General features: G+C 43.5%; 5 protein-coding genes and 1 long non-coding RNA gene across 18 annotated transcripts; 2 read left to right on the plus strand and 4 right to left on the minus strand.

The window, feature by feature from the left end:
• The first annotated feature begins 7,098 nt into the window (after positions 1-7,098).
• Positions 7,099-83,684, plus strand: LOC108918436 (signal peptide, CUB and EGF-like domain-containing protein 3). 2 transcript variants are annotated; one of them, XM_018725654.2, is made up of 22 exons: positions 7,099-7,471; positions 25,412-25,534; positions 27,840-27,965; positions 37,980-38,114; positions 45,721-45,843; positions 46,630-46,746; positions 53,806-53,922; positions 56,206-56,328; positions 62,317-62,433; positions 65,127-65,249; positions 65,521-65,637; positions 66,194-66,295; positions 66,730-66,846; positions 67,099-67,260; positions 77,160-77,366; positions 78,103-78,264; positions 78,440-78,607; positions 78,718-78,879; positions 80,275-80,472; positions 81,121-81,273; positions 81,496-81,575; positions 81,815-83,684. In XM_018725654.2, the coding sequence occupies exons 1-22, from the start codon at positions 7,354-7,356 to the stop codon at positions 81,965-81,967; spliced, it is 3,003 nt and encodes a 1,000-aa protein (XP_018581170.1). In that variant the 5' UTR covers positions 7,099-7,353; the 3' UTR covers positions 81,968-83,684. The 2 variants fall into 2 exon arrangements, with proteins under 2 accessions (XP_018581170.1, XP_018581171.1); XM_018725655.2 differs by having other exon boundaries at positions 77,163-77,366.
• A 4,967-nt stretch (positions 83,685-88,651) lies between these two features.
• LOC108918231 (specifically androgen-regulated gene protein) lies at positions 88,652-98,146 on the minus strand. Of its 2 annotated transcripts, none has more exons than XM_018725345.1 (4): positions 98,015-98,146; positions 92,491-92,635; positions 91,611-91,809; positions 88,652-90,580 (listed from the first exon to the last, which is right to left on the minus strand). In XM_018725345.1, exons 2-4 carry the CDS (start codon positions 92,593-92,595, stop codon positions 89,424-89,426), a joined length of 1,461 nt encoding a protein of 486 aa, XP_018580861.1. In that variant the 5' UTR covers positions 92,596-92,635; positions 98,015-98,146; the 3' UTR covers positions 88,652-89,423. The 2 variants fall into 2 exon arrangements, with proteins under 2 accessions (XP_018580861.1, XP_018580862.1); XM_018725346.1 differs by having other exon boundaries at positions 92,512-92,635; positions 98,015-98,088.
• LOC108918232 (uncharacterized) lies at positions 98,123-101,905 on the plus strand. The gene is made up of 3 exons (XR_001964838.1): positions 98,123-98,191; positions 99,535-99,607; positions 100,208-101,905. It is a non-coding gene; the product is annotated as an uncharacterized LOC108918232 (long non-coding RNA).
• Positions 101,906-102,100: 195 nt separating this feature from the next.
• Positions 102,101-106,173, minus strand: yod1 (YOD1 deubiquitinase). The gene is made up of 3 exons (XM_018725457.2): positions 106,110-106,173; positions 104,810-105,034; positions 102,101-104,539 (listed from the first exon to the last, which is right to left on the minus strand). The coding sequence occupies exons 2-3, from the start codon at positions 105,015-105,017 to the stop codon at positions 103,836-103,838; spliced, it is 912 nt and encodes a 303-aa protein (XP_018580973.1). The 5' UTR covers positions 105,018-105,034; positions 106,110-106,173; the 3' UTR covers positions 102,101-103,835.
• A 764-nt stretch (positions 106,174-106,937) lies between these two features.
• pfkfb2b (6-phosphofructo-2-kinase/fructose-2,6-biphosphatase 2b) lies at positions 106,938-126,286 on the minus strand. 4 transcript variants are annotated; one of them, XM_018725893.2, is made up of 17 exons: positions 126,218-126,286; positions 124,931-125,100; positions 122,217-122,342; positions 121,668-121,764; positions 120,009-120,075; positions 118,242-118,316; positions 118,011-118,067; positions 117,780-117,904; positions 115,925-116,132; positions 114,843-114,989; positions 114,578-114,682; positions 114,365-114,494; positions 112,654-112,716; positions 112,418-112,482; positions 111,089-111,283; positions 110,148-110,170; positions 106,938-109,217 (listed from the first exon to the last, which is right to left on the minus strand). In XM_018725893.2, the coding sequence occupies exons 2-17, from the start codon at positions 125,016-125,018 to the stop codon at positions 109,148-109,150; spliced, it is 1,641 nt and encodes a 546-aa protein (XP_018581409.1). In that variant the 5' UTR covers positions 125,019-125,100; positions 126,218-126,286; the 3' UTR covers positions 106,938-109,147. The 4 variants fall into 4 exon arrangements, with proteins under 4 accessions (XP_018581409.1, XP_018581408.1, XP_018581410.1 ...); XM_018725892.2 differs by having other exon boundaries at positions 126,031-126,286; XM_018725894.2 differs by having other exon boundaries at positions 126,204-126,281.
• Positions 126,287-127,996: 1,710 nt separating this feature from the next.
• Positions 127,997-135,542, minus strand: phtf1 (putative homeodomain transcription factor 1). Of its 8 annotated transcripts, none has more exons than XM_018725225.1 (18): positions 135,458-135,542; positions 134,613-134,813; positions 134,020-134,123; positions 133,822-133,913; positions 133,668-133,737; positions 133,390-133,548; positions 133,091-133,271; positions 132,875-132,989; positions 132,546-132,719; positions 132,226-132,459; positions 131,976-132,104; positions 131,569-131,838; positions 131,177-131,308; positions 130,951-131,037; positions 130,289-130,444; positions 129,906-130,001; positions 129,148-129,273; positions 127,997-128,992 (listed from the first exon to the last, which is right to left on the minus strand). In XM_018725225.1, the coding sequence occupies exons 2-18, from the start codon at positions 134,633-134,635 to the stop codon at positions 128,972-128,974; spliced, it is 2,169 nt and encodes a 722-aa protein (XP_018580741.1). In that variant the 5' UTR covers positions 134,636-134,813; positions 135,458-135,542; the 3' UTR covers positions 127,997-128,971. The 8 variants fall into 8 exon arrangements, with proteins under 8 accessions (XP_018580741.1, XP_018580743.1, XP_018580740.1 ...); XM_018725227.1 differs by lacking the exon at positions 135,458-135,542 and adding an exon at positions 135,005-135,243 and having other exon boundaries at positions 134,613-134,808; XM_018725224.1 differs by lacking the exon at positions 135,458-135,542 and adding an exon at positions 135,005-135,243.
• Between the last annotated feature and the right edge of the window lie 7,539 nt (positions 135,543-143,081).

The following is a 143,081-nucleotide window of genomic DNA, read 5'->3' on the forward strand; positions in this document are numbered from 1 at the left end:
ATGAGGGCGATCCCACTGAGACACACTGAGGTGCTCTTTGACTCCGGAGCCACGGGGGGAGGGGGGTAAACACTGGGATGCAATGTGATGAAATCATTACAGCATCATATTTAAAGTCTAGATATTGTTTTTGATGATGGGACTATGTTCTTACAAATGTATTTGTGTCTTAGAAGTGTAAATCTATGTTGCCCTGGTAGTTTTGTGTAACAGCCTCTGTTACTATGGTAAAAAAAAAAAACATGTGGGCATACCCCTCAGGTGATTTCACCATGTGGGTTCAACTTGGCTGCTTGAGCTCTTTAATCTGCATGTCTCGTTTTGATAGAGTTTATTATCTCATAAAAAATATAGAAACAAAACAAGCGGGTAAGTGAGATGAGCTCGTGGGAGCAGATCCCCGTCCCTGGATGATGTCAGGACTTGAGTCCTGATCAAGATGCTTTGCTTCATCAGCATTCACTGCCATAATGATGAAACCCAGCAACTGATAAGTGCCACATTTAACCAAATTAAAGTAAGTAATTGGAGTTGCAGAAAATATACACAGTAGATGTGGAGACCGGCATGCAGCAACCTGATTTACTGACTCATTGTTCAGCTATGGATTGTATGCCTATCAAACATTTGCTGTTGCTCACAGTGAAGTTTTACTGTCAAACCAAAACATTTGGATGTAAGACTGTATTGTAATGCCCAAATATGCTCCGCTGCTGTAAACATTTAGCAAATAATGTCGATGTAAACCTCTCTGAATGTATCTGTTATTACCTCACATGACATCATCTCATGACATTTTTTAACAGCAGAATTTCAGATAATAAGAAGAAAAAGATTGTGTGTGACTAACAAATGCTTTGAAATGTTCAAGTGACAATGTGCCAAATCTTGAGACAGTGCTCACACCCTATCATTTTTTTATCAGGTTTATGAAGAAGTTATCGTTCAAAATTGTAGAGGATAAAAGAGGGTAAAATGATACCTTGTGCCCCACAACAGATACCCTGCTTTGGCACTAATAGTGCAACATTTTCCCTGGTCAGGATTCTCCACTTATTTCTCTACTTTGTTTATGCATTTCTCTTTTATCACCAAGTATTGCCCTGCTGAGAGAGAAGACAGGTAGGGCAGAAATAAGAGTCTCTTCCATGAAGAATAGCAGCTGAACCAGTGTTTCTCTTTGAAACCTTCTCTCCATTCTGTCCATCACATTTTTTCAGAACGCATGGTCTGAACGGATCACCTGCTCTTTTGCAGATCACATCACCCAGCACTTAGGGGGCACGATGGTGCGGCGGGTTTGGCTGGGTCCTGTTCTCTGGTGGGTCTAGAGTCCAAGTTCCACTTGGGTCGCCTTGCTACGGACTGGCATCCCATCCTGGGTGTGTCCCCTCCCCCTCCAGCCTTGCGCCCTTTGTTACTGGGTTAGGCTCTGGTTTGCTGTGGGACACGTGGTTTCAGCCATTGTGTGTGTGATCACCCAGGACTGACCTTGAGTGTCGTGTCAAGGGAATTCTGGGAACATGTGTCCTCCTTCGTCCCACTGGCCATGTGGCACGAAAGCGGGCACCCTGCCGCTATCGCTTGTGAACCACTCAAGGTGCCCACATTCACACAAGAAGATACACTCTGTGTCTGGCTGATAAGATTTGGGCCCTTGTGTAGATTCTGTGCTTTCTCAAACAAGCCCCCATTACAATCAGGCCTGGAGTGTCCTTCTTTCATCAAGATCGTGACCTTGTTCCGTACATCCAGTCCTAGAGCACATCTCCCTTTCCCCTCACACTGCCTTGAAGCCATAAATAAAACACATACACACATTCAAAGAGCAGGGCAACGCATTGCTTCTGACTTGGCTCAATTTCTACCTCATTCCTTTTCATTTTTGGACAAAAATTTTACTTTTCTAAAATTAAAGTGAAATTAAACTAAAATTCCCATATACTGTGCCAGAATGTTTACAGTTCCCCCCAGGAAATAATTAACATAGCTTAAACCTCATAATTGTGCCAAGAACTTCAGTACAACACTGTAGTATATTTGTATATATATTCAAGAGACCACCAAATACAGCTAGTAGTGTAGTGGTTAGAGTTGCTGCTTTTGGATCCAAAGGTCACAGGTTCAATCTCCAGCTACAGTACCCTTGAGCAAGGTACTTACCATAAAATTGCTCCAGAAAAAAAAAATACCAGCTGTATAAATGGTAAATGCTTATAATTGTAACCTTAATGATGTAACTTGCTTTGTAGAAAAGTGCCATGTGAATGTAACACATAGTCTTTGGTACTGCTATGATGTTTTACATACCATAATATTCTGGGCTATTTTACTGTATGATGCTACAGAAATTTATAACTTGAGCAGGTGGATTTGTTGTGTCCTGGGGCTGTGTTATTTCTCACAAACACCAGTTCTTACTGTATCGCCATTCAGATTACACCACTTCATTATAATCTTTATTTCAACTGCTATGTAATGGAAACTGAGAGCAGAAATGTTTATTTTATCCGTGAGGCCATGAAGAAGAAGCATCTGATCTGATTCCCCATTGCCACTAACCTGTGTGACCCAACAGCCAAAGTTTTAAAAAGTTTCTTGTTTCCACACTAGTGTTACACTATAATCACGTTCAATCATTTAGCTGATGCTGCTCTCCAAAAGAAACTTACTATGTTAAGTTACTAACAGGTATTGACCTCTTTATGCTGCTGGGTAGTTTTACTGGAGCAATTTAAGATAAGTACCTTACTCAACAGTACCACAGGTGGAAGTGGGATTCAAACTTGCAGCTCTTGGGTTCAGAGGCAACAGTAACCAGTACACTACCAGCTGTCCACCTTACATTATACTCCTGTGTTAGATGATAACGCTTCATGGAGCGCATTAGACTAGTCAGTGTTTCAGCTCACGCAATGTGTTAGATGTTGTAAGGTGCCACAGAGTGGGGAATGGCAGTTACGTCTCAGTTAAATATTTTAATGGCATTCAAGGTTATTATACAAATTGCAATTACTCCCAAACAGTGGATATTCTGAATTTTTTTATGTGTTCTGACCAACGTTCTCAATGCTGATGGAGCAGAATTAGTGAGGCACAGCTCAAAATAATAGGACACAAAAATGCTGAACACCTTGAGGGTTTAAAAAGTGCCGACTGTTCTTTGGACTCTAAGTTAGTGGGTGGGCACCATGAGGAAGCTGTGTCTGCTATAAAGGGGTGATCTGGTCCTTTCCTTCTCTCTACCTCCAAGACATATTGAGTTGGCAGCACTAAAGCAGAGCTCAGTCAGCATTAAAATTTTTTTTTTCCAGTTACATTGACCTAACTATTTATTCTTACATATGTATACAGTACACAGCAATATATAAATATATACGTATTTATTGCTTTGCCATACCTTCCATATAAAGTGGCAAACATACAATACAATTTTGTTAATTAACAGTACTGTATTTGGCGTGGCGTGTTCAGCTGGTGCCCACTGTGTGGTGGGTCTAGGATTCAAGCCCTGCTGGGGGTGCCTTGCAATGGACTGGCATCCCATCTTGGGTGTGTCCCCTCCCCCTTAGACCTTGGACCCTTTGTTGCCGGGTAAGGCTCTGGCTCGCTGCAACCCCACTTGGGAGAAGCGATTGTTGACAGTGGAGTAGTTCTGTACTGGGTGTTTTTACAGAAACAATTTCTAATCAGGTAGCTGATGTGGGGTGGATTTATGTGCAGTTTTATTTCTCCTGCCCATATATGATCATTGAACATAAAGAATACCTAAGTAGCAAGCTACTCAAAGAAAACAGAAATAGCTTCCCAAATATTCTAAATATTCAGAAATTACACATTGCACAGCAAAAAGCCTAAAACTCTCCCAAGCTCTTTCCAGTCTTTGATGTTCAAAAGTCCCTTGTTTCATACCAGGTGGCCACAACTGTTGCTCATCTCTCATTAAAGAGCCCATTCCAGGCTATCAGTTTGGTCAGAGAAGGGCCATAGCCAACGTACCACATAATGTCAGGATGAGCCTGTCTTTATGGACCCTTTTTACTCAGGTGCAGAGTTCCAGCTTTATGAGGCCAAATCCCTCAAACTTGTGAAAATATGTTATTTTCATTCTGTATTTGTCATTCTTTGCACATCCACAGCAGATATACCGGTCCAAAACTGAGATGTGAAAACTGTGAAAAATCAACTGCCATTATTACTATGTACAAATACAGGTGCAACATCTTTTCAACTTTGTAAACAAACCAAGAAAGTGTAAAAGCATGTATTTTTAAGTCTTAGTACTTGAAAGTACATGTTTCAAAAGGGTTTTAAAGGTTTTCTCCCACATGACATTATATGACTGAGTATGAGATGAACAAGACCAGAGAAGTTACAATTTTAGCACTACATTCACATTTACATTTATTCATTTAGCAGACGCTTTTCTCAAAAGCAACGTACATCTCAGAGAAAATACAATGTGTTTATTACATTATCAGAGACATAGATGCAGCTATGTGATTCTTAAATAAACTTAGCTTGTTTCTTTCCATCATATGCACCAATGTTCATCACACAAGTAGCTGCATAAAACTCAATAGATGAATTCGGATCACCTTCCTACATTTTTTTCTTTTAAGGTACACAAACCTTTACGTACAATACAGGAGTAGCGGCTGTGTAAAGGTTTATCCGGGCATGATCTTAAAGTTATTGCGCATGAACACTTACACCTTACATGAGCTTAAGTGATCATGGGCAAAATGTATCTGGAAGAGATGAGTTTTCAGACCCTTTTTAAATGTGGACAGAGTTTCAGCAGTTCAGAGTGAGAGAGGGAGGTCATTCCACTACAACGGAGGCAGAACCGAGAACCTCCATACTTCACCTTTCGTGCATGGAACCACCAAGCAGACAGAGGTAAAAGAGTGCAGCAGTCTGGATGGCATGTAGCAGTTGATCAAATCTTGTAGATAGGAGCAGTTCTATTGATGCATTTGTAGGCAATAACTAGGGTCTCCAATCCGACCCGGGCAGCTATGGGAAGCCTGTGCGGAGAAATGAGTAGGGGAGATACATGGGAACGATTTGACAAGTCAAACACAACTTGCGCAGCAGCAGCATTCTGTATCAGCTGTAGAGGTTTGATGGCAGTAGCAGGAAGGCCACAGAGGAGAAAGTTGCAGTAGTCCAGACGGGATGTCACCATGCCCTGGACAAGTAGCTGGGCAGAGTCAGTTGTGAGGTAAGGACAGATCCTGCGGATGTTATGCAGGATGTATCTGCAGGTCCGGGTAGTGGCTCCGATTTGTTGAGAGAAAGACAGACTTGAGTCAATCTTCACTCCCAGACTCTTAGCTGAGGAGGTAGGAAAAATGAGTGAGTTGTCCAGTTTGATCAAGAGATTGTCACAGGAAGACAGGCCAGCTGGGAGGGTAGGATCTCTGTTTTGGAGAGGTTGAGTTGAAGGTGTACTTGTAGTTCTGATGAATATGAAAATGAATAAGAATGAAATTGAATGAAATGATGCACCCTGCGTTGTCCACAAGTTACTCCTGGCTACAGCTGGAGACTCCACAATCCTGTGCTGCAATGAGCATCTTAATCGGTAAGTCATCTATAAATGTAACTGTAGACTATATTTAAAAAATTAAATTGATGATCTAATGAAATCAGTGAAATCATTCAACCTGAGAAAAAAATAACTTACTGAAACACCTGTGCATGTAGAGTTGGTTCATTCAGAATCAAGGTGGTTTAGGAAACATTTCACTTTCTAGGGTATATGGTTGTATAATAGTGCAACACACCAGGCATCTTAGATCAAAAGTGACCAAGCATGAGGGGATGAAGGATGAATAGATTTAGCATACACTTTTCCGTACAACTCAGAGTAAATATTTCATTTTATTTTATTTTAGTGTTTTTGTCTCGTGAGATGAAAGTACAAATCAACAAGCTGAAAGAAAAGAATGGCCTACTGGAAATTTACGAATAAGTCCAATAAGATCACACGCACAGAAAAACTTTAAAAAGAAAAATTCTAGAACTAAAACCTCCCCTCAAACCCATGTAGCTTTGTTTCTGAAGTGCCTTTTTAAAGGGAGTGCAGAGAAGTGTTAAATGACCACAGCTGGTGTTCCTTTCCTCTTCACGGTCCTCCTCCAGCTGTGGCCTTGTGGAAAAGAGGCTTCTGGGTCTGCAGGAATATCTCTGCATACTGAGGTTTAATTTGTAAGGACTGTGAGGAGACCCCTATAGGGAACGCAACAGTGAATGGCAAATTCTTACATCGAATTGATACAGTAAAAATTTCCCATCTGTGTAAATAGGTCAATTATAATTGTATGTTGCCTTAGTGAAAAACAGGAAGCAAATTAATGAATGCATAAAATGTAAATGCTGGTGAAACATTGTTCAGTCCAGCCTGATATGTCCCCTAGCTGTTCTTTGCCTCCAAAACTATTGACAAGATGCTCTGTCACTATGTCTAGTGTAGAGGCTCACTTTATGAAGCATTTTCATGTGTTTATATTAGAGGACTATTATTTAATTTTACTTGCAAAATTCCATACGCAAAAAGATTAGCTATATCAGTTTGTTCTATTTCACGATATCAAGCAACAGGTATAAATACCATTTACCTCCAATAAGTGTAAAGCTCTAAAAACCACTGAGTTGTTTATTTCATGCTTTCTGCACAGTGTTGAAACCTCTGCCATTTCTTCTCTCTTCTTCCTTTTGTGTATCGTTTCCTTTTGCTCATTTTTCCAGTTATTGACCATTAACTTAAAAAAGCCGGCTCGGTGGGTTTGCGCGTCCCCGACACGCTACGCTCGTGCTACAGTTGACCCCCTCCCCCCTCCTCCCTCTGCTCCCTCGAGTCCGAGAAGCCGTTTCCGAGGCAACCGCGGGCACGGTCCGCTGAGCCCTGAAGTGAAGTGCAGTACAGTATGCTATGGTACGGTACTGTCCTACAGCTGAAGGAAAGAAACCAGAGATGTGCAGCCAGTGGGATTGGGAGGGGGGCGGCGGGGGTGATTGTGAAAAGCCGTGATGCGCGAGCCCTCGCCCCCTCCCCTTCACGCTCCCGCGGTCTCGCCCTCCGTCTCTCGCTCTCTCTCTCTCTCTCTCTCTCTCTCTCTCTCTCTCTCTCTTTTATATTGAAATTGTTTGGATGTCGAACATGACCGCGGCGCTTCACAGGCACGCGACAGCCAGCGCACGAGCCCGTCCAGGAGAGCAGGGGAACTCTGGGACAGGAGAGCATCTCCCCACGCGGGGTTTCTGAGGGACCCGGCTGTCAGTGAAGTTCGCGGCGCGCGCCTTCCACCCGTTTCTCACGCGGCGTCCACGCAGCGCTCACACGACATGCGCGAGCCCGGCTCAGCGCGCGCCGCCGCAGTCGCCGTCGCTGGACTCATAAGTTTCTGCGCGGTTGTCTTTGTCCAGCAGCCCGCAGCCGCTTTAGCAAACAGGTCCGGTGCAGGTACGTTTTTTTCCCTTCATAATAATCAATTCCTCTTTATTCTCCTCCTATTTCCATAACCTGTTGAAGGCTGATAGTAATAATAAAAATAACAGTTAATTATAAAAGGACTGTCCAGTGTCCTGGGGTCGGGCGGACACGGCTTGAGGCTCAAGACAGTTGAGCTCAGCTCAGGTATTACTACAGTTACTCATGACCTATGAGGAAGTGCCGTTTTTCTCTCCCGTTGTTTGCATTAGTGTCTGGTGCTGGTGAAAAATAAAGTTCGAACGGTCCATCATCTCTCCCTCGGACAATGTCTTCATTTTCCCTTGGATGTTGATGATGTGAGACATGAAGTGTCCATTATTGTGTCCTTCAAATCAGAGACATAAGTGTCTGTGGGACCAAACTAAACAGTAGGACTGTAGTAAAACACTAATAGTGTCGCTGCTCCAAGGTGCACGTTACCCCCTCCCACATCCCCACAAAGGGGTGTAAAATACAGATCAGGTGTCGTCTGCCTTCCCGAGAAGTGAATCCTGTGTCCAAAACCACTCCTCTCAGTTATCTAGAGAATTCCGGACCGGTTCCAAAAGGCGGCGTTTTGTCCTTTAAAGCTGCCAAGGCACTGAATCCCAGTGAATGCCAAGGCCACTTTATCACAATTTGGGAAAGTTTGGGTGTTGGGTTGGGGCAGCACAGTGGTGCAGCAGGTAGCATTGCTGCGTCACTGTTTGGGTGTAGGTTCGAATCTGCCTCAGTGTGCGTGCACTTAGGGAAGTGTCCTTGTGTTCGTGTGGGGTTGTTTCCAGGTGCTCTGGTTTCAAACCCTGGTCAAAAGACATGTTTCAGGTTATTTTATGTGTGGCTGCTCTCCTAGCCTACCACCCAGTGATTCCAGGATAGGCTCTGGACTGCAGGAACCCTGCTGAGGACCAGTGGTTAATACTTGTATACTGTATATTGTGTGGTATATGCCATGGGGGGGTGAGGTGGCGCAGTGGGTTTGGCCGGGCCCTGCCCTGTGGTGGGTCTGGGATTCAAGTCCCGCTTGGGGTGCCTTGTGATGGACTGGCGTCCCGTCCTGGGTGTGTCTCCTCTCCCTCCAGCCTCGTGCCCTGTGTTGTCGGGTTGTCGGGACAAGCGGTAGACACTGGGTGTGTGTAATCATATACCACATTATATACTTATTCATTCTCTTGTAGGATTTGTATGAAGAGCTAAAAGAAGGACAAAAAAACAGGAGGAAGTGAAACGCAAATGTTTCCTTTTATTAGGGCTTTCCGTTCAACAGCAAATTGTTCAGTGTTTTCGGACAGGAGCGTGCAGAGAATTCCGCTGTGTTACCACCGCCCTGGGGCGATTTTATATAATGAGAGGTTGATGATGCTTTACAGAGAGAGACACTCAAAGTGAGGCATCTGGTTTGGTAAAGTCACATTAATTGTAGTGTTTGGGCCTAGATGCTGTTTTGCTGTGTGCAGTGAGGGAGTGTGTAAGCCTGCGATGGCAGAGGCCAGGGTTTCTGCCCTCGTAGGCATCATCTGGAGTGAAGGTGATGGATCGTTCTGCTCCCTGGAAGCCAGGAGAAGCAAGGGGATGGGCCAGATGTTCAGGGACGTGAAGTTGTGCACTTCAACTCTGACATTTCACTGTGTACGGCTTCCTCTCTGTGTCAGTGATGGGAAACCATGATGCTCCTGCCGGTGGGGCTTTATTTATCCCCTGAGATGACACTGCAACTCTGCACTGTCTGTCATCTCTGGGAGTTTACAGCCTCACAGGATGCATTTCATAAGCCCACTTTTTTTTTGCTTGTCAAAACAGTTACAGTTAGAGAGACATATGCCAAAAGTCCTCATTTTTTAGCCTCTTATTTTTCTGTATCACTCCTCAGGTGTCCTTTGTTCTAAGAAACAGTTTTGAATGCAGTCAACCGGTTTTTGATTTATCTTTCGCAATTTACCTTACGCCTTGAATGTGGATCTTAACCATAGGTGTATAAATAGTGTGGGGGAATGTGCCTCTGCAATATTAAAGCTAGCATCTGCATACCGCCTTAAAGTAATTTAGTTAATATTCCCTCACCCCCCCCCGCAATACCTGACATGTTCTTATGTGTCATCCTAACATAAAAGCAACTGATTAATTTGATTGTGAGGAAGCCAACTGTATGTATGAGACCACAGAGTAGAGAGTCGCAGGAAAATGTGTGAAAGAAACACATTTCATGATGACAGTGTATGAGGTCTGCACTTAGTGGTGTCAATATTTACTTAAACTGCAGCTTCTGTCTCCCTCGGGGGTCTTGGGTTCATGTAGGGGGGGTTTTGACAGGCGTACATACCCAGACAGGAAAAAGAGGTGGAGTTAAGGATGGATCCATGAAGGTCATTGCGATGCTTCTACTGGTGAGCACTGGACCTCTTAGACTTGTGAGGGAGCAGATGCTCAGACAGTCCCTTGGAAAGGCAGCTACCATATCTGGCCCTGAGCCATGGCAACCAGCGGTGATGGGATGACGACAAGATGAAATGTCGACGTGACCCCTGAACCCCTCCCAGCTTTATGATGCATACGTTCTGTGCGGAAATGGGCTGGCCTGGCGTTGAACAAACGGGGCTGCGGCAGCGGGAGGTGTACCTGCAAGCGGGGTCCACACAGCGAGGGGTCCGCTCTCCCCGTTACTGTCTTTCTTCCCTCGCACTGACGGAAAAGTTTCAAAGACTTGCGTGAGTCCAGCAATGCTCACGGCGCTGGCAGCCGCATTGTAATAATCCTCGTCAATATGTCTTTGTTCTCTAAGAGGATTGTGCTGCACAGATAGAATAATGAGTCGTTCTCTTGTGGTTTTCTTCAGTACGGCATAGCAGTGTACCCCCCCCCAACAGAGTTCCGCACTTTCCACAGTTTAGTTTTTTACCTTTATGTCTTTTCATTTGCTGAAGACCTTTGATCATTGCTATCTTTTGCTCATTATCCACAAGATAAATGAAACTCATATCTATATTATGGTCACATTTAATAATTCCACCATCAGTGTTGTACCAAATTCTTTGTATGTAGTCTTAAGCTCCCTCTTCAACATCTACAAGTTGCTTTTTTGCAGGAAGCACAGCAGTTGATCACAGACCTACTATATTACTGTAGGTAGGAAGCCCTGAGTAAACAGCAGAATTGTTGTATTCATGTCATTATTGAATTGAATTGAAATATTGAGTTGTGCCACCTATCTTCAGCAGAGCCTTTACTAGTAAGTCCCATGGCACAGTGACAGATGTAATTACCTTGCCTGGTTACCATACTTGTACAAGTTGAGGCTGTTCCACATATTCAGTGGCAGCAGGTCACCCCAGAGCAGCTCATTTGGACCAATTTGTGTCCACTGCACGCAGAGCTGCGTTGTCAGTTAATCCATTTCAGGAGATCCAGTCTTATATCCTCTGTTCCAAAGTGTGGTCCCAAGCAGTGTTTTTCTGGATTCACAGACTCTGCACATGAGAGCACGCCACCCACAGGAAGGATGTAGGACACATGGTGCAGAAAAGCTGCAGCGTTTTTAATTACATGCTTTGTTTCTCCAGCTAAATGCTCTCTCTGTCATTTCAGGCAGCATCGTGAAGTGGAGACCCACCGCTTAGGGGGGTGGGCTGGGCGGCACTGAGGCAGGAGGCGTACTCTACAATGTAGCAGAAGCATGTTTGGAAATCTTGCTCCTTGTTAGAGGGTATAACCTGGAAGCAGTGAGGCTTGATGCACATCTGTCACGTCTCTTAAGTGCGGCAGTGTGGTGCTCCTTTGTTGCAGTATGATCTCAACTTCCCACACTGCGACTTTCCTCCATCTACACGATCCATTTACTTTTTACACTATCGCAGGCCATTTCTGTTTTTCAAGTTTTGTCACATAAACAATCATACTTAGTACGACGTGCAGTGAAATGCTTTTCTGACTGTCTGTAATACAGACTGATAGAACAGGTAATATAAATAAGGCAATACAAATAAAGTAGAAATTAGAGAAATACTGCAGACGCAGTGGCGCAGTGGGTTGGACCGGGTCTCGCTCTTCAGTGGGTCTGCGGTTTGAGTCCTGCTTGGGGTACCTTGCGGTGGACTGGTGTCCCATCCTGGGTGTGTCCCTTCCCCCTCTGGCCTTCTGCCCTGTGTTGCTGGGTAGGCTCCGGTTCCCTGTCACCCTGTATGGGACGAGTGGTTCTGAAAATGTGTGTGTGTGTGTGTGTGTGTGTGTGTGTGTGTGTGTGTGTGTGTGTGTACTGCAGAAGCATGAAGAATATACACACATACAGAGTCTGAAACTGCTTGTCCCAAGTGGGATTGCAGCAAACCAGAGCCTAACCTGGCAACATGGTGTAAAGCTGGAGAGGGAGGGGAAACACCCTGGACAGGATGCCAGTCTGCTGTAAGGCAACCCATGTGGGACTTGAATCCCAGACCTGTTAAAGAGCAGGACCCAGACAAGCCTGCTGCTCCACTGTGCCCCCCTCATGAAGAATATATAATGATAAAAATAGGATAGAATAAATAATAAAATACCCCTCCGTGAACCACCACCTTACCATGGTGGAGGGGTTTGAGTGCCTGAATGAGTCAAGGAGCTATATGCCCCTGGTAGGGTCTCCCATGGCAGACAGGTCCTGGATGACAGATGAGACAAAGTGCGGTTCAAAAGGCCCTTATGAAGGAAAAAATCAAGGCTTCTGTTTACCCTGCCCGGTATGGGGTCACCGGGGCCCCACCCTGGAGCCAGGCCTGGGGGGCTCGCATGCGAGCGCCTGGTAGCCAGGTCTATGCCCACGGGGCCTGGCCAGGCTCAGCCCGAAGCCACGACGTGGAGCTGCTCTTCGGTGGGCTCACCACCTGCCGGAGAAACCATAAGGGGCCGGTGCATTGTGATTTGGGCGGTGGTCGGGGCCGAGTGCCCGGCCGACCCAAACCTCGGGCGCCAACTCTGGTTTTTGGGACTTGGAATGTCACCTCACTGGCGGGGAAGGAGCCTGAGCTGGTGCGGGAAGTTGAGAGATACCGTCTAGATATAGTTGGGCTCACTTCCACTCACAGCTTGGGTTCTGGAACCACTCTTCTCGATCGAGGGTGGACTCTCCACTATTCTGGCGTTGCCCAAGGTGAGAGGCGGCGGGTGGGTGTGGGCTTATTAATAGCCCCCCAGTTCAGCCGCCATGTGTTGGAGTCTACCCCGGTGAATGAGAGGGTCGTCTCCCTACGCCTTCGGGTCAGGGAACGGTCTCTCACTGTCGTTTGTGCTTATGCGCCTAGCGGCAGTGTAGAGTACCCGGCCTTTTTAGAGTCCCTGGGGGGCGTGCTGGAAAGCGCTCCCACTGGGGACTCTGTCGTTCTACTGGGGGACTTCAACGCCCACGTGGGCAGCGACAATGATACCTGGAGGGGCGTGATTGGGAGGAACGGCCTCCCTGATCTGAACCTGAGCGGTGAGTTGTTATTGGATTTCTGTGCTAGTCGCGGTTTATCCATAACGAACACCATGTTCATGCATAAGGGTGTCCATCAGTGCACTTGGCACCAGGACACCCTAGGTCGGAGGTCGATGATCGACTTTGTAGTCGTTTCTTCTGACCTTCGGCCATATGTCTTGGACACTCGGGTGAAGAGAGGGGCTGAGCTGTCAACTGATCACCACCTGGTGGTGAGTTGGATTCGATGGCGGGGGAAAAAGCTGGACAGACCTGGCAGGCCCAAACGCATAGTGAGGGTCTGTTGGGAACGTTTGGCGGAGGCCCCTGTCAGAGAGGTCTTCAACTCCCACCTCCGACAGAGCTTCAACCAGGTCCTTAGGGAGGTGAGGGACATTGAGTCTGAATGGACTACGTTCCGTGCCTCCATTGTCGGGGCGGCGGTTCGGAGCTGCGGCCATAAGGTCTCCGGCGCCTGTCGCGGCGGCAATCCCCGAACACGGTGGTGGACACCGGAAGTAAGGGATGCCGTCAAGCTGAAAAAGGAGTTCTATTGGGCCTGGCTGGCTCATGGGACTCCTGAAGCAGCTGACAGGTACCGACGGGCCAAACGGAGCGCGGCTCTGGCAGTCGCCGCGGCAAAAACTCGGGCTTGGGAGGAGTTCGGTGAGGCCATGGAGGAAGACTTTCGGTCGGCCTCAAAGAGATTCTGGCAAACCGTCCGGCGACTCAGAGAGGGGAAGCAGTGTTCCACGAACACTGTTTACAGTGGAAGTGGTGCGCTGCTGACCTCAGCTGAGGATGTCCTCGGGCGGTGGAAGGAGTACTTTGAGGATCTCCTCAATCCCTCCGACACGCCTTCCGTAGAGGAAGCTGAGGCTGGGGATTTGGAGGGGGACTCGTCCATTACCCTGGCTGAAGTTGCTGAGGTAGTCAAAAAACTCCTCGGTGGCAAGGCTCCGGGGGTGGATGAGATCCGCCCCGAGTTTCTCAAGTCTCTGGATGTTGTGGGGCTGTCTTGGCTGACACGCCTCTGCAGCATCGCGTGGAGTTCGGGAACGGTGCCTCTGGACTGGCAGACCGGGGTGGTGGTCCCTCTTTTTAAGAAGGGGGACCGGAGATTGTGTTCCAACTACCGGGGGATCACACTCCTTAGCCTCCCTGGGAAAGTCTATGCCAGGGTACTGGAAAGGAGAATCCGACCGATAGTCGAACCTCGGATTCAGGAGGAGCAATGCGGTTTTCGCCCTGGCCGTGGAACACTGGACCAGCTCTATACCCTCACTAGGGTGCTGGAGGGTTCGTGGGAGTTTGCCCAACCAGTCCATATGTGTTTTGTGGACCTGGAGAAGGCATTCGACCGTGTCCCTTGTGGCATCCTGTGGGGGGTACTTCAGGATTATGGGGTTCGGGGCTCGTTGCTACGGGCTGTTCGTTCTCTGTATGACCGGAGTAGGAGCTTGGTTCGCATTGCCGGCAGTAAGTCAGACCTGTTCCCGGTACATGTTGGACTCCGCCAGGGCTGCCCTTTGTCACCGATTCTGTTCATTATCTTCATGGACAGAATTTCTAGGCGCAGCCAGGGAACGGAGGGTGTCTGTTTTGGTGGCCGCGAGATCTCGTCTCTGCTTTTTGCGGACGATGTGGTCCTGTTGGCTTCATCAAGTCAAGACTTGCAGCGTGCACTGGGGAGGTTTGCAGCCGAGTGCGAAGCGGCGGGGATGAGAATCAGCACCTCCAAATCCGAGGCCATGGTTCTCAGTCGGAAAAAGGTGGATTGCTCGCTCCGGGTTAGGGGGGAGTTGCTCCCTCAAGTGGAGGAGTTTAAGTATCTCGGGGTCTTGTTCACGAGTGAGGGAAAAATGGAGCGGCAGGTTGACAGACGGATCGGTGCGGCGTCCGCAGTAATGTGGTCATTGTACCGGTCTGTTGTGGTGAAGAGGGAGCTGAGTCGTAAGGCGAAGCTCTTAATTTACCGGTCGATCTACGTTCCTACCCTCACCTATGGTCATGAACTCTGGATCATGACCGAAAGAATGAGATCGCGGATACAAGCGGCAGAAATGAGTTTCTTCTGCAGAGTGGCTGGGCGCACCCTTAGGGATAGGGTGAGGAGCTCAGTCACCCGGGAGGAGCTCGGAGTAGAGCCGCTGCTCCTCCGCATCGAGAGGAGCCAGTTGAGGTGGCTCGGGCATCTGTTCCGGATGCCTCCTGAACGCCTCCCTGGGGAGGTGTTCCGGGCTTGTCCCACTGGGAGGAGGCCTCGGGGCAGACCCAGGACACGTTGGAGAGACTACGTCTCCCGGTTGGCCTGGGAACGCCTTGGGGTTCCCCCAGAGGAACTGGAGGAGGTGTGCGGGGAGAGGGAAGTCTGGAGGACTCTGCTCGGACTGCTGCCCCCGCGATCCGGCCCCGGATAAAAGCGGAGGAAGATGGATGGATGGATGGATAAATAATAAAATAAAGTAAGATAAAAATATAGTGTTAAAAAAAAATAAAAAAATATATAGTGGTCATAAATAAAAAATATATGTTTTTCTTCGTGGGGGTGTGGTGGCGCAGTGGGTTGGACCGGGTCCTGCTCTCTAGTGGGTCTCGGGTTCGAGTCCCGCTTGGGGTGCCTTGCGACGGACTGGCGTCCCGTCCTGGGTGTGTCCCCTCCCCATCTGGCCTTATGCCCTATGTTGCCGGGTAGGCTCCGGTTCCCTGCAACCCCGTAGGGGACAAGCGGTTCAGAAAATGTGTTTTTTTTTTAATTATTAATTTATTTCAACTTTACGTATTACTTAGCTATTATTACACAAATGTGACAGGATGCAAGCTTACTGGAATCAAGTTTAACAAAAGCTTGATTTGTTGCCCTGTTTTCTTGCTAAACCACAACTAAAACTTTTTTTATAAAGGCAGGCTAATTACCCTTACATACTTGGCAAGATGATGTGTTTGGTTGTTATGGTCTGCACCGGAAGTTCCCTCTATAAATACAGTATATGGGCAAGCAGAGTGTCTCATGTTTGTCCCGTTAGAAAAATTAACATTTGTGAGATAATTCAGAGAAATTATGAAATGGCTTGTGTTCTTCAAAAGAAGGTTGTTCTTGATCTTGCCTTTGCCATACAGTGATCTTTTGTGAAAATCCATTTCAGCTGTCCTCTGCTGTATTGCAGTGTTACCTGGGCTTGGTTCTGATATTGGCCTTTTATGCAGTACAGGACTGGGCTTGTGCAGTACAACAGCACAGTGAGAAGGGCTGTGATACATGGTTCAGCCATATATCGCCCCTCTCTGGCTGACATTACCCGATATGTTGCACAATTTGCTTCAAATACCATCTCAGACTTCTCGTCCTCCTCCTGATAGTTTGGGAACAATTTCAAGATGGCACGGCCCAGTGGCACTTGGCATTGCATGAACATTGCAAATTGTTTGCTTAACATAAACTGAACGCCTACTGGCAGTTAGTGTTTATGAGTAAAACCCATGTTCCCATGCTTTGTGGTTATCTTTCAAACATGCTACATCACAGCTGATGGGAAGTTCTATTTTTCATTTTTCACAGGCTTTCAGTGATCAAGAGATCATTGTGCTCTTCTGCAATGTGTGCACCATTAGAATGTCACACTGTAGTGTTGGAGGAAAAAATACCCCCTTGGTGGGTATATGAAAGACCACAATAAACCTTTCAGCCAAGCGGTGTTTTCTGAAGCGTTCACCTCCAGAACGTGTTTTTCACAGCTATAAAGTAAAAGAGGCAATAGTGGGGTTGGTTATATTAGAAAAAGACCATGCAGACATGAAAAAGACAGTCTTTATTTCTAAAAATTATTTATTACCTTTTTGAACACACGAGTGATAAATCTTTCACTAGTTCAGAAGAAAAAAATGTTGAGTTCTTTGAATAAAGTAAGGAAATCATTAATAACATGCACATACTTTGTTCATTCTGCTATCTGAGATGAATAATGAGAAAATGTTATTTTGTTATGGTTGTGGTGCAACATTGTTGTGTTTGGCCTTCCAGGCACTCTTTTGCAAACTCCGACTATTTATATAATTGGTTCAGCTCTGTCGGGAAACGTGGTGGCCTCCTGGCCACGTTGCACATGACATGGATCCTCCACTTCAGTCCACTCAGACACTTATGCACCCAGCACGTTGGAGTTTTATGTTCTGATTCATGCTCTCAGGATGGAGATGATTCTTTCTTAAGTGACGGAACCTTAATCTGTTTCTCAAACAAATTTTAGCAAGCTTTGGAGTTTGTGAACCCATGAGCTGGTCCATTTCTGAAGCACTAGATGGGTGAAGGAATCAGTAAGTGCTCACTTGCCACACTGTAAAAGGAGTTAGTGAAACTAACAGTTGCTTTGGTCAAAAAGAGCAACTGTTTGGGCTGCAGCTGCTTTGTAACTTCAACTTGACAGCATCTTTACCTCCATGGCTTTTTTCTGCTGCATAGGTGTTTGCTCTGGAATCACATGAAAACTAGAATGCTGTCCTGTAGGTTTTCTTGGCATTTAGTGTTCACCCTTAAAGTTGGATAGATGAGTCAATCCCTTGGAAGGATCTAACATTTTAGCTGGGTTATGGGTAGCAGCATTTCAGTAATGTGTCGTTTTATACGTGATTTGCAAAATTAGCAACTTGGCCTGCATGTATCTGTAGCCAAATAAAATGGAAGTCAAAGATTACTGACTTCTTCCTGGTTGACACAGATCCACGCTGACTTCACATGGACACATTTACACTGATGCATTTTTCATCTTCTTTAGTGTCATTACTGGTTGGTGAGTTTTGGGAATTTATAGTTGGTTATAAGCTTATGTATCCAAAGACAGCGCAATCTTCCGTGAGCCGGTGCTGGTCATATATTGTGGATTGGTGGAAGTCATTTTTGGAATTCATACTTTTCATCAGATCTCCCCATATCTCTAGTTATAGGAAATGTGGTGGCCTCCTGCCTCAGGTAGAAAAATGTTTTATTATTAGATAATATTAGATATATTAGATGTCAGATAAGGTGTGCTGAGCACCTAACTCAGCCCTGTCTACCTGGTGACAGATGGAAAGATGGGAGATCAAAGTATTGAGGGAGCCATTGGGCTACGATGACACCTTGTTGCATGCAGTGCGGTCTGTACTCAGACACAGATCCATGGGCCCCGACTTGCAAAGCTTGTAAGCCCGGTATTTATTGCAGAGTAATGCAAAAAGGGCGCCTCAAATGAGGCTTGTAATAGTTTTGGCCATGTGTGCATTAGGAGAAGCTGAAGTTATGGTGCATATAAGCCAGGGCGATTCTTGCACCCTGGTCCTTTTTCTTGTGTTTTGAATGGGTACTAGAGCAGCCATGTCCATTCTTCTTTAGTTAATGTCCTTATTGTTTTGCCTTTTGAGTCTGCGGTGGGCAGTCATTCCCTCAAGGCCCTCTCAGCACATCTATGTTTCTGTTGCCAGTCCCTGAACTGTATAAATACACAAACCCAAGATTTATCTCATTGTTTCCTCCTCAGCCTTGCATCTAAATTCTAAAGTCCTTCTTTTTTCCATGTCCATAATGGGCAAAGGACATCAACTGGGCAGGTTCATGGGATAAGATGCCCTGTTTACATGCTGCTATGTTTACCTTCCGCAAATCCAAGGCCAGTTTAAGAAGCTACAGTGAATGAAAAGATATTCTCAGATTTTTTTTTTTTTTGGGGTAGGAATTGGTTAAAAAAACAACCAGTTTAAGGACAAAAGTGAAAAATGAAAATTCTTCATGGAATCAATTTGAGCAAAGCTCTTTCCAGTTCAAGCCCTGAGGATGACACAGATGTTAGGTTTCAGCAGGCAGCAGTTAAATGCGCAGAATTTTGTATGATACATCCACTTCAATAATCTCAGCATGTATTATGTATGCTTCATTACAGTTTGGAGACACATTCTCATTTTCTCACAGTCCAATCAGTTTCTATCACCTAGCAAACAAACAGGAAACAGCTAAAGGTATTGAAAAGACTCAGTTCACATCTCAAGGCTGCATTTTTTTGTCTTTCTTGTTCTGTCACTGCAGGCAATATCTGTAATATCTGTAATGTTACATCTGTAACATTTACTTCATTTTCTTTCTCCATCTCAAAATCATAAGATATTCAAAAGCACAATCTAAAATATACAAATCTGTACACTTAAACTGACAGCCATATCTGACTTTCTCCTTTCCTCTCCACACACCAACCAGTTTCCTTGTTATTCTGGAGAATTTATAGGTTCCAGCATTGATAAAATAAATTTTTTCTAACCCCACCAGAAAAAGTGCATTGAAGTTGTTTCTCATGAAAACACGGTCCAAGGGAATTGGAAACATCCTGACATTATCTATTTTTAGAATTTACTATCACTTTAGGAGAGAGAGAGAGTGAGTGTGTGTGTGTGTGTGTGTGTGTGTGTGTGTGTGTGTGTGTGTGTGTGTGTGTGTGTGTGTGTGTGTGTACACGCATGTAGGTTTATAGAGAGATATACAACTTACATTTTCATGCGTACCAGGTAAGACGAAGGAGCATCTTGAAACTCTCAAAATATGAGTTGCGTTTTTTACTCTCCAGTAAATGGTTTCGGAGACTAGGATGATCAGTCCCGTGGAACGACCACTTAGGAAATAGTGCTGTGGCAGATTCCTAACCCTGTCGCCTTCCTGTAGAAACGAGGGAGGGGAAATGTCCCTCTTGTCTGCCCTGCTTCTGAGCCGGACCTTTTCTGTGGCACCGCCTCAAGAGTCCCAGTGCGGAGGCCGTCACCCACTGCGTCTGAATAGCGCCCCCCACTGGAGCCTGGCGTGGCGGCAACCTTTTTAGCCCAGCCGGAGAGATCATCGGACAGCTCGTGGTCAGCAGGACAGGCCTTGCATCAGGAAACCACGGTCACCACCGAAGCCTTTGTGCTCCTACTCTGTCCCTGTATATTTGTATTTTTGGCCTGATTTGCAAAGCCCCCAGCGCCTTATTAAAGATGAGGCAAAATGTTTGTGAGAACAGCAGTTCTGTTGTCTGGACAGCGCACAATGAGTCCCTTCCTGGGGTCCTGAATCGTTTCTCTGCAGTTAATATGCCTTGTGAAATGGCAGCAGCAGGCAACCGCTCTATCTGAGGGGAGTTCAGAGGGGCGGTGCTGTTGATGCATTGATTTTGGTGACTATTTAGAGCAGACAGGGGCCCGGAATGCTCACAGTAGAACCTGGAACAGAAGGATGCTGTGCTGAATTTTTACATAAAGCCTCTATTTTGCAACTGATGTCTGCTCTGTGACCTTTTTAGGGCCTTTCGCGCTGTACTTTTCGTCTTGTTCACAAGGTAGTGCGCTCCGGAGTGGTAAAATACTTCTCCGTGATGCAGCCGAATTCAAATCACTCAGATCTTCTGTGATCCTTATTAAACTGGATCAGTCTGTTTGTTTCCGTGGACATAATATGAGCATTTTAAAAACAAAAAGTCGGATAAATTGAAATTAAACATTCTCTGTACTTGGAAACTGAACCCAAAGAAGCCGGAATCAACACAATTTTGCTGGAATGTTCCCATTCCTTTGCATTGCAACATCTTCATGTCTTCTTCATGACTTTATCTCTTAGCTTTACTTAACATGACTAGACTTGACATCACTTGATTGTGTCGTCCACATACATTGAAAAATATGATACAAACTGCATAAAAACACAAACTGAACACCTAAAAAATAATGCAATTCAGTTTAATACAGTGTGGCTGACAGAACTGGGGGATTCATCCACTAGAATCCAAGACAAATAGCACTTGGAACAAATGACTTCCCAAAGATGTTTCTGTAGCCAAGTGGACCACATGGTAATTTTTCACATGCAGCGTAACAAATGTTAGTTGTCGTTTAGTTTGCACTTGCTTTGTTCTGTATTCTGCTTTTAATTCAGTTCTGCTGATTGTGTTTCTTACCACCAATTTTGCTTCCCTTCTTTATAATCCTCACAACTATAGTTCTTCCTTTTACCTTAAGATTAATAAACAACACAGATGTGCACAACACTTGGTTTTAAGAAAATCCAAGACCCCTAGGCTGTATCTTGTGGACCATCATCAATAAACAATTTGGAGAGGTGCCTCCTGAAAACGGGGGGAGCCATTTGTTTCTCCAGAGAGAGCACTTGACTCTATAGTAGAAGATGATGTCTCCAAGAAGTAACTCCAGACAAGGGCACGGTGAGCAGACCAAAGTCCGTGCATAATGCTAGTGTTGTGAGAACTGTCAGAAGGTGTCATAGTTCTCTTGAATTACATATCTTTTGTACAGTATTTTAAAGATGCTTTGAAATGAAAACGATCGAATGACTATGTATGTTGATGAAAGATCTGTTCTTTCTTTATCAATAACTTTATGGAATCAGTTGTATGAAGGAAATATCGTGTTCTCTGATGTATCATGAAATGAAATGAGTTGAGTTCTTTAGTCACCTGGCTCTTTACAAAGTTCAAAATGTCATGTTTTTGTTTTCACGTCTCACTCAGAGGTCATACCTAGGAATAAAGGTGTTGAAAATAGTGTTTTAAAGCTAAACCAAAAGAAGGTCATTAAGTTTTTGAGATGCCTTTAATGAACTCGTTGGGAGTTGTTTGTTTTGTCTGCTTGTACGCGCCATGCAGATATTTTGTTTTCAGTACAGCTGACAGATTTAATTAGTTTTGAGTCAAAAATTATAATGTACATAGGGTTAAGATCTGCTGACAGTCCTAAGCCGTTTCCTGAATCTGTTTCCAATTTTTGAAGGCAGCACTGAAAGTGGCCATTTATTACCAAATAGAAATCTTACCACTTTTTTGAACGCCTTTTCTTTTACAAAGCTCCGCATGTTTCCCTGACGACTCCATAAATTTTACTTGAATTTTTCCAGAACCCTAATAAACTCTCGTGATGACACATTGTCCCATAACAACACATTCTGCACACTATTCCATGAGCGTGTTCATATTTCACATATTTCAAACATGTTCATATATTCCTTTGTTCATCTCTACCGTATGTGGCGATGGTTCCAATGAAAAGTATGTCTCTTTGATGGTGGAAAGGTAGTAAAAGGGTCATGTTTACTTGACTGTAGAGGTGACATGGACCGACCCTCAGCTTCGCCCTGTGTACAGGCAAGCCATGTCTTTGACAGGTGTGAGGTCACAATGTCCTGTTACTGTGTGGAGCTCCATTCCTCCCACTTGTGGAGAGTACGCTATCCTTGCCCATAAATTAGAAAGAAACTGCGACAATGTTCTACATCAAAACCCTTTCATTTGTCACAGACTAATCATGTAAGATGGGGATGCGGTGGCGCAGCAGGTTTGGCCTACTCCTGCTCTCCGTTGGGTCTGGGGTTTGAGTCCCGCTTGGGGTGCCTTGTGACGGACTGGCATCCCGTCCTGGGTGTGTCCCTTCCCCCTCTTGCCTTGCGCCCTGTGTTGCTGGGTTAGACTCCAGCTCGCTGCGACCCCTGCTTGGCACAGGTGGCTTCAGCCTGTGTGTGTGGGTGTAATCATGTAAGTGACCGGAATGTGAACATCCAAGCGAGGATTTGTCAGCGTGGACACCTGTGAATTCTCCTGGTTCCCATATGATGGGAGTTTTGTTGTAGTTTTAGTGGTGCTTTTAGTCTTCAAAATGGCAGTCGAATGACAGAGGCAAACGAAGGGAAAGTACGCTCTGCTTTACAGGGTTCCAAGCTTCAACAACTGCGCAATGCTGAAGCCCTTTGCCAGCTTCTTCAGTTTTTCACAATCTGTTTGTTTTCACTGGAACGTTGAACTGGCATGCCGAATCACATTCGAAGCAGAAAGGACGACGAAAAAGCTGCACAGAATGCAGCTAATAAGTTTTGCAACAAGACAGAAATTTGAAAGCAATTACAATGCCAGCTGCGTTGGATCCTTGAAGGGGATTGCCAGGGGAATCGGAATTTCTCAGTAGAGCTTTTTCGTGTGTCATTCTGTTTATTTCCCCTGGCTACAAATGAACACTTTTCATCTCTGGCATGAGCCAATTATGAAAGCAGTGACACTGAGCACGTTCTTATTCTGCTTTCTGGACAGCAACATGACAGTATTGTTTCTGACACGTTCATTGTTGCTGTTCAGACAGGCAGAGGTTGTTTAATTGCGCAGGTCTTTTAAAGAACACTTAATCCCGACATATATACCTTTTGATGTTGAAGTCCCAAATGGCATTTGTTTCTACTGTATTTCTTTATAATGCTTACTACGCTATTGTCCAATAATGTTGGAAATACAGCGCTGCTTGGAAATCTGTGAACCCTATTGGGATTTCATTATTCTTGTATAAAATATTAAAATAAAGCTATAAATTCTAAATGTTCAATCTTAAAATAAACCCAAATATGAATAAATAATGATGATTTACACATCTGATTCTACTTACCTACTTGGTATAACCAGTGCAACTTGGGCTTCACTTATTTTTACACCTGCACTACTTGTGTGTTTGTACTGCACACATGATTTCCTCTAAAGCAACATATGGAATTGGTCATTACACACCTATTATGTCACATGAGAAACACTGATTCTCATTAAATAACCATTTTGTGGTAAAACTAAGGGACACAAGGGGTTCGCATACTTCCAAGCAGCACAGTTTGCAATTTGTAATTGAGTGTGACAGACAGGGCAGAATGTCCATACTCTGGTCCTCTTTAGGTCCACACTCAATTCTTGTACAATCTTCACGCTGTCTGGGTCCATACCCTTTGGTCACAGAAAGGAGAGTATTTCTCAGATGTGTGTTTTTGTGAGGTTCTCGCCTGGCTGACGAGACAGGTGGTAATGAGGTTGAACAAATCTCCTAGGAAAACTAATACACAACTTATCATTTCACACTTCATTATTAGATGGAACACAAGGAGACAGTTCTTCTACTTACCTCTTCCCCAGAAGAACAATGTGTACCTCTCGTGTAACCCTGTCTCTCCAGGTGCCTTTTGACTTTCCTTATTAGCCAAAGTACATTGCATCTACCCACAGTTTTCCTCATACAACCGTGTCTTCAGGCAACTCTACTCATATAAACAGTTAAAGTCATTGGGGCTTCGGGTAAACTGACTTTTTTACAACATTTGAAAAATACCATGCGGGGTTTGGAAAAGCGGAGTTCAGCTTCTTCTGTGAAAATACAGAAATCACAGTAATGTGTATATAGAACATATCTGTACGCAGTCTATGTAACTGCGATACTGTACATATCACCTATAATCACCAGTCTGCTTCTCAGCCTGTTCCTTGTCACTATTTATTTGCTTCTGTTTCAGTGTCAGATCCTCTCATACATATAATGGAGCCAGGCTGTGAGAGCTTGGAAGTGGCTGCAGACTGGAGGGCAGCTGTCACAGCCATGTACGCAGCTGGTACTGTACAACCCGCTCTGCTCGCCGGGCTTTGAACTCATAGCCAGGACACTGTCTACACTCTGGACGCAAATTGAAGCCTTTTCCAATTCTCAGCAGCTGTGTGTGGCCCAGAACTGCGACAGGCCGCGCAAACCCATTCACTTCATACCCAGCTGGAGCATTGCTTGTCTTTTGGTCAAATTTGAAAGACTCCCTAAAATGAGAAGCGGAAGAGCGGCTTGCGTTTTGAAGTTGTGTCGGGACGCGGACGCTCTTAAAAATAAAAGTGTTATTGAGGGAATATCTGTAGTAAAAGATTCTGCCGAAAGGTACAGATGGAATGGAACCTGTTTTGTGTTTGTGAAGTGCCATAAAAACATTTATATATATGCTGGACAATTCCACAGAATGTTCCTTTCAGGAAACTGCCTGTTTTCCTGTGTCCACTGGAGGCACATACAGTGTGATTCTGTCAACTTTGTATCTTTCCCCATAAATCTGAGAAGCGTGGATGAGGAGCTTCAGCGGAGTGTAGAGGAGAAGCTTTGTTTTTGCCACAGCTTGGGCCATGTCCGTTACTTCTCTCTGTGTGTTTTCTCATTGGCCTCATGGCTTCTTCGGTTTTCTCTTGCTTTCATCTGCTACTGTTACATGTAATATGCAAAATAGCTTTGGCAAACTGCATTAACAGTCCTTGATCCCATTTTCTTTTTTTTTTTTTTTTTTTTGCAAATTGCATAAATCATGTTTATTCACAGTTTTGGCAAAGAAATAAATACATTAACAATCCTTGGTTCCATTTTCTAATGGAAGCCTTTTCTTTCACGACCAAATGAGTTTTGTTTATTATTATGAATCATTTTTGCTCCAGAAAAACCCAGATACAAGTTATTGGTCTTTGTGCAGTTAAGCTGATAGTGCAGAGTGTGACAGGGTAGTTTGACTATGAAATATTTTCTTGTGTGCTGATGAATGTGTCACAGGTGGCGTCTCCAGCTGGGCTGGAACCCTGCTGTTGTGCAGGTCAGAGAATTGTGTTACCAGCTCCTCCTCGCTCCACCCATCTCTCTCAGTCTGACTCACTCTCTCGTTCTTTCTCCCTCTCTCTTCCGAGATGTGGACGAGTGTGCCGAGGGCCTGGACGACTGTCACATGGACGCCATCTGTCAGAACACCTTAACATCCTTCAGATGCATCTGCAGGCCAGGCTACACTGGGGACGGTCGGCACTGTGGAGGTGAGGAGACTCCTGTAGGAGTGGGCAGTGGTGGGGAGGAAGGTGACCATTCACCCACTGTGAGCTTAGAAGCAAAAAACAGAGGCATCGACACTGGCTGCTCCCTTTAGAGCAAAGCATGATGGGTAACACAGGGGGCTCAGAGAACCAGAAACCTAGAAGGTGACAAGAAGCAGCAACAAAACCTGAAGCACCTCCTTTCCAACACCATAATGCATTTCATTGACAGCTGGTATCTCAAAAAGAGCTTAGATACCTTAGTTGTACACTAAGAGGGAAGCAGTCAGTTGAAGCTAGAGAACGTTTGACCTGTTCTGAGGAACACACCCAGTAGTGCTCTGAGCGACCTGAAGCCATAAATACAGAATGTCCCAAGAAAGGGGGAATATCCTGCATGTTTTACTCGTACCCTTTCCTTGATCCGACCTCATTCTGCCTTCCAGCACAGATGTGCCTCAAATCCAAATCACCTGAAGGGAAGGTGGTGCTGGGGGAGGGGGCTAAAACCTGATGTTTAATTTTTTACAGTTGCACAGACTAAACAAAAGCGGCTTGATCGAACAAAACCCAGGAGCCTTGCCAAAAGAAATGGGGATATTTCCATGGCCTGGGGCTGCGGGGTGCTGGAAGCATTAGTCAGATGCATTCCTGTTTTTTTCTGCAGGTTTTAGAAGTGTTCAAAGCCTGCAGATAATCAATTTCCCCTTTATTGTTTTCATTGATAACAAGAAACCATATTTCATTGCACGTCATTTCCTTCAGAATTAACTTTTTAATTTTATCCAGTTTTCTCATGGCGCCGCGCCTGTAGGCAATAATGTGCTTTATTTGATGTATTTGATAATAAGTGTTATTGCTGGAAAGACTCTAAGAGAGCTGTCTCTTGTCCCATTTTGTTTCTTCAATAGAAGCTGAGTTAGTTTTCTGTGACTTCTGGCAATTTTTTGGTGTCCAGGTTAATGTCTCTAGCTCCAAAACATGGTAAATTCTGGTGCAATCAAGGCAAATGGTTTAGCTGTGTGCTTGTGAAGAGATGGAGCTGAGAGTACCTCTGTTACAATATCTGTTGGAAAGAACTGCCATACTTGCTTTAGGCTGTGGGTTTGTACAGTTTTGTTGGTTGCAGCTACTTATTGATCATGTTAAATCACCTTTCTCATCCCATTTACTTTCAGCACCTCCAGAAAATAAAGTGCCTTCATGACTAAAATGTACACTTTTCCTGGCATTTCGCTCTAAGAAGCATAACACTGTGGTTTTCATCTCCTAGTGTTACACAGTGACTGACTATATGTGCTCTAAATTGACCGCAAGACTGCCGCTGTCCTCTTATCGCAGGACTGATGGCATACTAAGTGTGACCCACTGCTTGCGATGGAACCTTTTGTCGTTCCAATATGAGAAGATGAGGACAGACAGAGAGACCAGAGAGCGTAATGCTCTTTGATGGGGAGCCTCCCCACTGCTTCCAGCTGTCTGCAGACTACATATCTCTGATGTTCTGCTGACAAAGCCTCTATGAGCATCTGATTTGGACAAGATCTCCAAAAGTCATCGGCTGCAAATTTCTCAAGCTAAGGATATCAGTGTGGCTTGTAGCGATGGCTTTGCTGCTGTGGCTCTGAACACAATGTGTTCCATCTGCTTTGTATCTCAGCTCAGTATTATGCATGTGGGGTGTAGATGAGCTCCAGGTCACTGGGCTCCACAGTGGTATATTGGAAAAGTCTTTGAGCCCAGCAGTCAGTCCACTGCTTTGCTGTGGTTGATTGGCATTTGTTAAACAAAGGCTCTTAGCAGATGAAGCTGGTCTGCTGGAACTTCTCACAGTTATTAGAGCCCTGATGAGCTGAGAGATTGCTTGATCTGGCTCAAGCAGGCTTTGTCTGTAGGACGATCAGAAGCATTGCTTTGCTCAGGTGGGCTGCGTAGGTCCCAGATCTCGTTTTCCAACCTGTCCTCATGTGATGCTTGTCAGGTATAGATCTGTGTTTATTCTTGGAGCTCACGTGTCGGTTTTTCACTGGGCCAAAACAAAGCGTGTCAGTAGGCAGTAAAAGCAGTGGCGTGTGGGTCAAGACCATTCACCGTGACTTGAGTCTGATCACAGTGGCCAGGATCAGGAAGCTGCTCGTGTTGATGTTGGTGGGTGGTTGTGCTGCTGGAAAGGACACAGTAACTCCATCCTGATAACAACTTTTCTCTTACGTAGTAGTGAGCATGGTCATCTCTTCCTAGCGTTCAGATGATTTTTTTAGCATTCCAGGCCAAGAGGAAGGTAACAGTGTCTCTCTTCCCCTCACAGACATCAACGAGTGCGACACTGAATACAACGGCAGCTGTGTGCATGAGTGCATCAACATCCCAGGAAACTACCGCTGCACCTGCTATGATGGCTTCCGCCTAGCACACGATGGGCACAACTGCCTTGGTGAGCTGGGGTCGGGGGGGGTCACAGGATTCAGTGGAGTAAAGAAGCCACACACTATACATAGACAAGGGTTCTTTTTTCATGTTTCTGACATTATCATTGGCTTGAAAACATGAAGATGTCTCTTTCTGCATGTTCAGGGCATGCAATGAAATGTTTAGTTTACTTGTATTCATTTATTTTGTCCAGCCTTTTCTTAATTGTATTGTGCCAAACCTCTGCAAAGGCACTGAAAAAGGGAGATTGTTCCTAAAGACAACCAAAAAAGAACGGGAGGATATCCAAGCAAGCCTTTCTTTAACAACAAACTTGTGTTTATAATACCTTCCCTGTTGTAAAGGTTTACTTTCAAGAGATATTTTTGTCAAGCCCTTGTCTGAGCTCAAGCGACCTTCAAGTCCTGGAACAGTTGTCTTCTGAATAACTGATCTTTTTCAGCAAAGCACAAAGATACGTTTTAAGAGTTTGGAGAGCTCTTTGGGCTAGCACAGTTGATGCTGTTGATGCGCACCAGTATTGTTCCCTGATGCTTCTTACATCAGCTTAATTTTCAGGAGAATGTAAAAACAATAAACCCTTATATTGCATGTATAGGAAGTGGTCAATAAGCTGACAATCTTATAATAGTAATGCAGTGGTTTTATCGAAACTTAGATTATGAGCATTCTGACTTTTACACACGTGTGTCAATTGCATGTTGATGTGTTTTGAAAGGCTCTGGGTGGCCTTGCGGCAGTGTGCTTTTGCTACTTTGTGGAGTGCTGTAGTAGAACAGCTTTTTCATACAATTGATTATGAGCGTGTGGCGGTTCGCCTCATTAGCACCATCCCTGAAAAATACAAGGGAGCGCTGACACAAGCCAGCATTCTGACTGACACACTACCTGTTGTCTTCTCACCTAGCTGCCCATGATCATTATCATTATTCTTTCAAAACTAATATAAATATTTAACTTCACAGTGTTTTCTTCACAAATGGAATTCAGATTGTTCAGTTAATTCCTCAGGGAGCCTCTTTTGGATTTCTGGTTTCACCACGATATACAAAAGATGCAAAACATATGAGAAAACTTTTTCTCAGCCACCCCCTTCATGAAAAGTGCAGATCTAACAACCCAAAGGAGATAAATGACTGAAAAAAAATACAGTTAAAATTAAACATACTACTTAGCACATGTAGAGCAATTAACTTCTGCCAAATGGACATGAATAACTGTTATTTCAGTGGAAATGTGAGAGCCTTAAATACTGTACACAGTTGTGTTCTCTCAGTCCAGCACCTAGAGAGTGTGTGTGATTCTCTGAACATGTTCCACTGGTCATCCAGCTCTGAGGGTTTAGCATCAAGAACCTGTCTACCCAGACAGACCAATATTTAATTTAGTCTCAGTCTTGGTAATGGAAGGTATTTTCTCTCCCTCTTTGACAGTTACCCTAGTACTTCCCTATGTCCTCTCTCCATTTTCCTTATTCTTGCTCTCTCAACGTTCAGCTTCAGGGTGTACTGCGGTCAGAGTCTGAAACTTTGCTGGAGAAGTGGAGTTACAAAGAACAGCACTGAAACAGAAATTTTTGCTACTCTGTCACTCTCCTGCCCTGTTCTTCCCTGGGGAGCTGGCCCACGTCCTCACTTCTCCACCATTATGGCTTTAATTCCTGTCAAAACATCAGACTGAGCTGTCTCTGGTCACTTGTAAATCTCCCGCTCATTTTGTTAAATTGGTTCTAATGAATGATGCTTAACAATGCATGTACCCAGTCATGCCTTCAGTTTAATTTTCCCCAAGATGTTTACTTTGAATAAATAATGTATCGTATTGCAGCTACAAACACCACCTAAAACTTGTGCAAAACTGGTCTTTTTTTACCAGATGCACATAGTAACAGTTGAAGACAGACACAAACACACACGCAAACTCTTCCTATCCATCTAACTGGCTTGGTCACACGCAAAGGGATGCAACCCCACACTTGCTTGCATGCAAGGAGATGCGCGCGCGCGCGCACACAGACACACACGCACACACACATGTGTTTTCCGTGCCTGTACACACCAGTAGAATAAGCTATTTGCCTTACTCCCTAAACTCCCTAAAAATTAGAACTGCACGATGGGTTCCAGACCAATCCATGATGGGCAGCAGTTGTATATGTGGGTGTGGAAACTGACATCCTACTGGGACCCTATAGCCTTCTCCATGACATGAGCAATAAGTTCACATTTCTACATTTTTGGTCCCCTTTATTCTTTTTTCATTCACGAAGGCTGATTATTTGTTTACCTATGTCTGTCTGCCTATGTTTCTGTCAGTGTGAGTACAATTCAAATGTCTTTGAGTAATGTAGATGATTATTTTTATAGCTGCTGCCTTTAGACCCGAAGGTCGCAGGTTTAAATCCTACCTCCAGCTGTAGTATCCTTGAGCAAGGTACTTCCACTAAATTGCGACAGTAAAATTACCCGGCTGTATAAATAGGTAAATAATTGTAAGCCACTTTGCAGAAAAGCATCAGCTCAGTGAATAAATGTAAATATTTTTCTGTAGAAGTACTTAATTTTCACCAGTTGCTAATCTTACATGCAGATTTACTGTCCTAAGGGTGGAAAACTTTCTTTTTAAGTACATTGGGGGTTTAATTAATTCTCAAAAGATGTTTTTTCACAGTATAAAAACATCCCTTATAAAAATATGAAAACATCAATTTCATTTATATTTCATAAAGTATTTATTTATTTGTTTTTTTTTTTTGCACATTCTGAGTAGAAAAACTTTAGTGGATTCAAGCTTCTTAACAGGTCCTAGTAGCTTTGCTGTTGTACCCTTGAGGAAAGTGCTTTGGGAACAATATTCTGTATGACTGTGGTAACGTATGAGATGTGAAAACTGCACTACTGTTTCCGCATCTTCTGAGGAATTTAATCTTCAGGTTCAGTCTGAATGAGAAACTCCCCTTTCCAGTGTCGTATTGTGGCTCCCATATTTTCAGCCAGAGAGCTACATGTCACAGCTGAGAAAGAGCATCTGGCACAGAGCATTGATTGGATGAGGTCATTGATGCCATCAAGGTTTTGTCTATGTGTTTATTTCTCTTTTTATTAGTGTACGTATACAGTCTATATGTGTTTTCATGGGTTTGTTAGAGATAATCCATTCCATCCACAGTTTGTGACTTTCATGTCTTCGATTTAAGCAGCTTTTAAAGACATGATGGTGGCCTTGTTCATAGCCAGCCTCACCCCCAAAATGGAACTTTCATCAGTCATGCAGTCACATCCAGCAGCAGAGTTTCTGTTCAGACTACAGTGACTTGGGAACCTGGGCCCAAATCTTGAGAAAGTGATTCTGCAGCACCTCTCTGTACACAAATTGCCACTGTTTTCCACGTGTGTGATATTTGATATATGTGTTTTCCACTGAGTGACATTTTTTAAAATCACTTAGATTTAAGAGAAACTGAGGTGTTACGACTGGTTAGAGCGTTAGTGAAGCCAGTGTTATTGTTAGTCATCACAACAGCTCATCCAAAATCATGTTCCTCTTCCTGCTGCTGGTTCTCTTTTTCACCCACATACTTAAACTTCTGCTCATCCCCCACAAACACCCAAATGCACACATGCCTCTAGGCTTCCTTCTCTTTCGGTATTTCATAGCTTCCCTCTATCCAGCCCAGAAACACATATCAAACTGTCTGGCTCCAGCAAGCACATATATGCACACACAGACACCCACATAAAGTCAGATTCATGCATATAGATGAGAAGTCGTCCAAGAGCTTTAGATGCCTTACCTGAATCGCATACTGATACAGCCTAATATTACTGACTCTGCCAGATCGAAAGAGATTTAGTTGGTTAAGATGATGAATAAAAGTGGTGGATTGGTCCATTCAACAAACAACAACTGAGGTCAGTTCCCATGCATTTAGAATTTATTTTTAGAATGAAAATTTTCAATGTGAGTTTGCCAGCTAAAGCACTGGTATAGATACCCCTCGACTTACACCAATAGACTGCTTTTCAACCTCTTACTTAAATCAAAATTTACGTATGTCGGATTCCATTCAACATACTCACACACATTTTCTAAACCGCTTGTCCCATTTGGGATCGCGGGGAGCCAGAGCCTAACCTGGCAACACAGGGCGTAAGACTGGAGGGGGAGGGGACGCATCCAGGACAGGACGCGAGTCTGTCACAAGGCACCCCAAGCGGGACTCAAAACCCCAGACCCACCGGAGAGCAGGACCCGGTCCAACCCACTGCACCACCACGCCCCCTAGCCCATTCAACATAATAACATTAATAATTTTTCCATCTCGGTTATTGTACCTTGACATTTCTTTCTTATTATTGTTTTTATACTAGCTGTTCCTTTCACGTGCTCCTTTATATGTGCAGTATTCTTCACTATTGTACTTATAGTCCATATGGCTAAACCTGGTTCCCGTGCTATAGACGATAATCTTTGTCCACCTTTGTACTTCCTTATTATTTTCAATTTCATCTCCAAATAGATTGCTGTACGCTTGTGAGATGGTTCTCGTTTTTCTTCAAGTGCATGTTAACCACCAGGCATTGTAAATAATGAAAAGGGTAGAAAATATGCGGAAAAAAGCACTACAGTAATCCAAGGAGATGCGCTCACAGCTCAAAACATTCAAGAACTGGGAAGATGCAATTTCCTGCCTTGTCTGGCTATGCTGACTTGCACTTAACGTATTTCAGATGCTTTGCGTAAGCGCTATCCATAAATGTGTATGCTGGGAATTTTTTCCGTAAATCTGGATTTACATAAGTCGAATTTACGTAAGTAGAAGGGTGTCTGTATTTCAGTTTTCCCAATAAGCCATGGAAGCCGTCAAGACTTTTTGGAAAGATTGCGGGGAGGAGGGGGGCTGATGCTAGAGGCAGTAAACTGTAGGAGTGACAAACTAATTTCAGTATTTAGCAAAGTGCTTAAGGCTTGTTCTTTGCAGTCTGAAGGTTACTGCTTTGAATTCATCTCTTGCCGTTGTACTCTTGAGTAAGGTGCTTACCCTGAACTGATACAGAAAGAATACAGTTACATAAATGAGTAAATCATTATAAATATTTCAGTGTATAAACTAAACTTCCAAGTTGTTTTGAGCAGAGGTGTCAGCTAAATAAAAAGTAATTAAGGAGAAGAGTGGATATCAGGTATCGTATGGTACCAGCTTTCCCAGGTCTGAAGGCATGTTTCCTTCTGGAAATGGTCTCTATCCTCCATTGTGGAATAAAAGGTGTTTAGTGGTTTGTTCAGTCCATTACTTGTACCCCAGATAAGGTGCTCAGAAGATTCAGTTTCACAGAGGATACTATCTGAAAATTAAGTGTTGGGCAATTCTAAAGTGTTCTTCAAAGACCGAGGGACTGTTAGCAATGTGTGAATTGCTCCGGTCTGCAGGTTTCTTTCTGTCTGACCAGAATGCAGTCCATTTGGGTGGACTGGACCTGTTTTATCACACAAATAAAGAGGTCCTTTACCTCTGGAGTGCTCAGTGTATGCGACTCTCAATGAATACAATGTGCCCCCCTGTCCTCAACCTCTCAGTTTACCCAGTAAGAGCAGCTCCTTGCATCTCAGTTGATCAACCAGAAACCTCAAAATCAGAAGTTGAGTAACAAAGTATTGTGATGCAGGGATGGTAAGGACACAGCCTTTGGAATACAACACTCCTAGGCATGTGCTGCGTGTGGCGCTTCCCTCAGCCACACTAGTGACAGAACTTGACTGTAGCAGGAAAGACTGGATCGTTGGAAGATGGAAAGGGCACTGACCAGAGGTGGACAGGTACAAAGCAAGAGTTCCTAAAGGAGCTCTGAGTTTAATATGCAGTAGTATTACTTAAGTGAAGGTTTTAAATGATAAGTTTAAATTTGGCATAACATGTCGGTTTCTGTGTGCTGTTTCATTGTTACTAAATAACATTTTAAAGTGTGTGCCTCAGCACATTGAATGGGGCTTATGGTCTTTCACTGGTCAAACATTATCAGGTCAGAAATGGGGAAAATTCTCCTGGTGTTCGATAACTGCCACTGGGCTGATTCTAACCCAAAACCGACCAAATATAAATGAATCAATTTAAAGGTTTTATTCTTCATTCATGTAAAAATAAGACTTATAAGCACAACAGTTAGTAGCAGGATAAAAATCTATTTTTTTGCAAAAATAGAAATCATTTATTTCTATTTTTAATCTATCTATTCTCTGTCTTTTCACATACCACTTCTAACTTACTGAAGTTGGAAGCGTACTACTTGTTTTTCATGAAGTTGTATTCTGAATTTTTTTTAAGTTTCTTTTGGCCTCTGCCCCATCCCCAACTGGCATGGACTTCATGCTACGCCATGGGTGTTCATGAAAAATAACACTTAAACCACCATATACACACACATTCTCAGTGCAGGATCTCTAATAACCTTATAAGATAAATCCTCTCAAAACTGATGTTATGCAAAAAAGAAGAAAAAAATTTAGACAAAAAACAATATTAATGGGATTGATTTAATACAGACATGTATGGGTTGTAATGGTGGGTGTCCAGTTGGTAGGGTTTCAAGTAGGCTCTTGAGCAGTTTGCATTTGAAAAAAAAAACATGACGAACCCATAATGTCATTTAAAACATTAATCGAGAACCGGTCCTGACTTATTTCAAACCCTATTTTACCAAGGTGCCCATATTCAACTTACCTCCAGGTCTTCAAGACTGTTTTTCTCATTTCACTTTTGATGGGAATGCAAAATGGGCCAAACCTGAGCAGTTCAGCTGTAGCTCTAAGGCATTCTGTGGTGCCCGGTAAACAGCCCTGAGGGCAGAAGTTCTCGTGAGGATACGGTGGATGTTCCACCTTGTTGTTTACGGTCTCAGAAAGCTGGCAGGCACTGTCAACAAAACTTGTAAGTAAATATTTAAGGGCACAAGGATGTGGTTTTCCTCAGCAAAAAAAAGCAAAGTTGTGCATTTTTCCTGTAATCTGTGCTCGGAATTGTGTGATAGTTGAGGTTAGAGATGATTGGGGAAAACAATATCCTACATGTACTGTACTTGTATAAATGGCAGAAAAGAACTGTTATGGTGAAAAATTTTGATTTTGAAAAGAAACTCACTGGTATCTTGCTTTAATTTAGGCTGTCCCAGTGTCTCCCGGTGTCCACACCTCCCCCCACCTCATGTTGCCAGGTGAAACGGAAACATTTGTTTATGGAGCGCTCCCCCCCAGTTTCTGCCTCGCTGCCGGTCTAATGCTGTATTGTTTGTGTCTGTTTATGCTTTGTCCTCGTCCCGATGAAAATGCGTCTTTCCCAAGAGCAGGAAATGAAAAGCACAGACAGGCCACCCCCGGGTGCACTGGATGCCCCGTTCTCTGCTCCTTCTCGCTCTCTCTCTCTCTCTCTCTCTCTCTCTCTCTCTCTCTCTCTCTCTCTCTCTCTACCGGCTCGGCTTCAGCAAGGCGACGTTGAGAACAGAAGAACGGAGCACTCGGGGTCAGGCCAGGTCATCGCTTTGGAGCTCTGCAGTGTGTGACTCTCCACAGGAAAAGGGCACTCCAGGGGCTCGATGGGTGTGCTAATGCAGAGTTCAGGATTGCCTCTGTGTAGGTCAAACCTTCAGAGATACGAGCAGCTATCAGAAAGTAGCTCATCTTTTGTTGAGTTTCCTAAGCATTACAGTTGGCCAAAATCGAGGGAGACATGCCTTCCTCGTTCATTTCATTTCAGTGAACCCCATCTACCTGTAGTATTGAACTGCCCTGAACAACCTGAAGACTTTATCGAAGGTCACATACTGACATGCAAACACCTGTTTCAGCTGGGAGAACCGTGTTGGAACGACACAGAGATACAGCAAGGGTACAGACTGTTACTGCCTTCTTCTGCACACATATATAGAGAGCAGGAGTTGATCCCATGAAACACATGGGCAACATTCCAACTCAAGAGTTCAGCTCGGTTCAGAAACTAGAGCGCAGTGACTATGTGATGCTGGTGCTGCCTGCTGCACCACCATGCCGCTTCATGGTCTCATCAAAAGGGCTGAAACTGGGAAACGACATCCGCAGTCTCCCACCTAGCAAGCCGCCAGGGTTTATGGGATGTGAACTGCTGTATACAGCAGAAATAGATTTGATGCAGTCTATGCAACTCTAAACATTTAAGTATATATAAGCATTTAAGAATGGTGCATCCTGGGAATTGGACGTCATGCACTCATGGATTTCATTCACATTAGGGACCATTTGCTGTACAGTGCTCTGTGCAAGGTTGGGCCTCTGAGTTCTTCAATCCAGCTCTCCCAGGAATTGGGAGGCCTGTCATGTTGGTTTAGGAAGAGGAGGAGATGCTGAGGATAGAGGAAGCAGGCAAGTGCAAACAAACGCATCCTAACCCCCTGGGAATCCCACACACTGTTTGTGTGTCTCTAGGTGTTTTGTGTGTGCATGTGGGGGTGTGGTTGGGCTGGTGGGATCGGCGCGCGCTATACTTTGTGCTTTCCTCACTTGCCTTTCTGGTTTAATTCGAAATTCTGTTGAGCTGAGAATTTTCCAAGATGAAACAGTGTTCCAAGACCTGACAAACACAGAAAATGGATTGTGCAAAACAGTTTATAAGAAGAACAACATGTATACTGGAGCTTATTAATGCAGAAGAAATGGGACACGGTCCAGTGGCAGTCTGCTGAGAAACAGAGTGATGGGGTCACCAAGGACAGATGAGGAGGAATTCACACATGAGTTTTAAGCCATAGGTCCGGGTCACAACCCTTTGTCACGAATAAAGGGCACTTTTAGCTCTCCAAGGTTAATTCATCATATTCAGATTCCTCATCAGGGACAATGACAAGCACCATGTGAATATTTAGATTACCTCTGGTGTGGTTTAAAATATCTTCGAATGTCTTTCCACAAACTAGAGCACAGGCTTCTGCCTGTGTTTCAAAAAGGAAGAATAATCAATCTTATATCACCCTCGTGGGCTTCATCATCTATTACTCCCTCTGCTGTGCTTTGCGCTAATTTGAAAGGTATTAAAATGTGAAAGAAACTGAAAGAGAGAGGAGCATTTTTGTAAAGCCAGGTTTTCCAGCATGGCTGAAGAGAAAATAAGTTGTCTCAGAAAGGCAACACCTCGTTCCGTGACAGCCATTGCGGTTATTTTAGGTGTGTCTTTGGGTGTAGTTTTCAATGATGGAACTGAACTGAATGAAATAAAATTAATTAATTTTGACTTCAATCAGTTCATTTAATTAATTTCCATTTTTGGAGGTATTAACATTAAGGACGTTTGGAACTGTGAAATAATCCTAGAAAACGATTTGCCTTACCTGTTGATGACTTCTCCGTGGACATTGTAGAAAGTTTTTCATGTCTGCAGTTCAACTTTTAGCGCTCCTTCTTCCACAAAGTCAAGCTGCGTGATAAATCTGTGGGTGTTGTGTACTGTGGTAAGGAATGTGCTCTTCGAAATGACTCACAAAGCAATCATAGATACTCGTGCACAACCTGATTCACAGTATAAAAAAGAGAATATACATAATGCATGGTAGTACAGTAAAGCGGTATTAACATTTTAAAATGCATAAAATGTTTTCCCTGTGCTTCTTATTTAATTTATATTTAAAAGCAAAGTCTTTGTGAAACATACAGTTCCTGTGTGGTGACAGCATTTGCGGCAACTGGTAGTGTAGTGGTTAGAGCTACTACCTTCAAACCCAAATGTTGTAGGTCCAAATCCTTACTCCAGCTGTAGTACCCTAGAACAAGGTACTTACCCTGAACTGCTGTAGTAAAATTCCCCAGGTATATAAATGGGTAAATAATTACATGTTGCTTTGGAGAAAAGTTTCAGTAAAACAAATTAATGCAAAAGTTTGCAAGCAGTTGAAACTGAAACTAGGGGTTCAGCCTGACAGACCTAGTACTACAGTACACAAGGAGAAGTTCTGTATTAATATGTGCAATCGGGTGGAGACATGTGCGTTTATTGTTTCAGATGTGGATGAGTGTTCGGAGGGGAATGGTGGCTGCCAGCAGGTGTGCGTCAACATGATGGGCAGCTATGAGTGCCGTTGCAGAGAGGGCTTCTTCCTGAGTGACAACCAGCACACCTGTATCCAGAGGCCCAAAGGTCAGTGACCTACAAATAAGGCACACCCTGCCAGGAACTGTGTTTCCAAAACTCTCCACCATGATTTCTTCTCACACACAGATGTTAAAATGGAAGAAGGAAAAGGGGAACTGGTGCTTAAACTGACTTCAGGATTGACCTGGTTGCAGTCACAGTGTTTTAGGGATAACATAGAATAATACTTTAAACTCACATCACTGGTAGTTACTGTCAAAAGTGCATCTTCAGGCCATAGTTCAGTAGGTCCTTAGCATCTGGACACCTCAAGCCATTTTTCTTAAGCAACCGTGTGTTTGTGGAGTATATGCCACTGGGGTGAGTACACGACTTTTCTGATGCAAAACAGTGTCCTGGAAACAGGGTCAGCAGCAGGAAGGATGAGTGAATGCCCCAGTGCATCAACAAACTCTGCTTGTCCATCCGGCCTTGAGCCTCTAATTGGTGTATCCTTGAGGAAAACAGGAATGGCCTTTTATACTGCCGCACAAATGACTGACATCTGCTCATTGTTAGATGGAGGGAAACTCAAACCAGACCCAAACCAGACTCCTGCACTTAGGCAGGGACTCATATAAGATTCAGCCCAGGAAGACGGGTGCAGCATCATACTGCACATATGTGTCATTTGTCCACTTCTAAGTGAGTACTTGTTTGGCGTTGAGGCAGAGGGTTGAGAACCTGGTCCGCTAGTGAAAGTTGCCATCTGGGTGTCTCTTTTATTTCATCTCATAGATATAACCTATTCCCAGCTGTCTGCTCCATTTTTGGGTTCGTCATTCCAAAGAAGAGAGAGCAATCATCTGAGTTGCATGAGCAAAATTAAAAAGATGTCTTGGCTCTTGCCTTGGAAAAATTCCAGCCTGTTATGTTACTGTTGTGAACATTGTTTGGGTACTAAAACCCTGGCACACATTATTTAGTTATTTTGCTCTTGGTCCAGGTGCATGAACAGTCAAACATGTCTGAGAAATGTTAAATTGCATGCCATCCTTTATAAACAAATTAGCAATAGCAGTCAAGGTCCACTGAATGTAATATCCTTTATTTGCTGTATGATACTGGCACTTGACTAAAGTCAGCTTGTGCTGCGATGCCTCCCAGTTAACACAGTGGATGCAATTTACGGAGACGGCGCGTGGCTGCAGCTCAGCTTTGGCCGACTGTGTGACATCAATTCCAAGAGTCTGTGTTTCTGAACCACTCAAGCAAGCCGGTAGCTTATCAGATCCGTATGTAGCTCCTTGTAAAACTGCAGTCTAAGTGCTTGTAATAGACATGTGTAGGCCCGGAATATTATTACTCAATATTTTAAAGTGCAGAGCATTTGACAGCTACTGCAGGGGGATTCAATAAAACATTGCAGCTTCAGCCACTTTGGATTTGTGCATGTTTGGTAAAGGTAACAGACCTTGTATTGTCGCAGCGATTTAATTTATCTTGGATTCTTTGATATATTACATCTCATCTCAGTTCTAAACCTTCAGATTAGTGTGAGACTAACGAAAACTGTGGTCCAGATGGCCTTCTTGCTGACCTCTAAACACTGGCTGACCATTCAAAAGCTTAATTGCCTGAATGAGCCAGATGTTTGCTGTATATTAATGAGCCATTACAATCAGCCCCAGAAAGGAAAGAAGCTGTTTTTAATTCTTGTTGAAAAGTTTGTAACATAGATCCCATCTGGTCCAATGAAAAATATGACCAGGTAGACAAGTTGTTAGTCATGAATCATGCCCTATTCCCTCCCATACAAATGTACAAATACATAGACTTATCCTTGTTAGCCACTCCTAATTCTTCTCTGAAAACCTGAGTATCCAAAAAATAAACAATTAAATTATTTAATCCAGTAATTCTTACAGGTAAAAATTCTGATTTGTCCAAAGCTCATCCCAAGTTCACTCCAAAATCACCCTGAATGATTCCTAATGATAGGGGGCGCGGTGGCACAGTGGATTGGACCGGGTCTGCTCTCCGGTGGGTCTGGGGTTCAAGTCCCGCTTGGGGTGCCTTGCGACGGACTGGCGTCTCGTCCTGGGTATGTCCCCTCCCCCTCCAGCCTTACACCCTGTGTTGCCAGGTTAGGTTCTGGCTCCCCGCGACCCTGAATGGGACAAGCGGTTCAGAAAATGTGTGTGTGTCTGTGTGATTCCTAATGTCATAAGAAAAAATAGATACTTGAGGCACTTGACTAAGTCAGCTTGTGCTACGATGCCTCCCAGTCAACTGGGACTATACGAGGTCTGTTACCTTTACCAAACATGCACAAATCCAAACAATTAGCATTATTTAATTTTTTATTTAATCTTGTTTGCAAAGCTTTTTTTGAATCACATGTCCACTGAGCTTTTCTTTGAATTCTGGGTATCGATGAAGCTTTTTTGAATTGTGTGGTTATACTGTAGTAGCAAATGGTTATAGCAGCAAACATTGGCCTATATGTAAAAAGCTTCCTTGTCATGTTACAGTGTTGTTTTATTTTTAAAAGTCCTTCTCCTCTGTTTTTTTTTCTACTGTGTTATAAATAAATACAGGAATTTGTTACAGATTTATTATTTTATATCTTTATCATTTTATAGCTTTTTAAAGTTTTACTGGGTATGGAGGGTAAAGGCAAGAGCTATTTGCAGAAATTTCATGAACGGTCATGTATCTAAAAAGTGAAGATTTCATGACGTGAACTTTCCATTACACTGTGTGTGGACTGGCTTGAGGAAGACAAAGGTTGTATCTCACTTGGTGTACAACGCTGCAGTTAAGAGGTCCCAAGGACACACGCTTTAGTACGCAGACTACAGAGTCCCTAAACACAGCTGAGAACATGAGTACATGGTTTCCACAGTGCAGTGTGTCTCTCAGGCTTTCTCACACAGCTGTTTAGTGCAATTTTTAAACGTTCTCAGTTTATTGTGGCAGACCAAATGTCACGGCCCTGAGCTCAGTGTTGCAGAGCACATATATGAAAATGTGGACCAATAAATGATATGTGGTTTTAATAATTGTGGACCAGATACATGGGAAACCAGATTATTGAGAGACTGAATAATGGGGATGAGGGTATTGACAAAGGGTTTTTTGAAGCATAGCACATTTTTATAAGTACATCATTTTAGTCTCACAGCTGGTGTATACCAGCTTTCAATTACACTGTCTCAGATTAATATTAATAACAGTGAGATTAAAATATTTTTTCTTTATCTTGCTTTCATTCTATTTGACTTTGTGATGTAATCTCAAAATGTTAATTGTCCAGTAGTGTGGATACATGCAAATATTAACGTGTATGCAGTATTTTTATCTAAGGTATACAAGGCCTATTACACTTCAGTATCCATGGCAACATGGTGATGGGTTTCTTCACTGTCTCATTTTTTGCTCCTAGAGAATGTAATGTGTTTGATTCTCAGAAGTGTCCTCTTTTTGTCAAAGACTTTGCTTCAAAGTGTCACCTGATTGTCCAGAATAAATTTTCATGGGAATTCTGCAGCCTTGAGGTGTGAGAGTGGGAGATGATTCTCCTCGTACCCATTCACCTCCTTGCTATTTTGTGGAAATAGAGCTTTGTACTCAGTGACTCACCACAAGAGGTTGTTCTCATATAACAAAACCACAAAATGTCTTCCTTGCTGGTGTGTAACATTCCACTTGTATTGTTGCATGATACATCACTCTTGCACCAGTACTTATGGTTGTTATCTTGAACATCTGGTACCATCTGTACGTTGCTGGTATTTGATGCCAGGCCATGCTTGTTGAAGTCAACTTCTTGTTTGTCTGCTCTACAGCATAAGGTAGTAATGATGACCTCAAACTGAAGGTTTTGAAGCAGTCCCTCCATTGACAACAGTTCTCATTTGCCCTTTTTGCCTCCTGGGAGGCTGGTTCTGAAGATCTGTGGCTCGGTGATACATTTAATTAGACCATTTCTGGCAGCCTGTGGGCTGAATTAGAAATTTTATGTAAATAACTACAAAAGCATACTGTTTGACAAAGGGCAAAACAATACTTAATTTGAATTCACATATCCAGTTCACATGACTAAATAAATGTAAAACTAAACTAAGCTGCTTTTAAATGATCTTACAGTACTATAAGTATAATAGTGGATCTGATGTACTATGGAATGACATTCACTGTCACTGTCTTCTCAGGTCAACACAACCTCAGACATGTACACATAGATACTGACCCACTATGTGCATAAGCTCTATGGCATATAAAGATTTCTTTTATTTGGCAAAGGGAAATACACCACCACGAGATGTATAAAAGCAAGGACACACATGCACACACTTATCTGTACTGATATAATTTCTCTCATTTTCAATGAGTTCAGTAAATCAGTGATTGTACTCAAGGTTTCGTTGATGTCTGCAAGAGGGAAGCGAGCACTGTGCAGACAGAAAGGCCTTAACCTCATGCTGCTAGTCCCATCCAAAAGCAAGTCTGCTCTAAGCCCTCAAGGCCAAAAATGTTTAGTGTCACTACTTAAAGCTGTGCAAGGCTTTCATCAAAAACAGCTTGCATGTGAGCAAGTGTATTCCGAAGGGTCCTTGGCATCAGAAACACTGCCAATGCAGACATAAGAACAAAGTCATATCCAACACAAATAGTAAACAACATTCCTCACATATTTGGTTGTCTGTGTTCATTAATAAGCATATTTTGTTGCTCAAGAATCAGATTTGGCAGTGACTGATGTAGTCTGTTCAAATTTTCCCTTTCTGAGCGAACGACAGCTGGGGGTTATTCAGTGAGGATAGCAAAGTACTCCTTGTGGAAAGGGGTCCTTGTGGGTATGAAGGCCCTAGACCCCAAGGACCACCGCAGCCCTACCGCAGCTCTATAACTCGTTCTGCTGGGCACACAGCCCTCTCTCCTTTTGCACGCTATGGTGGTTTTATAACCAGCCACCAAGGGTTCCAGTGGTCCGCTCTCACGGGGTGGGTGGCAGGAGCTGGGGCGGATGAAGTCACAGGACTTCCTGAGCAGCCATTTGTTCCGCCAACATGCACAACCCTAGCTGTATTCCACCAGTATAGACTCCTAAAATACGTCACACACTTAAGGTTTCCCAACCTTTTCCTGTTTCCCTCTTCTGCTTTGCAGTGACCTTGAGGGCACTTCCTAACAAGAGTTGAATGGCTTCATCTCTCTTGACCAATATAGTATTGATTGGCTGTTCTCTGGCTTTACTTTGCTTTCTATCCATTGTATTTTTTGTAGACCACCTCAATGTACTGGAGAGAGCACTGTCACACTAATATCAGTGATGCTCACATTGTGCCTCTTAGGGTAACATTACAGGCATCGCAACCAAATGTTAATGAATATCACTGCAAGGCCTGTGTGTGGCAGTGTAAATAAAATTATTATATTTAGAAACCAAGAACAAAGTGTTATTCAGAGTAGATCAACAACTTCTAATGCCTGGTTTATAATGTCATCAGTTGCAGTGTGAGTTAAGTATTGACTTCCATCTATATACCAACAATCTTAAATTCCAACAAGTTAATGCTCTACCTTCTATTTTTTACCGCCATAATTCATTATTGAAGTGTATCATGATCATGATTCAGTGAAAGTATATTATTGCTAAGGCTGCTGTTTATGTTATTATTGTACCATTTTTGTAATCAAAACTAATTTAACATGAGGCAAAAAATGCTGCTTACTATTAGTCTTCAATAGTTTCATTTCGCAGGATGGGGCATGAATTGCTTAAATTATTATAGTCAGTTGAACATCTATTTAAATACATAAAGAGTAAACTGCCATATATTGTGGCTGTCAGTGTAATGATGTGATGTAATTTCTGAGTTGTGTTCCTTTAGAATTTTTCCAGATGTTTTGAAGTCAGTCTTGTACCTCGTACTATGTAGCACTGGGTGAGTGGAGGGGAGCGCAGCCCATTGAGTGTTTGCCCACTCAGACTCAGTTGGAAGCACTACTCCTTTCCCCTGTGTGTCAGTCCTCTCCAGAGAGCTGGAACAGGTCCTTATTGCTGGCATTCACCCAAGTCTCCAGTCTTGCTCGGGTTGGAATATTTGCCCACTGTGTTTGACATGTGATACAACAACCATCTGCTTATTTTTTTTCTGCAGTGTTGTTGCTCAGCAACAGTCACTAATGTGGGAATCTTTGGGCAGCTAGTTGGCAGGATGGGGGGAAGTGTGCAGCTATGGATGGTGAATACATCAAAGACTACACTCAGGTCCTAAGTTTCTTAAAACATGATGGATGATCCTGTAGTGGTAGAGAAGGAGCTTCATCTAAAATATAATAAGGGTGGGTGAGTGAGGGGAGGACAATAAATGGATGTCACAGGCTTGGCCTCAGTGTCAAGGAAGCTGAATGGAAATAAAATAATACCACTTTGTGTCTCACATGTCCATGAGCACTATGATGAGGGACAGTATTTGGCTTGCTATGTGCTATATGTTTTCATATGGCATTAGGATAGTGATCTCGTGTTTGGTTTCTTTATCTTTTCTCTGTATGCCTTTGGGCCCATACAGAAGTGCAACCACTCTGTCAGTGTTTGAGATGTTCTCGAGATCTGAACATGCCGTTTGATCTTCATCATGTAGACGATAGAACAGGGGATGTAGCTGGTCCATGTCAGCTTTAAGTGAAAATAGAAGAAAGAGAAGAAGAAATAGAAGACTTGGCAGAATAAGTGGAAAACATGAAAATGTAATTATTGAGATAATTGAGATCAATGCTATAAAAAAGTAATTTAAAGCAAAGTCATTCAAAAGGCACCTCAACACAGTGATATTCAGCACTTTTTGACACTGCTGATAGACTTGATTACTTTGAAAAAATATATGGATCGTGCAGCAATTGCATTGAATTTTTGTTGTCAGTAGCAGAGACATGATATTATACTATAATGCTGCCTCTGACTAGCCTACAATGGACTGGCATCCCATCCAGGGCATACCCCTCCCTTGGGATAGGCTCCGGGTCACTATGACCCTGCTCTGGACAAGCAGCTTCTGAGTGATGTCTTGTGAGGCAGCAAAATGCCCATAATGCCTTTCTCAACCACCAGTCCTAACTACAGAGCAAATTTACAGTGTTTTGCCCTAAATCAGGAGTATTTGCAACAGTGATGTTGTGAAACATGAGTATCATTTGATTTTTATTTGAACTGGAACTTGCACACCAGTCATTTACTTTTGTTACATTTTTTCAAATTTTAGACAGTGTTGCAAGAGTATACCAATGAAATGCACAGCAGTAAGAACTTGTCTTCTGATCTGACAATGTTTGAGAACTTAACTAGATTGGCTTTCTTTGAACAGCTGAACACTTAATTAACATAATATGAATTAATATTATGATGTATGCATATCATACAGTATACATGCAAATGTATCCTTTCAAGGTTTCTGGATTTTGACTGTTTTGACCAGCCTTCCAAGCATTCACTTATGTAAATTTCTTAAATCTTACCTTGGTTTTAAAACATTGACAGCGGAAACTTTCACTGATCATCTCAGAGGAAGAGATCTTTAGGGTGATGAGGTCCATGCAGAGTTCACTGTTAACTTACCGGCGTTGACCTTAAGAACCCTCTCACTTCCTCTGTCTACTTCAGAGGGACTGAACTGCATGGATAAGAACCACGGCTGTGCTCATATCTGCCAGGAGACGACCAAGGGTGGCATTGCATGTGAGTGCAGACCGGGCTTCCAGCTTGTCAACAACAAGGACTGCAAATGTGAGTACACTGCCTTCATACATCCCTGACAAACACTTCTGCTCCTCAGAGAGCAGTGGACCTTGTATGCTGGTTTGGGTCCAGCAACCCTCTGAGTTTATGATTTCTCATTTAGATGCTGTGCAAAAACAAAACTATGTTAATTTGATTGGAGGTCATTCATTCTACACTTTAAACAATAGTACAAATTGCTGTTCAACCTAATTAGGATTAATTAAGGCATTCTTTTATTGAGTATTTCAGATCCGCTAAAAAATGAATGAAGGTAAGTAATGAAAGAATTAATGACGATTACACTTAATTTTACAATAAAGTAAAAAAAAAAAAGAAAAAGTAAAATGTCAGGATCTGTTAATATGAAATATTTTAATGGTATTCAGAGTTCCATCATTAGTTCAAGAGAGATCAATTAATGTTTCAGCTCAAGCTCAGCTTTTAACCAACGGTTCATACATAAGGTTGAATATGCCTGATGAATAGCCTTTAAACAATTGATGTAAGCAGCAAATCTTTGTAGAAAATTACAGATCTTCATTCCTGTTTTCACAACTCTTGGTCATTAGAAACTGTATTTACTCTTCAGTATTAAGGGGTGGTATGCTGCCTCCCTGCTGTAGGGCTGTGGGTTCAGTTATGGGTTCAAACCCAGTCTGTCAGGAGTTTGCATGTTATCCCATGTTTTTGTGGGTTTCCTAAACATCATAGACATGCTGAGAAAGAGCTCTTTTTGATTGTAATACAGTTGATTACAATGATTATTCATGTTATTTCTCTGCTCTCTGGCAGTGACATGTAACTATGGAAATGGGGGTTGTCAGCACACCTGCGAAGACACAGACCAGGGGCCAAAGTGCGGCTGTCATATGAAGTTCACCCTCCATTCTGACGGAAAGACGTGTGTAGGTGAGTTGGGCCTTTGGCAAGGTTTAGATGCACAAACAGAAGGGGACAGACAGAAGGACACATAAATCCAGGAATCAGGCCCGCTTGCTTCTTCACTAAAATCAAAGCATTGTTACACCAGTGCATATTCAAAATGCCTTGTTCCAAAATTCAAGAGATTCTCATTCTCAGGGACTCATTCAGATACATACTGTATATCTATAGTCTGAGAATTGTGTCTGTGTGTGTGTCTGGGTGACTGGGCATGCCTGAAAAGTGTAGTATGACTTGTCTGGCTGTGCAGACTTGACCTGGGGTTTTCCATGGCATCACACAGCTCAGTTAACTGCTTCTCATCATAGATTGTGCTCCGCCTCCTTCTTTAGTCACATCTCATAAATGATAAATATCTCAAAGCCTAAATCAGCACTCTGTTTTTCTAGTACCCTCCTTTACTGCTTCTTGAATGTTCATAAAGACAAATAATTGCCTCTCTTCTCCTTACCTGCTAACCGCTAATTGTCTAGTTTTGGGTCTCTGTCAGTGCTTGCTGGAGTTTGGAGGAGATTCATTTGACTTACAGTGAGGTCCAAGACAAGCTCTGAGAGTGTATTCTGTTGATGGGTGTGTGAGTTGCTAAAATGAAGTCTTTCATGTTCTTGAAGAGACATTAAGGGTACAGATTTTCAGCCAAAGATTGCAGGTTGAAATCCCTTGAGGAACCCCGCTGAGCTGCCCTTGAGCAAGGCGCTTAAACTCGACTGCTTCAGTAAATATCTAGCTGTATAAACGAGTAAAGCATACATTTCTGTGCCATATAAGGTGCTTTGGATAAAAGGTTCTGCTTAGCAATAAAATAACAGTAATAAGAAGCAGCTAAATTGGCTGCTTTGGGCTTGAGGATTAGAGGAAGCATAGCTAAAGGGTAAAACTGGACAGATTACACATTTAGTCAGAATGGCTTTGGTGGATTTTTGTAATCGTCATTAATTGTTAATGCTGTTGCTAATCTTGCGGCGAATCAATGTGACACCGCTATGGGATCGGGGGAACAAATGACCTAAGCATTTTCCCATGTTAAATTATATGTTCTTGGAATTATCTTTGAACATAAAATGAAACCATTTAATCAGTCTTTTATAGAGCCAATCATTTAAATGATGTAGCCTTGGGGCCAATTACAAGTGCTTAAATTCAGTTTTTCTGCTATGCAGTTGAACTGCAATTAACCTCTGTGTTTGCACCTTGTAGGGGGAGGGGGGATCTTGAGGACAGTTTATTAATAAGAACCCTCAACCCCATCTTTTGCTCAGCGAGTGCTCTGTAAATAACCCGATAGCTCATGTTAAGCTCTGCACTGCTATGTTGTAAAATTATAGGATGGCGAGTAAAAAAAAATGTGACATGTTGTTGTATACATCAGGTCACTAGAGCTCTGTTTCTTGCAAAGATTTATTTTTTTTATTGTTCTCATAAGGATCTTTTAAATCTGCTGATATTCAGCAATGAGTTTTTTCTTGATTTTATGAACAGTTCTTTGTCACTGCAACAGAGAGGCAGAAACAGTGTACTGAGAAGCTGCAAGGACCTTCACATACACAAAATGAGCTGGAGGTCAAAAGATTGCAATATTTTACAGGTGTGATCATGTAGCAGTATCTACTAAATTCCAGAAGGGGGGGTCCAGACATTCCAAAATTCCTTTGAATTGTCATGTAGTTCAATTTTTAATTTTTCAAGTAGAAGTAAATTAAACACTTCTGTCAACCACACATTTACAGAGGGAACTTTGGGTGTAGACCATGGCATTAAAAAACATTTGCTTGACAACTATGTAAGAGTAATCAGTATGTGTTCCATATTTTCACCTAAAAAAGAATTTGGGTTAGGGGTTTAACAAGAAAATAGACAGAAAGAAATACACTCACATATTTGTTAAAGGTTTTTAGAATGGTTGCATGAACCCCTTTCCAGTAAGCTTGTCTCCTATTGCATTACCAGAGTACATGCATCAGAGTGATTTGAATGGCCTTACATTTAAAACACAGCTGAGATGTCCCCAGGAAAACCCAGTGAGGACACATTGGAGTGAGGTAGATTCTGTGAATGAAGTTAAAGTTTTGTTCCTGGGTGCGCAGGGAGTTGCCAGCAGGGAAGACTTCAGTACATGTAGATAACCATTCATAATCAAGGATAGATCAAGGTTCCGTTCCCACATCTCCCTCAACACATCGTTAGCACCAGTACCAACATTTCCTAAAGCAATGTATAATGCAGAAATAGCACACACAATTAATTTTGGGACTGATGGGAATGCAGCAAATGTTAAGGGATCTATGAAACCTGTAGCCAGCTGGTAGTATAGTAGATAGAACTGCTACCTTTGGACCCACAGTTTACAGATTCAAACCCCTCTCCAGTTGTAGAACCCTTGAGCGAGGTATTTACCCAGAATTGTTCCAGTAAAATTACCCAGCTGTAAAAATGGGTAAATAATTGTAGGTCGCACACACATTATCTGAACTGCTTGTGCCACACGGGGTCGCGGGGAGCCGGAGCCTAACCCGGTAACACAGGGCATAAGGCTGGAGCGGGAGGGAGCCCATCGACCCACCCAGGACAAGACACCCCCAAGTGGGACTTGAACCCCAGACCCACCAGAGAGCAGGACCCAGTCCAACCCACTGCACCACTGCACCCCCCATTGTAAGTTGCACTGGAGAAAAGTGTCAAATAAAAATAAATTGTTCATTTTAATCCATTGTGAAACAGTAAATAAGAAACCCAGTTCTTCCCTCTCAAATCACCTGTATCTAGCTCTGCTCTCTGTGTGCACCCAGCATGTGTGTTGCTAGTCTTGTGATAGTAAGATTTGCTGTGAAGTCCCTATAAATATACGTAGGCAAACATCCATGTGGTTGCATGTGCACGTGGTGATGCTCTAAGCAAGGACAGATTCTGGTGAAATTTCTTGCTGAGACTTTGCTGCAGTTCTCATGCCCTGAAACCCCAAGTCTGGCAGATGGCTCATGTCCAGAACACAGCGGCCTTTGGTACCTTGCCACAGTCCTCCATGCTAGCTTACACTAGAAATGGACCATGGATGAAACACTGCTCCCTGACCTGATCTATACCATTTACTGGATTAATCCCTCATCTGAGGATTTACAGGTGGTTTTTAAGGAGGACAGAAGTTCCAGGAGTCACTGGCATTTTGCAGCAAATGCAAAGCAGAGCCAAAGCAAAAGCACCAGTCTGTCTTTACTGCGTTTGATCATTTTGTGCATTTGGCCATGACCCCAAACTGTCAGTGAGCAGTAAATATGCAGTCTCAGAAGCAAGACCAAGCCCACACACGCGCTGTACACGTGTGTGTCGTCCACGGTGTAAATATTTGTTATTTTGTGTTCATGGTATTAAGCACGTTGAGGCAAGCCAGAACAGCACGATGCTGCCCCATTGCCACATGCTTGCTTTACCTCAGAGAGTACCATCCCCCGCGGTGAATAATTTTAACAAACGAGTTGCACCATGTGACTAATTAGCAGCTTACTACCCTGGCCCCTGGCAACCAGATTGTGCTTTGAACCTGCGCCGTTGCAGAGTTTCTTCAGGTTCCCGGACACTCATTAAGACACAGGGCACTGGTCTCTGTCATGAGATTCATGAGTCATGTTCCTCCCAGCTAAATCTGAGCACATGGCACAAATATTACAGTAGAGATTGAGCTGATTACAAGACTGACGTGCTCTCCGACTGGTCAGGTGCCACAGTTCCTCTCAGAGGTGGTCGCTATTAGTGACAATGCGCCACTGACGGCCACTCTGTGTGCAGTGACCGGGGTAAGATTTCTCTCGCTCAATGTCATAGCAACTGAGCATGGTTCTGAACCTTTCTGAAGGAAGAAAAAAGGCCTGAGGGCCATGAAAAACTGTACTTTGAACCTCCTGAGAGCACATCTGCAAAAACTCCCAAAGTCACGGTCCAATTTAAATCCCCGTTCGGATCATAAACAAGCTTTTAATGGGCCTTGCTCTCTTACTGTTTGTTTTGAATGCTGGCGATACGTTTAACGTGTAAATTTACCCGCTGGGAGCACTATCCATTTCAGAATGTACAGCAGCTGTTCTTCGATGCTGGACCTAATGTGCTCCAGTCTGATATGCAGAAGGCTCGGTTTGCCAGTAAACTCCACCTCCATACAGGACAGCCTCTCCCAGTAAACTGAAATTGTTTTATTAGGTGTAGCAGAGTGTTGTATGAAGCCAAAATATATGTGTATTGTGTCCAGTGTAGATAGAATTATTAAAAAAATTACAGTATATCGGTTAAAATATATATTTTATATAGCGGATTTACAGACAAAATTATTTCATTAGATAGTTGCAAATAATATTAAATGGTTATACATTATTATCCCTTGTATATTATAGCATAATGTGGAAGAAGTCATTGATAGTCATTGATAAATTATTGGTACCACTGATGAAAAAATAAAAGAATGTATTTTATACATTGTAATTTTCTTGTTATAAAATAAATGATAATATAATAATGTATAAAACAATGACACTAATTTGTATATTATGCGCAACATAAACGTACAGTATATTATGCGTTTTACCGTATCCAGATTTTGTGCATAAACCTTTTTTTCTCAAAAGCATTGCTGTCAGTTATTGTCACTCCTGAAAACTTTTTTTAAAGATATATGGCTAAAACTGAAGAAAATTGTATGTGTTTACTTAATTTTTGTCTTAAGGAACCATATGGTGTCTTTCAGCACTTTTTGCTTTGATGAGGGTATAAAAATTAGGCAACATGCTTATGAACAACTTCAGTCACCCATCAGTATGAGGAAAGGCAAAGAAGTGAGTAATCAACGTGATATCAAATACTAGAAAAGTTAGTGTTCCTTGTAAAAAATTGCATCTAAAAACATCATAACTTACATGTACTACTTAGTAATGTTAATGTAATAATGAAATGAATCCCTACGAACCATTGTAACCTTTCCAGGAAGGGAACACAGGTATATTGTGTCTTCAGGGATAGTGATTACAGTTGTGAGGGATGCAGAAAAGAAGAAGGCAAGGGTCACCACTGGAGAATTAGTTAGGCTGCACTTTCTAGATGCCACATGCATTCCAACAGACTCTTTTGGGAACCTTGCAGGAAGAGAGCACTTATTGACAGAAAAACAATATTTTAACGGTGTTAGCATTAGTAAATGTGGCATTAGAACATGTGGATACATACAAAGAAAATAAAATTATTAAGAAATATACCTTTACGTTGCTGCCGTCTTCTCTGCTGCCATTGTTCATAGTCTGCTATATGGTTAACGGCACTGTGGACTCCTGAATTACCTTGACATTTGTATCAAACGCCTGGCTGCCTCTTTGAGGAAAATAATTAGCACTTTTTGGCTTTGCAATAACTCTGAAAACACATCAGAAACATGAAGAAATATTTGACTGGAAACAAAATCAATGTTTTACATTTGCAATCTCAGTCTCTGGACTTACACCTGCCATTGAAAGCTTTTGATGTGAATTGAACAGGGCAGGTCACAAGCATAAACATGCACATATTCAGGATCTTTAAAGGTTTCATTTCATGCAGTGATCCAGTGTCTCTTAAAATCTCTTCAACCTTAATCATTTTTATAGGACAATGCTCAGTTACGTATAGGTTAGAATCTCAAAGTGCACAGAGTTTGCAAGTTCTCCCTGTGTTTGCAATACAGAAATGTCCAGAAGAAGGCAATGGTAAACCACTTCCATGCCATCCCTTACCATGAAAACAAGAGCAGTTGCCATGAATCAGATTTGATTTGACAGCACTTATTCTAACCTATCAGCACCATCTTTCTTGCAGTGCAAGGCTGTCTTTAACTGTACATCTTTTATCTTCAAGAAGGGCACCAAAAGATGTATAGTTAGCTGTAGATATCGAAGTGTAAATATGTATGTTTCTAAGTATATATTAAAGATATCTTGATGAAATGGGTTCTCTATACAGTTGCTCAGCTTTTATCCCTTTGTTGAAATATGATGACTCTATACATGAGGTGACTCACCAGTTGCTGGAGCCTAATTACCAGTTGCAAGTGTCACTTTACTTCCCAGCCAACACTTTTCTCTCTCTCTCCATGCAAGATCTCACAACCCAGGTAATGCACTCTGCCATTAATTTTTCCAAGCTGTATTTTGTGCTGCTCTTTTCTGGTATAAAACTGCAAAGCCAGCCTACAATCACCTAAAGTGCACCTGCAGCACAAAATGCCTAAATGCTCATTTTGATGATAAAAACATAAAAAGTGTCTTTCAAAGCTAAACTGTTCTCTTTTGTAAGTTCTCAGCGTCTTAGCCTAATCTGTTCTGTCTGGTGTTTTTAGAATTAGTCCCTTGCAGTAACAGCACATAGACAGCTTACGCCAGCAATATTGTCTCTTTTGTACTCTACAGTTTGGGGAAATTCCAATAGATCCACAAAGAAACACACCACACTTTTATCATTTATTTGGTGGAGAAGTAGTATCAAGAATGAATGGATGTAACACAACCTTTGATCATTGTGATTGATGTAGAACAGGTTGGTTTGCTGAAGGAAATGCAAATGCATCTCAGTTGATATACAAATGGATTCTTCTAAATGGAAGAATTTTGTTTCCTCTAAATGATAGAATTTTTCCTGAGTTGTAGCGCACTGTATTCCTGTAAACTAATGAAACTGGGCAATGGCTGACAGTAGGGCCAGGGCTACACTTTTCCTGCTCACTTCTTGGCTTGCTGGCATCATCCACTGTGGGTGGATTGAAGCTCTCTGTGGATCCCAGGTCTCATCTGACTCACCACCAGTTAGCACAGGTTTTTCCCAGTTCTTTCCATCCCTGCATCATTTGCTGATTCTCACTAGTCATTGGGATGAGGAATAAACCCTGCTTCTGGATAGGATAAAAATTAGTCTTTGGGAGATTTGAGGTGCTGTTTGTCATTTTCATTACTTTATTTGTGTTTGTGTGGGTGCGAGTGTGTTTGTTCAGCAACACTGATGGCTCTTCTCCTGGTTCAACAGAGACCTGTTCAGTGAATAATGATGACTGCGACAGCCCCTGTCATGATGTGACCAGCGGAATGAGATGTAGCTGTCCTGTGGGGTTTGCCTTACAGCCAGACCACAACACCTGCAAAGGCACAGTACTATCGAACCTCCTACTGCATCCACAGCACTTTCTGTCTTACCGTTTTTCAACTATAGGACTTTTATTGCACCTCCAGCTCTCCTTACACTGCATCGTCAACTGCATCTGACTCCAAATGTCCAACTGTGTATCATCTTCAATGCTACTTAAATACATATTGCACCTCAGAGCATCTTAACACTCTTTACCTTTAACTCTATTTAGCCTTCTATAGACTCTTCAACACTTGTGTAACGTATTCTCTACTACTGAGCTCATACTCCACCACTAATACTTGTTACATCTTTAATACTTCCAGTGTATCCTCAGTTACACTTCTGGTGTTACTTAACCTTCTAGTAGGGCAGTTGACAGCCTAGCAATCTGAGCTGTTGCCTTTAGATCCAAAGGTTCCAGGTCTGAATCTCACCTGCTGTTGCCATACCCTTGAGCAAACTACTTACTCTGAATTGCTCGAGTACGATTACCAGCTATAATGATGGGTCAATAAGTAGCTTAATTTGCTTTTTTAGGAGAAAAGCATCAGTTAAATGAATTGGTCCTGTTGAAATGTTCATCTGAATTGAAGGTGGGTAGCAACTTAAGAAACCTCATGAAAACAGTTAACAGTTGCAAAATATTGTGAAAGCATTGCTTAACTACCAGATGTGACACATGTGTCTTGTTTATAAAGCTTTTGGTGGCAATTGGACTTTGAGGAAGAAGGGGGATGGGTGTGGAAGGAGCAAAATGAGGGGGAGAGAATGAGGGAGAACTTAAAAGGGTCATTTTCCAGAAGGAGGGTTTGGGTCTTGCCAGAGTGAACCTCCAGGAGGGTGTGTGTCTTCGACAAGCTCTCATAATGCTCTGCTAACAGTGCTGAACAAAGCACACTTGCTTTTATGAGTTTAGTTTGAGCAGTGACTGAGATAAACAACATTCTCCTGGCGTACACACACGAGAGCCTGCTGCCGGCCGATGTAATCTGTAGAGGCGGAACACACGCATAGCACCACAAAGCTTCACTTTGCCTTCAGTGTGCTTATTCTGTCCGGATAGTGTGTCCCTTGAGACTAATGGCTCATTTACACTGGTGATTCAATCTTAATCAAAAACATCCAGAGAGAAGGCTACAGGCCAGTCAGATGCTGGAATGGGTTTCTGGTTGAGTGGAATAAACCAGTCCAGCAAATTTTTTTTTTTTTTTTAAGTTATGTATGTGCCAGTGTCTAAATTCCCAGTCCTGTGATCATTCAGGATTAGTCGCCACCACATAATGCTCTCCTGCAATCATCAAATCTAGGCCTCTCAGGAACTTGTCCCATGACTCGATTCCCTTCTCATCCAGCAGGTTCTATTACAGTTTCTACTCTGGGGGTCTGTTGAGCAAGATGTCAGGGCACTGCTGCCAGGAACCGCTGACCTCCCCCAATCTCCCCTGACAGTAGAGAGTCTTTGAGTCACAGCTAGATGCACCAAACCTCACTTATTAATGGGCCTCCATGGATCCTCAGCTCATGCTGGTGCACATGACTTGGTCTTTGTCCACGGCCACCCATCCCTTCCCTCTCCTCTCTGTCTGTCTCCTTTTTTTCCCTACTTTCAACCTCAGTCAAATTTTGGCTCAGTTATAATCAGTGGCTCCAACCAGCCCCAAATGGATGCCATGAATGCATTGTTTGCATTCATTGGATACCATTCTGGTAACGCATATTGCTCTCTTATACACTGCAGGCCATTTGAATCTATTCAGGATGGTTGCATGTGCTGATTTGAGCAAGGGAAGTGACAACCTGCAGGTGTCTGAATGCCAGCCAACTGAACCCTGCCCACATCACAGGGAAATTGTCATTATGGAGCCCTGTTCACAGTCATCATAAGTTGCCCAGGAAATACAGTATAACTTAAATAGCAGTCTGACTCAGGCTGTGCTTAGGAGGAATGTCTTTGTTGAGTCAAAGAGAAATGCCTGCATTTTCTCTACTTTCTGCCCTCATCTTGTCAGATCAGAATGGTCTGTGGTTTGTAAAGTGGTCAGGATATTTGGAGCAGTGTTATAGGAGTCTTTGTGGCCCTTCCATATTACACACCAGACCCTGTCTTTAAATACATCTCAGTCCAGGTTTTCTTAGGGAAGTCTGAGGGTCAGATCAAGTTGCAGTCCTGCTTAGTCACTCAGATCCTGCCATGTCGGACATTGCTCTGCCCTTTCCCATTCCGTGATTGCACACGCTCCCTTTGTGGAGAGCAGCAAATCTAACAGTGCTACCTTTCTACCTTCCTTGTGCCCACAGACATAGACGAATGTCGCCTGAACAATGGAGGCTGTGACCATGTGTGCCGGAATACAGTGGGCAGCTTTGAATGCAGCTGCAGGAAGGGTTACAAACTGCTGACCAATGAGAGGACATGCCAAGGTGAGGCCCTGCCCAGCGCTGTTAACAGCTCTTCCACAGGTAGTACTTTGAGGGGGAAAAGCAATCGCCTTTGGTCAGACTAGTCAAGTTCTAAAAATGATTATATGTTGGGTTTTGATGTGGACCACAGTAATCAGTAATCAAGCGTGAGTGCCCTCAGTCCCATTACCTCCCACAGACGAATGGAAGAAGGACATGATTGAACTGTGACGTGTTTTCACCTTTTTTTCTGTAAATCACAAATCATGCACATTTCGCTAGGTATGTTTGTATTGTTGAGATCTTCGTTATTCATTTCCCGCCTCTGAATTCTTTCCTACTTCCTAAATGAATCTCAGTTTTTATGGCACTTTTCAAAAGTTAAATTGCTAACAATACAATTGCTCCTGCTCCTACCTTCAAATGTTCATAACACTGCTTATAAAGATACAGTTATAAGTTTTATTATGTTTTTCTAGCATGACGATAACAAATTAGTTGTTGACAAGTGGGCTTCTCTGATTTATTGATAATTCTCTGCTGAAAAACAGGTTACTACTTTCTCTGCCAAATACATGTGGACATAATTACTTAGAGGTACTACGAAATGCAGCTGAAGAATATTTATTGCATGTCTTTTGTAAAATTTTAGGTCCTTTCCCTTGAGAGGACTAGCCATTAATAACATTATGCAGGAAAAAAGTGTGTCTGTATGTATGTGTGTTTTTATTTGTTTGTCTGTCTGTGTGTCTGTCCATCCTTTTCTATGAATGTGTTATCATTGTATGATCTCATCTTTTCAGTATTCATTCTTACACATCATACTGATACTATTAAGGATGGTAGGAAACATGGCACTGAAGCGCTACTGCAGTGTGGCTCCAGAAATGTCCAATAAGCCTGCAATTAAGAGAAATCAGTGTACTCAGACAAGTAGTATCATTAGAAATATTCCAAGCTCGTGATGCAGTCGTGAAAACATTATTATTTAACATACATTTATGAATGACCCTTATGTCGGAGATGAAAAGAAATACTTGGTGTAACCTCTCTTTTGTATTCCTCCCCTGGAATGGCCCACTAAGTATTTTTAAAATAATACTCACGGTATAACATGTTTCTCATTAAATCTCAATTTCCGTAGGCCTAATTTCTTTAACTCTGGTAAATATCCAGCATAAGCAGTGGAAATTGCAAGATAAAGCACAACCCAGTTTTGGAGGTACATACTCACATATTACAAAGGACATTTTAGCTGTCGGGACCTTGTTTTCTCCTGAAGCAGCAGGACTGAGATGTGGTGTGAAGATACCTATTCCTGGCCACATCAAAGTCTTTTCATTTCCACACCCTACCAGCCCTCAACATCCCAAATGCTTGCCTTCCCCTTGGTTGCCACTGGCTTTCCAACAAACTAAAGAAAATATTCCTGGCTTAAAAAAATCCAGACAATTTGTCTCATCTGCACTTCATTAAGGCTTTTGCTGTTGGTCATTTGCACAAATGTACATACTGAGTCTACATGGGCTGCTCTAAAACAAATTGAATTTTTTTTTTTAAACTTGGATTTTCTCTGGTTGAGTCACAAGTAGACATGCTATGTTCTTTCCTTGATATGTGTCATAAAGATGACTGCAGATAAAGAGGAGCTGGTGATGAAAGAGCAGAACACCTCCTATTGTTTCCTTCAGTATAAGTCTTCCTCTGCTAATTCTGCAGTGTTGTTGACTGCCCACTCTATTTTTGTCTCGAAGGGCCTTCATGTCACTTCACATGAATTATTTATGTCACTTTATGTCACTCTAAATGAGCTGGATATATGTAAATGTTAATGTATTCCAATAATACTACATAGTACACTATGTGCAACATGCAGGCAGTAATCCACTATACAACATCTGGTCTCATTATCAAGGGAAATGTAGCTTGAGTCGGTGCCTTGTTTTGATGAGCTGGTTGAGAACAAAGGATCTGGCTTTGTCTCTTCATTTCATCCGTGCTGAAGAAGGTCCTCTGGACCCTCGAGTTCATGCTTTCTGGCCAGGAACTAACAAGGCAATCAGTACTTTATGTGTCATCATTGAAGATAAAGCCTGGATAGTATTTAGGGGTCATTACTGCTGATTGTTTGAATGTTATATGACGCAGTACTGTCTTGGTGGAGCTCTAGATTGTTGTTGACCTTCTGAAGCCCCAGGTCAGTGGTAACTCACTCAGCTTTTCGCAATGTCTGAGGTAGGCACCGAGTGTGAAGGGTTGAAGAGTTCCCATGACAACGCCACTCTACTTTTTCTTGCCCAAAATTGGCATCTACTTATTATCGCCCGTTTCCACCATCCCAATTTACATAGACCCCCCAGGCAGCTCCAAACCTGTAATGCTGAAAACTTCACTCACTTACACTTTTCTGGCCAATTTGTTCCCTGAGCTTTAAATGTTTCACAATGATCACCATTTTCCAGGACCGTTTGTTAGCCCAGCTGGTGATGAACCAGGCAGGTAACTGAAACTGCAAAAAAATCCAAAACGTGTGGCATACATGCATATGCCATACCTGTTGTCCCACACTTACATTAGGGTCCTCATCTGGCCACACTTACATTTTGTTTCAGGTAGCAAATCCATCCCTCTCTTCCTGAAGATCTTGCCAAGAGGTTGACGTACATACCTGCTGTTGGGCTGGCTTCAATTCCTTTGAGCTTTTTGTGGGTGTTTCACAAGATCTGAATTATTCAACCAGCTGCCACACACTTAGAGGTCATGTCTGGAGACTTGCATACAGTGGTCCCTTTGCAACCAGTAGAATATGATTTATTCATGAGTGCCAAACATGTCCCTGTTTTTGCTGGAGTTCATGCCATGCTGTCCCCCCTTCAGCCATTGTGTCCTTGTCAAGTTATTTTCATGGCAGAAAGACCCCCTCGAGACATGACCTGGGAATCACATTGTGGGAACTTCTGGCCTGTGCAATGCATGATGGGGCTTTTCTATCAGAGCTAACTGCCTTTTGGGAGATTGTGTTGAGGAGACCAAGGTCCCCTTGCTGGGCCAGTTGTAGCAGTCCACAAAACTGCACCACTGCATTTTGATGTAGACACATGGATGTATGTATGTATGTACTATCTAGGAAAGCTTGAGAGAAATAAAATGTTTGTGTTTAAGAATCAATACAAAGTTAATAGAGAAATTCTTAGGGATCTACAGTGTTCAAGTCTGTACTGAATATGCTGTAAAAAACAACCATATCTGACATCTGGAAGCAAAACACAACTCACTTCTACATGGAGTTTCAAATAGAAATAACTTTGATTTGTTTCTATTATCTACTTTTTACATTATTGCATTATTGTACTGTAAATGGGGGTGCGGTGGCGCAGTGGGTTGGGCCGCAGTCCTACTCTCCGGTGGGTCTGGGGTTCGAGTCCCGCTTGGGGTGCCTTGTGACGGACTGGCGTCCCGTCCTGGGTGTGTCCCCTTACGCCCTGTGTTGCCGGGTAGGCTCCGGTTCCCCGTGACCCCGTATGGGACAAGCGGTTCTGAAAATGTGTGTGTGTGTGTGTATCTACTTTTTACATTATTGCATTATTGTACTGTAAATGGGGGTGCGGTGGCACAGTGGGTTGGACCGCAGTCCTGCTCTCTGGTGGGTCTGGGGTTCGAGTCCCGCTTGGGGTGCCTTGCGACGGACTGGCGTCCCATCCTGGGTGTATCCCCTCCCCCTCCGGCCTTACGCACTGTGTTGCCGGGTTGGCTACGGTTCCCCGCAACCCCGTATGGGACAAGCGGTTCTGAAAATGTGTGTGTGTGTGTGTGTACTGTAAATTTCTAAACGGATGTCTACAGTTGTTTTCTGTTTTTAATCAGTCTATCATCTTTCCTTTACATACTGAATTATATTATATATTATATATTAGCAGGGGGTGCAGTGGTGCAGTGGGTTGGACCAGGTCCTGCTCTCTGGTGGGTCTGGGGTTTGAGTCCTGCTTGGGGTGCCTTGCGACGGACTGGCGTCCTGTCCTGGGTGTGTCCCCTCCCCCTCCAGCCTTTTGCCCTGTGTTGCCGGGTTAGGATCCTGCTCCCCGCCACCCCGTATGGGACAAGCGGTCAGACTCTGTGTGTGCGTGTGCATGTGTGTGTGTGTGTTATATAGTGGGTGGCACAGTGGCACAGCAAATAGCGCTTCTGTCTCACAGCAGCTGGGTGGTACAAGAAAATGTGGGTTTGATCCCTGCTCAGTCTGTGTGGAACTTGCATGTTCTCCCGTGTCTGCCTGGGTTTCCTCCCATATCCCAAAGACATGCTGTTCAGGTTCCCCATAGTGTGTGAGTGACACAGAGGGAGTGTGTTCCAGTGATGTATGGATGAGTGACCCATTGTAAGTAGTGTATCTCACAGTGTAAGTCACCTTGCTGAATAAGGTGTGTGGGCTGATAACACTACGTAGTATCCATTGTAAGTTGCTTTGGAGAAAAGTGTCTGCTAAAGAAATAAATGTAAAAGTAAATATTACTACAGAACAAGCTGATATACAGTAAGTGTTTCATAGTCAAAACTGTAATATCACAAGTTTGGATGGACAAATGGACACACAGGAAAAAGGCTGGAAAAACACAAAGAAATGTTGAGGGCTGAAAACCCCAATAAAAGTATCAACATTCAAAACAAAGGGGATGCGGTGGCGCAGTGGGTTGGACCACAGTCCTGCTCTCCGGTGGGTCTGGGGTTCAAGTCCCGCTTGGGGTGCCTTGCGATGGACTGGCGTCCCGTCCTGGGTGTGTCCCCTCCCCCTCCGGCCTTACGCCCTGTGTTGCCGGGTAGGCTCCGGTTCCCCGTGACCCTGTATGGGACGAGCGGTTCTGAAAGTGCATTCAAAACAATGATGAGTTCATGGATTGTCCTGCTGAACCCAAATTAAAAGACAAAGAAAGCTCTCCATACTGATGACCCTCTCTGTGGGAAATGCTGCTCTGCTGTCTCACTGTTGTTGTGTGGAAGTTAAAAAGAATTCGTTAATCCAATTTACATTTATTCACTTAGCAGACACTTTTCTCCAAAGCGACTTACAATGGATACTATGTAGTGTTACTAGCCCGCACACCTTATTCAGCAAGGTGACTTACACTGCTAGATACACTACTTACAATGGGTCACTCATCCATACATCAATTCAGTACCTGGTGTTTCAGGTGAGTATGTTCTCTGATGGCATGTTTGTGACATGCATGTAAAAAATGGCTAATAGTTACTTGATCATACTGCTTTTGAGCCCCCAACATACACACATTGTCAAGGATGGACTGTACTTAGGAGAGAGATGCCCGTTTTGTACAATGTGCTATGTGTTGGTACAGAGTCTGTAGTACACAGCTGTGTGCAGTCTTTGTTGGTTGAAGGGTTGGATAAATGCAAAACACTCACACGTTTTTCAATGGATTGATCCAGACTTTGTCTAAAGCACTAGAGGGAGGGGTGAGGTTTGCAAGATCTCTGTTTCCAGCCAGACCGTGTGTCTGTGTTGAGTACACATGTATTTTAGAGAGGACACAAGAGAGACACAAAGTAGCTGGAAGTTGCTATGCGGTGAGTGTGTGTGGAGGGGGGAAAACCACTGTCACTGCTATTTATGACAGATACTGTAGAAGCCCAAGACAGCCCACCCCCCACCACCTGCACACCTGTCTATTTTTCAACAAGTCACAACTATGTCTGAAGATCCCAAAGTGTTGTCACCACTTCATTGCCAACAAGGAGTTTAAACTCTCACATTTTGGTGCTCGGCTGGAACCGGCACATTGATGAGGCCTCTCACACGGGCTGACAGTGAAGTGCAGGACAGTCCGGCCTGCATGCTAATAGCAGCTCAGGGACTCACTTTCTGCTATAAGGAGATGGGAACCAAGATCCTTATAGGTTTAATATTTAGACTTGTCTTTTCTTCTCTCTCTCTGTTTCTCACTGTCTCAACATGTGTTGTTTCCTCCTCTGAATTCTCTCCACATCTCTTTGCAGATATTGATGAGTGCTCCTTTGACCGGACTTGCGACCACTCCTGCGTCAACTCTCCTGGGAGTTTCCAGTGCTTCTGCCACAAGGGCTACGTCCTGTATGGGCTGGCTCACTGTGGAGGTGAGTTTACAGACCTGTTCCTCCACCATACCTTTGGTTCCCAAGCCTCTTCTCCCTTCTGCCATCCAAGCAGTCACTGGAATTTCCTGGCAATCCTATGGTGTCCTGGTGAACTCTTCTTTCTACCCACATTGGTGACTCTTTCCTCAACATGCAGAATTTCTGCTTTTAACTTGACCTTTAGGGATCCAAGAGACAAGCCCCGAACTTGGGTGCTTTTCCTTATAAAAGACACCAGCTATTTTTCACCCCTGTAATTATTTTGGGGGTGCGGTGGCACAGCAGGCTTGGCCAGGTCCTGCTCTCTGGGGGGTCTGGGGTTCAAGTCCCACTTGGGGTGCCCTGTGGTGGACTGGTGTCCTGTCCTGGGTGTATCCCTCCCCCCAACCTTATGCCCTGTGTTGCCGAGTTAGGCTCCAGCTTGCTGCGACGTTGCTTGGGACAAATGGCTTCAGCAACTGTGTGTGTGTAGTTATTTAATACTTTAGCACTGGGAGTTCACTGTACATTCTGGCCCGGTTTGTTCTTGTTATACACTGCTAGGAGGAACTGCAAAGCAGAGATTCCATCCGTTGTTTGGATCTTTTGGATGGTCTTGGCCTGTCCAGGAAGCAATCATGTTGTGGGCTCAACAGAGGGCAGCCAGTGCAGAGACACATTGAATCGAGTTGGCGTGTTTTTCTTTCTGCTTTTCATGAGGGATTTTGTTCAGGATATGATGTACTGTACAAAACGTGTGCAAGTGTGGAAAAGTGTCTTCTTCTGCATCCATATCTGAGGATCTATGTAGAAACATCTTTATTGTCTGTGTGTCTCTGGGTGTGTGTGCAGGTATGTGTGCCTGAATGTTGGTGAGAGATGGATATACACAGCATACACAGTATATCTCACTTGTGTGTAATGCACCTAGAAAATCAACCCTCTGAAAATTTTATTCCTGGTGTGTGTGTGCGTGTGTGTGTGTGTGTGTGTGTGTGTGAGAGAGAGAGAGAGAGAGAGAGAGAGACAGAGAGAGAGAGAGAGAGAGAAAGACAGAGAGGGAGCGCGACAACTGTAAAGATAGACTGACGATGATGAATGACCCACAGACCACCGACCTGTCCGACCTTGGAGGTCACCTTGAAATTTATGACGCTGCTGCACACATGCCATGTCCCAGGGGCAGCTCTTGAAGCGTGCCTTTACTGCTCAGTGTGTTTGCCTTTCACCTTCAGGGAACTCCGAGCACCCGTTGGACAATTATCTGGCTTTTAAATGACTTCAGCATGACCGGAGACTTCTGTCTGAAAGATGGACGGGACTGCATCAGCAACTCTCTTATTATTTTTGTTAATCTTTACTGACTTCAGTGACATGTAGTGGTTTTGCAATATAGGTTTGTCTTATATGTTAAAAACATAAAAACATTGTGTGTAGTCAGGTGGTAGATCACTTATTGAGGAAGGGAGGGGTTACGGATTCAAGCGCCATAGTGTTCTGCTCTTCTACTCTTGAAGTTAACAAAAATTGTTTTGGTGAAAGATCCAGTTAAATGGATGGAGAAAATGCAATGTTGGAATCTGTGTAATTTGTTATATGCCTATTGAAGTGTCTGCTAAGCAAAATTTGTGTCTGCTAAGCATTTAGATCCCATCAGGAGGAAGGAGGAGGGAATAAGAGGCATAACACACGTTGCAGGCGAGATGTTACATGAGCAGCATGCTCATTACAGACACACACGTCCGTCGTGCTGCAACGTGGGGTCGTTGACCTCCTCCATTAAAGCTTTTCACATCGAATTCGCAGCATCCACCCTTGCTGCCTCGTTTCTCTCTCCCACTTTTACAGTGTGTGTCTTTTACTAGACCGCCAGTAGAGCAGTGCACAACGGGAGGGCGGTTCAGCAGGACGGGGGACAGGCTGTCGCACGTCCTGTTGTGAATGACTAATGGATCGCTGTGGAAGTGAAGTGCCGCATCCTCCCACCCCCGTCTCCCACCCCCACCGTCTTTCATGGTTCAGACCGGACAGGATGGTCTTCATATGCACTTATCCTGCAAATGTGTTTAAGATGCTCTGGTGACACAACAGCAGCATGGAGACAGAGCAATAGGGCTCTGAGCACATGTCAGTGAAACCGTTGTAACTATACTGTACAGAGACTACAGTAGCAGGGTTGAGTACTGCAGGGTTGAGTACTGCATCATGACTCATTCTCTACCTTCTAAAAGTCACTGCTTCACCACATAGTGTTCAGGGCTGCAAGGGTGCAAGAATGAATTACAGATAGAAGTACAAAAATGAGAGGAGGACTAAGAAAAAGAAGCCAGTGAGAAGAAGATCTGACATGGGAAGGAAGAGAAATGAGAAAAAGAGGAATCATTGAGAAGAGAAAAGAGCGAAGTTACAATGAGAGCCGACGTGCAGAGAAGAGAGATTCCTGGTCCTTGTCCTCACACACCCCAAACATGCCAAGTTTATTTCAGTTCAGCACTTCATCAAATTTTCTTCACTCATTGATTGAAAAAAAATCACATAAATCAAGCTGTAGCTCCAACTAGTGCTTTTACTGCTTCATTGCGAGATTTACTTGAGCAAAACCAGAGCAGATGTGAGCACCAGGACTGAGAGACAGTGGGATAGAGTGACTACAGGTGGAAATAATGTTTTTGTCTGTGTGTGTTTCCATTTGAAACCTGTGTTTCTCTGAACAGATATTGATGAATGCAGTATTAACAACGGAGGCTGTAACTTCAGCTGCATCAACACACAGGGCAGCTACTACTGTACCTGTCCACCTGGCTACAAACTGCACTGGAACAGGAAGGACTGCATCGGTAGGGGGGTGGCGACACTGTCATCTTTTGGTGGATTCTCAGAATTACATCTTTTGCACCCCAAGGGTAGTGGTGCATTAACATGGTACACTGCAATAACAAGTATAACATGCATAATTAATTTGGAGAATCAACTTTGTGTACTGTGTTGAGGAAGTTAGTAAATGCAGCAAATATGTTGACCATGTTACTCTGGAGTAAATTAAAATGTCATGAGAAAAGGAGGCTCTTTGAAAGGAGTTGGTAGCCTTTGTTTCAAAATGTTATTCAGAGTTGGTGAAGTGTGATCGCAACTTGGCATCTCCTAAGGCGACACTCAGCTGCAGTAAAACAGGCAAGAAGGAGATCTGCTCTCTCACCTGTTCCTCCAAAGCCCACTATACAGCAGGTACGACTCTTTCTCTCCTTGGTGCCGCATTCTCTTCAGTACTTTCTTTTTCCAATACTGTGTCATCTTCTCTAGTACTGTGTGGCAGTGCAGCAAATGTTAAGGTATCTGTGACACCTGTGTTTGGGTGGCTGATTATGCTGCTGCTTTTAGTTCCAAAGGTCAAGGATTTGAATCCCACCTCCAGCTATCGTACCCTTGAGAAATGTACTTGCCCACTGTATTAGGGTGGAAGTCACTTTGAACAAAAGTGTCAGAAAAATCAGCCTCTGGTTTTAATGCAGTTATGACTGTACACAATTGTGTGTAAGTCACTGAACAAACCGCATCTTATTTTTGTTTCTATATCATACTTTATTAAATTCTCTTAATTACAATTGTGTTGTTTTAATTTATAAAGAAAAGAACCCAGTGCATGAGACACCACTTTCAGCTTACATGGGGTACAGATGTATGATTCCTCCCTCTCTTCTTTCTTCCTGACGTTTCGAGGCATTAAAACAGTTTACTGCTCTCCAGGTAACCCCAGGTGATGATCTCTGTTTTGATCTGACAGAGTCTGACAGCAGCTACACAGTGAGTTGTGGCCTTCCTGTCCTCCGTGACAAGACAGCATCCAGATCTAAGTCCAGCCCCAGTCCCAGCCACAGCTGCTTAGGTAGCCTCTCCCGCTCTGGCAATAGGCAGAATGAATGGCCAGCTGCACTCAAATATATCATCAAACATGCCTTTTCATAGACATTTCAGCATACAGTCCATTTTAATTTTTTATTTTATATGTGCACGTTACTGCTGATGCCTTTACGTAACGCAGGAAGGTAATCCTTGCTGGTAGTGTAGTAGCTAGAGCTACTATCTTTGGAGCTGAAGGTTGCTGGTTCAATTTCTACCTTTAGCTGTAGTACCCTTGAGCAAAGTACTTACCCTGAATTACTCCAGTAAAATTGCCCAGCTGTATAAATGGGTTAATAATTGTAAGAAACTCAACATTATACGTCACTTTGGATAAAGGTGTGAGCTTTAGTTTCACTTCCAGCAATAAATTTCTGAATGCTGCATTCTGAAAGTGTTTTCGTGACCTTTCATGTGCAGACACTGTGGGTCCCCCGGTCAAGCAGACTGTGTCCTTCAAGATGAAAAATGCAAAGTGCATCCTCCACCCCAGGCCGCAGGACAAAGACCATGAGGTGGAGCGTAGCCAGGGTCAGGGTAAGACATGGCTGCACTCTACACATTCAAGCAGCAATGAAAAGCGCCCAGATGTTATCTTATCCTAAGTTTGTTGCAGGAAATATCAGTAGCACTGAATAAGCTTTAAAGGTTTATTTGATCATGTGCTGAGTCTCTTTCAGTTTTACTGTGTTTGATTTTGTATATCTGAGTTTACCTTTACACTGACATGTTCTGTAACTCTTTGCTCAAGAAAGCAGTTTAATTTCTCACCAAACATCTTCGCTCCAGGAGGTGAGGAGATCTGCAGCAACTGCTTGGTAACCTTCGTTACTCTCAAGTGTGACTCCTCCAAGAAGGCCAAGGGGCGGCCAGCTCGCAATCCTGCCAGTAAGGAGGTGACCCGCATCACCCTGGAGCTGGAAGCAGAGCTCAAACCAGGGGACGCCAGCGGTGAGCTGTAACCATTGGTCATTTGGTGCCCTCTTTAGGGCAAGGGATGTGCTTCATCGAATTCATTTTCTTTGAGGAACAGGTCTTCTTGTAAAACGCAAATGAGCAGAAGATGATAGCTCTTAATTTTCGGTCTTAAAAAGAGTGATACATTACTTGCTATTTGAATTAAATTATCAGAACTATGATCATTTTTAGACTGTCAGAAATTATGCTGGAGGCTTTGCTGATCAAAGTGAGGTTCGGTACTAACGTTCAGGTTTGCTCAAGTTGCTCCGCAAACGGAAGACTCAACCGGTAGTGATCCAACAATTTTCTTAAACATGTTCTGGTCATAGAACCTCCAAGTGTGTGTGGGATTTAACATATTTCAGGTGTCAACTTTCTTCTGGCAGTTGGCTCTATTTTGTGGAATTATAACAACAGGGAGACTCCTGCTGCAGGAATATGCTCACAGTGAGAAGGGGTCATTCAGAACAAGACACACATGGTGACACGTGGGTAGGGAAGGGGAATCCAGCAAAACATACTAAGTTCAAAGTAGCGGCAAGACTAACCATTAAGCCACAGACTGAATGTACAGTCATACTAAACACTACAAAGAGGGTTTCCAGTCCGTCGCCCTTTGTACTTAGCTGTGAGACTGGGGGGTGGGTGGCAGGTGGAGTCCTGACAATAATTTAATAAGAGTTTATGTCTAATGTACAGCAGTGTGATGACACCAAGGCCAAGAAGTACTGATGCAGGCCTTTTGTTTTCAGCATGGTCTTCACGTTCCACTGTTTGCACTCGGGATTTTGTTGATGAACTCAATTCATTATGCTTGATAAAGCTATTTATTGAAGAAACTACACGAATGAATTAAATTAGGCTCAACTTAGTTTAGTTTGAATTATTTTTGTATGTTGCCTCCCAGGGTCTAAATTTAGCTGATGGACCCACAGTCTCAGGACTATTTTAATTTAAGGCTTTACTGCCAACAGTAATATACATATTTCTATATTTTTTTAATATGTTTTGCTGAGATGTACGTTGCTTTGGACAAAAGCGTTTGCTAAATGAATAAACGTAAATGTAAATGTAAATATTTATATTTATATATTCTAGGAATTACGCAAAGACCTTCGCTCTGTAATCTGAGTGTGTTCTGGTTCGGACATACAAATAAATTGTGATTATTAAGTAGCAGTTAAATCCCAGAGGTGAGTCGTCATGTGTTACTTTTACTCTGTTACTTGTACATGAGTAACTCTAGAGAAATTGTGCTTTTCAGAGTAACTTTTGTCAGTGATACTTTTAACTTGTACAGAAGTACTTTTGTAACCAAAAAATGTACTTTCACTTTTAACATAAAAGCAAACAAGACACTATTACTGTAAATATGGTACTTTCTGGGATTTTACTGGCCAGTTTCAATTCTGAGGGCCAGTTACTTTTTACCCTTTTACATTAACTGCTAATAATGTTTCTTTACTCATATTTCTTTTTTTCTATTTCATTGCCCATAGTTGACTCGCATTGGAACCAATCAGAGTCTAGTGTTGAGTTTAGTCCAGTCTTGACTGACAACCTTTTTTTCATTCATGGCCTGCAAGTGTTATCTTTTTTATTTATTCATTTTTTAAATGAGCGTACAAAGTATAAAAGGTAAACTTAAACTGGCTACAAAACTCCCTGACCTAAAAATGTTTATAAGCTACATGTCCACTCAGACCTTAAAAGGTATTTTGATTAAACGTAGACCTAAATTTCACAAATGTATTGTCATCCTTCTGTAACAAGGATGCCAATGTTAGTGGGCATGAACTCCCAGGTTCATATCTGTCATGTCCACGCCCGTACCACGATCGACAGTACCTGACACCAGTCAAGTACCTGACTGAGCACTCGCCTTTAAAAGACCCTCCTCAGCTCCTGTACAATCATAGAATTCCGCTGACACAACCGTCCCTCCTGCGCTATGTTTAGTTCTTCCTCGTCCCTTGCTTCCTGTCCCCGTTTCCCGACTTTTGACCCTTCGCTTCGTGCCCTGACCACGTCCTTGGATCCTTGCGCTCACTCTGATTGCCGACTGACTGACTCTTTGCCCATCCCCGACAACGAGAACTTTCCTGATCCCTTTGTTCCTGACAACCAATCCTGCACTTGGGTCCAGCCGCCCCCGTGTCCTCAGCTCCGCATGACAGAAGATTCCGCCTTACACATGGACCCAGCAGCGATCAAACGCCTGAGAAGCACTCTGACAATGCTCGAACGCATTTTGCATCTGGATGAAAAACTGACGCCCAAAAGACGCAAGTTTTATGCTATACTCCGGATCGCCACCAGAGGTCGCCCATGCTCCACCGCCAAATCCTCCGGCCACCTCACAAAACGAAGACTGGTTGGTGGATCATTTCATACGGCAGGCAATCGCCCTAGACAATCAGCTCCATGCGGCGGAGATGCCTCCAAGAGGGCCTTTGCCTCTGCTGTGGGGGTGCTGGTCACTACGTCACCACCTGCCCAGATAGGCCTGTCCCAGGAGGACCCCAAGCCTGACAGTCCAAGTTGAGTAACCCCCTCCAGGCAGTCCCTCAGCTCACGGTTCCCATAGTCCAAACATGGGAAAGGGGTGCCCGTAGGGTGGTTACTCATGCTTTCGTAGACTCTGGAGCTGCTTGCATTTTCATGGATGCCACTTTCGCCTGGTCACATGGTATTCTCATGCGCCGCTATGACGTCACGTTACAGATGAAGGTACTCCATGGGCAACCACTGGGTATAGGGGTGGTGGAATCCCAAACAGTGGAGATCTGCCTTTAGATGGGACATGTCATAGGGAGAAAACTTAATTTTTTTTAATCACATCCCCGGACACCCCGGTAATTGTAGGGTACACCTGGCTGGCCTTGCATGATCCGGTGTTCTGGTGGAGTTCCAGGGAACTGGTATCAAGGAGCGAGTGATGCGCCCCCTCTTGCCTTTCCTTACCTTGTAGAGTAACATCGGTTGAAAGTCCTGACACCACACAACCTCTGACTGTGCCAGAGTAGTACACGGAGCTTGTTGAGGTCTTTAGTATATCGCGTGTGTCTGCCCTACCTCCGCACTGTCTATGGGACTGTACTATTGACCTCCTGCCAGGAACCTCTCCTCCTAGGGACCGTGTTTATCCACTGTCTCTACCGGAACAGAAGGCCATGGAGGAATACGTGATGGAGGCCCTATCCCTGGGTATTATTAGGCCTTCCACCTCACTTGCCTCTGCAGGATTTTTCTTTGTGGGGAAAAAGATGGTGGTCTGCATCCCTGTATTGACTATAGAGGTCTCAATGAAATCACCGTAAAATACCCTGATCCCCTGCCGTTAATCATGGCCGCACTTGAACAGGTTCACGGTGCACGGGTCTTTACCAAATTGGACCTTCGCAATGCATACAATCTCATCCAGCTAAGAGAAGGGGATGAGTGGAAAACTACATTTAGCACCAGCCTAGGCCACTATGAATACCTGGTTATGCCTTTCGGGTTAGCTAACGCCCCCTCTGTAATTCAGGCTTTCATTAATCACGTGCTGAGCAATTTGGTGAATGAGTATGTCCAAGTGTACATTGATGACATCCTGGTGTTCTCGCCTTCTATGGCCAAACATATGACCCATGTCAGACCGGTACTCAGTTGCTTATTAGAGAACGGCTTCTTTATTAAGGGTGAAAAATGTTTGTTTCACCAGGAGCGTGTCTTTTCTGGGTTTTATCCTTGGTCCAGACGGGGTGGCAATGGACCTGGCTAAGGTCCAGGCAGTGTTGGACTGGCCCGTCTGACCTCCGTGAAGGCTTTACAATGATTTTTGGGATTTGCAAACTTTTACCGCCGGTCTATTCACGGTTCAGTAGCCTCACTGCTCCCCTCAGTGCTCTCCTCAAGGGTAAAAGGTCCCTGCTTTCCTGGTAGCTAAAGGCCCTTGAGGCATTCCAGGACCTCAAGCAGCGTTTTACCACCGCACCGATCCTTAAGCACCCTGATCCCTCGCTATTTTTTGTTGTTGAGTAGACGCCTCGACAGTGGGGGTCAGGGCGGTTTTATCACAGAGACAGGGAACCCCAGCCAAGCTCTACCCGTGTGCATATTTCTCACATAAGTTGTTACCCACAGAGTGCAATTATGGCATTGGAAACAGAGAGTTGTTTGCGATCAAGCTGGCGCTTGAGGAGTGGAGACACTTCTTGGAGGGGGCTACTCACATGTTCTTGGTCCTTACGGACCACCGAAACCTGGAGTGCCTGAAGACAGCCCGTCTGCTCTACCCTCGACAAGCCCACTGGGCCCTCTTCTTTACCAGGTTCCTGTTTACAGGCTTCTACCGTCCTGGTGCCAAGAATACCAAGGTTGATGCCCTGTTTCAGCTCTACGACAAGGACCCAACCCCAGAAGTGCCCGAGACCATCCTGCCCAGCACCTGCTTTATGGTCCTATATGTTGGCAGTTCACGCAGGACCTGCAGAGGGCCAAACCGGAGGAACCCAGTCCAGTCGATGCCCCCAAAGGCAAGGAGTATGCCCCTGCCAAGATGCGCCCACAGCTCCTCCACTGGGTGCATGACGCCCTAGCCGCTGGCAACCCAGGGTGTCAACAGACCCTGGTCCTGCTCAAAAAGAAGTACTGGTGGCCCTCTCTTTGGGAGGACGTACATGAGTTTGTGGAGGCATGGAAGGTATGTGCCCAGGCAAGGACTCCGAACCCGAAACCCGCAGGGCTGTTGCAGCCATTTCTGGTTCCTGCCAGGCCTTGGTCACATGTAGCAGTGGACTTTCTGACAGACTTACCATCCTCTGAGGGTCCATCCATCCATCCATCCATCCATCTTCCTCCGCTTTATCCGGGGCCGGGTCGCGGGGGCAGCAGTCCGAGCAGAGTCCTCCAGACTTCCCTCTCCCCGCACACCTCCTCCAGTTCCTCTGGGGGAACCCCAAGGCGTTCCCAGGCCAGCCGGGAGACATAATCTCTCCAACGTGTCCTGGGTCTGCCCCGAGGCCTCCTCCCAGTGGGACAAGCCCGGAACACCTCCCCAGGGAGGCGTCCAGGAGGCATCCGGAACAGATGCCCGAGCCACCTCAACTGGCTCCTCTCGATGCGGAGGAGCAGCGGCTCTACTCCGAGCTCCTCCCGGGTGACTGAGCTCCTCACCCTATCCCTAAGGGTGCGCCCAGCCACTCTGCGGAGGAAACTCATTTCTGCCGCTTGTATCCGCGATCTCATTCTTTCGGTCATGATCCAGAGTTCATGACCATAGGTGAGGGTAGGAACGTAGATCGACCGGTAAATTGAGAGCTTCGCCTTACGACTCAGCTCCCTCTTCACCACAACAGACCGGTACAATGACTGCATTACTGCGGACGTCGCACCGATCCGTCTGTCGACCTGCCGCTCCATTTTTCCCTCACTCGTGAACAAGACCCCGAGATACTTAAACTCCTCCACTTGAGGGAGCAACTCCCCCCTAACCCGGAGGGGGCAATCCACCTTTTTCCGACTGAGAACCATGGCCTCGGATTTGGAGGTGCTGATTCTCATCCCCGCCGCTTCGCACTCGGCTGCAAACCTCACCAGTGCACGCTGCAAGTCTTGACTTGATGAAGCCAACAGGACCACATCGTCCGCAAAAAGCAGAGACGAGATCTCGCGGCCACCAAAACAGACACCCTCCGTTCCCTGACTGCGCCTAGAAATTCTGTCCATAAAGATAATGAACAGAATCGGTGACAAAGGGCAGCCCTGGCGGAGTCCAACATGCACCGGGAACAGGTCTGACTTACTGCCGGCAATGCGAACCAAGCTCCTGCTCCGGTCATACAGGGAACGAACAGCCCGTAGCAACGAGCCCCGAACCCCATAATCCCGAAGTACCCCCCACAGGATGCCACGAGGGACACGGTCGAATGCCTTCTCCAGGTCCACAAAACACATATGGACTGGTTGGGCAAACTCCCACGAACCCTCCAGCACCCTAGTGAGGGTATAGAGCTGGTCCAGTGTTCCACGGCCAGGGCGAAAACCGCATTGCTCCTCCTGAATCCGAGGTTCGACTATCGGTCGGATTCTCCTTTCCAGTACCCTGGCATAGACTTTCCCAGGGAGGCTAAGGAGTGTGATCCCCCTGTAGTTGGAACACAATCTCCGGTCCCCCTTCTTAAAAAGAGGGACCACCACCCCGGTCTGCCAGTCCAGAGGTACCGTTCCCGAACTCCACGCGATGCTGCAGAGGCGTGTCAGCCAAGACAGCCCCACAACATCCAGAGACTTGAGAAACTCGGGGCGGATCTCATCCACCCCCGGAGCCTTGCCACCGAGGAGTTTTTTGACTACCTCAGCAACTTCAGCCAGGGTAATGGACGAGTCCCCCTCCAAGTCCCCAGCCTCAGCTTCCTCCACGGAAGGCGTGTCGGAGGGATTGAGGAGATCCTCAAAGTACTCCTTCCACCGCCCGAGAACATCCTCAGCTGAGGTCAGCAGCGCACCACTTCCACTGTAAACAGTGTTCGTGGAACACCGCTTCCCCCCTCTGAGTCGCCGGACGGTTTGCCAGAATCTCTTTGAGGCCGACCGAAAGTCTTCCTCCATGGCCTCACCGAACTCCTCCCAAGCCCGAGTTTTTGCCGCGGCGACTGCCAGAGCCGCGCTCCGTTTGGCCCGTCGGTACCTGTCAGCTGCTTCAGGAGTCCCATGAGCCAGCCAGGCCCGATAGAACTCCTTCTTCAGCTTGACGGCATCCCTTACTTCCGGTGTCCACCACCGTGTTCGGGGATTGCCGCCGCGACAGGTACCGGAGACCTTATGGCCGCAGCTCCGAACCACCGCACCGACAATGGAGGTGCGGAACATAGTCCATTCGGACTCAATGTCCCCCACCTCCCTCGGGACCTGGTTGAAGCTCTGTCGGAGGTGGGAGTTGAAGACCTCTCTGACAGGGGCCTCCGCCAAACGTTCCCAACAGACCCTCACTATGCGTTTGGGCCTGCCAGGTCTGTCCAGCTTTTTCCCCCGCCATCGAATCCAACTCACCACCAGGTGGTGATCAGTTGACAGCTCAGCCCCTCTCTTCACCCGAGTGTCCAAGACATATGGCCGAAGGTCAGAAGAAACGACTACAAAGTCGATCATCGACCTCCGACCTAGGGTGTCCTGGTGCCAAGTGCACTGATGGACACCCTTATGCATGAACATGGTGTTCATTATGGATAAACCGCGACTAGCACAGAAATCCAATAACAACTCACCGCTCGGGTTCAGATCAGGGAGGCCGTTCCTCCCAATCACGCCCCTCCAGGTATCACTGTCGCTGCCCACGTGGGCGTTGAAGTCCCCCAGTAGAACGACAGAGTCCCCAGTGGGAGCGCTTTCCAGCATGCCCCCCAGGGACTCTAAAAAGGCCGGGTACTCTACACTGCCGCTAGGCACATAAGCACAAACGACAGTGAGAGACCGTTCCCTGACCCGAAGGCGTAGGGAGACGACCCTCTCATTCACCGGGGTAGACTCCAACACATGGCGGCTGAACTGGGGGGCTATTAATAAGCCCACACCAGCCCGCCGCCTCTCACCTTGGGCAACGCCAGAGTAGTGGAGAGTCCACCCCCGATCGAGGAGAGTGGTTCCAGAACCCAAGCTGTGAGTGGAAGTGAGCCCGACTATATCTAGACGGTATCTCTCGACTTCCCACACCAGCTCAGGCTCCTTCCCCGCCAGTGAGGTGACATTCCAAGTCCCAAAAACCAGAGTTGGCGCCCGAGGTTTGGGTCGGCCAGGCACTCGGCCCCGACCACCGCCCAAATCACAACGCACCGGCCCCTTACGGTTTCTCCGGCAGGTGGTGAGCCCACCGAAGAGCGGCTCCACGTCATGGCTTCGGGCTGAGCCCGGCCAGGCCCCGTGGGCATAGACCTGGCCACCAGGCGCTCGCATGCGAGCCCCCCCCCCAGGCCTGGCTCCAGGGTGGGGCCCCGGTGACCCCATACCGGGCGGGGTAAACGAAAGCCTCGATTTTTCCGTCATAAGGGGTTTTTGAACCGCGCTTTGTCTCGTCTGTCATCTGTCATCCTCTGAGGGTAATACAGTTTATCTTAGTGGTGTTGGACAGATTTTCTAAGTATTGTCATCTGCTTCTTTTGCCCTTACTCCCCACTGCCCTGGCCACAGCTGAGCATCTCTTTCAGAACATGTTCCAGATCTTCGAATTGCCCGAAGACATTGTCTCTGACCGGGGTCCTCAGTTTGTGTCCAGGGTGTGGAGAGCATTCTGGCAGAATCTTGGAGTGTCTGTTTGCCTCACGTCTGGGTACCATCCTCAGGCTAACGGACAAGTGGAGCGACTGAATCAAGACCTTGGTTGCTTTCTGAGGAGATACTGTGGACAAGACCAGGACCAGTGGTCACGTTTCCTGCCCTGGGACGAATATGCCCATAACTCCTTGTTCCATTCCTCCACAGACCTGTCCCCTTTGCAGTGTGTCCTTGGTTACCAGTCACCCTTGTTTCCCTGGTACCCCGGTTCCTCGGAGGTCCTTGCTGTGGATTCCTGGTTCCTGAACAGCAAGGCGGCCTGGCAAGCAGTGTGAGACCATCTCCAACACAGCGTTCACCGGTACAAAGAACAGGCTGACTAATATCGCCGCACCTTGTTTTTACATCCTGGGCAATGGGTATGGCTATCCAAAAGGGACATCCACTTGAAATTGCCCTCCAAGAAACTCAGCCTCCGGTTTATAGGCCCGTACAAGATCCTTTGTCGGATCACCCCAGTCCCCTACCGGTTACAGCTGCCTCCTCACTTACGCATCTGTCCCACGTTTTATTTCTCCTTTCTCAAGCCCTACAGTACATCCTTGCACCAAGCCACCCAGGATGACCCAATACTCCCTCCAATGGACATGGATAGGGAAGTGGCTTACACTGTCTGCACCCTCCTAGATTGCAAGCGCTGGCATGGGGGACTATACGACCTTGTGGACTGGAAGGGGTATGGTCCTGAGGAACATAGCAGGGTGCCAGCTCGCGATAACCTCGATCCGTCCCTCACAGCTGATTTTCATCAGGACCATCTGGATAAGCCGGCGCCCCGTCCCAGAGGCTGCCCCCCTTCCAGGCATCGCAGGGCAGCTGGAGCCGCTTGTGGGGAGGGGGATACTGTCATGTCCACGCCCGCACCATGATCGACAGCACCTGACACCAATCAAGTACTTGATTGAGTGCTCACCTTTAAAAGACCCTCCTCAGCTTCTGTACAGTCGCGGAATCTCATTGAGACAACTGTCCCTCCTGCACTATGTCTAATTCTTCCTCGTCCCTTCCTTCCTGTCTCCATTTCCCGGCTTTCGACCCTTCACTTCATCCCCTGACAATGTTCTTGGATCCTCGCTCTCACTCTGATCGCCGATTGACTGACTCTTCACCCGTACCCGACAACAAGAACTTTCCTGATCCCTTGGTTCCTGACGACCGATCCTGCACTTTGGTCCAGCCGACCCCGCTTCCTTGGTTCCACGTGACAATATCCCACCTCCTGCTGTAGTACCCGTTACATTATCAACTTTATGTAATTATCCTATCCCTTAGATTAAAACAATCAGTTTACTAAAATTGAGGGTTAGCTGGTAGCATAGGGAATGGACCCAAAGGTCACAGGTTTGAATCCCGCCTCCATCTGTACCAGCAAATACCAGTATATAGAGGGCTCCTTCAGGACCAGGCTTGGAAACCAGTGAAATGGGACTTATGGCACCCCAGTTTGTAGAAAAAACTTGATTGGTATAATGTAATTAACATCTTGTGTTTTCTCTAAGCAATTTGTCTGCCTTCCTCCCCTGTGGCCCTGCCTTTTCTTGCCCCGCCCTTATTGCCTACATGCCCCTCACATTCAGAAGACTGCAACTTGAGCTGTCAGAGACAGCGCACAGAGCAGCAGATCAAGGCTTACATCAAGGCCCTGAAAAAGTCCATCAACCAGGAGCGCTTCCTGCTCCGTGTGGCTGGCCTGGACTACGAGGTTGCGCAGAAACGGGCACGGCCAACCGGGCGGGCGGAGGAGATCTGTGGCCCAGGCAGTGAGATGCAGAACGGGCACTGTGGTGAGCTAGCTAGTGACCCACCTTCCGTTTCCAAGAAAACATATGTTTGATCTTTCAGATTTGACTTTACGCAGTAGTTTTAACCAAATCACAATTCCTTTGATACAAATTGATTTTTGTTGTTAACAGGGTTAATGTTCCATTACAGTATTTTTGATTTACAGAGACAACAGTTAATCCCCACTATTAAGGCATAGAAACAGTTTAAAAAGTCTTTCATGATATTTTAGAGAGTAGCAATGGTAATTTAAGTTTTTCAGTCCGTGATTCAGTTCGCCCCAATGAGATAGGCAATGTGCTGTTTCAGTTTCCTGTAGAGGACTGGGGTCTATAAAAAAAGACCCAGCATGCAGGGTGCCTGAACTCCACACCAGCTGGAAACAGTTGCAATGATTCAGTTTATTTTTATTTTTATAGAGCGCTCTTCTCACGCAGTGACACAGAGCACTTTAACACAGGCATAAAGCATGAAAAACAAACAAAAATTAGAAAAAGAAACAAAAGACATGATGAGGTTCCTAAGAGTATATGGCTGAAACTGCATGAGGTGTGTGGAATCTCAGGGAAATTTACTGTGGTAAAAACTAATGGTAAATAAGTAATTGCATTTAAATGTTCAAGTTCTCCCAAGGGAGACACTGAGATCAGGGTTATTTCTCACACACTTGTACACACGTGCCACCTGTATCCGGCTCAGCATTCTCCCTAACACACCCCTCCCCTCACTGCCCTCCAGTCAGATGTATGCCTGGGTCCTACTATCACGGTGGACAACAGCGCTGTGTCCAGTGCCCACCAGGTACCTTCCAAGAGAAGGAGGGCCAGCTGTCCTGTGACCTTTGCCCTGGGAGTGATGGGCACGGCCCAGTGGGCGCCAGTAACATCTCATCGTGTGCAGGTAATTTGTAGAAACAGATATCTACAGTAAGTTTGTCAAACTTATAATGAGAAGTAAGAAAATGTGCAGTAAACTTTGCTGTGCCCTTTAAACACCAGTTACTGTTGATACCGAAGAAAGGCACAGAAGTGATGTAATCAATATCTTCATGAGTATATGGTGCTGCTGATCCTAGGTCAGTGCCCAACAGGATACTTCTCTAGTGATGGGTTCAAACCCTGCCAGCCTTGCACCCTGGGAACCTACCAGCCTGAACCGGGTCGGACCCTCTGCTTCCCCTGTGGTGGAGGACTGACCACCAAGCGGGAAGGTGCCAGCTCCTTCCATGACTGCGAAGTCAAAGGTGAGCTCTGCCCATCTCCTTCATGCCAGAGCCACTGGGATGTGTGTGACACTAACACTGTGTTGACTGAATGCAAGTTGTATGTGTGTGGTTGTGTGTGCTCCCTGCAGTCCAGTGTTCCCCTGGTCACTACTACAACACCACACTGCATCGCTGCATCCGCTGTCCCTTGGGCACTTACCAGACAGAGTTCCGACAAAACTACTGCATCTCCTGTCCTGGAAATACCACCACTGACTTTGATGGAGCCACCAGTGTCTCCCAGTGCAAGAGTAAGTCTGAGAACTTTCTGTATTTCTGCAGGATGCCCAAAAGGATTCCTAGTACCTGACACTCCTACTAAATTTGGCCTCTAGTTAGGGGCCCTCCAGGGAGGTCAGTCAACTCCTGGCAAGATCCGGACTTTAACCTTCGTCAAGCATTTATGAGACCCTAAGCAGAGATGTGTACACCTTTGTTTCTTTGCAGACAAACATTTACAAAGGACAGGGGAAAGAGGGGTTCGCCTAACAAAAAAAGAAGACAGTTGATAGAATTAGTGTAGCAAAAGTGAATAGGTTGTTCCTCGAGTACAATTTTGAAGATTCATTACAGCAAAAAGCTCACAAATTAACTTTGATGGATTTGATGGAGGAGGAAAGAACCTTTTGCATTTAGCTAACTAAACCACAGCTGAATAGCCCTATACACTTGTCCCTCACCTTATGAACGCAAGTGGGACCAGAAATTGGTTCGTAATTCTAAACTGTTTGTAAGTTCAATCACTAGTTATAATCAATAACAGCTTGATAATAGATTAATCTTTCAATTTATTTGCTGTTAGGTTCCATTGAAACATCAGATAAAACTAAAATGAACTCAAAATATGCTATAATTATTTATTCTATTTCCATGAAGAACAGGGCCTCAGCATCTTTCTACACTGGACGTGAGGCAGAATAAAATTTGGGAAACAGTTTAATTTATTATATCTCATCAACATGAAGCAAGATTAGACTTACCTTAGTCAATTTTGCTTTTCTTTACTCTCCCCAACCTCTTATTCAAAGCATTGCATTGAACACAACAGTGCAGCGTACCTACATCAGATGTAACTGAAGACTTAAAAAGTGGAGTAAAAGAGCTGCAGTGCAGTGGAGGATCATGTGGAGAGAATGTTTTAAAAAGTGTTTCACCTTAAATACCTGTGTGTCTAATGGTAAACTTCACAAAATTGGCACCAATGGATTACATATTTTTTCAGCATCTGGTTAATTTACATTTGCTGTCAAAATAATGTATGATAGAAACATACATATTTATTCACTAGTAAATGAATAAGGACGGACTGAGCGCTACTCTAAGCTGCCCCTAAAGGCAAGAAGCAGAACTGCAGGCCATTTTTGCCTTTAAACTGAGAAATTTTAATAGAATCCATTTAAAATAAATATATATATTTTTAAATGTGAGTCAAATGTTCCTAACATGAGATTCAAGTATATAGTAGGATAGTATATTGTGCCCATAAACATTATTCAAATTTTCACTTTATACTGAAATTAAGCAGTGAGGATCTTTACATTAAATTTTGGTCATGTAATTTTCAGAATTAACCTACTATATTCATTCTGATTCATTTAATACATTTCTTTGTGTGTATGTGCATGTGTGCGTGACTGCACCAAAAGACCGAAAATGTGGAGGACACATGGGTGAGTACACCGGCTACATTGAATCACCAAACTACCCAGGCAACTACCCTGCCAATGTGGAGTGCACCTGGAACATCAACCCCCCATCCAAACGCAAGATCCTTGTCGTGGTGCCTGAGATCTTTCTACCCTCGGAGGATGAGTGTGGGGATGTGCTGGTGATGAGGAAAAACTGTGAGTCTCCTGCTTGGTTTTCACAGTCAGACAGTGCATGTCACGTCTTTGGTTTGTGTGTATTGTTTTACACCTTTCACTCAAAGGTTCTTTTTTGTGCTTGGTGTAAGGTTTTGTGCTACTGTAAGCAGGTTCTAAATACTGTAGGTGTGGAAAAAAAAAAAACGGTGTTGGTGAAACCAGTTCTGGTCAGCCTTACATTGTGACACACGGCTCTTGGTGGTTGCAGGAAGTTGCCCCAGATTTATCTGTTTGCACAGGCTAATTTGTTTGAGTTACTCAGTCCTGAGACATTCTGGAGATAAAGTGGGTAAGAGGTAGTGCACACAAGAACACAAACTTAAAATTCATCCATCCAGTTTTAATAACTGCATGTCCTGATTGGAGTCGCAATGAACTGGAGCCCATCCATCCTGCCATTCCATCACAGGGTAGCCAGAGACATACACACACACACAGACACTCACTCACTCATTCACCCACTCACCCACCTAGTGGATTTTAGCATCATCAATCCACCTGAACCACATGTCTTTGGACTGTGGGTTTCTTCTGCTGCAGTGTCTATATGTGTGTGTGTGTGTGTACGTGTGTACTGGAGTGCTACATGCACTAGATTACAATCTGACCTTTGGTTGCTGCCTCCAGGGTCAGCTGCCTCCATCACCACATATGAGACGTGCCAGACATATGAGAGGCCCATCGCCTTCACTGCCCGCTCCCGCCGACTCTGGATCAACTTCAAGTCCAACGAGGCTAACAGCGCCCGTGGTTTCCACATCCCATATGTCACTTACGATGGTAGTCTTGGTGTGGTTTTCTCTGTATGCCTAATGCTGTGACCTGGTGGTTTCTGAATATTAAATGTGGGGAAATATGACTGTTTACATAAACAACAAAATCTACATTAGTTATAGATACACAGTCACTTTTTAGGTATTAAAATGTACTAAACTGCATTATGCAGACCTGGTGTGATTGTGGCAGAATTTCTGAGAGCATTGTCTTTGTGGCTTTTCCTAGAGGACTACGAGCGGCTGGTTGAGGACATTGTGAGAGATGGAAGACTCTATGCTTCAGAAAACCATCAAGAAATATTGAAGGTAAGCATCAATGACACAGTAACGAAGTGCTGCTTTGAATAGGAAAACAAAGCGCTGGCCTTGTGATTTAGCGAACTTATTCGACAATGTGCGGTCAGAGCTCTGCTGGCCTTTGTGGGACATCTTGTCATTCCTGAATTTTAACAAGGTTAATGTTGAACACTTCAGCTCTGCAGCACCAATGTGAGCTTGTGTGGAAGTTAGTAGTAAAATGTGTTTTTTGTCCTCTCCTTGGGTAGGATCAGAAGCTCATAAAGACCCTTTTCCACGTTCTTGCACATCCCCACACGTACTTCAACTACTCTGCTCGGGACTCCAATGACCTGCTGCCCCGCTCCTTCATCCGACTCATCCGAAGTAAAGTCTATGACATCCTACGGCCGTACAATTAGTACCATTTGGCACTTGACAGGCCACCCACCCCACCTTGAGAAACAGGATGTGCAATTGCCTCCTACACACATCACTCCGTGCAACAAGATAACTGTGGATTTTTAAAAAAAATACTTTTCTGTGATTTTGAATACATACTTCAGTTTCAAAACGTGCATTTACTTAGTTTGGCTTGCTTTTATTTTTGGTCTCTGTGAACCAGAGGTCACATGATTGTTCACTATTACACACAGTTCAGTTTGAGTTCTCATGATGTTTCTGCTTTAGTATCCATTGCCTCTTCTTGTGTCTGCAGTAAATTTTTTTCTCATTAAATTACTTTCAGTATAAGGACATAGTCTCAGTCATCACCACAGGAACAAATCTAGACAAAAAAAAGGATTATATGTATTGCAAGGAAGTACAAGTGTTTAACCAGTGTTAAGCAGTCGTCACTAAATGTTTTTCTACCCATGTTGAAAGCCTATTTGCACTCTTAGAGCTTTATGTTTCAAGACATTGCTGTGAAAAAAACATTTGCTTTACCTGAGGATTATTTCCTTTTCTCAATGTAAGATTTTTTTTTGGGGGGGGGGAGGGGTGGCGCGGGGTTGTTGTGGGCAGCCACATTGGAATCGAAGGATGATCGATGCTGTGAATTGGAGATGGAGGGAAGTCTGGCCTCAGCTGCTTATTAGGTCACTTTAAACCTTTGATTCACTCTTTTCCCTGTTCCCCCCCAGTTCTTTTACAAGAAGGAAACTGCACTTTTGTGTGTGTTTTTGTAAGAGACAGAATTCTACAGATTCAACACAGAATGAGTCATTCCAATATTTGCAAGGTAGTCAAGCTGCAGGCCTAAGGAAAGACCAAGGATCAAGAGGAACATTCTCTCATCAAATGTTTGTGTCCTTAACTGAAAGTGAGTATGATCGCTTTTTCCAACAGTCCTACAGTATTTAAGGCCTTTTCTGTATCTCACCATCCTACGTTTGTCTTGAAGTGCAATTTTTTTTTTTTTTTAAATTCTGCAGAAAAAAATACATGGATACACCTGATATGTATGATTAGTGACTGGGATATCATGTTCTAAACAATATTCTTAGGGTTAGTTTTAAATTATACTAGTAATCCATACTAAACTTCAACCAGAAACCACTAGAAATAAAATCATGTAATATATATACTTATGTATTTGCATATATTGACCTTTGTACTTCCATTGTTATGGGGATTTTTTTTCTTCTTCCCCATACAGAGGCTACGAGGCATACATTAATATGGCAAAGCATGTGTGGCAATGCAATAAGTCAGCCAAGATAAAGACTGTTGTCTCATGACTGTGACCTTATACAGTGTTAAGTTAAAGGCTGTACCAGGCTTACCAGCCTGACTGGTACCCATCTCTGTTTCCTTATGAATGGTCAGAATAATGCAGAACTCCTTTGAGATGTTCCTCTGTTTGACCTTCGTATTCCTAATGGCTTGGACTTTCTATTTTCTTGCGCTGGATATAACAGTTCAATTCAACTCCTCCACCAGAGCTGCTCAGAAATCTCTCACACACAACATATTTCGCTTTCTGTACACTTTGTCATTTTCCTTTTGGTTGCTTTTTTACTGTATGTAATGTGTTATGGAGGTGGTAATGGTATTTGCACTTGAAAACTTATTGCCCTTGTCAAAAATGTCAATTTTGTAATGTCTTTTTTAAATGAATGGATGTGGTGTTCCTTACTCTGGTGTGTCTCGTATTGCTTTTACCAGGGGTGAGTAACTGTAGGTCAACTGAGAATGAAAAAAAGTAAAGCATCATAAGGTGCACCACCCCCTAAAGCACTGACTTCTCAGTGGTGGCCCACTTATTTAAGGCACAGCAGAAAAGGGGATGGGTATTAAATGCTGTTCCTGTTTGGGCCCTGCAGGTGTTGAGTCCCATCTGTTGCTGAATTCGTGCTTTACATTTATTTAGCAAATGCTTTCCTCCAAAGCAATGTACATATCATAGAAAATACAGTATGTACATCAGGAATAAGAGAGTTGCAGTGATTAAGTACAGTTTATTTCTTTCCACCATATGCACCAATGTTCATCACACCAGTAGCCCCATAAAACTCAGACTATTGGCGATTCCTGATCACCTTCCTACTAATTTTTGAGATACGCAAACATTTATGTATATTAGAGGAGTAGCTGCATAAAGGCTGAACGAGGCATGATCTTAAAGTTATGGTGCATGAACATTTACACCTTACATGAATTTAAGAGATTATAGGTCAAGTGAATCTGGAAGAGGTGAGTTTTCAGACTCTTTAAATGTGGACAGAGTTTCAGTGGTTCTGAAGAAAAGGGGGAGGTTGTTCCACCACAACGGTGCCAGAACCAAGAACCTCCACGCTTTACCTTTCGTGCATGGGACCACCAAGTGAGCAGATGTGGAAGAGCGTAGCGGACTGGTTGGTGTGAAGGGGTTGATCAAATTTTATTGATGGCTGGGAGGAGTTATATTGATTAATTTGTAGGCCATAACCAGGGTCTTAAATTTGATCCGGGCAGCTACAGGAAACCAGTGCATAGAAACGAGGAGAGGAGATACATGGGAACGCTTCAGCAAGTCGAACAACTTGGGCAGAAGCATTCTGTATCGGCTGTAGAGGTTTGATGGCAATAGCAAGAGGACCAAACAGGAGAGAGCTGTAGTTGTCCAGACGGGATGTCACCATGGCCTGGACAAGTAGTTGGGCAGAGTCTGTTAGGTAAGGATGGATCCTGCAGATGTTAAGCAGGATGCATCTGCAGGTCCGGGTTGTGGCTTCGATGTGCTGAGAAAAAGATACTTGAGTCGATCATCATTCCCAGAGGAGGTAGGCAAAATGAGTGAGTTGTCCAATTTGATCGAGAGATCATCACAAAGACAGGCCAGCTAGGAGGTGTAGAATCTCTGTTTTGGAGAGGATGAGTTGGAGATGGTGAGAAGTCATTCATGCAGAGATGTCTGACAGGCAGGAAGTGATGCTAGCAGGAATGCCTGATGCTCCAGGTGGAAAGGAGAGGAAGAGCTGGGTATCATCAGCGTATCAGTGGTATTTGAATCCATGGGAGGCGATGACAGGGCCGAGAGAGGAGGTGCAGATCGAAAAGAGCAGAGGACCTAGTGCTGAGCCCTGTGGGACACCAATTGAGAGAGGCAGAGGAGAACTGGAGCCCCACCAAACCCCTGGATAGGATCTGTCAGCTACGTAGGACTCAAACCCTCTTAGTGCCATTTCTTTGATCCCAAGCTGGCTAAGAGAGGAGAGTAGAATTTGGTAGTTGAGTGTGTCAAATGCTGCAGACAGGTCGAGGAGGACGAGGACCAAGGAGAGGGAGGCTGCTCTAGCTGACTGAAGAGCATCAAACACTGCCAGGAATGCTGTCTCTGTGGAGTCAGCGACTTTGAATCCAGACATATCTATCAAGGAGATGGTTCCAAGCGAGGAATTCAGATGGTTGATCACAGGCTGGCTGTTATAGAGTTTTAGACAGGAAGGAAAGGAGGGAGACTGGCCTGTAGTTTTGAACTGAGTTAGGATCCAGAGAGGGTTTCTTTACCAGAGGTGAAATGAGAGCAGTTCTGAAGGCAGCTGGGAAACAGCCAAACGAGAGCAAGGAACTGGTGATCTTAGAGATGAAGGTGGAAAGTTGCAGGGGGAGAGCTTGTAGCAGTGATGGGATTGGATCAACCGAGCAGGTGGCGACTGTGTGATATCAAAAGGTCGGAGATTTCAGATTCTGAGAGTGGCTTGAATTCAGAGAGGGTTACATCGCAGGGAGGTCCAGCACAAATAGGGCAGGGTGATGTTGAGAATTTGTCCATGATCTCATTGACAATGTCTCTGAAAAACAAAGCAAAGTCATTAGCAGTGAGAGGAGGAGGAGAAGGGGTGGCAGAGAACAGAGTAGGGATGAGAAAGTGGCAAAGAGTCCATGTGGTTTTTCAGCTGCAGACTGTATGTTGTTGTGGAAGAAGGTTGAATTAGCTGAGGAGACAACAGAATGAAAAGTAGCTAAGAGTTGTTTATAGACATCCATGAATGTCCTTGACATGCAGGTTGATGTTACCCAGGAGAATCAATGGAGTGCTGTCCCCTGGGAGAGGTCAACAAGATGTCTAGGTAATCCAGGAAGCAGCCAGGAGGGTGATAAAGAACAACCACAACAAGAGTGATTGGGGCAGTAATAAAGACAACGTGCAATTCAAAGGAGGACAGGTCATTCAGGTGGAGAACAACAGATTATTCACACCGGGAAGAGATGAGCAGGCCTGTGCCTCCACCTCTGAGGGACAGAGGGTATCGGAGAAAGAGTAGTTAGTGGAGAGGACTGTGAGTGTGGCTGTTGTCGTCTGGGGTGATCCAGGTTTGTTAGGGCCAGGAGGTAGTGAGAGATGGGAGGCATAGGCTGGTATGAAGTCAGAGGTTGAAACAGGATGGAGGGTTTGACAGACAAGGGTAAACCAAGTTACTGTAGCAGAAAGAGCGTCCGAGTCTCTGGCAGTGGTGTCACACAGTTCAGTTGCCGTTAGACAACTTTGATGTTTGATGCATGATCCCAAGCGGTGACAGAATTCACGTAGTTGTGGAGGCCTCCCTCGGATGGACTCCCACAGGTAGACTGTCATTGCACCCCAACTCTTCGCACTAAGAGGCTGCCACTATGGGTCACCAGCTGCTATTTAAACCAGGCAAATTCACGTCAGTTGAGAGTCCTAATCGAAATCAAAACTACTCCAACAATGGTAACCAAAACAGATAGACGTGATTAAATCGCTCAACTGAGTCACAACCACTTTACAGTACGGGACACAGAATTCTTAACTGTGCATGCGCCCTAACAAACTGAAAATACTATTACATTAACAACCGACAACTACACAAATACACAATGAATTACTTCTGTCTATCTGCACAACTACAGGAGAAGAATGCGTGTAGGGATAAACCGATAGCAACAAAAACTTACTCAAAACGCGATGAACTGCAGCAATGGACCTCCAACACAAAATATAATGCACAATGATACTTGCTTCTTTTAAGTATAGAATCTCAAATGTTTAAGTAATTGAGAGGATATTTAAGCAAGCATCTTTACCTGGGTAATGAAGTGTTAGAGTAAGTCTGACACCATAGGAGAGATAGCTACTGGAGTCCTTGCGCTATGAAATCAGAGATAGCGAACAAGTTGTTTTAATAACCATGTGTATGTATCTAAGCGCTGGATGCACATGTTTCCTCCAGTTTTGTAGGTTGCTTTTACGAAACGTGCCAAAAAGCGTAAATTTTTATGTATGATTTTCATCCATGGAAACATGCTGCTTATTTTCTAGTTCTGAAGCTCTAAGACCTTCCTTAACCACACCCACTCAATACAGTGTATACAACACATTCTATTTTCTCCAAAATTCAATGCAATTATTCCTTGAGGAAGACAGACACTGGGGGGAAACAACTTTGTGGTTTTCACACATGGCTAATTTGTTTCAACTGTGAAAGAAGAATGAAAATATGTTACATGTGAGACAGATGCTGAGTAGTTAGCTAACCATTCAGCATGAAGTGCAGTTTATGTATAGACTATGATTAAGCTGATTGAATTCATTTTAAGGAAGTCATGAGGCCACAGGAAATGCATAGAGGCTGAAAAGTTTGACGATGTTTATGGTCATATTTAGAGATTAATAAATGGAGATTTCTACATAAAAGCACAACTGTAAAATATAAGGTCTGCTTACTTACATACATCTTGTCTACCACATACAGTAGACCAGACATGTGCTTTCCTGTCAGTCTCCATCATGACATCTTGACTCACCAAGTGATTCATGAAACACAGTCTAGTTCAGCCACACCCTATCATCATCTGTCAAACTAGAGAGAGGACGGGAGTGGGGGGAGAAATACAGTACTAAATTTCACAGCTGGCATTAAAAAAAAAAAAAAAAAAAGCTGCAAAACTTCAAATTGTGCTTAGTATACAAACAACTGCATAATCTTACTTGCCTTCAACTGTTATTACCATAAAATTACATTATTTCCAGAAGGTTAAACTGATTTTGCTACTGCAGTTGTCATAAGACAAAAATAAAACTACTAAACTACTACAATGAACAAGGAATACGGGTGTAAAGTGTTAACTTTAACAAAAGATGTCATGTGAAAAATTGTAATATTTGGGCATGTAGAGATCTAAAACCACTGCACAATAGTACTTAATCATAGATGATATTTACACCATTCAAAACAGTATCTTTTTAGGATCACAGGACTATGCTTGTGATCGTACTTAAACAACTGAATTCAACAGTTCTACAGACTTCATTTCATTCAACCAGGGAGGGCTGATGACATCCATATTGTCCAAAGCTGCTGATGTATGTACGTGTACACACACACACACACACACACACACACACACACACACACACACACACACACACACACACACACACACACACACACACACACACACACACACACACACACACGACTGAAACCGGTTGTCCTGAGCTAGGTCACGGCAAACCGGAGCCTAACCTGAAAACACAGGGTAGAAGGCTGGAGGGGACACACCCAGGATGGAAGCCAGTCTGTCACAGGGCACCCCAAGCAGGACTTGAACCCCAAACCCAGAGAGCAGACACAGGCCAAATCCACTGCACCACCATGCCCCCTCCCCACTGATATATTTCTTTATAATTTTATTGATACTTTTTCTTGACTAACTCAAAGAAATTTGAAGCACAACACTTCAAATCCTTACCACAGTTCAGATCATAGAGCAATTTTTACCAGCTTATTACACTCATTGACTTGTTGTAACACATTAGATGACAGCATGTTGTGTCTCGTCAGGACAACCACCCCTTTTCGTTTACCAGCATTCAGTTGTCCTTCCTGTAACTTAATCAGTTAGACAGGCAAGTATAAACTGACATTTTATTGGCAGAAGGGTTTCTCATTTCTGAAATTGCTGAACTTCAACAGAATCAGTTTTTTTCCTAAAGGAAATTCCAAATAAGTTTTAGGAAAGCCCAAAATGCCAAGCAGCGGTCAAGATGGAATCTGTTTAATATTAAACTTCATTAGAATAGTACCTTCAGTTCCTTCTAAAGTCCAACAACAAGTAGAACCATTCTCTATTGTCAGTGAAACCATGGGTAACATACGAGTTTGCAAAAAGAACTGCAATTTATTATCATCATTTACAATTACACTTGTGAAAAAGTAAAAGGCATCTAAAGGCTCTTACCAAAATTAGTGCTTTAAATTTTCTGTGCAAAATTTCAGGCATTTTGGAGCCCTCAGTCCTGTTTGTCACTCCAGATATGCATATGGAAACATACCTGCATACATAGTTAACATGTGCAAGACCAGGGTATGGCTACAAGAAACCCACCCTCTCTCAGCCAAGTGCTCAAGCTGGGGACTAGTGTGTCCTTCAAGACTCTTTGTTCTTCAGAAGCCCCAGCTTCCTCAGCGCCTCTTGCCGATCTTCACCTGTTGAGCACCGTGGTTTGATCACTACACTTGCCCCATGGGGACGGTGAGTGGAAACTGGTGCAGATTTTACTGCTTCCTGAAGCCCTGAGGTCCCAGATGCAGTAGGGAAGTGCCTATCCTGGATGCCCTCAAAGTCTTTTTGATTTCCCAGGGAGGATGGCCGAGGCCGGCTGTTGCGGAAGTTTATAGGGGGTCCCTTGGGTGTGGCTTTGGAGCTATGGTCTGATGAAGCGAGACTGGCCACTGAGTTTGCCAGGTCTATCCCTGAGCGTTCCAACACGGCCAATTTAATCTCACTGGAATCTGCTGCCTGAAGATTTGCTGGACCTGCTTTAATTTCCCTGGCACCCAGAGAGCTAGTGGGCTGAGCTTTACCAATGATGATTTGAGGGAGGTCTGGGTCAGGATGCATCAGAGCTGGCTCTGAAATCTGACGGGTTCTGACAGGATGAACAGGAGCCTCACCTGACTTTAGAAGGCCTAGCTTACGCAGGGCTTCATTCCTTACCCTTTGGGGGTCCATCACAATCTCACTTGGAGAGGTGCTAAGGGAGCTTTCATCAGAATCTGTACTGCAACCTGCAACTTGTATATTAGCCTTGTGAATTATACTAGACTGCAGCAATTTCGGTTTAGGAGGAACAACGGGTGGGTTTAACTTTTGCGGAGTAGCTGCGGGCTGGCTTGGTGAATGTGAGGCAGGGGCATGAAGACTCTCGCTGTGTAGCTGAACTGTTGCGGCAGGACCAGGAGACTGCTTGGCTTTGGATTCGGAGGAAGAGCTTGTGGTGGCATTTTTTGTGGAGGCGCTTTTTCGTAACTGTACAAGTCCCTCGTAGGACAGCGGCCCCCTGGACGCTGCAGAGTCAGATTTCGGCTTATTCTGGCTGCTTTCAGGCTTGCGATCAGCTGCATCAGCCTGGGGTTTAATACAGCTGTTTGCATTTTTTGGTGACACTTTCATTCCACCCTTAGGCTGGATACTGGAGCTGTCCTTCGCCAGGACGAATGGAGTGGCCACACGATTGCTCATGAAGGGCTTTTGCTCTTTGGTCACCTCCTTTCCAGGGTCTTTTTTGGTATATTTAGGCAAATCTGGAAGAGCAAATCATTGTTAGGTGTATACTGCTAGTCAAAATATGTAACCAAATCAAAACCATAAGTTTACAAAAGCAACACTTGTACAAGATGAACTGGACTGCAGGGCCAAAGATGCTGCAGAAGAGCTAGGAAGACATAGTAACTGATTTTATGTTTTTAACCAAATGACCAGTTTCCAGCAAGTGCACTTAGACTTTTGACTGGCAAAGTATATGAACAACTGTTGAAACACTGGAGCCATAAGAGACCATAATAAATACAGATTTAAAACCTGGCCTAAGTCCCAGAAGGTGCTCTGCAGCTGTACTCTTGAAGAATGCACTTGCACAAAATGCGCACACATACACACACTCGCTTGCAGTCTACAACCGCTTGTCCCGAGCAGGGTCACGGCAAGCCGGAGCCTAAGGGATGGGAGACACACCCAGGGCGGAACGCCGGTCCACCACAAGGCACCCCAAGCAGGATTTGAACCCCAGATCTGCCGCCACACAGACACAGCAGGCACTGGCCAAACCTGCTGCGCAACTGCACCCCCCGCACAAAATTGGATTAGTGAAATATTCAGTTGCAAACCAGTAAAATGCTGACTTTGAAAAGAGTGGCCACAACATCAATTCATTTAGCTGACACTTTTCTCCAAAACGATTTACAATTATTTACCCATTCATACAGCTGGGTAATTTTACTGGAGTAATTTAAGGTATGTACCTTGTTCAAGTGTACTACAGCAGTAGGTGAGAGTCAAAACACCAACCTTTGGATTCAAAGGCAGCAGTTCTAACTGCTACACTGCCAGCTGCCCCCACTGACATTAGGTAAAATGAAAATGCAAAATGTATTCCACTCTAAATATATTCTGGTATTTCTCATATTTTGAATGAGCAACCACTGCTGTGACATTCCTTTAATGTCAGAAGAATGCGTCTATTGTTACTAGGCCTGAAATAAGACAATAAGCTGTCATTTCCCCCATGAAGAGGTAAGTTTGTAGCAGGTGGCACTGCTGCAGGGGTCTACTCACTGTCTTGTCTACCGCGGGCCATGACTGATGACAGGTGAGCTATCCTGGCAGCCAAGCTGCCCGTGACACCAGGCGGGCGTTCGGACTTATCGTTGGACAGGCCGCTATCTTCTTCAGCTTCCAGGGACTCAATGGTCTCCTCCAGGAACATGAGGCAAGCCCTTTCCTCTGCCGACAGGTATGCTAGATTGTCATCACTCTGACAGACACAAAAAAAAGCAGTAGTCAAGAAGATGTCACTTGTTTTATGTCATTGGTTCATCTCCAGCAGGAGTCAGTCAGCAGCGTGAACTTGTCAAAAATGCAGTGACAGTTGAGGGAATACAGATATCAAACATATTCATGAAGTTGAGTTTCAGACAAAATATATTACGGCCTTGGATGTTACAAACATGTCATTTATAAGTAATACCTAGTAATGAAAAGACTTTCAATATTCCCCGAAATGTTACGATGACCTGCGCATTACTTCACAAGGGTACACACTCATCTTGAGTGTTAAACAAGCATAGACTTTTCATACATACATTAGTAAAGTGAATGATAGAGTCCATGCGAAAGTATGTTAAGTGCTGTAACATTTTAAAAATTCACTGTAAAATTCTGCCCTAAAAAGTTCAGTCAAATGCATACAAACACCAGAATTAAGAAAAGAATCAAAGGATTTTTTTTTTTTTTTTAAAAAACACATAACTGATATGAACATGGTCTTTTGCTTTGACAGTTACAATTACATTGGTGTATAATTTCTTATTTGGACAGTTTCTGAATATAAGGCTTTTTGTTATTTATTCTGCTTTTTGCCTCATGCTATGGATGTTTCATGTCAGTGAGTGTTTGGTGGCCATACATTTTGTTAAGGAACAGTAAAAGAACTCACGGAGCCCAAATTGATGCTGACCACACTGTTGCAGCTGCCTGCACTGTCTGTGTGGGCCATCGTGTTCACGGTCACGTCGCTTGGCCACGCGTCACTCCTCGGCATCGAGATGGTCTTCTGAACTCCGATTTCTGGAGGAGATCACCTGGAAGGGGTGGAAGGGGCATTACAATTAAATCCTTCACAAAAAACTCATTGCATCAAGAGGAGACAAGCAGTCTATAGAGTTTTGTGGTCTTCAGAAGTTCACATCTTTGCGTTCATGAAGTACAATGTCACACCAAAGTTACCTGAAATGCAGTAGCCAGGTGATGTAGTTTGGGTACCTGCAGTGAAACTACACAACTCTCTCACACACACACACACACACACACACTTTCTGAACCGCTTGTCCCATACAGGGTCGCGGGGAAACCGGAGCCTACCCGGCAACACAGGGAGTAAGGCTGGGGGGGGCACACCCAGGACGGGACGCCAGTCTGCCGCAAGGCACCCCAAACAGGACTCGAACCCCAGACCCACCAGAGAGCAGGACCCGGTCCAACCCACTGCGCCACCGCACCCCCACTTCACAACTCTCTTTGCTTAATGTAGAAAAACTATGAATTCAGAATACAAAAAAAAAAAAAAAAAAAAAGCCTTTGGAACATCTCTTCACCTTTAATGATTTGGAGAAAAGGACTAAATTAGGAAGTTCAGACATAACTTTCATGTCTACGTTAATATGACACTTTGAATGGACTTGCAAAATAAGTTCACAAAAAAAATAAAAAAACCCAAGTGACCCATTTTTGTCCTGCTGACATCTCCTAGCAAAACTCAATGGATCCTGCAGATACTACAGCTGTACCTGCAGCGGCTGAGTGTGTCAGGCATACTGTATCACTGATTACTGAAAATAATAAGTTTGGTCAAAAAACAAACTGGTCTTAGGGTTGGAAGAGACATCCACAAATGGAGAGCTGGACTGAACTGAAAGCTGGAACTTCATACGTCGTTTGTTACTATTTCAGCATAAACTTTACAACATATGAAAGATACTGTATGCGGACACTTATTTATAGTATGTAAGGTTCACAGTGGAACTTCTCAAACAACGATCATGCCTATCAGCTGAACCTAAAATGATTTCCTCGTTGACCGTAGTATAAACAAGTGTACCATATCCTTGCTTACGGTACATTTAAAATTAATAAAATTACTCTTTTGTCCATTTGGTCTCTAAAAGCATTGCCCCAGTTGTCCATTTTTTTTTTTTTTTTTTTTTAAATCACAAGCAGATATAAGGAATGACCACAAATCTCTCACCCACACACAGTTTTCAAAGAACTTTCCCCACACAGCTACTTGGGAGTATCGGATCCCTGAGTACACAAAGCCTTAACACATGGTTTGTTTGGCTTTCTCTCTATACGTAAATGATTGCCTTGCTGAAAAGGAAGCCACGCAGAAGGTGAACATGAACACAGAAAGCTATGGGAAGCCACTCTAGTTGCAGACTGAGCAGCTATAGCGGTTAAGTTCCTCCTCGGCCTGAAGTCCACAGTCAAACCAGCAAAAGCACTGATACAGTGATCAACGTTACTGGCCTTAATCACCTTTGGAAAAGTTTTTTTTTTTTTTTTTAAAACTACTTTGCAAGTAATACTATCAAAAAAATATTAAACAAACATTCACATTTCTAGCTTCCCTGACCCTCAAAAAGCTCCAAAATATTTTGAGGGAGACACCATTCCAACAAATGGAGACTGGGGGGGGACAAGCAACAACTCCAACACAATGGGCTCTGTGAAATATTTCACATTAAAACTGAGAATGTGGGAACAATAAATACTGCGCGCATACACTCTCCCTCTCTCACACACACACACACACACACTTCCTGTGTAAACACTACCATGGATAACAACACCTAGTGTGTGGAGCTGCTGCCAGATCAGCATGGTATACATCACACGCACCATTCAGTAATCGTCCACTAATCCTTCTATAAATACACAGCAGAAGAGCACATGGCTTCTAGAAACTGCAGATCACCATGCAAGCACTTAATCATTTGAATAATTCTCCACTTTCCTCTGAGACATAATCCTGAAGAGCACAGACTGTACAGTTAACTCACTGACTAACATGGGGGTGGAACTGTGGCCTTCCAATATATTCAACACCTTACAATATATTCATGTCGAGGACATAGTAAGGAGTAGGGCCACCCTTTGCCTTCAGGAAGCTTCAGTCCTTCCTGGAATGCTGTCGTACAAGTGCTTAGCCGTATGTCGTGGGACATTGCACCTTCTCCAAGAATTTAAGCCTCCAGTTCTTTCGAGCACAATGAGGTAGAAATATACTTTTAGAACTGGTGACCAGGGAGGCCGTGGAGGCCATTGAATTTCTTTAGCAGTGTGTATGGGAACATCATGAGGAAACCATTTTGGCACAACAGACTGGTAGCTGGTAAAATGGCCTTATATTCCTTCATGGTTATATGACCACCACAACAGTCAAACCTAATGACTCCCAAGAGATGGCTGTTCAAACCATTAAGAATCTCCCTCCATGTTTAACATCCACCCAGTTTAGTGCTTCTCACACCAGGCTATGAGTCTTTGCACACTGACCTCACATCTAGTCATTTCTCAATACCAGCCCTGCCATAAATGCCACCTTTATTAGCGTCACGATGCACAGTTCTCGCAGAGACTGGGTCACGAGTCACAGAGGTGCTGATTCAACTACGGTAATTTTTGAGGTTGTACTTTTTCGGAATGTAGCAACTATCCTGTGAAGTGTCCACCTGTCACTGTCAATGAGGCTTGACTTTGTCCACTGCTCCTCTTTGTCCATGTTCAGAATATGATGTGATTATGGAGGCTGTTCCCCTTGACACATTACATAGTTTCACAGCTTCTGCCACTATTGCATCTGAATTTGGGAACTATTTGGCCTCATGTTGCTTTCAGAACCAATATATTAAAAGTATTAACTGTCAGAGCTCGATTATAACTGACAGACACGACAGTAATCCTAATATGACTCACCTTTGCAGCTATGTTTCTGATGTAGTTTCCTTAGTTACACTCCTTTTTCCATGTGATTCCTTCGTTTTCCACTGTAACCCCACAGAGCAGGCCTACTGTTGATTTTTGGTTCCCAGTACTTGACTAGTTCTTATGCAACAGATCCAGGTAACCATTCAAACACAATCTGAAGTAATAAACCAAAATAACGCAAAGGAATGGTACTTTGACCGTATCGCATTCTCAACAAAACCCGAGTTATTCATTGAACCGATGACACAAATGTTGTGTTTGCAAACAAACGAGATGAAGGCCCATCCCAGCAGTAAAAGAACAAGAGCTCCTCAAGACAGGATTCAGTCACTGCAGTCCAGCTACAACCAAAGCACCATCATGAACACGCTCCTGTCTTGCTGTTGTGACACTTAGCAATCTACCGTATGCTTTCAGTTAAAATCTGATGGACTCAGCTGTATAAATGGGTTTTTTTTTTTTTTTTGATTAAAAAAACCTGCAACTAGATCAGAATTGAGAGAAGTGCCCGCTAAACAAATAAATGTAAATGATCAGGTAGAATATTAACCAGTGACAGCACAAGTCCACACACACGGGTGTTTTGCAGGAATATACATAACTATCACTGTAAGGCATCATGGCCCAAGCTGTCAGCTAAATAAATGTAAATAGTAAATATCACAGGCTAAAAACATGGTGTGTGTCTCCCCACCCCCCCCCAAAAAAAAAAAAAAAAAAACCTTCAGGTAAGCCTAATGCTCCTCCCAATTTTTTTTCAACAACACCTCTATTGCTAATATTTTGGATTCATAATAATGCTTGAGTAGTGCAGTTTGCATGGGGAAACTGAGCCCAATGTAAGGCATAGGCACACTGTATACCATAGTGCAGTGCAGTACCCCCACCTGCTACCCATCCTATCAGAGCCAAAGGCACATTCAAGTCTTTGAAAGAGGAATCAGACACTTTTCTCATCCAGCTACTGACAGGAGAGAGATATCCAGGCCCACTAAGTTTTTTTTTAGTCAGTCACTTAGGCTTTTGAGTGGTGTAGAGGTACGGGACTGAAGCACAACGCACGAGCATTTTATTACAGGCGTGTGAATTATTCATTCGTGCACAGACAACATCATTATCCATGCAGACTTTCTCTGTCCGGGTTTGGCATATTTCCCTTTTGGGTCTTGATTTTCTGGATGCAATGGATACAAACGTTGCCTTGCAATCTGAAGGCTGTTGGCTCAAATCCCACTCCTGCAGTAGTACCCTAGTGCAAGGTCCTGAGCTTAAATCAATACTGTAAGAATGTCCTGACGCAAGTTGCCTGATGCAAATTGTCTCATAAAAGGTGATTGTAACAAAATATCAGTTTTCATAACCAGCAACACTGTAAACTCAAATATGAAGAGGCCATGTGAGGTGTCAATGAACCTGTATCTTATTAACATTACTTGGATTATTGTGCATTGTGGGCATGAGTGAACCGCAGTGAGTACTGATCTATCAGTAGGGTATTAGATCTAAGCAGGCGCCCGCCAGGAGTAAACTTTACTCTTTATCTGTTAAGACCTCAATACATAATAAAAGGTGCAATCTGCCTCCCAAGTAACAGCATGATTATGCAACACATGATAATTCCAGTGAACGGGTTATAAAATATCATTTCGGCAGTAAAGTGCATCACTTGTACTGCCTTTTTTTTTTTTAATGACTCGACAGCCGGGTGTTTTGTTTTTTTTTTTATAAAAGGAAAAACCTTATCAAGTACAAGGTTATTAGCTGTTCCCTGGTCACCGTTTGTTTAACCGTTTACTTTCAACACAATCTGAACACTTTTGAACAACAATTTTAAACGTTCCGACTATCGCATTTCGGGGGGGATGGGGGAGGGTCGGGGTTAAGGTCACATTACTAGAAAAACGTGGAAGTGATTATAAAGGTCTGGTGTGAGTGTGTGTATGTGTCTGCGTAACCAATAGCACTGTTCATAATACCTACTTTCTCTATCGATCTTCAACCTGTTAATTTGTATTCCAAACCAGTTCCTGACATGTTGGAAAACCACGAATACAAAATAATGCACGGATAAATTGACGACCAGCAGCGGAACCTTTACACCGTCATTCGTGGGGTGGTCCAAGTGGTGGCGTTCACCTGTTCGGTACCTGTGGCTCGGAGCTGAGGAGCCCGCGGTCCCCGCCGGGCCACCCGATCGACGCCCTGAGCTCCCGTTTAAAGCCCTCATTCCGGCCGGACGAACCGAACAGCCGAACCGGACTTGCACACTTCTTCTTCCCACCGTCACCAGCGCTGCAGTCTGAGCTGAATTCAGAGCACGCCGGTATAAACAGTATTATAAATGTACAGGTAGATCGCATTCACGATCCGGGACCGCAGACGGACACGTGGTGCCGGGCAAGTTCGTAACCCGCACCAGCGGATACAAAATGTGGCGCGGTTCACAGAAAACGGACAACGAAACGTCGACTTACCGGCGCAAATCGTCGATTCCTTGACAAATTCGCGCAGGTTTCTGCGTCCAGCAAAGCAGCGCGACGAACCCGTGAACGCGCCCTACGATTCTCTGCCGGCGCGCACTCCGCTCCCCGGGAGGTGTGGTCACCGGCGAGCTGCGGCCACCTCCATCGCCGGGGATCGTTATAAAACAGGTGTGTTTTATTTTCGAGCGAAGGTTCGTCATCGGCAAGTTTTGTGTTTCGCCTTCTCGCCTTGCGGTCTTAAGGTCGTTGGTTCGAATCCCATTCCGGCTGTAGTCTCTCTTGAGCGAGATACTAACCCTGAAGAACTGACACAGTACGACATACCTACTGCATGAAAAGTGTAGTCTCATTCGTTGACACAGCTCTGCTTCTGAGTAACCTTAAATTAAATAATATCTCTGTCTCGAAAGTGTTTAACAATCTTTTTCACACTCTTCTTGTGTGGCAACTTAAAAATAAAAGTCACCTAGAAGCTTTCAGTGGGCATCATTGATTCATTCTTTTTCACTATTTTCTGTGTGTGTTTTCAACTGTACTAATTCTATCAGCAGAGGTAAAGAGATGTAAAAAGTGAGTACTTTTGATATACCACCATACTCCATATTATTCTGTCGAATGTGAAGTTTTTCCTGTCACTCGGTGTTTACTTTTCAGTGTGTCCGGCTGGCTATAATAACTCTGCTATGACAATATTGATGCCTCTTCCTGTACACCATAAAGAAGGTTGTGATTACGTATGGATCTCAGCAGCTATATCAGGTGCTCAAAATAATCCACTTATTGTGCATAAATAACTGGTGATTTTGGTTCACACTGTAAGCTATTTCCTCTTAGTTTTTAACTGTAGAATACATAATGAATATACTTAATAACTATATTATATAATTATTATTATACGTAAAGTTACACAGACACAAGACGTATTGAAATGAATTAGAAAAAATATATAGCTAATCTACACCTATTATTTTTATGTACAGGCTGTATGTTACAAAATGTCACCGGGTTTTCTTTTGTACACAAGTCATTTAATCCTCCTTACTGTTACAGAGGCGAGAGATTACTCCTCAAAATAACTTTTAGCCTAATTCCATTAAATGGGTGTCAGTTAAATCCAGTTTGTACTATTGTAATTCTTCACACGGCTCATTGATATCTTCCACAGTAAGGCAGCTGAGCATAGTCTTGTTATGTTTCTCTAAATGGAAAATTCCGTGTGGTCTTCAGAGTCTGAAGGTAATAACTGTGTAACTGCATATGGTAAAATTGATGATGCCAAAACTATTAATAATTAATTTAATTTGAACTAAACCAAAAATATTGTTATAACTGGTTCAGAATCTGTTTAGCTTTTTATTAGATATTTCTATTTTCATACTCATTGAATGCTACATATCCATGTCTTTTTAAAAGTCTGCCCTTACATTTACTTATTAATTTACATGACAACATCCTGCTGTGCGCCTGGATACATCCTTAGTTTTGAAACCTGGGGTTACGGGATATTTCAGGTCAGCATAAGACACCATCGCCCAGGCGACCCAGCCAGGACTGATCACACATCAGAAGCTGGCCTGCATCCAGGTAGCTCTTCCTTGAACCCACAGCTTACCTCTCCTGATCCACAACCATCTAGATGGCCTTTTCACAGCTTCAGAAACAACTCTCATGGCCTTCCTGAAACTCAGGGTGTGGACCTCTACGCTCAGTCTTCTGCCAACTTCACAAGCATATCCATGGCCGGTTTAAAAACAAGATCACAGAAAGTATAGTAACTAACTATCCCCTTCCGCAGCCTGGGACATTCAGATGTTGTTCCTCCAGATGTGGCCCTCAAACTCACTATAGTAATCTAGAATGATTGGATTGATATTACTCAGGATGTGGTTCCACTCTTATGGCATCTCTACCAGTTTGTGTAGAATCATGTTCGCAGGCATTTGTGAGATCTAGCCACAATAAAGCAAAGCTTGCTTTGCTCTCACGAAGCTCTCCAATCAACTGGGTCGCCACACCAGTTGCTCTAAATTTGCTAACACAGCAGATATTCCACCTTTCTGCATTGACGTGTCAATATATACAATCCTGAGGAGGAATGCTCTTAAACACTGAGTTGTAATGCTGAAGAATAACTGTGCACCAAGTATAGAAGTAACTCTATTCTGACTTCTGACATCTTTTTAGGGATCCACTCCCCTTCAGCCTTCCACTACTGCTGTGTGACCATGGACCTTCAAGTGACCTGCAGGACCTCCAAGGCCTATGAAACTGCTTTGGACAATGCTTATAGACCTTGTTGGGAATTCCACTTGGGCCTAGGGCCAAGAGAAATGTAGGCTTTGAGTTACATGACGGAAACAGTGAGAGGAAAACAATCTTAGGTGATCATTCTTTATTGGTGATTCAAAGAAACCTGTGCTCATATCCAGAAATACAAAATAATACTGTCAAAAGTTGTTATAGGCAGTGTGCAAACATCCAGTTACAAATACAACCTACTTTTCAGTGGCTCACATACAGTAAAGTAGCAAAAACACTAAAGAAAAATAAAACCAAACATACGGTTTTGTATGTATTCTGTATTCCTAATGTGGCAAAACTGTTCAAAAGATGCACATTTCCTCTATTAAAAATTGGATGTTCACACCCAAACTAAACCCAGTTTCTCTAGTGTAGTCTTGTGTGCCCTGCTGTGGGGCCAGCATAGCACATTTTTGCATTTCACTTTTGAGTTTCCATGGAAACCAGTAAGGATCTGAGTAAAGCAAGTTTCCAACTGGTGTGCCTGCTCAGAGCTCTATTTATGCTGAGTGTCCACAAAGCTAGTTTCCAACGAGGCTCTTCCAAGCAAACCTGCTCCTCCTTCACAGTACTACCCACCACAAAGGGCGATTTACCGATAGCCTTATGAGTAACAATATCATCATCCAGAAGGAGCTATCAGCTGCAGTGGAAGCCTGTTGGAAGGTAGCGCCCAAGATGACCAATAGTGGTACCGTGTTGGTTATTATTTCACTGAACAGAAGGGAGGCTACAAGATGAGTGAATCAAGACTTTTGATTAGCATCTAATGAGACTATAATAATGAATGGTTACCAAATTCAATTCTAATCTGAATATGAATTTCTGGCTGCCTGTGAAATCGTTGCCTCCAGCTCCAAAACTTTATAGGCTGTCTTATTTAAAAATTCCTTTAAAGTCTAATGTGTAGGATAACAAGAAAATCGTACTGTTAATACATACATTTACAAACTGTAAAATCGTACTGCTAATTCCATTTGCAATACCAACCTCAAACACTGGAGGAGAAAGGAGCAAATGTAATTTACTTGTAATTTGCCGATAAGCTAATGGAACAGGGTAGTATAAAAGCCAGCATACACGTTACCCACCAATAAGAGGCATTTGTAGTGGTCATTTGGGTTAGATGAAGCTGTTTATGTTCATTCTTTAAAGTCAAAGATATCCAAAACATACAGTATGTTGAAAGGGGTAGTTCAAGTGGGAAAATTCAATTAATTCAGCTAATTTTCATAACCATGTTTTTTTTTTTTTGGGGGGGGGGTCACAAGTGAACTTGTGGTAGTGCTGGTTTACTAATATTCACAAATGACATCTGACTAATGGGGTTGCCCTGCTCGGTGATACAACCAAATACTAATGCTATGATAGAACACATCGCAAAATTAGCAAGCATACCAAAATATGGGAAAAGCACTACAGCATATGAGACTATGAATTGCACATGATTGTGAGGATGGTCCAAGGCTACAATGTACATGTAATACGAACCCCCTCAAACAACTGAAGTTTGTAGTAACGGAACAATGAGAATCAAGTAGATCCAGTTTCTCCATAGTGCTTCACATTCAACATTCATAAACTGTGCTCCTGCACATCCATACATCTAGTTGAGCGGGTGTGTTAAAAAGTTCAAAGCTGTCCTGTCGCTACAACAACATGGTCCACTAACGTGAGGAAGGAACTGTAAGGCTGTTCAACTCGACCAGAACCCTTGCACTGATTCATAAATCCCCCCCCCCCCCCCACACACACACACACACACACACACACACACACACACACACAGTTGAACAGACCCACTCCCTGCACTTTCGTATGTTATCATTTATGGAGTCTATTTAAGTAATATAATTAGAAAGGAAAGGGCACTCATAGCATTTCAGTTCATAGCTTTTTCATAAAAGTGGAATTAGTATGGGACACTCCCCAGTGCAGCTGTCCTCTACATGAAAGGAAATACAGTGGCATGCTACACAAATACATTGAATCAACCATTAAATGATCACCGTGAAGAGGCGAGACACAAGGATGTGTCAAGACGAGAACATCATTCCGAACACGGCTTCTGGTTCACCTAGATTGCATTTTCCTGTGATTAGCAAAGGCAGACTGAGAGTGGGAAGTCAAGACGGTGCTTTGTAATACACATTTCATGCTTTCATCTGAACAGTGAAATTGGCAGAAGTATCATTGGTTGGTTTCATACTGACATGTCATCTACAGGTGAAAACCATGTCCAATAGAGGGGAGGAAGAGCGCTCAAGGCTAGACATGCTATTGAACCCTGCAAAGGCTTGCTACAGCACCTGCTGTTTGACCGGGCGATTCAGAGTGAAATGACCTGTCCTTTGGTGGCACAGAAAAGCAGGACATTTGTTTTGTGTTGGTCATCGTGCAAGCAAAGCATACTGTGCAGACAGTACCTGAATCCAAATACTCTGAAAGTTCACATGTATACTGTTTTTCCAAGATGGAAAAGCACCAAAATGTCATTTACAACTGAAATGTGATGGGTACTCAGTTCCTCCTCATTCTGCTGTTGAAGATTTTAAAAGCACCACAATGAGCTAAATTTGATTTGTTTTTTTTTTTTTTTGCTTGATCACAAAACAAAATTAAAAACCAAACAAAACATTAAGCCTTAACTTCTCGGAACATTCTACATCATTTTAATGAGCGATAAATAGTTAAAACTACTTGGGGTGCTAAACCACAGGTCAGGGAGCAATACTGTGTGTGGGCTTCCCCCGAACTGTAACTTTTCAGTATCACTGCAAAAGGCAATAATTCAAGTGCAGTAATGAAACATCACTCCAACAAGCCAAACCAAGTGGGAAAAAAAAAAAAAAAAAAAGTTAGTAGCTCTGAAAATGATTGTTTTGTCCTCCATGATCGAGCAATTTGATTTAAAGGTTATTCTCCCTAAAAAACTTCACAAATAAAAATCATCCTAAATATCCCCCTCCTCCCACATATCTGGATTGCATATAATCAATAAATATGTCTATAGATGCTGTGTGAGCAACTGTGTAATTTCTTTGCTCGTGATTAAGAATCAAATAAGATATAACGACGTAACACCCGACACTTAATAACGGCTGGAAGATGTGTCGCAACGGTGCCACGGCACGATAAGGCCTTTCCAAAATCCAGTTTTGGTTTGAACTGAGGTTTAAGTGCCATTTCCAAACAGGCAAGATACATCAAACTACATTTTGAAACAATAACCGCTTCATACAATCCCTACTGTGTACAATAAAAGTAAAAAGCGGAAGAGGTGACACTGGAATCTTGCTGGGGGCCTGTTTGCCAACAGCAGTTGGGAGAGGTACCGGGGGGGGGGCATCGTAACAGTAGGTTGGACAGAAGGCATCGGCAGCATGTCTCTGGGTACTCGGGGGCCACGTGAGGTAGATCGCGCAGACTGAGAACGAGATGACGACAGCAAGTGACATGAGCATTGGTGGAGGTGGGGAGGGGTCTGGAGGACGAAGGGCGACACAGGGCCTCACACCTCTCCGAAGTTGGCATGGCCTGTCTCCTTGGCATGCTCCCGTGCCTCTGCCTGTCCCACCAGGCCCATCTGACACACCATGCAGCGCAGCGCGAATCGGTTGACGTCCGTGAACTGCCTCTTCCGCCGTGCCTCGTCAGCCAGCTCCAGCGCCTGCGCCAAGACCACATCGTCCGCCGTTGAGAAGATGGTCTGAGGCGGCGGCGCCCCCTCGGCACCGGGTGTTTCTCGCTGCAGTGGATCGTAGTGGATCCCATCGTAGATGAGCAACACACGCTTTTGGTAGCCAGCGTCCTCGCCAAAGCGGTCCACGCGCACCGTCTGCGTGTCCACCACGCAGATTTCGCACTGGTAGAACTTGGAGAGGATGGAGACCTCAATAGCGCCACCCCAGGTGTCGTCGCGTCGGATCCAGGCGCAGTACTCCTCATTGTTCTTGCCCAGCACGGCCTCCGAGTATGCACTGGGGTTGCTTGCCACAATCTGGGCGATGAGGTTGCGCATCTCCGGCGCACAGCCTGGGTCATACACCCCACCCTCCACCACGTAATAGATGCTGGTGAAGAGGCAGCTGTTGTCTGCAGGTACGACATGGCGCGCCAGAACGGGCTGTGACTCCAGCTGGGGCCCTTTGCCTCCTGCCGCACTGGCCTGGGGCTTCGGCTTGTTCTTCTCCTCCTCTATAATGAGAGTATCGCCTGGCGACAGAGGGAGCGGTCAGAACACACCTGCTGGGTGGAAAACAGCCATGTACTTCTTCTTCTTCCATACTGAACATTACCCCGTATTTTGAGAAACAACCTGTGCGAATTCTTTTATCGCCTGAAAATTATTAAGGTGATTCTACTGCCAGTCTGCTCTGTGACTAAGATGCTGATCATGGGCTGGCAGTGTAATTCAATTAGGGTACCGATACCCTCTGTCTAAGTGCGTCAAAAACCGCAGGAAAAAAAAAAACGGCGCTTCACCTGACTTGATGGGGTAGTCTTTCAAGTGTGCTTCCCCGTTGCGCAAGTCCAGGCTCGAGGGTGGGTATCCCACCATGATCTTCTGCACGTTGCAGGGGATCCCCGTCAGTTCCTCTACCTTGTCCTTGAGCTCCTGCACACAGGACTGGTGCGTCAGGCCCTGCATCAGGTGAGTCCCGTTCTTGGCCTTGCAACGCAGACGCAGCATCCTTCGATCCTTCGGCTCTGCAAAGAGGTGACATTACATTGCATGAATCAAAGCCAGTTCACAACTAAAAATGAGATAACCCAGTTCTGGGTTTGAAATAGACAACTTTACTTGACAATATGCCTTGGTAACAGTCCTGTCCTTCTTCCTTTAATGATGGTAACATTACTATAGGCTTACCACGATATTTACTATGTCTTAAAACACTTTCTTGGCCAGCAACAGCACTCTTTTGTTGGGGGGAGATATGTACTCTTGGTAAAGACCCAATGAACAAATCCAGCTTCCTGTGGAAAGGGACACAGGAGCTACACACTGCTTTCACAGCAAACTGGAAATAACTGCTTTTGGACCCATTTCCTTCCTGATCTCCAACCTGCTTCATAAAATTTTACATTACCTGTCACTTTTACATTACTGTCATAAAAAATAAAAATCCATCCAACTCTTCATGCAGCCATTCATAATGTATGGTGACAGTTCTATACCACGTGACCACTGTGAATAACGTCTGCAAATCATGTAATTCTATAGCCGTTGGTGTAATTCACTTTTATTTGCCCTCATTTGTACTTGGGTAATGGAAAACTAGTAGTAGTCCTAGTAGTTCGCTGGAGGCAGTTTGTTTCTGAAGCAAGACAGATCGACAGCCCGTCGCTATTTGGGCCACACTGAAAGTGACCCGGTAGTAAAGTGTGACGTGTGGTAAATGTGAAATACTAAGTAAGCGGGCTGTGGTCCGTCTATGCGGACACGTGCTCTTAGAGCAGCGCACGATCTGTCGGGTACGAGCCGCTCCCAGCCGCGCGGTGTTCGGCGTCGCCCTCAGTCGCACCGCGGCTCTCAGCTGCATTGTGCCATTGTGGGCCGCTCCTGGACATCCAGCAGAGTATCCCGGTGCAAAGGGAACCCGGCTCGCGCGTGTGCCACGATCGTCGCTCGCTGCCATCTGTGTGTGTGTGCGTGTGTCGAGCGCACACAGTGGCGGAATGCACGAAAACAATGACAACACAATCCGAACCTGTGACACGCGGCTACGCTCGTTTCGACCCTAGTTAAAATCTTCTACGTGAATCATTCATATTCCCCTACCTTAGCCCAGCGAAACGGCCGTATCTTTAAACAATAAACACCGCACGGGGGGACAGCGTGCGCACATCGTCACGCAGTCACGTGACACGCAAGCTGTATGACGTCAACACAAGACCTCCCTGCTCCCTTCCTTTTGAAAGGTGTGGGCCTCGCCCTTCTCCACGACCGCTGTTCGAAATATACACCTCAAGAGTTTGAAGTAATATGCGAAGAGGAAATATTTTACCTTGTGTGTCGCAGCTCTCGTGTAATTATATATATTTTTATATAAATATGAAGGAAATACTTTTTATAAGTGTAAGTAAAAAATTGTTATTCATTCATTGAATCATCCATTTGATCATTCATCCATCTGTCCATCCATCCATAATCCATTCATTATTTATTCTTTGATTCATGATCAATATCCACTTCCTGACCCTCTCCCAGAAGCACAGAGCAACAGGCTGGACGCACCATGGACAGGACACCACCACAGATTACAAAGTAGTCATGTAATACATACACATGGACACAGTGTTGACTTGACTTGCCCATCACACACACACACACACACACACACACACACACACAGGGCAATTCAGAGTCACCAGTTCAGCTGAAACACGTTTATACTGTGGAGGTAAAAATCTATTATAAATGTTATAAAATATATCCTACATTATAGATATTATTCCTTACCTCAGAACTTTGTAATACTAAGTCCACAGGTATAAATCTGCTTGGCGTTTGTCCACCAATGTACAAGTGACATGAAGCTAAATAAGACAGAACCCACAAGACTCGTTTAATACTATTTACTAAATAACAAACATCACATTTGTGCTGATGGTCAGTAGTCCATGTGAAATGCTTTTCCAATACAGTGTGCTCCAGCTGGTGGCCAGATACATTCATAAAGTACTGTACACTCATTATACATTGGCTCTTCTTTGAGATCGGAACATGAGGTTCAGTGTGGTCATATTTTACGTGTTTAATGAGGAAACCTCCACGACATGTGGCAGACCGATTGTAGAGATGCACATTCGTGACTCTAAACATGCACGCTCTCAAAAGCTGATAGGTAAAGCTTGCCCCTAAGGCACAGATAATAAACAGCAGACTTCGTAAAATGGGTTCCCCTCTAAAGAGAATATCTTTGTCATACTGTAATTTTTTCTCTCATTCAGACATTCTTGTGCGTTTAGTATGAGTCTCATGAACACCGGCATCAGCAGCTTGTTCTTAATGCAGCAGCAGACTGGCAAACACACATGCTCAGGTACAGTCAGTGATCACACACTGTGCAGGTAAAACCAGGCTGTCCAAACTGTTAATAAGTCAAACACAGCTGACACGGGTACATTTATAAAAACAGAAGAGCCTGTTTTCAAATACAGTTTAGCAAGCATAATATATACATTTGAACTCATAAAATTTATGCACAATTTGTTTTTCTGGTTTAAAGTCACAAAAGTCTTTTAAACACCTCAGTAATATATGTGTAGTTAAAAATGCATGTGCGGCTTTGCTTCTTGTAACACAGAATGCTAAATCTAAAACTATTAAACCTGAATAATTTTAAAATCATTACGCAGCAATTATGCCACTTTTACAAAAGGAAATTATTAAGTGGCAATTTCTCCCCCAAAGCATTTTCATTATTCATGAGCATTAACATTAATTTATCCTTGTTATCTTTGTCTATTTTCCTTGTAAAAATGTGTAATGTGCTGCAGAATTTAAAAAAAAGGGTTCCCTGTGGTTCAAATAACTTAATTTCACAGTTATTAAAATGACCATAAAGCTCTTGGATTCTCAAAGGCAAACTGCACTTCCAGACCAGTATGCTGTTGGACTGTGCTTTTGTATAAGACCTTCTTATCAGTCTTTTCACCCATTTTTTGCAGTTGTTTCCTTACTTACTATACTGGAAGGTCTTGGCTGTCAACATATACAGTTATACACTAAGCTCAAAAACTGATCTTAATAAATAAAAGTTCCTATTTGGACAGTATCCTAGTTCTAACATGAAACTCTCTAAAAGTGCATCATTTAAAATAAAAAATTAAGAAACATCATTATAATGAGCATAAAAACAGTGTTGACCTATGCTAATTTAATACACGGAGCAAATGAACAGAACCAAAATGCATACACTTGCTCCTCAATTTACAAACAATTGAGTTACATTAAAAAAAGGCATTTTTACATTTATATTCTCTAAAATTTCTCTGTGCACCTGAGTGAATGCTACTCAGCAATAAGTGTGTGGGATTCCCTTAGGATTGGAATAGGGGACTACCTTAATTCAACTTGCTTCTGCAGTGTTTACAGCTCTTTACTGGAGCTTGTGAGTGTAATGAGACTAACTGGCTCTGTAACAAGAGGCATAGCGTCACCATGGAGCCCAAAATAAACAGATGAGTGTGTCAAGGAGATGAGGAACATTGCGTGTGAATCAGTCAACAGTTGGTAGAAATGACATTTTTAACTTTCAGTAATTTTAAATTTAATAAAATGAGAATTTTTTAACTTACTGTAGCTACAAGATTTTATGACCGCTAAATAAATCAGTGGGGCATATGTAGTGTGACTTAATGGTAAAGGTGACTTTGCAGTTATGAACAAAAGAAGCTGCAAACAGACTTTTAGTCCCAATTATGTTCGTAAGTTGAGGAGAGAGAGTGTATGTTCATTTAGATTTCATTGATGGGCATAAAGTACAGCATTCATGGTTAACAGTCCTTGACACTGATACACCCTGTACATTCAGGGAGACACTGTCAGAGATAAGGCATCGCTTAGAATGACAAGCTTAATCATGCTGCATATGTTTTTAGCACATGCAGATGTTCCTTTTTCTATGTTTTTGTAGCCTTTAGATACAGATGAACGTACAGTGCCATTCTGGAGATATGCAATGAAGCCAAAAATCCCGGGATGAAAAGTAGAGAGATAAGGGAGCCGATAGTCGAATAAGGAGAGAAGGTGTGAACTGCAAGCTGAGCAGAGAGCAGGAGGATCGGGTGTTGGAGGGGCAAGGCTCGACTTCTCTACTCAGAAGTGGATACAGTCACCAGTTTCTTCTGGGCTGTCGCAGTCGATTCCTTCGCTGAGAGACTCCTACAGGACAGAGAAGCAAACATGGGTATCTCCACCTGCTTTGTGCAACAGGGTCTTTACTATGACCAATGGCGCGCTTTGGTGAGCTGCTATTACCATTCAAAAATCAAATCTTGGCATTTTACAAATTAGTAAATCAAAGTTCAAAACAAGCAAGATGAACAGTCAGAAAGACAGAATTTTTTAAATATATATATATATATATATATATATATCCATATCCATCCCTCATTTACAAAGGTGTATAGCAACTTCTGATGTCAGCTAAAATCTAAACAATATCTCCATATTAAAATTATCATGGGGCTTTCTGTATAAAAATTCTTTTAGAATTAGGAAGACACACTACAAATGGAAGAAAAAAAAAAAAAAAAACAACCTTTGGAAAGGAGGGATTTTAAAACTATTTTTAGAACATAGTGTTCCTCTTTATATTATGCTCTGTTTTCCACAGCTAGTTCAAATTCAACCAGTAAAAAGCTAATTATTTATATAGCATATTTAAAGCCTAGGAAACCTTCAGGAGATTCAAGCAAAACACAAATCATTTTAAGAAATTTTAATGACAAAAACATCATTTACACTACACATCTGTTTTCACTTTTTTGTGTAATCTTCACGTTTATCAAATTGATAAATCATGAGAATCCTAGAGACACATTTGACCAAATCCACCGTTACCTGAACTGAATTACACAGAAGAGTTGCTGAAGAAATCGGGTAAATTACCCCAGACATAAAGGGATGAACAGAACCATCTTTAAGAAGCAAAACCATGAGTGAATTATCCTGACGTTTTTTTAAATTTATAAGTGGGAAATGTGAAAATGTTGGTTTTTGCTTGAAAAATCCATTTGGTTTTTCTATATCTACTGTTCTACTCCTAGGCAGTTTGAGAGGCAGCATGGTGAAATTCTTAGAGATACTCACAGACATCTGCTCCCTGTATGAGGCTGTGGAGGGATGGAAAGAAGGAGGGAAGAGGGATACCGAGAGAGAAACAGGAATGGAAAGAACAAGCTGAAGCACTGGACACACACAGCCAAGCACACAAACCAGATGTTACAACAACAGCACACTTTGAACACAAACATTACGCCCAAAAGAATTTTGCACATATCCCAGAGCTGAAAAGACACTACATCCCAAAGAACTGTCTCCACTACAGTACAGTACTGTATGGTAAAAGAAGCATTCACCACTATAACAAAAGAAAAAGTTTTACAAATTTCTGTTGAAGTTCTGCCAAGATATCCCATTTTCCATAAAAATAAAACTGCAAACTTATTTACATAAAAACATTATCACTGAAATGATGTGTCCCCTTCCCCCTCCGGCCTTACGCCCTGTGTTGCCGGGTAGGCTCCGGTTCCCCGTGACCCCGTATGGGACAAGCGGTTCTGAAAATGTGTGTGTGTGTGATTGGTGACATTAAATCTCATAAAATGGCGAAAACTCCAGCATTACTTGAGCTGGACTCTGATTTATCTGAATCAATCATGATCATTTGCTCAGTTGGAAAAGTCAGTTCTTGCCCTTGTTTCCAAGGCAAACAGCTCGCTGTGGATGTGAGGTTTGGCCTCCTAAAGCAAGGCGGCACTCAGAAACAGACAATGGCATTCCAGACACATGGAGACATGGAGAGGACGCGACGAGCCCAGAGCAGAGCCACGAAACCAGACCAAAGAAAGCCAAAGCAAAATCATGAGCGTGAGGACACAGCAATCCAACCAGTGAATCGACCAGATGAAAGCCCCTGAGCAACTGAAGGAATGGTGCAGCACAAAGGTGGAAGGGTGAAACGCGACTATGTTCAGTCCAGGTAATTTAAAGTGAGTGCCACTATTACGAGTGGTTCTGATGACACTAACTTGGCTTTGCTGCAGTAGCATCGCCCCCTCTGGCGCCTCCGGGAATTGCAGGGCAGACGAGGAGGGGGCGAGGGGCAGCCAAGGCCTGTTTCCGGCGCTGTAGAGCCGTGGTCGCTTGACCTGGTCGTGACTGGACAGGGGGGTGTAACTATTCCGGCGGAGCAGTACCGGCCCGGGGTCCCTCCGGATTTTGTTCTGGACGGAGATGGGAAGAGACCTCCAGTGTTAAAAAGAGAGAGATACAGCACACACAGGCACGAGAAAAGCTCTTCACCTGGGCCTCTACATACATGACTGATGATCCCCTGAGGCATCTGGGTAACTGACTGCTACAGCGATCTTTGAACCGCCTCCAAATATACCATGAGGGGAGACAGCAGATCACTGCCACCACAGACACGCCAAAGTTCTCCTAAATCTCTGGACTGCCAGAGAAAAGCTCCCATGAGCAGATGCGGAGAAGACAGACGGGCGAGGCTAGCTGTGCACCAAATGCCAGGATAAAAACACCGACACTAAAACCAGAGAGTAGGCGTGGACTCTACAGGAGACTCATGGAGAGTGTTAATGAGTGATCAACATGGCTCCTGAAGGGTTTCACAAGAAAGCGACAAAAGGGTAACAAGGTAAACATTGACAAGTTTTTCAATGTCCTCAATGTAATGTGAAAGTGGAACACAAATACAAAAAAGTCATGGAATGATGAGATGCTGAAGCAGATAGCAAATGGCTGGTAGTGCAGTGGTTAGAGTTCAAAGGTCGCAGGTTCAAATCCCACCTCCAGGTGTAGTACCCTTGAACAAGGTACTTACCCTAAATTGCTTCAGTAAAGTTACTCAGCTGTATAGATGGGTAAATAATTGTAAGTAGCTGGGCACAGTGAGTCACTTCAGAGAAAACCGTCAGATAAATGAGTAAATGTAAATTGTGGTAACACTACTATAGATTCTGCTGGTGTTTGTATAGCAAAGCTGGTATGGCGGAAATCCCTTACGTCCAGAGTTAGCAAAATACATATCCAGAGCTTTCCAAAAAAATATATACAGAATTATATTCTCAAAGGGCAGAAGAGAATATTACTTGTTTTTGCACATAAATTTGTGGCCATAAATGATGATAACCGATTTGTAAATTAATGAAAAGATCTGTATTTTTAAAAGCAAAGTGAATTTTTAGGTCACTCTTCATCCCAAAATCACCTGAAAAGCCTGGCATTATACACATTAGAAAATTATGTCAGACACAAATATGAATATCTAAACTGTGATGTTGCAAGGATGTTTTTATTTAGAAATGGACGAAAAGGGCAAAGGGGACAAAATTACTTACAAACGGTCGATCGCGATGTGTGTTCACAGCCTCTATATTCAAGCAAAACATTTCCACTTTACACCCTGTGAGTAAAGAAGTTGGTCAGAACACGGAAAGATTACAGAAAACTGAAATGTAGAAACGTGGGAACAGAGGAAAATACGGTGAATTGGCAATGTAATGTAATGTATGTGTGTGTTTGTGACAAAATGCAAATAATATCTGGTACTGCAGAGCTCATCTGGCGACTTTACCGTAGGCCACTGGGGTTAGCTTAAGGACAGTGTGAAGAGGACACTTCAGGTAGGGCAGGTCATCTGAGAAAAAGAGCGGACAAAAACAATGATACTGAATGAATGTGTTCTGCTCCGAGACCCGAGCTGCACTTTGTTAAAAGGGCACCTCCATCAAAAGGTCTTGCGCACACAAACACACTTTCTGTCTGACCCATATTATAGCAGCTCACATTTAACTGAGTTTCTGTACAGTTTATCAAGAGGTACATTTTCCCATTAAATGTTTGAACAGAACCTTTGACCTCTAACACTGTAGCTGTTCTAACATGGACCAGAAGAATCCAGAAATGATCCTGTAGCTGTAACAACTCTGATACTGTGTCGACACAACAGTTAAAGCCAAATTCCATGTCACACCGATAACAAATCTGGCAAGTTTATGTCAAAACTGTTTAAACAAAACATTTATTATCTCCACAAAAGTTTTAACACATTGATTTGACAAAAATATAAAGCATGTTAACAGTTGGACAGTCGTCTGTCACATTTGCACATGCTCTCCAGGTGTGATCTGACAAAGGAAAGGAATGAGAAGTCGACCATCCCCTTGTGGTTTGGTTCACAACACAAAAGGCAGTGGGATAAATACAGTAAAAATACAGTAACTTGCATTAGCTGATGCTTTATTGTACACAGAGCCCTTTGGAGAGACTCTACCCATGTTACTGTCAGCTGCCCATTCAGTCCCAAACCTCCCTTTTTCTCTTTGCGCCCAGCTTGTAGTTCTGACTTTGTGTTCAGACAGTGACAGAGAGCTTGGTAAGACCTGGCCCCCAGCAAATTGTGAGTAGAGTTCAGGAAGAGGTCCATGTGGATCACAAAACTGTCCACTGCTCTCTCAGCTCTGCTCCTGAGCCTCTTCCTGGTAGAAAGCACTTGTTCTCATTCATAATTACAGGCAGGGCTGCTTCAAAGAATGTCAATCCTATAGGGATGGTTATTATTCTTATATAAAATCTCAAAATAAACATGTGAAATACATAATTATGATTTACACACCTGATCCTACTTACCTCCTTGGTGTAACCAATGCAACTTGGGCTTCACTTATTTTTACACCTGCACTACTTGTGTGTTTCTACTACACACATGATTTCATCTAAGCAACATATGGAATTGGTCATTACACACCTATTATATCACATGAGAAAGTGATTCTCATTAAATAACTTTCGTAAAACTAAGGGACACCAGGACACTTCACAAACTTTCAAACAGCACTGTCACTTATTCAATATGTGATATAGGGTAATAGTGCAGTGGTTTGAGCTGTTGTGTTTTACTTGCTGGACAAAGGTTCAAATAATACCTCTTGTAGTACCTTTGATCAAGGTATGCACCCTAATGTGCTCAAAATTTACCTTGCTTTATAAAAGGGTAAAATTATTGTCAGTGGTTTAACACTGTAGGGCACATTGGAGTAAGAATCTGTGAAATGTGTAAACATCTGTTTGGAGGAACACTTTAAATAGATTTCACAAGAGGAAAAGGAGGGATTAAAAGGGCGAGAAGTTGACAGTTGGCAGGTACGGAGCTTGGACACAAGAACAACATGAAGAGAAAAGGTTCGTATTCACACATGAAAGTAGCGTGTTGTATGTGTTTACCACATATGGAACTGGTATGAGGAAGCATGTGTGCTTGTGTGTGTGTTTATGTCAGCACTCACCTGCACTCTTGTCCAGGAAGTAGGCAAGCAGGCAGCGCATGACAGCCTGGTGGCAGATGACCAGCACGTTTCCCTGCCTTTCCAGCTCCATGATCACGGGTTCCAGTCGCTGCACCAGGTCCTGGTAGGACTAGAAAGAGTGGGAAGGGACACGTTGGACCGCACTGTACTATCCCCTGGCGCTAGGCTGTTCTCAGCAGAGCACAGGCATACCTCCCCTCCAGGGTAGCGGTAGTGGTACTTGTCCTGGTCCCGCAGTGCAAACTCCTCTGGAAAGGAGTCTTCAATCATCTTGTAGGTCATCTCCTCACACACCCCCTGAAGGGCAAATATAAAAAGGTTGCTGCAAACAGGAAAGAACACACTGAGGTTCTGATGCAATTCCAACGACTCCATTGTGACCTCTGTGCGACGATACATCCAGCGTGTGTTCATTGCTCAGATGCGGTGGAGGGGGTGAACGAGAATCAGTACTGACCGCATCAATCTCATTGAGGATCTTCCACTGCTCGTAGGGCACACCCAGCTCCTCGGCCGTCTGGATGGTCCTCCGCAACTGGCTAGTCCAAACCTTCAGGTCCGAAAGCTGGTGTTCCTCAATGAAGCTCTTCAGCGCATGAGCAAACTGGGACGTAAAGGGATGGAGGAGAAACATAAACAACCAATTCCTTTTTAACTACTTAACTGCTTCCTTAAATTGTTTTATTGCTTTTTTCTAAAACATGCCTTGTCTAGATTTCTGCGGTTGTTCAAAGGTTCGCTAAATTTGCGTAACATTAATGGCCCTGTCAACCCACGACACAGGCAGAAGGTGCAATATACCAGTCAAGACTCTGATATGCATCTTTATAAATAACCAGTTTCCTGTTGTAAATGGCCTCTGCTGGTGAAGAAACATCATGGCATTGTGGCCTAGTAGGGGTGGCAACCCAGTACGAGGCGGAGAAGGGAGGGCTTTTAATCATTAGGTTTACTGCCCAGGATAGCACATTTCCTGACACACAGATTAGCACTAACCAGAGGGCTGATAAAAGAAAGGTCTATTGACTCAGACACACAAATCCCACAGACAGAGAAACTCCAGCACTACAAATGAGAAGTTTGACCAAGTAAAGATACAAAGAGTCCCACATTCACAGAAAACCCCTCTTGTTAGTGTGGTCTCCTTTGTAACATGCATCCACATGTGGTTTAAGTGGTTTGTAATAATCCCTCCCCAGGTGCAGCTGTCTGTCTCAGAAAGGGGGGGTGGAAGAGAGTAAGAAGGACCAGTCTGATGGTGGTTCAGACACATTACATTTATTCAACACTTTTCTCCAAAGCAACTTACAATGTTAGTCTACTTACAGTTATTTACATAGCTGGGTAATTTTACTGTATCAATTTAGGGTAAGTACTTTGCTCAAGGGTACTACAGACAGAGGTGGGGATCAAACCTGCAACTTTTGGGTTCAAAGGCAGATGCTCTACCCACTATGCTAGCATCTGTCCCAGTTGGATACACTTCCTATTCTGCTAGACCTGCTGATTTTCCTTTACTTTCCAATAGAGAAAACCCACCTGTTTACCGCGTGCAGACAGCTCCGAATCCCCACCGATGCGGCCCTGCATGTTATGGTCGCTCTCTCCGTGTCGGCACAGGTAGATGGAGTGCGAGTGCACATGGATGTTCATCAGATAGTACACTATCTTGCTCTGGATGTAGTCCTGCACGCGATTTACCAGGAAGCGGCGCCCTACGTTGATCACCTTGATGAAAGACGTGTCCCTGGTGGTGAAGAAGCAGAAGCGCAACATTGACTTCAGGGTGCAAAGAGCATATATCCTCAGTTAGCAGGGTACCATGGTAACTTCTACCATCATAATCACTACTCTACCACACATATCACATTATTAAATATCAGACAGAAATAACACACAATGCCACATTTTTGAGTATTACAATTATAATGTAATTACTCTTTCATGAAATACTATGAATTGAACATACAGTACGACTGTGTGTGTGTGTTTACACAAGTGTGGAAAAACCAGACTGTACGACAATGACATTGCAAGCTGCTCTGAGTTCAGTGGTGCCGTGAATAAACTAGAGATCAAGTTTATACAGACACCCCACACTCGACTTTAGCAAACAGACCACTCTTCAACCCCTTATGTAAGTCAAGAGTTACATATGTCAGATTCTCCTCCTCCCCACCATTCAACATCAAGGGCTCCTTTATACCTATAGCATCCTTTACTATCATATTTATAATCGATACAGCTAAACCTGGTTCCCGTGCTATGGACGATAAAATTTATCCACCTTCATACTTCCTTATGTTCAATTTCCAATTTCAATCTTCAAATCAATCACCGTACGCTTGCGAGACAGTTCTCGTTTTCCTTGAAGTGCATATTAATCGGGGGGGGGGGGGGGGGGCACAGTGGCCTTGGCCAGGTCTTGCACTCTGGCAGGTCTGGGGTTCGAGTCCTGCTTGGGGTGCTCGTGACGGAATGGCGCCCCCTCCTGGGTGTGTCCCCTCTCCCTCCAGCCTTGTGCCCTGTGTTGCTGGGTTAGGCTCCGGCTTGCCACAACCCTGCTTGGGACAAGTGGCTTCAGAGTCTCTCTGTCTGTCTGTCTGTCTGTGTGTGTGTGTGTGTGTGTGTGTGTACATGTTAATCACCAGGCATTGTAAATAACAAAAAGGGTTCAAAACAATCTAAAAAAAGCACCACAATAATGCAAGGAGATGTGTTCACAGCTCAAAACACGTGGGAACTGGAAAGATGCAGCTTCCTGCCTTGTCCGACTACACTGACTTACGCTTCTCATATTTCAGATGTTTTGCGTAACCACTATCCATAAATGTGTATGCTTGGAATTTTTTTTTTTTTTTTTACATAAATCCGGACTTCTGTAAAATGAGTTTATGTAAGTAGAGTGGTGCCTGTACTGTTAAAACACAGCTGTAGAAAACATGCATGATAAAAGAGCTGGTAGCATAGTGGTTAGAACTGCTGTTTTTGGACCCAAAGATTACAGGTTTGAATCTCACCTCTGGCTGTAGTACCTTTGAGCAAGGTACTTATTCTAAGCTGCTACAGTAAAATTCCCCAGGTGTATAAATGGGCAAATAATTCTGCGTAGCTTAACACTGTAAGTTGCTTTGGAAAAAAAGTATTATCTAAATGAAGTAAAGGATTCCACAACCAAACAGTTTTTACCACTGGCATGGGAACAGGTAACACTGTCGCCACCATTTGGCAAGTTTTTTTAATGACATGAGGAATTTACATGTGCTAAAATGGCAGTACAGAGGGGTCCTGGAAATCTAGTTTCTGTAGTGTCACACAACACAATGATAAAGTAAAAGTGAAAATATATCCTTTTGAGGTAAAATGACTTCAAATATGAACAAAAGTTTCTCACTTGTCGTATTCATCGGGGTCCAGCGGCTGGTATGTCACTTTGTAACATTCGATTCTCTTAAGAAAGTCATCCATCACTCGCTCCCTGTGTCTCTCGGGATAATCTGGACTGGACACCTTGACTTCCTGTGGTCGATATTCACCCACAGTGCAGATAATGTGAGAAATGCAAAGCTGCACAAGACTATATGGGTTACCATAGTGTTGTGCTTTACCTCGTATTAAAACGTACCAGAATGTTGGCAGCAATCACTTCTGGGTCGTCACAAACGGACTCGACAAAGAACACCTGGACAAGGAGAGGCTGTTAAACATTTGCAGATGTGCACTGTTCTCCGTAGCATCACCGAGTCACTTTTTGCACTGGGATGCAAAAGTCCATGAAAGGGCAACATGAGAGGAGAACTGGGCCATGTACTTCCAGACATAATAGAGCAGGTCAGAACCTCTTCATTTGGACTACCTTGTAGCCGTTCTCCTTTGCAAAACCAAGAATGAGGTCTCTTCTCTCCTGTGTCGTGTTTGTGGCATCAAACACCTAAAAAATAAACAAAATACTGTTTTTTACTAATGATTGTTTATTTTTAAGTCTCCCTGCCAGATTTGAAACAAAACACAGTTTTTTCTTTTTTTTTTTTTTTTTTAAATAATGATTGAAATCTGGCGGGGAACCTTTGCTCAAACATGTCCACTTGAGTGTATATACAGCATTAATGTATGTGAGGATAGTGGCCAGCTGGTAGAGTAGTGGTTAGAGCTACTGCACTGGACCCAAAAGTCACCAGTTCAAATCCCGCCTTCAGCTGTAACACCCTTGAGAAAGGTACTTAACCTAAATTGCTCCAGTAAAGTTACCCAGCTGTATAAATTGGTAAATAACTAAATAGATTAACACTAAGTCACTTTGGAAAAAAGTGTCATAAATATCATAATGTACTGAGTTTATGGTGGATCATCCAGATAAACTGAGGCATAGAAAATATTGTTGAAGAATACAGCAATCGTGCTGCTAATCTGAAATGTGTAAAGATTAATTCTCACATTCCTGTTTTTTCTTTTTTCTTCAACACCGACAGTTAAAACTATCGCAGTAAACAAGAGTAATTTTGATGTGGTCAGGTTGTCAGAGCTCCAAATATTTACTTTTAATAATCTGTTTTAAATTTTTAATAGGAGTGTCATGAGCAGACTTAGCTGGAGCGCACAGGGTAGTGTAATCTGTTTGGGCCAAGTTTTTCGCAGCTGTGTTCAAGTGTTTAAGAGTAGGATGACTGACTACAGATGCTCCTTGACTAACGATGGGGCTGGGATCTGATAAACCCATAATAAGTGGAAAAATTGTAAGTCGAAAAACAATACAATACCCCACCTACCGATTATCATAGTCTAGCCTACCTTAACTGTGTTCAGAACACTTACCGTAGCCTACAGCTGGGCAAAATTTAAGCAAGAGACACACATGGGCGTTTAGTAGACATGATGGGATGCGAAAACACAAGATTAAAAAAAATGCTTTCACCACTGTATCACGTATTTACACTCATTGGCATGATCACTAGAGAGACTGCGAGCGTGGTTGAGAGGATGCTGCGGCTCGCTGCCATCGCCCAGCATCGGGAGAGAGTATCGTACCGTATATCGCAAGCGCAGGAACAGATCGAAATTCAAAATTCAAAGTAGGGATTCTACCAAATATGTATCGCTATCATACCATCATAACTTCGAAAAATCGTAAGTCAAACCATTGTAAGTAGAGGAGCATCTGTAGTCACATACTAAGAGGGTGGGGATCTGGGGGACTGTCCAAAGCAGGTCAAATCTCAGCTGAATTAACTGGAACACCTCACTACTCCAATTACCCTCTTTTCAACACGTCATTGTCCTAGAGGCTAACATACCTGTTCCATCAATGACAACGATTGTTCAGTGAAGATGTGGCAATGGGAAGCATGGTATGTGTTAAATAAAACTATTTATTTCATGCAAAACTCCAGAAAATTCAGTCTCTTTCTCCTAATGTAATGCACAAATTGTATTTTCTATGAGATGTATGTCACTTTGGAGAAAAGTGTCTGCTAAATGAATACATGTAAAATTCAGAAGGGTTCACAAACTTTTCCCTTACAGCAGTGTACTCATTTGTAAGACCACATTAACATCTCAACCATCTGTAACTTCAACATATTGACATCCACAGTAAAAGTGTAAAACACAGGAAATGGTTTCTTACAGCAATTTGGCCTCCTTCCTCATTCAGGTATGATTTTACATCTTGCAGAGCCACAAGAGCACATTGTCTGTGGGTGTAAAGTTGTAAGCAATGAAAAAAATACTTAAACACAAACTGAAATCCTACATAAGCCACCTGCCAACAACAGAGAACACTTAACATCACTTTCATTGTATCCACCTTTCTGGGGGTCAAAATTACATAGCTACAGCTAAATAATGATACTATATCTTTCCCATCAAACTGGCCTGTACCATTCAGACTGGGGGGAAAAAAAAAAAAAGTTGAAATTTACACTATGGTGTTAAAATGTACTAGTTATAGAAATTGTTAAGCATGGTAACTGGTAATATTTTTGTACTGGTTTAAGGCTGTGCTCTGTGCTGTGGAATGTAAGACCATTGCGTGAGAAGCAGGCTGTCCCAGGCACCAGGTCAGAGGTTTTCCAATAAAGACAGGCTGTTGACACCAAGAGCATGTCATAAAAGGCTGGTGGTCCCTTGCCTGGAGCGAGGTCAGTTTAAGGTAAGCTAGATGATAAGAGTTGGATAGTTCAGCTTCAGGGTGAGGAGTTTTTAAGTACAAAGGACTAGAAAGTTATTATGCAAAAAGGCAGGAAAATATTGAACACACCTGTTGTAACAACCTGTAATGAATTATGTATGAGCTTGGCAAATAAAAGCAGGCAATAAAGACTGACTGAGGAGACACCCAATTTCCGGGGCTCTCCCATTGGCTGATGTTGTTCTGCAAAGTCTTTCTGTGTCTGAGTGTATTTCTTTTAGTGTCCCCTACAGCTGAAACGGGAAAGATTTCTTTCATAATACACATATTTCAACACACAAAGGATGTTTAAAAGAAGAATCTGAGGTGACTAGCTGGGACACTTTCCAAAGGTGGTACTCAATCATGTACTAATGTACACGACTCAGTATATTCAAGCAGTGTTACAACAGTGACTATCATATTCCACATCCATCTTTACTTATTTTTAACCTTATAAATCTATATAAAAAGTATCTTGCACTTCACTAGACCCACTGTGCAATGGCAAAATAGAGCTCTCTAATACAACATGGCAGTAAATCATTTAAAAGCCTAATTACACTTCTCCGTAGAAAAGGTATCACTTTCTGGGCAACGTGTGTCATGGTAACTTACTTGCTAATGCATTTTTACACGCGTACCTATATCAGCAGAATCCAACCATATGAGAGACCAGCCCAAAAGAAAACCTGAGAAATGAGGAGTAATGGTGTGGCCACTAACAACTGTGACTGTGGAGACAGAATCCACTGAAGTGGACATGGTAAAGTGTCTTTTCTTCCAGATCGTATCAAGTTCTGCTAAATATCCATGGTTGTAAAAAGTTTTATTAGAGGTCAGCAGTGTCATGTATTTTCAGTTCAAGGGGAATCCTGTCCCTCACGTTACACTGTCTTCTGCTTGCTATACTTGCGATTTAGGCAAACACAATACTGTACATGTCAAATTACAATATGAGCCTGTAGTTCAAAATCAAAGACACTCCAACTGAATCAAGCTCCAAAACCTCACCTTTTGTTTTTTTTTTTTTTTTTTTTTTTAAAAAAAAGCAGAACTCTCATCAGAGAATCTTGCAACAGGTAGCTTAGGTTAGTGTGTCAAATGAGTACTTACTTCCTTATTTTCATCGCTTCCTCGTTGTCATGTCTGAAGAAGTCGTAGGACTTGTAGGCCTTGACGGCCTCTCGCCGATAAACGCCCAGGTTGAACACTGTGGGACGAAAGCATGGCGGTCATTGCCGATACCCTCACAGGTTAAATGAAGTGACGTTAGTATGCTTTATGCCACTTTGCTGTACTTAAGATTCCTGCTGATAAACCTTAAGGCAGAATGAGCTGGAACGAGCTGTTCCCACTTATCTTACCACCTCTTGATGCCAACATGGTGATACCAATCCTACTGCTATTTTTCAATTACGTGCCTATGCAGCCCCACTTTTTTCCTTTTTTTTCACTGTATGATACGTACATGATAACTTAATCTAAACAATAAGTGTCTGCAGGACTGAAATGTAGGTGCAAGATAAGCCTCAATAATGAAAGGGTTGGAAAGACTAGTAGTTTTAGATAATGACGCTGAGTAAAATAAAATGTTCTGATAAGCTGTGCAGTCAATGACATTAGTAATGTTCGTTATTTCCACTGATGGCCAGTCACACTCACCTTTGGTTGGCACACCTATCCAGTTGAGGTAGCGAGTCAACTTCTTGGACATGTAGGTCTTGCCCCTCGCAGGAAGGCCAATCATCACAATCACTGTGGGGGAGTTGGTCATGTAGGAGGCCCATGCTGACAAATACACACAAACAATGAGAAAACGTGTTGTCCGTACCAGGCAATGCGCTTCAGTTATTAATAAGAAAATGAAAAAAAGAGGATGCACAAATCAAAAGGTTAAAATGTATAATGAGCACATTGATGCTATGAAAGTTGTTAAGGCAGCAAGCACCTGCTTAATAACTGGATCAATATGAACTCTTGTTAATTAATAGTTTGTAAAGTTAACAACAGGCGAAAAACAATGGCTGGGGGGGTAAAGGATGCAACTGAGACAAGGGTTGGTCTACCAAAACAGGAACTTCCCATCCGACCACCTTCAGACCGGCTTCATCCATGCCTCATCCATCATGTCCAGAATGTGTCATTACCAGTATAAACGCGTCTTCATTTGTTCTCAAAATTATGTAGAGCAAAAGGAGAACTAAGACAACTATGACACAAAGTCACTGCAAAAATGCGTTCACTGCTTATTTATGCTTATTGATCATGCCTGCTGTAGACAGAGCCCTTGTGTGGGAACTGGGAAATCCCAGATTCAAACAGCTCCTCTTGGTATAGTGCCCTTGAGCAACTTATTTACCCTGAATTGCCCTAGGAAAAAAAATACCAGGCAGTAGAAATGTATTAATAATGCTAAGTAGCTTCGTACACAAACCAAACATTGTAAGTCGCTTTGCAGAAGTATGTGAATAAATAAATGTAAATAGTCTTCCCAGGTGGATTTGCCCAAGGTGGAGGAGTTTAAGTATCTTGGGGTCTTGTTCACAAGTGAGGGGAGAAGGGAGCGTGAGATCGGCCGCAGACTGGGTGCAGCAGCAGCAGCAGTAGTAATGCGGTCGCTGTACCGGACTGTAGTGGTGAAGGGGGAGCTGAGCCATAAGGCAAAGCTCTCCATTAACCGGTCAATCTACGTCCCTACCCTCACCTATGCTCATGAACTTTGGATAATGAATAAGATCGCGGATACAAGCGGCCGAAATGAGTTTTCTCCGCAGGTTGTTGGGACTCACACTCCGTGATAGGGTGAGGAGTTCGGACATCCGGGAGGAACTCAAGAGTAGAGCCGCTACTCCTCCACATTGAGAGGAGCCAGGTGAGGTGGTTCGGGCATCTGATAAGGATGCCCCCTGGGTGCCTCCCTTTGGAGGTATACCAGGCATCGCCAACTGGGACGAGGCCCCGAGGTCGACCCAGGACCCACTGGAGGGCTTATATCTCACAGTTGGCCTTGGAAAGGCTGGGGATCCCCCAGGTTGAGCTGGAGGAAGTTGCAGGGGACAGGGGCAGCTGGGCCTCTCTACTCTCCCTGCTGCTACCGCAACCCTACTAGGACAAGCGGGAAAGAAAATGGATGGATGGATGGATGGATGGATGATCTTCCCCTACCTTACGTGAAAGTAATACATTCCCAAAAACTCTTTGTAAGGTAAATTCTCAGCACAACTTAAAATTCCAAATTACCAGTATGTGAGAACTGAATTATAGGATTCCCTTCAAAAAGCAGCTCTGTGATTCAAAATTAAGCATAACTACATTTTTCTTCTAACTGAAAGCTCAGATATTTAGTTTCAAAAGGAAAACAATCTGCCCAAAAGGTCTTCACAATGCTGTATATGTCAATTAAGCACATAGTAAAAGCTCATTGTAAGCACTTTTTCCATCATTCTCCTTGGGCAGCTCACATGGTTTTCATACCTGGATAGACCTGCACCTTCAAACCACTGCACTGAACTGATTTTGCAACAAATTGTAACATAATGGTTAAAGCTGGTGCCTTTGGATGCAAAGGTCGCAGGTTCGGGTCTCGCTTCCAGTTGCAACAGCCTTGAGCAAGGTACTTACCTCTGCTCCACTAAAATTACCCAGCTGTATAAAAAGGTATTATAATAAGGTATAATTACAAGTAAGTCATTTAACACTGTAAGATGCTTTAGAGAAAAGTGTCAGGTAAATGAAGTAATGTAAATTAGACTTGTCTGTCCATACAGGTTCCGTCAATAGCAGCTGCTGCAGCTGGAAAAAGGTGGCTTCGAAGAGCAAGACTCTCAAAGAGAAAGAGCGATTTTACTGTCTTTCTGCTACATGGCTTCTGTACTGTTACTTTGACTATCCAGCAGTTGGTCATTCTGCTCCAGTCCTCTTGCTAAAAAGCCATTTATTTATTTTCACTTCCTTTAAAATGTTAACCCAGATCAGGTCAACTGTAACAAAAATGTAGAATTTTTTTTTTCCCCCCCTGAACAACAGGATTGGAACATGTCATCTTAAGCACAAGACATCTTTCACTGACTGCTAAACAAATATTTCCATCTAATAAATATTTCATGTATTTTATGATATGCCTGCCATGTGGATGGACTGGCTTTACATGTGTGCTTTCAATATGTTTAAACAGTATTATTTGTAAAGCATAAAGCATCAGAGCATAAAAACTATTCATATTTCAAAGTCTAGGGATTTGACTGGTTTTTAATACATCCTGATCACAATGTAAATGTCACATATTCCTAAGAAGTTCCATTCGAAATCTCTTTGCAGTCAAACAATGTTCTTTGGTAGGGAAAGAAAAAAGAAACTGAAAATGGAACTCTACTCACAGCATTTTTTCTCCTGGGCCCTAATCTCAGTCTTCTTTGACTCTGCTGAGTTTAGCAGCTCGGCATCTCGCCATGGTCCTGAGGACATGGTGAAGGGACTGCGAGTCGTCCTGAGCACAGCTTGGGCTACGTTTCCGTCACTCAGATTCCTGATACCTGGCACCTCATGACTAAATTAATAAACACAAAGGTAAAGAAAAACAGTGAAACTGTCCATACTTCCTGAAGATAAATGTGCACGTTTGCAAACATGTCATTTTATGTATTTAAATTTATACATAATAATGTGTACTCAATATATACTTACCTAGATACACTAACACACAGCACATGTAATAAGACTTTGAAATGTAGTAATGTTAAACACAATACTTAAAATCAAAATCTACACTTTTACTGAATTCAAATTAGTCATTCTGCAATTGAGCCTTTTTAATATGTAAAATATAAAGCAAGTGACTAGTATCTAGAAACTCTCACGTTTCATCGGGGCAAGAAGACGTGTGGGGGGAAAAAAACATTCAACTTCCCCTTTAAATTTTAGACCGTTGAGCGAAAAATGTCTATGAAATTAATCGTTTCAGAAATACATTTAAGCCATGTTAACTACGATTTTGTAGTACAGCAACTTAAACCACATCCGATCGCAGAAGAAAAAAAAATTCAAAAAGCTAAATAAATATGTTCTCAACAGCCGTTTTGCAGATTATTTATTATTATATTATTATTACTAGTGACTTCTTTCTGCATTGCATGATTTTCATCACCCACGTACAAAACCAGTGTGTGTGTGTGTGTGTGTGGTCTCAAACCCCAGCCGGACACACACACACACACACTACCTGACCCAAAACGGCCGCGCTGTGCGACGTCATTAACCTGAAGCCGCGCGGCGGAGTAAATTGCAAGCCGGGGGATTTCAGGCGGTTCCTCGCACGCTGATTTACCACACATAGCACAAAGGGAGCATTGCAGCACTTCCTCGTGCCTGTCTTTGACAGTCGCCCGGACAGCTGTCACGCAACGAGAGCCGCGCTGCACCACGTTCTAACGGAGGTCAAACGAGCGGCTCTCGATGACGGAGCGCGGAAGTCACTTACCTACAGCGCCGCGCAAGCCATAGCCAACGACTGCGGGAAATGGCTATAAGCGAAGTGATGGATTTATATCGATACGATTAGCAGTTTTGCTCCATATTTCTTTGTTCCTCCGCTATATTTCAAAATTGAAAGCAGAAGCAGGTATGTTGCCCTTTTTATCGGGTGACTCCTACCTGGCCACGCTTACCTTGCGCTGCGACAATTTATCCGCAGCGTAATGCGGTTATTACGGCAAGAAACAAAGTGTACCGTACGATACGGCTGACCTTCCAAATTAACATTCGCCCACAGTTTGAATGAAGGTGTGTCTTTACGTCACAATCCTTTTACCGTAATCCTTAGTGTGTACACATATTTAGAAAGCCACCGAAAATCAACTCCTTGCAAGTGCTCCCGCTGCAGGTTAGAAAAATAAATCTGGTCTGTGCTGAAAGGTCATATTGGTTATTAAAACATGGCTAGCTTCTTAAATAACTTTAAAAATAGTTTCTGATTTTTTTTTTCCCCCGCGCAACAGAAGGGAAAAATCTAACACTGGATGTAGTAGCAGATAAAACAAAGCAGTTCAGCCAGGTCTATCCGAAGAAGTGTCATTGGATAAGTATTAAATGTTACAGGCATTTCTCGTTCTTAATTACTGCAAAATCTCGGATACAGGAAAAAATTCCATGAATGGCCACAACTCATGGACAAAATCAGAGTTCCTACCTCTGTGTCCTTGTAAGAAGAATCAGGCAGCTGTCAAGTCTTCTCTGCACTGTATTTCCATGGCCAGTTTCAGCTCAGGAAACTTCAGCAAACAGCACCTGGATGGTGCGATTAGACATAGATTCCTTCTCCACTCAATCCAGGTGGAGTTTGCATGTCATATCCTTCCTGTTTCTGTTGATTTTCTCTGGGTGCTCTGGTTTTCTGCCACAGTCCAAAGACATGTGTTTCAGGTGAATTGGTGACTGAATTTTCCATAGATTATGTTTATGTATAAGTGTTTTACATTGCTCTGGAATAGAAATGAGAAAATTATGGTAGGGAGTTCAGTGTATTGTATCTAGAATTGTAAGTCACTTTGGATAAAGGTAACAGCGTAATACTCAATAAAAACAATAGTTTATTTGATCAAAGTGGAGCATCCTCACATCTTAAAGAGACTTCGTGGTGTCTCACTTCCTGAGCTGTTTAGTGGAAGTGGACTTTCGAATCCAACTCGTGGGTGTGTGGTGTTTACGTGTTTACTCCCCAAAAACATACACATGGTCAACAACTTCAGTTCCCTCTCTTGCCACAGAAACCATATAAATGATTGCTATGAGTCAGCTTTGATTCAGTGGCACATCCATCATCACATCTGAAGCTCTATCGGTGTGGTTTCCATGTCCTCCTTCTGTTCACATGGGTTTCTTTCCACAGTCCAAAAACATGCCTTACAGAAGAATGGGCAATTTTAAATGACCTTTCATATGTATGCGACAGCGACAGTGTATGTGTTTGATTTCCCTGCAATGGACTGGTGTCCCATCCAAACTGCCTCTTGCCGTATAGGTATCCTGTGATAAGCTGTAGACACCACACTGCAGAACTGCACAACTGGTTACACATACTGGATAGATAGTTAAGGACATAAGCGCACAACCTGGCAGCTGCTGCTTCACAACTCAAGGAGACAGTGATAGTGATACTGTACATACCCCTGATAAGCTATTTTTTATATGCAATGACTTAAAAGGTTAAGAGGTACTATAGTGTAGTGGTTGAAGTGGCATTACAATGATTGCATTTCCAGTGTTAAAGTGTTGCTTCTTAAGTACTGATGAGAAATGTTTCATTTTATATCCGTTACACCGAAACCCTAGTCTGCAGAAGTGACTGAAAAGGGCATCATCTACAGGGAACTGACTAGTATGTAAGAACAGGCTGATAAGTGAAATATACCTTACCTTAGAAAAAAGATCATACATAGATGTCTTAGCCAGTTTATTTTTGTTAAACTATTTATTGAAGCTCCTCAGAACATTGCAGCATTAATCTTTAGTAGCACAGGAATGTATAAACCACTGGCAAACAAAAAAGAGCACTCATTGAGCTCAGAGTGGTGTAGAATGTCCAAAAGACAGTTCATCCCATTTTGAATATTCAGAAAAAACATCAACATTCAGTAATTTTAATAAATAGCTAAAAGAAAATGGATGAGGTGGCAGAATCTTTCACAGAACATAAACACTTGTGATTATCATTATTAATAACAATAATAATAAAAGCTTTTTGAAGCTAACCTTTACAGTAAATGGGCTGTAATCATAAGTTTACCAGACTATACAGTATTTACCCTTTGCTGTCATTTCTTCTTTCTCTCTGAAAATAAGTTTCTTGAAAGTTTTTGCGCTTACACACCTTTTCGTCTACTTAAAGAATCTGTAGTGTTGAAAAGGCACTCAGTAGCTACACCTGAAGATGAAGTCCTTTAAACAGAAGTATTGTAACAAGTACACTGAATTACCTGCAGTACCAATCCCGTATGCAGTGATCATAGTAATCACACATGTTAATTGTAGAATGTCTTCAGAAATGTTCACTTTAATACCCTTATGAAGTGACCTATGCAGAAATCTATGGTGTTCTTCAGGCACTGTGTTGTGGAAACAGTTTGCACATTTTTTTTCCCCTTGGGCTGGGAGACAGAACCCTACTCAGAGATATCCTTAGGGTGCCAATAACTACTTTGTTGATTAAGCACAGAGTAAGTCCTGTGAATCCAGTGTAAATACTGCTTCAATGGCAGATGTAAGACTTTTGGATATACCTACGCATCTCCAGCAGTGTAAAATCAGGACTGCACAATGGTGCTCCAGACTAGTGTGAATGCTCACAATTACCGGCTAATCTGTTCTCTGATCCATTATCTGCAGGACCTGATGTGCACTGTCTTCTGGCTAAAGCTGTCACTTCATGGCTTAATCTTCCACAACTGGAAACAAAGGATGGGGAAGGAAATAATTTAATGCGGTGCATAATACAATAATACACAAGGTAAGATGTTAAAAACCTTACCCTGTATTTTATTGAAGTATTATGTGTTTTTTTTTTTTTTTTTTAAACTCACTCAGATTTTTCTCTACTCACTCGGATGTTGAAGCCTAGTAGGTCACTGACCACTGCTGAGACTGCAGACAGGATGACCACCCGTGTGATATTGTAGATGAGAGGGTTCACAGTCAGTCCGAGTAGCCGGAAAGGAGTGTCTAACTCCTGAAATACAGACAGGAGTGATCAGATACATTTTTACGAGCTATATAAAGGAGCCTATAAGATTTTGTCCAAACTTACACATTTCAGCTTTATGGTCCTACTTACTTTATTAGTCCCACTTATACAAATTCACATATTGCAATTCAACTATTAGGGATTCTCTGTTGTTTAATCACTAAATTTAGATAAGATTTTTCTCCAACGTGACTTACAATGTTAAAATACCTACAATTATTTACCCATTTATACAGCTGGGTAATTTTATGGATAAGTAATTTTACTGGAGCAATTTAGAGTGAGTACCTTGCTCAAAGGTACAACAGCTGGATGTAAGATTTGAACCTGCAATGTTTGGGTGCAAAGGCAGCTGTTCTAACCACTGCACTCTCAGCTGCACTATTCTACTTGATACACCGTTTTCACCACCAAGTCACTGCTCACAGAGGAAGTAAAGATAAATAAGCACTTAAATAACACTGAATACAATGAGAATGTGAACCACAGAGAAAAATAAATATCATGTGAAATTTTAATCAGTTAACTGTATCAGCTCTAACTGATATGAGAGAGTAATCTAGAGTAAAAAGGCTGACATGCCAACTGAAAATTAGCACACATTTCTCCATGCTTACTTTCATTAGTTTTGTAGCCAGCTTTAATACATTGTTTACAATATTCAACTCATCTTTCTTGTTGGGTTTCTTCTCCATCTTCAGATACAAGTTAATCTAAGGGGAAAAAAAAGACTGGGTTATGTAGGTAGTAAAAGATACTAGCCTATTTATAGCAATAAAAAGAGGAACAGACAAAAGACGACATTTTATATACATATTCATTCACAAAAATCACTGGAGATTTTTACAAAAATCTGAATCTGGCTCCCTAACCCAAGACTGTTTATCATCCCTGTCGAACACTGTACTATGGCTGTATTCATAGACCAGAGGCTGGCCTAGGGAAGAAAAAAAAAAAATGCTGACACAAGAAGCTTGATACAGCTGGGAGGAGCCATCACCTGCTCAGTTAGCAGCACAGACACATTGCTATACTTCCGGTTTGTCTCAGAGCCCAGGGTGGCCAGGCGCAATAGGAAGACGACGAGGGCTGAGCCCCACACCAGCAGCTCCCAGTTGGTTTCCGAGTGGAGGAAAGTGTGGTGGCTGTGGAGCAGCTGCGGTGGGGAGGGGCAGAAGAACATCCAGAAAACAGACAGTGACCTTGGAAAGCTGCAGAACCAGTTGAGGGCACTTCACACCTTCCTGTTTTGCACTTCTCTATGCCAACAGGAGCTACACCAAACCAGTCCACTTTACCTTTATGTTATTGGACAGTTGGGTTCTATGTCATTCACAGTTTAATGTTTAAGCTTTCACTGAGAACTGCAATACCAATACTTAAGGTCTATTTTTTCAAGGCATAGAGTATTGTTTTTTCTTCCATTTCATGAACAAAACAAAAACATTTTTCTGTACATCTCACCATTTCAGAAATTTAGAAAAGTACACCAGTGTTCCTTGAGAATGTCTGTACTTGTTACAACTGGAAATATAGCCATTATGTTATGGACAGTGAGTTTATTTTAGTTCACATGACTTCTCCATTAAAAAAAAAATGTATTTATGCCAAGAGTGAGATGACAGGTATAGATATGTTATTTCACAGACAAACATGGCTGACCTGGGCACAACAGATGAAGGAGATGGAAAGGGCAAGAAGGAATATGGAGGACACGATGACGTCAACCGAGCGCTGGGGCCCACGCCTCTGCAATGACAAGGTAATGTTAACATGAGATCTTGTGTGGCAGAAGAACATGCCCTGTGGGGGATGGTGGTGTACAGAGCATGATGGTAGGAGGAAGTTCTGACAGCCCTCAGAATTTGCGTAGAAGAGATGTGAGAACCTTCAGGAATGAGCGCAGAGACAGCCACATTTTTATGTTCTGCACTTTCTTCAGCCTAAAGTGAGGAATCTCAGACTTCTTGGCCTTGCGGGCTGACGTCAAGTGGCTGAAGAGCTTAGCAAACAGAAGACGCTGTGGGGGGGGGGGAATTTCAAATTGAGGCACAATATTTCGTAAGGTGGGATACATAACTTATTACTGCATACAAAATTTTAAGCAACTGAGATGAATTATAATCCACCCATTTAAACAGACAATTCTGCTGAAGCATCCCAGGTTTTACACTGGCTGACTGTGTATGACAACATGGCCCTTTGAAGGATTTGAACCAGCAACGTTTCAGTTAATTATTTTACCTTCTGCCTCAAACCTAGCATAAAGACACAGCTCACCTGTTTGTAAGTCCTTTCTGCCACACACATCATGAAGAAGAAAAGTCCAGAGAGGCATACTCGCTCCACAGTAGTAATGAAAAAAAATACATATGCCCAGGCACTAGGTGGCCCAAGAGCCATGTGCACCAATTCTGTCAGGGACACAGAGCCCAGTTGTGTCATGTCCAGTCGCTGTGCCAACCGGAACCCAAATGGTAGTGATGCCAAGGCAGTAGTCATCACACCTCCCAGCATAAGGTACCCCATCCCTTGTTCTACTGCCTTCACCTGCAGCAGGAACAATAAGTTCTATTAAGACTCATTTCTCACAACTGCTCGTTGTTTATACATATCAAAACATGTACTACTCTCACAGATGGAATGTAAAATGTAAAATGACCACAGAAGGAAGCTGGTGAACTCACCCGATTCAAGATGATGCCGCTGATGTCCAGAACAGACATGTCTGCCTTCTTGCACTCACCATGCTCCCAAATGATGGCACTGACGCGGTCTTCAGAGGGGTGACAGGCCTGCAGCCAAGACAGATGACCCTGAGAGAGAGAAGGTTGGTCTGAACACTGCATTATACTTCCAATGTATTTGCCAGTCAGGTTGAATAGAACTGTAAACCAAAATGCGTCATCTTTCCTGTGTAGAGGGACACAGACCTACCTGCTGGAGACTTTCATCCTCACTGTCCAGAGCGGTTGGCAGAGGCAGGCTGTGGCATTGCCGGGTTTCTCCTTCACTATCACTGCTCCCAGAGGAGGCTGAGTCAGGCCCTTGCAGGAGCTCTTCCCACAGGGTATCGTCTGTATCAGAAGCCTGCCTCTCTGTGGGCCGTAGGCGCGTAATCTCCCGAGGTGGTAACTTAGCTGCATTCCTTAGGACCTCGCTACTCTCCTCCTGGCCAAAGTAAAATATCACAATTCTTGTCTCCTGTATATCACAATAACAATAAAACTAATCAAATGCTTCACTTGAGGATGCACCTGAGGTGGTGGGCTGCTCTGAGAAGAACTGCAACATCTCTTTCTGAGGACAGATGCATGAGTAATGCCTTTTGCATGGCAATGCTTCCCTGCAGTTGACCGACGGTATTCCTCAGCATCCTCCTCACTGGAAAAGTCATCTGAGACCTCTAATTCAGACTTCCTTAAATTATTCTTTAAAAAAAAAAAAAAAAAAAAAAAAAAGATGTAGCAGAGCTCATAATTCTGTCAAGAATTCAAATACAACAGAATTCTTAAAACAGGAATAAAAATACTCTACCTCAACAGCCAATCATAGTGGCATAATATAGCACAATGATGCTCCTTACCCCCCTCTTCTCCACCCTGTATTGTCTCTGGTTCTCCTCCAGCTGCCAGGACTGCAGGTCTAAGACATCTTGGTGTTCAGCTGTCTCTTTTTTCATTCCCCTGCTCTTCCTCTGTCTAAAGTAAAATGTTCAGCAGAATTTTTTTAGAACCAAACAACTATGCTCCATTAGAATATTCTGGAACACAGACATTCATCAATACCTACAAATCCCTACCTCTTCCTACGTGTAGAGCTTGCCGTAGGGCTGATGGTGGGACTGACTGAAGGGCTCCGGCTGGACTCTGTGGACACTATCTGGCAGTGTACCGTCCCTAAAAGTAGCATTAGACACATGGGTCCCACCACTTCACTGACAGTGGCTGCTGACACCTCCAGGTATACACCCAGTGCTGCCACTGCAAGGACATATGTAAAAATATCACAAGCTTTACTCCACTACTTGCAGAAAAAAAAAAAACCACACTCCAGACCTTTGTTGCCATAAGATTTATAACAATGAGCAACACCCCTGACCTTGCAGGAAGTAGAGAAGCAGCAGCCAGGTGGAGATGCTCCAGGTAGTCACTTGGATCCACCATTGGAAGAAGAAGGGGAACAGAAGCACTCTAACCAGACCCTTACGGGTGAGGGCTGTCCAGGGGCTCTGGGGCTTGGCTTTGCTAAATGTAGACCCTGAAAAAAATTGGTAAATGGGTCCTCTGCATTCAGATGCCTACCAAAGATGACCAAAATAGTGTGGGAAGAAGTCAGAAAACAATCCCACAGACTGAGTGCATTTGTTTAGTTCTCACCTCTTACTAAGTCAACATCAATGAGGTCAGACTTTATGTGGCCAGTCTTCTTTGGTTTGCTGCCAATACCCTAAGAAATTGAAGTCAGCTCATATTCTTCCACACATTTATAGCAAAAGACAACAGATTAAGCTCTCAAAGCTCACGTACTTACTTTTAACTCAGCCTGATCCAGAGATTTCTCCCAGATCTGCTGGTCGTAGGCCCCAATCTGTTGGCAAAACAGCACGTCAACACCACACCTCTCTCCAAACAGAGTGGGGGGGGGGAAAAAAAAAATCTGCATTCAGTTTTCTGGTGAAAGTAAAAACCCGCAGCACAGAATCTCATTAGTACTCCCACTGCGCCTGACCTTCTCTTGATACCACGCTATCCCTGCCATCGCTGTCATCCGATGCGACCAGAGCCTCAGCGTCAGGGCACTTCACTGCAGATACAGGAGAGGAGCTCTCTGAGCTGTGACAAGCATATGTGGCAGCAGAATGATCTCCAAAGGCAATTAAAACATAAGCAGCACAATCATGCTTTAATGCTTTCATTATTAAAGAACAGAATACCAATGCAACCCAAGAAATGTCAAAAAAAGAAATTTATAGCTCAACCCCAATGTAAAGCTCTGGAACATTGCTTACTCTTGAGTTGTACATCATTTTGGAGAAAATCATCTGCCAAATGCATAAATGTAAATGAAACTGAACGTATGCATATTTAATCTTTACAAGATTGAAGAACAGAATATCAGCACATATCCGATTAATCAGCTGCAGCATAATGTTGAAATGGCTTTCCTAACTTTGTTAAATACCTTTGTGTGACTGTGATTTAAACTTCACCAAGGTAGGTTTGTGTCAAATACAGACAATGTGATGAATGTGATGATCATGACAGTAATGAAGACACTGCTCATTAACTAACAACAACAATAATAACAACACTAATACTTACTCTGAGTGATTTCTCGAAGGCATTTACTGTTTCTGATGAAGTGAGATCTTTCACACTCCGCTTCCACTCATCAGATGACTGGAGGAATCGTCCAGAGTGTCAGTCGATATTACGCATTTGGTTTTATTTGTATTTTTGTTTGGTCACACCGGGCTCCTTCCCAACTTGACCGCTTCTCCGCTGTCCGGCCACTCCACTGCACTGAGCAGATTTTGCAACAGCTTACACACAGGACACACTCACTCAGTCCTCATTCACACTGGACACGGACACTCGAGCGCTGCATCAGTGTGGTGCATCACTCACGCACGACCCAACACTTAGTTCAATAGGTGGTTGGTTGGTTAGTTAGTTAGTTAGTTAGTTCAGTTGAGAAGACGCGCAGTACCCACCCCGGCCCGTGTGTCGAGGAAAGCGAAAGCGAAGCCCGACGCTGGCCAATAGCAGCAGCAGCACCACTAGTAGGCTAGCTAGCCACCGACGCCACAAACTCTCAGCTCACAGCTGCCATGTTTCCGGCGCACACAACTCCTTTAAAGGGGGAACACGGAGTTCGCAGCGTATGAAGTGTAGGTGTGGCTGCTCCGAAACGGCTCATGCCCGGCTCCCCTGGCTCTGGCCAGGCGCCCAGTTTCGCTGTACTTCCTTCTTCCGGGTTAAGCAACCTGTCGAGTCGCAGCCCACCAGACAGGCTAGCGCGCGCGCCTGGCGTGCCCCCACGAAACACTCTTGTGAAGCCCGCGTTCTCTATTACGACTCTCTGTATTAGTCCCTCGCTCATTCATTGTCTTTAGAAATAGCAGTGATTCAGTGTTGCTGTTGATATAATAAAAAGTACCACTGACCTGCGGGCATCTGCGCTTTTAACCTCCTTGGTAATCAGAACCTGCCTGGTAGGAAACGGCGGAAGATACGTAAATGTCTTATTTAAATGAACTCTAATGAAGGAAATTACTACGGAAGTATTCGTTGCCCAACATACTGTTCGCGACGTTTCTCTAATGGAGAACACTGGACGCTGCTCTTGGCGATGGTGACAGTGATGTCGTAGCCTCCTGTGGCACCTCGCTCTGCATCCCTACATTGTTACCTGTCCTACTCAGGACGGTTAACACAGTTTTTTTTTTTTTTTTTAAATAAAATTTTTATTTATAATTTAATATCTTAAATCTTTAATTTCTTATGCTCCCCTGGAGCTTAAGAATAACGGCAAAATTTATTTTATACGCTATATGTCCTGGGGGCGCGGTGATGCAGCTGGATCCTGCTCTCTGGTGGGTCTGGGGTTCCAGCTCAGCTTGGGGTGCCTTGTGATGAATTGGTGTCCTGCCCTGGGTGTGTCCCCTCCCCTTCCAGCCTTGTGCCCTGTGGTGCCGGGTTAGACTCCGGCTTGCCCTGACCCCATTCAGGACAAGCAGCTTCAGTCAGTGTGTGTGTATATACACAGTATTTTAAAGTAACTTCTTAATATAAAAGTATATATATATATGGAATCTGACACTAAAGCAGTTTAGAGGAAATTTCAGGACTAAAAAATGACAGTAAAAGCAACAGAATAAAAAAATTTTTAAGAGCGTTTTAAAATATTGCCATCATAGAACAACAAAATCCATTATTTATAACTGCTTTTGCAATGCTAGGTGGAGGTGCTCTGGGGCTTATTCTGGAAACATGGACCTGAGGCAGGGTAAATCCTGGGCAGGGTCACATGTCAGCACAGGGCAAACACACACACACACACACAGAGTCTGAAACCGCTTGTCCTGCTGCAAACTGGAGCCTAACCTGGCTACACAGGGTGCAAGTCTGAGGAGACACCAGTCTGTCACAAGGCATCCCAAGCAGGACTCAAACCCCAGACCTACCAGAGAGCAGGACCTGGCAAAGCCTGCTGCACCACTGCTGCCCCCTTCACCTTCCCTGCCTCTCACACACTAAAGGTAATTTAGATTTACCAATTAATCTGAAATAACTGTTTTTGGAATGTGAGAGAAAGGTGGAATGAAATGGGGAGAACATGTAAAGACCACACAAGCTGATCCAGGAGCTGTGATGTACTGAACAAAGACAGAATAAAATAACAAAATAGAAAATAATAGCTAGATAAATTCTGAGAGGAAGCGGGGAAAGGGGATGAGGGGGGGAAATGAACACACAAGTGTATTATGTCCATCCGTCCATTTTCTTGGCCACTTAATCCTTCTTAGGGTGACAGTGGCAATAGGGAGACCCTAGAGCCAGGTCTGGGGTAGTGTTCCTAGGTGAGCACCTGGTGGCTGGGCAGCCCATGTAACCCAGCTGGGCTCAACCCGAAAAGGCAATGTGGGGGGTCCATGTGGGCCCACCACCCCCAAGTGTATTATGTGTGAACAATTTTGGACAACAAGGGTCTTAAGCCTGGGATAAGGCATCCAGAGCAGGTCTAACATGCTGTGATTTAGGAGCATTCAGTGTTACACACGTTCCAGACATAATGGAGATTATTTATGGGGATTCATTTGTGAATGAGGCTACTACCTTCTGAGTGTCAGGATTCCCTCAAGACTTTGTCATATGTCATGCAGGACTGTGATGCCCCAGTGCTACTTACAGCACTGGTATGCTAGCCTTTTTCCTTCTAAATTAATGAAAATTAAGAATTAGTTTTTATGAGAATTCACTTCATGAGCAAATACACACACGTAGTCTAAAACTGTTTGTCCCAAGCAGGGTCACAGCAAGCTGGAGCCTAACCTGGCAACACAGGGCAGAAGGCTGGAGGGGGAGAGGACACACCCAGGATGAGACACCAGTCCACCACAGGGCACCCTAAGCAGGACTTGAACCCCAGACCCACCAGTGAGCAGGACCTAGCCAAGCCCACTGCCCCACTGCACTACCACACACCATCATGAGCAAATATTTAGGAACAATTTACCATCACTACCTGAATTAAGCCTTTATGTTACTAGCACCTGGGTTTCAAGTCAAAGTAGCTTTTATTGTCATTTCAACTATATAGAGCTGATACAGTATACAGTGAAAGGAAACAACGTTCCTTCAGGACCATGGTGCTACATAAAACAACAGAAAGCTATCTGCATAGGACTACATAAAGTGCACGTGTGCAAGACATGTGCAAAGCAGCACAAGACAGTACAGTCATTACTAAACAAAACAATAAACGCAGTAAAAAAATATTTTACAATATAACAATAAATACTATAGATATAACCATACTAATTAGCAGCAAAAAAATACAAAGGGAGTGGAATGGTGTTCAGTGGAGCATGGATGTGTGTGCGTGTGTATATATGTGTGTGGGTTGGTGTCAGTCCAGTCCCTGGGTATTGAGGAATCTGATGGCTTGAGGGGAAGAAACTGTTACACAGTCTGGCTGCGAGGCCCAAATGCTTCGGTACAGTTTGCCAGATGGCAGGAAGGTGAAGAGTTTGTCTGAGGGGTGCGTGGGGTCATTCACAATGCTGGTGGCTTTGTGGATGCAGCGTGTGGTGTAAATGTCCCTGATGGAGGGAAGAGAGAACTCGATGATCTTCTCAGCTGTCCTCACTATCTGCTGCAGGGTCTTGTGATCTGAAACGGTGCAATTTCCAAACCAGACAGTGATGCAGTTGCTCAGGATGCTAGTTTAAAACTGAACTATTGGTATAAAAATATAATTTTACACATCTGCATGTGATTTCTCGAATTTAAGAAATAACAGGACTTCTCATCGGGACCTATCAAAGATTCTAGTTATAGAGCACCTAAACTGTGGAATAGTCTACCAGTTACTGTCAGAAATGCCCCGTCTGTTTCTGTTTTCAAATCCTGACTAAAGACTCAGGCATTCCACCTCATAATGTAATTCCACCTGCCTTGGTTGTTTTTTATCACCTTTATAAAAATGCATGTTAAATTTACTTAAGTAACAAATTACTAACTCTGTTCTATCTTCTCGTTGAGCACTACCTCGCTACATAAGACCTAAGGAGGCCGGCCAATGGTGGCAGAAGAATCCCGCGCTGACAGAGGATGATGTCCATCTGCCATGATGATCGAGACGTTCCACGCCGAGCTGGGGATCCAAGATGCCATTTACCAACATTATTATTACATTTACATTTATTCATTTAGCAGACGCTTTTGTCCAATGCGACGTACTTCTCAGCAAAAGTACAATTTATGCGTTACATTGAGAGGAGACATAGCTGCAGACATGAAAGTCTCAAGCAAACCTAGTTTGTTCCCTACCACTTGCTACACCGAGGTTCATCGTTCAAGTAGGTGCATAAGACACAGACAAATCCCAATACCCACACCAATTTTTTTTATTTTTTTTAAATTTTAAGGGGATGCTTCTGGAGTTATGATGCATGAACAGTTACATCATAGATGATCTGAAGAAATCTTGGGCAAAGTGGATCTGGAAAAGGTGGGTTTTCAGACCCTTCTTGAAATCAGACAGAGTTTCCGCAGTTCTGAGTGACAGGGGAAGGTCATTCCACCACAATGGACCCAGAACCGAGAACCTCCGAGCTTTGCCTTTCGTGCATGGGACCACCAAGCGAGCAGAAGCAGATGAGCGAAGGGGCCTGGCTGGGGTGTACCGGTTGATCAAGTCCTGTAAATAGCTGGGAGCAGTTCTGTTGATGCATTTGTACACAGTAACCATGGTTTTGAATTTGATACGGGCAGCTATAGGAAGCCAGTGCAGAGAGTTGAGTAGAGGAGATACATGGGAGCACTTTGGCAAATCAAACACAAATCGTGCAGCAAAATTCTATAGAAGCTGCAGAGGTTTGATGGAATTTGCAGGAAGGCCACACAGAAGAGAGTTGCAGTAGTCCAGATGGGAAGTCACCATGGCCTGGACAAGTAGTTGGGTGGAGTCAGTAGTGAGATAGGGAGGGATCCTATGAATATTATGCAGGATATATTTGGAGGATGAGGGTGTGGTGGTGCAGTGGCGCAGTGGGTTGGACTAGGTCTTCCTCTCTGGTGGGTCTGGGGTTTGAGTCCCCCTGGGGGTGCCTTGCGGCAGCCTGGTGTCCCGTTCTGGGTGTGTCCCCTCCCCCTCTAGCCTTATGCCCAGCGTTGCTGGGTAGGCTCTGGTTCCCTGTGATCCTGTATGGGACAAGTGGTTTAGAAAGTGTGTGTGTGTGTGTGTTTGCAGGACTGGGTTGTGGCTTCAACATGTTGAGAGAATGACAGACTTGCATCAGTTGTAACTCCCAGACTGTTAGCAAAGGAGCTAGGCAAAATGAGTGAGTTGTCCAGTTTGATTGAGGGGTTGTGACAGGAGGATGGGCCAGCTGGGAGTTAAAGAATCTCTGTTTTGGAGAGGTTGGGTTGGAGGTGGTGATCATACATCCATGAAGAGATGTCCGACAGGCAGGCAGCAATGCGTACGGAGATGTCTGACGCACCAGGTGGAAAGGAGAGGAAGAGCTGAGTATCATCAGCATAGCAATGGTATTTGAATCCATGGGAGGCTATGACCGGACCGAGGGAGGAGGTGTAGATGGAGAAAAGAAGAAGATCCAATACCGAGCCCTGCGGAACACCAGTTGAAAGAGGCAGAGGAGAAGAACGAGAGCTCCGCCAGACCACTTGATAGGATCTGTCAGAGAGGTAGGACTTAAACCATCTGAGTGCCGCACCTTTGATCCCAAGTTGGTTAAGAGAGGAGAGTAGAATCTGGTGATTTACAGTGTCGAACACTGCAGACAGATCGAGGAGGATGAGGACCGAGGAGAGGGAGGCAGCTTGGATAGCGTCAGATACCGCCAGAAGGGCAGTTTCAGTGGAGTGACCAACTTTGAAACCAGACTGATAACCATCAAGGAGATAGTTCCGGGTGAGGACATCGGACGGTTGATCACAGGCTGCCCGCTCAAGGGTTTTGGACAGGAAGGAGAGGAGAGAGACTGGTCTGTAATTTTCAACCAGATTGTTGTCCATGGAGCATTTTTTTAACAGGTGAAATTATTACTTGTTACACACTGGCTTACAAATTGTTACTTTCTAGAATGCCCAGGAGGGGTGGACAACCACTGGCCCGTGGACCCCCAGAGGGTTTTTTCTCCCTCAACCTTCAGTTAGGAGTTTTTGTTCCTTTCCCTGGTGGCCAGCAGGTATACTTATAGCTCTATAATAAGTTCTTCATTATGGAAGCCATTAGTCGACTTCTTCTTTTTTTGTATCTGTTTTTCTTGCTTTATGCCTGTGTTAAAGCACTCTGTGTCACTGCGTGAGAAGAGCACTCTATAAAAATAAAATGAATTGAATTGAATTTGAGGGTGGCGCACCAGCGCAAACCGGGTCCTACTCTCCGGTGGGTCTTGGGTTCAAGTCTTGCTTGGGGTACCTTGTGATGGACTGGCATCCTGTCCTGGATGTGTCCCCTCTAGCCTTATGCCCTCTTTTGCCAGGTTAGGCTCTGGCTCCCTGTGACCCTGTATGGGACAAGCAGTTCAGACAATGTGTGTGTGTGAATTGAATTCTAACGGTGGCTTGATAAGAGCTCAGTAAGTAGCGTATGATGCATGTGAACACCCCAAAAGTGCACACTTCCAGCAGCCAGCATATGTAATGCTTCCAGTCACACGGAGGTGCTGATGGTCATTAAAACCTCTTGCTCTTCTGCAATCCGTTTGCATCAGGACTCATTGAACATCTGAGCTGCGCTGCCTTCACTGCCATCTGGTCTTTGTTGGCACTTATCTCTGTCGATACACATGGATATCAAGATAAAGATCACTTGTCTTGCTTGATGAAGATGAATGGATTTATCACACTACAAGTTAGGCTAAACTGCTCTCTGATGGGTCCCTTTGCAAAAATGGAGCGCTGGCCCGAGGAAAGGATTGGGTGGTGATCAAATCTGCACTGCTCCCTTGTGGAGAGAAAATGTTACTACGTACTATGTGAAAAAGATTTGTACAGCTACATCAATCAGGTGAGTTTGTGTGGCCTAGTCCAAGGCTCATTCACGTTCTCAGTGTTGATAATGGTTTCTCCTAATGCAGGTTCACAGCAGCCTGGATGTCAGAAAGAGCCTAGGAAGGATACACCCTGGATGGGATACCAGTCCGTTGCATGGGAGCCACAAAAACACACACATAGTCACTCAGACATTCACCCTCTCCAAATGATTCAATGATTATTATCAAACCATCAGGAAAATTTTCCATGAGATATGATTTCATTCGAAGTTTGGAAAAAGGAATGTACAGTCTATTCAAACATTGCACCCAATGTTAGATACAGAAAATTCTTCTTCTTCTTCTTCTTCTTAATAATAATAATAATAATAATAATAATAATAATAATAAATAATTAAGAGTAAGATTCGACTAGAACCATCATGACCAGTATCTACAATACTATCACAGCATCACTGCTACAAAACATACAGTAAAACAGAAACATAGTTAAGTAAAGAAGTACTAAGTTGCTTTGATTCCAGTGAGCCTTTCTAATATTCTGAACCACTGCAAAATATATATTTTACATACTGGCAATGCAGAATTTTACATTTGTCCAATACATGGCTGTAGTGGTACAGAACTTATCCTAGTAACTCACAGTAAAACTGTGAGAAATAGCCAACAATAGGTAATAAACACAAGAAATCAGCTTTACACAGAGGTCAGTTGACAGTGAGGACATATTGCTGATAGTTTGCTGTAAGTGTCACTACAGAACAGAGAAATAAAATTGGCAGAAGATTTGCATTTATATTTATTCATTTATCAGGCACTTTTCTCCAAAGCAGCGTACATCTCAGAGAAAAATACAATGAGTGCATTACATCATCAGCTTTATTATCCATCATGTCCATTGTCATTACAAGATGTCACCTAACTGATTAGGGGTGACAGTAAAGATTTGCAGTAAAAGTAACTTGCGCAGTTTCAAGTAGAGAAATTGAAAACATTAAATGAAAAAAATTAAAAACCAAATGAAGGTGAATGAAATATTAGTGTAAAAGTACATTTTTTTCCTGTATTAAAGTGTTTGCATAAAAGGAAAAAGTATGAATGCCAAAACCTGTACTGAAAATTGAAATGTATCACCAGATTAAGTATACCTTATTCTCACACACACCTGTTAGAGGTAACGGTTTTAGGTTTGCCTGTGTTAATGTGAAAAAATGATTTATTGTGATATAGGGCTACAGCAAAACAAAGTAAACATTGTTTTTGTTATAATCTTAAATTGATTCCATTTATATTATGGACATTCTTGCCTCTATTTTTTCATTTCACAAGCATATTTGATATGCAGTCCTCAGTATAAAATATGAACAGCAATTTTGATAAAATGTAATTTTTTCTTTAAGAGCCCATCAGTACACTGAACATGTCGGGGTTTGACAAGTGCAGCAACAAACGTGGGTGAAATAATTTACAGTAAGCAGTCTTTCAATTTTCTGTATTCTATTTATTAAATGCAAATAAATTTCTGAAAGAAAGCTTACATGAC

The sequence above is a fragment of the Scleropages formosus genome, chromosome 22, assembly GCF_900964775.1.
Source record: "Scleropages formosus chromosome 22, fSclFor1.1, whole genome shotgun sequence".
In the NCBI taxonomy this organism is placed as follows: Eukaryota; Metazoa; Chordata; class Actinopteri; order Osteoglossiformes; family Osteoglossidae; genus Scleropages; species Scleropages formosus.

What these genes read in the sequence shown, in the direction of transcription:
- phtf1 (XM_018725225.1), bottom strand. Translation starts at nt 134,635, where the DNA reads ATGCCTTCGAGAAATCACTCAGA. An exon ending in TGGCTACAAAACTAATGAAA is followed by an intron (nt 129,274 to 129,905) that starts GTAAGCATGGAG and finishes TCTGTATTTCAG; the next exon opens with GAGTTAGACACTCCTTTCCG. An exon ending in TACTAGGCTTCAACATCCGA is followed by an intron (nt 128,993 to 129,147) that starts GTGAGTAGAGAA and finishes CTTTGTTTCCAG; the next exon opens with TTGTGGAAGATTAAGCCATG.
- pfkfb2b (XM_018725893.2), bottom strand. Translation starts at nt 125,018, where the DNA reads ATGTCCTCAGGACCATGGCGAGATGCCGAGCTGCTAAACTCAGCAGAG. An exon ending in GGCCCAGGAGAAAAAATGCT is followed by an intron (nt 122,343 to 124,930) that starts GTGAGTAGAGTT and finishes TGTATTTGTCAG; the next exon opens with CATGGGCCTCCTACATGACC. An exon ending in ACCGCTACCCTGGAGGGGAG is followed by an intron (nt 114,495 to 114,577) that starts GTATGCCTGTGC and finishes CACTCTTTCTAG; the next exon opens with TCCTACCAGGACCTGGTGCA.
- LOC108918436 (XM_018725654.2), top strand. Translation starts at nt 7,354, where the DNA reads ATGCGCGAGCCCGGCTCAGCGCGCGCCGCCGCAGTCGCCGTCGCTGGA. An exon ending in TGACGGAAAGACGTGTGTAG is followed by an intron (nt 46,747 to 53,805) that starts GTGAGTTGGGCC and finishes CTGGTTCAACAG; the next exon opens with AGACCTGTTCAGTGAATAAT. An exon ending in CAGTGTCTCCCAGTGCAAGA is followed by an intron (nt 78,880 to 80,274) that starts GTAAGTCTGAGA and finishes CTGCACCAAAAG; the next exon opens with ACCGAAAATGTGGAGGACAC.
- yod1 (XM_018725457.2), bottom strand. Translation starts at nt 105,017, where the DNA reads ATGCTGCGTCTGCGTTGCAAGGCCAAGAACGGGACTCACCTGATGCAG. An exon ending in AGACTACCCCATCAAGTCAG is followed by an intron (nt 104,540 to 104,809) that starts GTGAAGCGCCGT and finishes CTCTGTCGCCAG; the next exon opens with GCGATACTCTCATTATAGAG.
- LOC108918231 (XM_018725345.1), bottom strand. Translation starts at nt 92,595, where the DNA reads ATGCCGAGGAGTGACGCGTGGCCAAGCGACGTGACCGTGAACACGATG. An exon ending in TCAGCATCAATTTGGGCTCC is followed by an intron (nt 91,810 to 92,490) that starts GTGAGTTCTTTT and finishes TGTGTCTGTCAG; the next exon opens with AGTGATGACAATCTAGCATA. An exon ending in GGCCCGCGGTAGACAAGACA is followed by an intron (nt 90,581 to 91,610) that starts GTGAGTAGACCC and finishes TTGCTCTTCCAG; the next exon opens with ATTTGCCTAAATATACCAAA.